At 40.8% G+C, this 114,357-nt stretch overlaps 2 protein-coding genes and 4 long non-coding RNA genes across 8 annotated transcripts; 2 read left to right on the forward strand and 4 right to left on the reverse strand.

The window, feature by feature from the left end:
• The first annotated feature begins 4,793 nt into the window (after positions 1-4,793).
• Positions 4,794-35,419, forward strand: LOC145430214 (uncharacterized). Its single transcript, XR_013910680.1, has 3 exons — positions 4,794-5,090; positions 5,987-6,107; positions 35,022-35,419. It is a non-coding gene; the product is annotated as an uncharacterized LOC145430214 (long non-coding RNA).
• On the reverse strand, positions 27,349-34,839 carry LOC145430211 (uncharacterized). The gene is made up of 2 exons (XR_013910677.1): positions 34,399-34,839; positions 27,349-34,267 (listed from the first exon to the last, which is right to left on the reverse strand). It is a non-coding gene; the product is annotated as an uncharacterized LOC145430211 (long non-coding RNA).
• A 1,291-nt stretch (positions 35,420-36,710) lies between the features above and the next one.
• Positions 36,711-38,866, reverse strand: LOC145430213 (uncharacterized). The gene is made up of 2 exons (XR_013910679.1): positions 38,616-38,866; positions 36,711-38,085 (listed from the first exon to the last, which is right to left on the reverse strand). It is a non-coding gene; the product is annotated as an uncharacterized LOC145430213 (long non-coding RNA).
• Positions 38,867-38,874: 8 nt separating this feature from the next.
• Positions 38,875-40,339, forward strand: LOC145430212 (uncharacterized). The gene is made up of 2 exons (XR_013910678.1): positions 38,875-39,195; positions 39,823-40,339. It is a non-coding gene; the product is annotated as an uncharacterized LOC145430212 (long non-coding RNA).
• A 6,206-nt stretch (positions 40,340-46,545) lies between these two features.
• Positions 46,546-52,308, reverse strand: LOC113027488 (uridylate-specific endoribonuclease C-like). Its single transcript, XM_026177108.2, has 8 exons — positions 52,190-52,308; positions 52,007-52,063; positions 51,811-51,910; positions 51,617-51,728; positions 51,405-51,526; positions 47,370-47,482; positions 47,075-47,225; positions 46,546-46,991 (listed from the first exon to the last, which is right to left on the reverse strand). The coding sequence occupies exons 1-8, from the start codon at positions 52,198-52,200 to the stop codon at positions 46,716-46,718; spliced, it is 942 nt and encodes a 313-aa protein (XP_026032893.1). The 5' UTR covers positions 52,201-52,308; the 3' UTR covers positions 46,546-46,715.
• A 12,976-nt stretch (positions 52,309-65,284) lies between these two features.
• osbpl5 (oxysterol binding protein-like 5) lies at positions 65,285-111,997 on the reverse strand. Of its 3 annotated transcripts, none has more exons than XM_080304885.1 (23): positions 111,618-111,997; positions 103,280-103,341; positions 86,254-86,409; positions 85,955-86,024; positions 84,893-84,973; positions 84,552-84,653; positions 84,142-84,345; positions 83,662-83,746; positions 83,390-83,552; positions 78,275-78,488; positions 77,985-78,169; positions 77,422-77,503; positions 76,422-76,520; positions 75,101-75,197; positions 74,833-74,931; positions 72,274-72,371; positions 72,082-72,171; positions 71,537-71,673; positions 71,085-71,264; positions 70,319-70,448; positions 69,970-70,084; positions 69,771-69,873; positions 65,285-67,063 (listed from the first exon to the last, which is right to left on the reverse strand). In XM_080304885.1, the coding sequence occupies exons 4-23, from the start codon at positions 85,997-85,999 to the stop codon at positions 66,928-66,930; spliced, it is 2,445 nt and encodes an 814-aa protein (XP_080161011.1). In that variant the 5' UTR covers positions 86,000-86,024; positions 86,254-86,409; positions 103,280-103,341; positions 111,618-111,997; the 3' UTR covers positions 65,285-66,927. The 3 variants fall into 3 exon arrangements, with proteins under 3 accessions (XP_080161011.1, XP_026032269.1, XP_080161012.1); XM_026176484.2 differs by having other exon boundaries at positions 85,955-86,028; XM_080304886.1 differs by lacking the exon at positions 85,955-86,024.
• Positions 111,998-114,357: the final 2,360 nt, after the last annotated feature.

Raw genomic sequence — 114,357 nt, forward strand, 5'->3', positions numbered from 1 at the left:
ATCATATGACCCCCTATGAGCAAGCACTTTGGTGACAGTGGGAAGGAAAAACTCCCTTTTAACAGGAAGAAACTTCCGGCAGAACCAGGCTCAGGGAGGGGCGGGGCCATCTGCTGTGACTGGTGGGGGTGAGAAAAGGTAGACAGGAGTCTATATAGGAGTCCACTCATGGTGTGGAGGAGAGACAGAGATTAATGCCAAATATGATTCAGTGCAGAGAGGTCTATTAACACATAGTGAGTGAGAAAGGTGACTGAAGAAGAAATACTCAATGCATCATGGGAATCCCCCAGCAGCCTACACCTGTTGCAGCATAACTAAGGGAGGATTCAGGGTCACCTGGTCCAGCCCTAACTATATGCTTTAGCAAAAAGGAAAGTTTTAAGCCTAATCTTGAAAGTAGAGATAGTGTCTGTCTCCCAAATCCAAACTGGAAGCTGGTTCCACAGAAGAGGGGCCTGAAAACTGAAGGCTCTGCCTCCCATTTTACTTTTAAATACTCTAGGAACAACAAGTAAGCCTGCAGAGTGAGAGCGAAGTGCTCTAATAGGGTGATATGGTACTACAAGGTCATTAAGATAAGATGGGGGCTAATTATTAAAGACCTTGAGGAGCAGGATTTTGAATGCAATTCTGGATTTAACAGGGAGCCAATAAAGAGAAGCCAATATAGGAGAAATCTGCTCTCTCTTTCTAGTCCCTGTCAGTACTCTTGCTGTAGCATTTTGGACTAACTGAAGGCTTTTCAGGGAGGTTTTAAGACATCCTGATAATAATGAATGACAGTAGTCGAGCCTGGAAGTAATAAATGCATAAACTAGTTTTTCAGCGTCACTCTGAGACAGGATATTTCTAATTTTAGAGATATTGGGCAAGTGGAAGAAAGCAGTCCTACATATTTGTTTAATATGTGCATTGAAGGACATGTCCTGGTCAGAAATTACTCCAAGGTGTCATGGCCCGGGTGAGTGCGGGGTTTTTCCACTCCGCTGGGCTCCACCTTCAGGCAGAGACGCCAATCAGCTTCCACACCTGGTTCCAATCAAGTCACCAGCATATAAGACCAGCACTCATAACAGACCTCTGCCAGACCTTCTGCTAACTCACGACCCACCTGCTAGGTGGGTCGTTTCCCAAGCTAAACTACTCGCATCTCTGCCTGAACGCTGGTTCTGTCATCTGGTTGCTTCCTTTTCATCATAAGACTCCACCTGCCTGCCTCCCTGCCAAGTCCCTTGCTCCAAGTATATTCTGGACCCTCTCTGGACACTCCTCACCCGGAACCCCTTGGACACCCCCTCCTCGTATGACACTTTAACCTGCAACGCGTAAGCCCTAACCACCACAGTCTAATCTTTTGGCTATGATTCACTAGACTGCCACTGACTGCTTGTCTCCTCTCATTATAGTGACTGCGTACCTCCATCCAAGCCGCTGCCCCTTTTTCCATTCCCAGGATCCGTCCATGAAATCTAGCACCTAGTCATAGCACTCAGTCAGAGTTTCATGTTCATAGTTCTCAGTTCATAGCTTCCACAGTTCATAGCATTCTCCGTTCATAGCATTCATAGTTTCCTGCTTTGTAAGTTAACTAGGCACTGTAAATAAAGCACTGTGTTCACGCCCATTTTGCCTCCCTCTGTGTCTGTATTTGAGTCCACACCCACAGCCTGGCCCTCTCGGCCGTAACACAAGGTTCCTCACAGAGCTACTGGAGGCCAAGGTAATGCTGGTTAGATACCATATTTCTACAATTTTCAGGGTTGAGTAGAATAACCTTAGTTTTATCTGTATTTAGAAGCAGAAAATTAGAGGTCATCCAGGTCTTTATGTCTTTAAGACATTCCTGCAATTTAAAGTTAATTATAGAGTTCCACAGGGTTCAGTGCTAGGACCAGTTCTGTTTACATTATATATGCTTCCCTTAGGCAGTATCAGCAGGAGGCATAGCATACATTTTCACTGCTATGCAGATGACACTCAACTTTATCTATCCATGGAGCCAGATAACACACATCAGTTAGTGTGTGAAGAGGACTCTCCATTTACATGAACAAAATGGAGTCTATTAGATAGATATGATATAAAACAACTGCAGCACAGTACCTGTAATACCTACAGCATGCTCTAAATGCTATAATAGGATATTATGATTAACAGTATCGAATGCTGCACTGAGGTCTAGCAGGATAAGCACAGAGATGAGTCCACTGTCAGAGGCCATAAAAAGATCATTTGTAACCTTCACTGAAACTGTTTCTGTGCTGTGATGAGCTCTGAAACCTGACTGAAACTCTTCAAATAAGCCATTCCTCTGCAGATGATCTGTCTGCTTTTTAAACAACTAGTCTTTCAAGAGTTTTTGAGATGAAAGGAAGGTTGGAGATTGGTCTATAATTGGCTAAGACTGCTGGGTCAAGAGATGGCTTTTTAAGTAAAGGTTTAACTACTGCTAGCTTGAAGGCCCGTGCCGATTATTAGAGACAGTATTTTAGATATTAAAATATTTTTTATTTCAGATTGAAGCATTAATTAATGGTAGGACTCCTTTTACCAGTCTTGTAGGAATGGGGTCAAAAAGACACATTGATTGTTTGGAGGAAGTAATTACTGAAGTTATCCACTTTTATTGAGTCCATGCAAATTGTAGCCTCCATTTCCCACTCTTAGCTGTCAGAGGTGGCACCCAGTATGGTCTCCTGTTTCTGTAGAACATCTGCTTCAAGTTTTGAGATGTTGTGCATTCAGAGATACTCTTTTGCATAGCTTGGTTTTTATTAGTGGTTATTTGAGTTGTTATTACCATCTAATAAACTCAAATTAGTAATTGTTCTTTGGCCACTGGGATCTGTGTGGCTGTGTATTTTCTCTATTTCTGACTACTCTTTGTAAACCCTAGAGAGATGGCAAAATCCCAGTAGATTAGCAGTTTGCGAAATACTCAAGCAAGCACGTCTGTGACTGAGAAAAAGGTCTTACTGATTCATTTAAATCACCTTTTATCCCAATTCTGATTCTCAGTTTGAACTTCAGCAGACTGTCTTCACCATGTCTACATGACTAAATGCACTGAGTCATGGCCATGTGATTGGCTGAATAGATGCTTGCATTAACAAGCAGTTGAACAGGTGTATTCAATGACCTGTGAGTAGAAGGGTGTGGTTACAGATAGTATTGTTAAATGAATCATAAGGTCTTTCCACGGGATAAAACTGGATTGCAAACACTTGAAAGTCTAAATGAATAGCTAATCCTGGTCAGTACTTTTGAGCTTTTAGCAAGTGGCCAGCGAAAACTAGAATTTACAGCACGGCCAGCTGACTAGGGCTTATCTTGTTCACTCGGTGCTCAAGCGTTGTTGAGTAGAAGTCAGAATAACAGTGTGGCCTCATAAAAACTGAACGCTGACTGCTGAATTTTTGTAACAACATAAATTACACAGCTATAAGTGGCTGTTTTATAACTCCCCTACAGAGAGAGGAAATGGAAAGACCAAAGCTTGAAATAAGAGGAAGTCCTGTTTTTCAAGGCTCAAGGGTCTTTCCCAAGATACACAATGGTCTCCTCTGTTCACATGCTGCACCAAGACTGAGCACAGAGGCAACCTTTTGCCATATATGCTAGACCAACTATACACTTAAAATGCACAATGCACAATGTAAACAACAGTATTTACAGAGTCAATCTGACTCAGCTAGCGAAAAAAATGGGCCTGAGCTATGGTCTAAGGAGCTTGGAAAGAAAAGTGTCTGGATTTCTTTAAGTTGCTTGAAGACGTTTCACCTCTCATCCAAGAAGCTTCTTCAGTTCTAGGGTCAAATGGTGGAGAGTCCCAGATTTAAGCTCTGTGGGAGCCTCAGCTATAAAAAGGCTTTTTTTGTGCATGAAAATAACATAATCTCTGCTTCTTGAACTTACTGGGATTTCAATTCAAGTAAGTTTAGTTTTAAAATAAACATCCCTGTATATTTATCCATTCTTTTGGAAAACATTGTGTAAAAGAATCTCTCTCTTTTACACCATGGATGGTGGTACCCCTCCGTGCCAGCATCCTCACTGACTCCTTTTGTTCTCCTTAACCCTGCTTTACCTCTCATATTGACTTAGTTTAAAGGACAGACTCTAAGCTTTGCATCTGACTTACTTACTGACACACGTATATAAAGACAAATTGCACCAACTTTTTGTAAATAAGTTTGAAAATGACAAATTTGAAAATGTAATCTGTGTCCTTTGCGTCAGACTGGAAGGACCATGATGTCATCTCCTATGGATGTCATCTTTAATACATATACGCAGCAGTATGTTAAAAACATACACATCTTCTGAACCAATGGCTAAAACATGGCTGCAGATGTCTGGTTTTGTTCCCAAGAGGTGAACTGAGCTGTGTGTGTTCACACAACTGTAATTTGGAGTTTGACTTGTATGAGCTGTGGGAACAAGGAGTAGGTGGCGTAGGTTGACACAACTCCCGAGGAAAGATGAAGAAATTACTCCAGCAGGAGAGATGGAGCCAGATGTTAGTTTTTCAGGTTTACACACGAAAGGCTGAAGTATTAAGTATGCAAGATGAAACTGATTTTGATCCAAATGATGTCGAAATATTGGAAAATGTAGTGCGGAGGTTGTCCATGTGGCATCAAAGTATGCATGAATACACGCACACACAAACACACAATAGAGTCTTTCACAAGAACTCAGGCCACACAGTCTCTCTTTTCTTCTATCAATCATCAACGAGAAAGTGTGTGTGTGTGTGTGTGTGTGTGTGTGTGTGTGTGTGTGTGTGTGTGTGTGTGTGTGTGTGTGTAGCTTGCAAGGAGTTGTGTGTCCACTGTCTGAGCCAGAGGACAAGGAGCAGGGGCAGGGGTGAGAATGGAGATGTTTGGAGGGTGTAGAGGACATAGAGGATGGGTGGATTGTTGGGTAATGAGTCATTGGAGCCTTCTTCAAAGCCTGCTCTCCAGCGCTATCACCCCCCCTCCAAAACCCGAGCAGGGAGGCTCACTGGAATCCCGACCCATGGCTGGAAGAGCTGAGTAGGCAGGCCACATACAGCGTGGCCTGCCTACATGCCTACATGCATGGTAGGAGTACACGCACGCACGCATGCACTCACACACACATACACACACAGAACACAGACACACACACTTCACTCCCTCTGACTAGGATCAGGATTTTGCCACAGAGGACGTGGCCACAGTGACAAAGGCTTCTACTGTAAAAATTTTGTTGGATGAATGTACAGCATGTGGTTTTCTGTACTTTGTGTAAGCCCAATGCATTTTATTATCTTTCCATAGCAAACTGGTAAAACAGTTTTTCATGCCATATGCCCACACGTAAACATAACTGGGTGCACATGATTAATTTAACCCTTTTTCTTCATCCATGTGTGGTCCTTTACAAATTCAACAAGGAGACAAGTATTTGTTTGGAAAATCAACAACCTGCTGGCAACAAACTCCCTTGTGTGATCTTTCTGTTAATGCTGAAGAGCCTGGTAGCAAGTATAATGTCTATATAGGACTTCACATACATACAAACACACACAGCAGCTGTGACTTTGTGTCACAGCTTTCATTCCGCTGTTTATTCAATCAGGAGCAACTGACTTGCTTGAGTGGCCACTGCTGAAAACAATGAGGCACAAGCAGGAAGCAGAGATCAGTCAATATAGCGTTTAACACACTGTGTAAACAGGATCAAACACACACACATAATCTTGGTGCTATACTTTATACATAGCTGCCTCGACTATATTTAAAATGCCACTTGTGGCTGCAGAATAGCATGCATGCTGCACAGGTCAAAGGTCACTCCTCTGGGGACACCCTGATTCATAAAAATTTAAAAAGTAACAAAAAATATTTTTCTCTCTTGTTGAGTTTAAGTTAAGGTGGTGATAGGTGTGTAGTGTTGACTTCAATGCTGAGCAAGTGTGCATTTGTCTCGTTAATCCCTGGGACGGGCACTTCAGGACAAGACTCGACAAGAGCAGCAGCGGCTCGAGGTGGAAAACTCACAGGCAGGCAGTGCCGTAACCACAGCAACAAGTCAAAGCGTGACCCTAATGCCTGTCGGTACTGCAATGGCACAAGGTAACAGCTAAGCAGATCCTCCTTTGCCCGTGCATTAATAGGCCATGACTACCTGTCTGCACATGAAGACCACCCAACATCTTTTCCAAAGAATTACATCATATGGTGTAGGTGGCGGGCACAGCAACAGACAGGCAGGGCATTGGTATAACCACACCAAAAAAAAAAGAAAAGAAAAAGAAATCAGCACTTGCCTTAAAGACTTTTCCCTTTTTAGTGACTTAGTCATTCATCCTTTGAATCATCAAAGGCAAAATGTAATGAGTCAGGTTAGATGGAAAGATTGGTTTTTATTATCTATTCTATCACAAAGAGTAAATAACAATGAGAGGTTTAACACAGACATACTTACATTAAGATTTGCAAATACAGGATAGTGCTACTGCAGTCAGTCACACTAAATGAATTATTATTATAAAATAAATCTACTGAAAAAGTTAAATGATGAGGACAACATCATGACTCTGACACTTAAACCCATGTGTTTACACAAAATCTTTGTGAAGGGATTTTCGTGTTGAGAGCTGCAATTGAACTTGAACCTATCTCAGCTGTGGAGGGATGAGAGGCAGGGTACAGAACAAACAGGAGGACGTGCAAATCCTCACAGAAAGGCCAAAACCACCCTGTGGATTCAAACCGAGGGCCTTATTGTTGTGAGGCAACAGTGGTAACCATTGCACCACCATACCACACGTCATCAAAATAACTTCTATGTAAAAGGGCAACTTTCACAATACAACTTGTAAGATTAAAAAGATTAGATTTACTAGTAAATCAACTGCATTTTACATGAGCAGTGACCTGGGAACATTAGAAAATCCCTGTCTCTCACCGGTTCACAACACAACTTATGAATAAGCAAAGGCCTAACCACGGGAAGCCACAGGGTTTCTATGTCTTACTTAAAGATGTAGAAAAAATGTGGATGGTGTACTGAAACACAGCTTGAACTCTGAAACATTTAGTTGAGACATCAATAGATCTCAGAAAATATTTGGAGACCAAAAAGAATTAAGAAACAAATACTGCTTTCTTCACTGGTTACTATGTAGCCAAGTAAATGTAAATGAAGCACACAGACCAGCCTTTTTGCTGAAGCATACTAGAGGTTGAGAATTCAAATAGTATAGAGTCCCCTTAGAAAGTACAAGAGAAAGCCAATAAGTGGACTTTGTGCTCTCTCTCTCTCTCTCTCTCCCTCTCTCTCTCTCTCTCACACTCTTTCTCTCTCTCTCTCTCTCTCTCTCTCTCTCTCTCTCTCTCTCTTTGAATAAGTCAAAATACATCTCCAATTCAAAAATTATTAAAAACCCTTAAAGTGCTCAGAACAACAGAAATTCACCAGGACAGTGGAAATCTTCTTCGAAAATGCAAACAATTTCATCAAGTAACTCACCAATGCATTCAAACTCAGCTAAGTTAAATGCTTCAGTAACTGTTTCACACTGCACCGATTTCCTCTACGTGACAGTAGTGGTGTTAAGCTTCAAGATTTTAGCACTGATTTACTCAGAGAACTTAACCTGACATTATTTAATCTTATATAACAATAATAAGTAGATACATGACACACAATGCCTCAGGGTGCTGCTGACTGCCAGACTCCCTCCCCCTGTATCCCGGAGGCCAAGACAAGTCTGGGCAAGTTCGCTGTCTGTGCCTCCCTGCTGCATTTCAGCATGGCTCAGCCTATTCTGAAAAGGCCTGAAAAAACATCCAACTTGAGTCCTGCTGCCATTACGCCAAAACAAGCAGAACACGCCTCAGTGCAGCTGGCCACTCACCTGGGGAGAAAATACAGAGGCGGGAAGGGTGGGGTGGATATGGATCACAGAGAAAATGAAAGGATTCTTTGTGTTTAAGTATGGGTTAGGATACTGTAAGGTGGAAGGGAAAAGCCTAAAAAATAAACAAGACATCCACTCAAAATAGCTGAAGCTAAGAGTCAAAGTTCCACACTTAGAGATAAGTATTAGCTAGCAATATTGGTTGATACTAGCATGACAGGTACATGATACTTTTTTTTATGTTCTAAGCTCCACATGTAGCTCAACATAAAATTTTCCTGAGTTGCAGCCGTGTCACTAGCTGATTAGATATTTGCTAGAGGTGAACAAATCCTGTCACACTAGTATCGATGTCAGTACTGGCATTGGTATTAAAGTGCAATAGGATCGATAAATTCCACTTTTAGCCCACTGAACTGTGTTATATTTTTAATGACAAAACATATCTGAACCTTTTTGTGTTGACTGTCACATCCATTTGATTTAAAGCCTATAGCACAACAGAAATGGACCCAAAGTGCTTTAGAGACAGGCACCTATACATTCCAGATCGCCAACGAAACCCAGTTTGAAAATACATGAAAAGCTGAAGGATGTGACTTGTTGTATTAACTAATTATTGTGCAAAGCAAAAATCATGGTGCTTTATAGAAGACAGTCCAGAATTTGCAAACTGATGATGAATCATCCCATCACACCCCCACTAATAAGCAGCTGAACAGGTGTACCTAATAAAGTGGTGGTGACAGGAAGCTCACATTGATATTCTAAGCATTTGCCTCATTACAGTTCAAATACTTTCTCTGTAAGTTGCAATCACTCACGGAGACACAATGACATTTTTTACAGGGTGTGAGCTACATGGCGTGGGAAATTTTACTTAAATCAAACATATCTTTTACTTTAGGTGAGGTGTTGTGCTAAAAAAGTTTGTTCTTTCCAGTAGCTTATGTGAATAATTTAGTTCCAGTACAGTTCCTGTAAGAGAATTGGCATCAGCTTTGTTGTTCAAGTATGTGTACATATATGAGGAGTAGAGTTCTATTTTTTCCTTTGCTTGTAGCTGTCTCCAAAAGAGAGCAATTTACCAAAGACTAGCATGTTAAAATGTATAATGGAGGTTTAAATTGTTGCAGTTGTCCGGTTTAAAGTCAATATTTGTCCACTAGGCTAAATGTCTGCTAATTAAAGCAAAGACTGTATATAAAAGATGAGCCTAAGCAGCTCCTGATGTTTCTATGACCTCATTAGACACATCTTGATGGTCTGTTATTGATGTTCTCCAGTAGCTTAAGAAAAAAGAAAAACAAGTCCATTGGCAGCTATGGGTTGTTTGTCGACCTCCAGAAGAGCGTTTTCAAAAATCAATTCACTTTTCACTCTTTTCTTTGGTCTGACCATCGTCCTCTCTGCAGCTTAGTGGCTGATGCTATTAAAAAAAATTGAAACTCGAAGATGTGTAAATAAAAAAACAAATATCTGACAATATTACAATGCTGTGTGTGTGCACGCGCATGCGCGTGTGTGTGTGTGTGCAGTATATAAAAATTTATATATATATTTTTATGCACAACAGGATCACAGGTCCCAATGGCTACTAAAAGTGAGCAAAAAAGTCTGTGTGGAACACATTTGGCCAGATCTCAGTTGACACTCCTCATTTGTACCTTGCCAGGAGATGTAAACATATGCACTGTTAGAAACTCACTCAAACATATTCCAAGGTACCTCCTCTGGAGTGTATTGTGTATTGTGTATTTTGTTGTACAGTTATTTTATTTTCAACTTTAATTTATATATTTTATCTTATTCTTCCCAGTTAAATTTACCCTTCATTCTAATTTGTGTTGTACAGTTATTTCATTTTTAACCTTAATTTATATTTTATTCCTTCCTAGTTAAATTTACCCTTTTTAATTTTTCATATTTATTTCCTATCTTATTCATAGCCTTTCCTTTTTGTTTTCTTTAGGTCACGAGCAGTTGTCCAAGCATTTCACTACATATCGTACTGTGTATGACTGTGTACGTGACAAATAAAATTTGAATTTGAGTGCTCACTGCTTGGAAAAAGAACACAGACACTCTCCCAAGACCTATTATGGACTATCACTCCTTCCGCCAACCCCACACATACAGTTAGACAACACAATGGTCCATCTTACTCCCACTCAGATATCCAGCTAACTCTGCTGAATGGGAAACAATGCAAGGGAAGGAGACGACCCTTTGACCTTCATTCAGCTACCAATCGGCTCTCTCTGTAGCTCAGCTCCTGCCATATTCTCATCAAACGTTTCCTCCATCAGGATGCAAAGTGGGGAAAAAGGGCTTTTCAAGATCTAACTAAGAGATGGTGGAAACATCAGCTCATATAGATCAATTGGATCAGAAGAGATAAAACGTTATAGAAAGTGCCTGCCCCATTACAGTTTTTTAAACAAGACACTGATTCCCCAATAGCTCCATGTGTGTGTACAAAAAGAGTAAATAATCTACAGTGAAAAAATTCATTATCAGGGCAGATTCAAACTTCAAATGGTGACTTGAAGACACTATTTTTAATAGTACTGTACAGAATATTTTAGCCATAACAGCACAATTAGACACTGGCTTATCAAACAAGGTGAATTTTTAATGGATATAATTATTACTATGTTCATATCACATTGAGGCACACAAAAAACCCTACAAATAGCTTCAGGGAAACATTAAATCATAATCACATTCCACCTGTGCAGATTAGGCCGATTCTTTTGGCTAAAACTGACACATGGATATGCCAGGTATTCACTTCTTTACAGTTCAAAGACTTTCTTTGTAAGGTGACAGTAACTAGACTCTGTTGCTGTCGCTCACATGAGCTCACACTTAAGGAAGGCATTACAGGATGTGAACTACATGACATGAGAAATCTGACTTATATATTGTCATGTAGTGCAAGAATAATAGTTTTTTCCAACAGCTGGGATCTGCATAATTGAAACTATCCACAATTAAATCAATGGGAAGAAATCTAAGTAATCTATGAGCTTTAGTATTTTCAAATTATTTTACTTAGTTGTGATGTTATAGAAAAAAAAATAGAGATTAATTGTATGCTAGCAGTGCTTAATAATCCTGCCTCTTAGGCCACAAACAATTCAGTTAACCTCAATGGCAAGGCAAGGCAAGTTTATTTGTATAGCACAATTCAACAACAAGGTGATTCAAAGTGCTTTACAGAGACATTAGAAACAAAAATAAAAAGCATGATTTAAAATTGATTAAAACAAACAAACAAACAAACAAACAAACAAACAAACAAAACAGTATATAAAATCAAAAAATCAAAACAGATACAATCAGAACAGTAGATTAAACCAGTAGTTAAATGGAGAGGGTAACTATCAGTCCATGTGGTGTCTGGCTGAAGACTTCTGCTTCGTCAAGTTGTACTCTCAGGCCTGAGCTCAGGGCTGAACACAGTTACTATCACATATGTGATCCAAAGTTTTTGGTACCCCTCCCAAACACAAGGGAGCAATGAAATCACACTACAGGTTTTTAATTTGCGGTGTGATGCATCATTTTAAATATGCTCTAAAGTAACAAAATAAAGGGGCTCACAATGTGGATTTTTTTCTGACTGAATAAAAGGCTTTATATATTTAAAGATATCTTCACTAAAGACTTGTAGATAATCAACATACATTTAAAGGAAAATGTGTCTGATTTTTCTTATTCGTCTTTCAGAATCGAGGTCTTTGGAGCCTGCTTTGCTTAAGAAAGCAACAAATTGTGCAGCCAGACTGTGAATTGTTGTCTCCTTGCGTTGCCTCCCTCCCAGTCATTTAATTTCTGTCCAGCATGTAAAAGATTTATCAGGCTGACAGCTCAGCCTAGTTACATAAAAGGGAGTTGCTTTGCAATGTGATACAGTCCCAGTTTGAAAATTATTTACCTACATTAACATCGCCCTCTAGTGGGAGAATTGCAAAGAAAGCTATTTTGCAACACTGGATATGATTTTAAATATTAACGAGAGGTAGAAGCAGAGGCAGGGTTAAAACATTTTACTGTAGTGCTACAGTAGTCAACAGGTATGAATGAAAACACAGGTAATCATCATGTTTTCATCACATATGACAAAAACATCTGGCATGTAGAATCCCACAACATGGCAGCAGTGTAGAAAAGAGCATAATCTTAAAAACTAAAACAAATTAATGTTTAAATAACAGCATTCAAAGAGTCGACTTCTTTCTTCTGCTTGTCCGTCATCTCCTGCTGTGCTGATTGGTGCTGGTGAGGAGTTGTTTTTTTTAAAAAGAACAACTTATTACTAAGTGTTTCCATCTAAAACAGTCACTTGAACATGTTGAAGACCGAGATGCACACACAAACCCCTTCTATTAGGCCAAACACAGACCCGACGCATCAGAATCAGCTTTGTCTTTCTCGGCTTTCTCACCCGACAGCCCGCAGACGGACACGCTGTCGGAGCTAGGCGATTCTGCGTCGGGTCCGCTCTGTGTTTACGTCTTTTTGCGCTGATTCTGAGCTGCAGGTTTTGTCTCTCTCCAACCAAAATTCACCGAGCCAGCAGCAAAAGAAGCAGCAAACTGCGCTTCACATTTGATCAATGTCGTCATGAATTTTGCTGTTTTGCTTCCACGACTATTAAAATCACACTTCATGCACAGCTAGCTCTCTCTCTATCTCTCTCTGTACTTCAAGAACAGTTTCCCGTCTCCAATCTCTGTTTTCTGTATTATTCATTCGCTTATTACCCACCAGTCTACCGTTGTTTACAGCGCTGTGGCTGCTGTCTTTTTCTTTTCTTTTTTTCACTTAAATGACCTCGGACAAGAAAGCCTAATTTCTGTTGTTCAATACTGAAGAAATTTAAACTTTATATGCAGAACATTGTAGAATGTTTTTAAGCTTATCTGCTATAAAAAGCCAGACCAGGAAAATCTCCTTCATGTTTTTCTGTGTTTTATTCTCAGTTACTTTCACACAAAGGCATCTGCTGTGATGTTCACAATTCTGAAGAAGTCAGTGCTGATAAATGATCAGAATTATAATATTTCTGACTGTCTGAGGCTAAGTTGAATCGAATCGGGACTTTGAAAACCGGAATCGAATGGATTATAGAAATCAGTGATGATACCCAGCCCTAGTGAGCAGCCTAGGCCGACAGAAGTGGATGTAGCTGTAATAAGAAAATAACTATTGATAACTTTTCTGTTAAGTTAAGGCCTGATCCATCTGAAATTCATAGCCAGTGCTCTGACACAGTGTCATCAATCTTTGAATGCTGAAAAAGCAGTGCATCCAGAAAAACACATTATATTATATAAATTATTCTAAAATTTGTGTGCACCTAACTTTTATGCCGGTACGCCCATGGCAAAAAGTTAGTCTAGAGCCCTGTATACACAGGGGAGTAATCAGGGAATGGGAAACAGGAGGGAGACACAGCTGGGAGAGATTAGGGCTAACGAGACAGGGGGAAGTAAAACTGAATACACTGACATAGGACTGGGACTATCAAAATAAAGCAGGAAACAAGAAACAAATCACAAAGACGCAAACTTGACACTGAACTAAACCCACATTAATAATCAAAACAGCAAAACTAACAAATCAGAACATAAATCATAATTTAGAAAAACACCAAATTATAAGAAACAGAAAAAGCTGGGTCAAAATGACCCAGAACCGTGACATGGTCTAATGTTTTGTGCTTCGGGTTTCTCATTGGATTACTCTCTTGCAGAGCTGTAGCACGCACATGAATGAGAGGTGGAAGGTCAGTGTAGTTCCAATTAACAGGGTATTGCCAACTATCCCGCTAATTGCTGAGTTTACTTTTGTCTGTGTGTCATATTTACGATTAAAAACAAATTTAATCAAATTAGATATTGATATTTTCATATGTAAATTGATCCTGCATCATGAAACGCTGGTATTGGAAGCGTAAAACGCGTAAATACGACTGACACCCGTAAACAAAGCAGCATCTAGCTGCAGTTTAAAGATATTGGGAGTAGCAGAGCACAGTGCTTTCACTGTAAAATAAAAATAACAGTAAGAGCAGGTTCCACCACAAACCTGCACAGACACATCAGGACTGTAATAAGCAAATACAAACAACGAGAGTTTGGTCTGCACTTATTGAAAGATCATATTCCACAAACTTCGTTTATAAGGTCCACACTGTCTGCACAGTATACCGTGAAGTCTGCAAGTTTTTGAATTTACATTTTTTTGTGCCCAAATTATTCTGAAGATCATTACAATGAAAGCCTCCAAAAGTTGATTCTGTTCATCTGGACGTAGCGTTTTGTGGGAGAAATGTTTCGTTACTCATCCAAGTGACTTCTTCAGTCTCAGCTGACTGCAGGTTTCCCCAAATCTTATAAACAGTACATTTGCATAATGACTGAAACCAGCCCACTGAAGGAACAATGGGCTGGGAGGTCAGTTCCTTAATCTTAATTATGCAAATTCTCATGACCATTGATCAACAACCACTGACCAAAACCCACTGATCAAAGACCACCGATCAATGGCCATGAGTACCGTTCACAGAGAGTTGGGGAATGGCTGCATTGTAAGATGTTGAATAATGTATCCTTAGGCCCCCTCCTCGATTCAGAGATGGTCTTTCCCTTTTCACGTAAATGGCCTCCTTGACTCCAATCTCAAACCAGCATTCTTATTTCAATTACAATTAGAGCTGGGCGATATGAGATTTTTTCATATCACGATATGTTTTTTTCATTTCAGGCGATAACGATATCTATCACGATATAAGCCAAATAACTATTTGTAAGATTTAAATGTGCCGTTGCTCACAAGTAAAATGTGAAATAATCAGCAGCTTGTTTTGATTTAAATATTTATTTCCCATAATAAGTTCAACAGGGTAGATGTACTTAAGGAACATGAGACTTTTTCAGATAAATAAAGGCAAATATTGCAAACTACACAAAAGGCAGCCGCTAAAGCGTTTAAGTTTCAAAATAGAACAAACGAAACAGACTAAATTGTCAATTCCACTTAGAAACAAAATATTAATTCTAAAAATAAATCTTAGTTTGTTTTACAGAAGAACAGACAAAACTGACTAACTTTTGTCAATATCAAATAAACTGAGAACTAAAAGGAAATTCTCAATCTCTCCTTGTTGTATAGCTTAGCTTTTCAAACAGTTTTAACAGTTACTTTAGTCTGACAAAAGCCGAATGACGAATTGGCGCTTCCAGTCAGAGACTGAGGCTACGTCCACACGTACACGGGTATTTTTGAAAACGGAGATTTTCCGTTTTCGTTTTAAAAAATAATCCCGTCCACACATAAAGGCAGAAATGAAGGAAAACGCTGCTATGAACATGCCAAAGCAGCAGGTGGCGCTAGATTCCTAACCGTGCAGAAATGTTGGCCAATCAGAAGTCTAGAAGCCTCGGTGGGAAAAAGTAAACAAAGCTGGGGCATAGAAGCGGAACCGAGTCGTATGTGTGGACCGACAGTAACTGTGTGTATATGTAAGCATTTAAACACTGCAGAGAGTAGAATTAACAGTAACAGTATTGTAGAAATTCATTTCACCGAAACAATAACGTGGCGCACAGTGTGACGCATGCACCAGTTTATTGTATTTCCAGACTTGCTTTCGGCACAATTTACAGTGCACCCTACTCTGTTTTTTGTCAGACTTGAAATAGCCGAAATACCTTCACACTACGGAACTTCTATGGCTCTTCCGTTCGACAATCTCTCCGGCATTGGAACCATCATCTGTTTTCTCTTCGGTCACGCTCGGTTGATTTTTCTAGTCGCACACTCATTTCCTCCATTACCCGCTGGCTGCTTCCCAAACAAACACACGTGCGGCTTGGCACTTGTGCTGTACGTAACAAGTCACGCGACGTGACGCTGCGGCTGTGATTGGTTCGGCTCTGCGCTACTGAATTTGGATCGGCTGACCTTTTTTTTTTTTTTTTTAAGAGAACAAGAGCGGCGAGGTCTATCGCGATAGCTTAATTTCTCTATCGAGTAAAAGTTATATCGCGATACATATCGTTATCGTTCTATCGCCCAGCTCTAATTACAATGAAAGGTTATTTGCCATGTCTACAAAGCCCTTTTTAAAAAAATGCTTTCATGACATTATTGTGTGTCGGGTGGTGGTCAGGGCTATCAAGAATAACAAGCAAGACATTGAATGCCACCTCTCCGGTGGGGAGGGAGCCTAAGATTGTTTAACTTGAGGTCTGTTCTATAGCAAATTTAGAAACAATGTTTTAAGTAAGCAAATAAGTTGGTGTTTTAAATAATATGATTGTTTCCTTGTAGGAATCCAGGAGAGATGAGCCCTCTGTCACAGATGGTGTGATCAATGTAGATTAGGGCTGAACGATTATGGAAAATAATCTAATTGCGATTTTTTGCCCCAATATTGCGATTGCGATGCGATATGCGATTATTTTTTAAGGTCTTTGTCTTCTGTATTATTAAACAAAGACAAGCAATACATCATATAGTATGGCCAATACTATATTACATTAATTTTAAACTGTTCTTTCCTGGAAGACAGACCTCTGTTATGATGACATGAGGTGATGCATGAATTGATGACTGACATTTTTATTTAACTTCTTCAATCACAACAGTATATTTGAACATACACAATAGTTTATTTTTAGCTTACAAACATCTGAGCATAAAGTGCTGACAAGGAACCCTGGTGTAAACATTAAAATGAAAGTCAGTACAATGTGCAGATTGCAGAAATATACATAAAAAAAATCAGTGGCTTTACCACACTCAGTTTTTCGACATCTGTGAACTACTAGACAGTCATTCAATTAAAAAATAATATTAAATAAATAAAACTAATAAATAAAAAATACACACATCTTACTGATCTTTGCAGTCAGTAACATTACACATAAAGTGCAAACATAATAGCAATTGTATAAACACACACACAAACACGCCTTTAAAATTTAAAGGCGTGAAATTGGACGGTCTAGTTCTGATTAGCGTCACCGCTGTCTCGGTGGAGTTTAATAAACTCGGCCGTCTGCTTCTTGCTATCTAAAATATAACCAGACACTGGCGTAAATTCTCGACTGTCTCATACTTCTGTTTAATAAGTTTTCTGTTTGACGTTTAGTCAGCTGTGTGAAAACCAAGGAGGAACCCACCCGGGGGATTAATAAAGTTTTATTTTATCTAATCTAATAACTTTAATCTCAGCCAAACCGATTTACTCACGAACAAACAAAACACTGAAAAAAGCCCAACAATAACATTTTTAGGTTGTCTAAGTGACTTATATATTACGTTTAACCCGAGCAGCGAAACTCCGCGGTGATCTGAAAATGATGTGCCGGGAGTTGTGCCGTTCTCGGCCGCATCAGTAACCCTCGAGCTCCCGGCTAGCTGTCGAGCTGGTGGGTAGCAGACGCCTCTGAAAACGTCGAAGCACTTTTGCAAATATGGGATATCTTGATAAACCGAGCAGATATTTGATGTTTACACAACTACTTTCTCGCCTGAAAATATGTTAAGTTTATTTTGTGACCCAGAAAGATTAGTATGAGTAATTTTAAAACTTAGTAGCGGCCGCCATTGTTGGAAACTGGAGTTTGGCTGGGCCGCGCTATGAATTCTGGGATATGGTAGTAATTTGGACAGCCTTCGGCGCGTCGCTGTGACGTAATCGGTCTACAAATGCGGCCTCAGGAGGATGCAGCCCATGAATTTGGACATGTCCAGAGTATAATCGCAGCCTTTGCGGTTAGAAAATTGCACTTGATCATGTCGCGATATTATCGCAAATGCGATATATCGTTCAGCCCTAGTATACACACATATATATATATATATATATATATATATATATATATATATACACATATATATATATATATATATATATATATATATATATATATATATATATATATATATATATGTATATATATATATATATATATATATATATTAGGGGTGCAACGATACACAAAATTCACGGTTCGGTTCGGTTCGGTACTTTGGTGTCACGGTTCGATATTTTTTCGATACAAAAAAATGTTCATGCCTTTTTAATTTGTCATTTATTAAAATTATAAATATATATTTTAACTCAAAAGTACAGTTTTTAAATTTAACCCTAACCCTTGTGCGTGTTTTTTATTTTGACAGCGAATGCGCACCTGCGGACCACTTATGTGCAGCCCTGGTTATTTAGCTCGTCATATCGCAGCCACAGAAATTCTTTTGTCCATGAAACCATAAAGCTGCACTTTCTTTTTGCCTTATAGTCTGATTTGTCATAACTTCTCCGTTTTGTGGTAAGCTTTTCTTTGGCTGTCACTTCTTCACCCTGACCTGTCTTATTTGGCTCAGCAGAACTGAAATGCTTTTACACACTCACTCACATAAGCTCAGCGATTCTCTGCGCGATCAACCTCTCACATGTTTAAGCTTGCTGCGGGAGATTTCACTTGTCATGTTTGCATAGTAAGCTAACGATTAATAAGACGATGTCAGAGGAATTGGTGCACAAATTATCATCACTCACAGATCAGTACTGTCGCTCTCTATACACAGTTCGCACGATTGCAAAGTGAAAGCAAAAAAACAAGCGCAAATTCAAACGCGACTTCAATATGTCACATATTGACAGTGGCTCACCGATGCCAATGACATAATTACCCAGCTACATTTCTGAAAGAATGCAAAAGCATTGACATATATTTTTCCTTCCTACAATAGCCCGACGGGCAGGGCAGAGATAGATTTTGGTAGCCCGACTGAAAAAAAATCGCTAGCCCCAGGACGTCGGGCTAACGATATTGCAAGCCCTGTATCTGATTGAGGAATCACTCATCTTTGGAAAAGAGAGTTTATTACGGAGAAATGTCTCTTTCCAAAATACAAGCTATACTATCCGCTTCTTCTGGGCTATATTCTCAGCAGCATAAAGAGAATCATGTGCTAACAGCTGTCTAAATGACTCGGCTAAAGTTAGTAGCATGCTTGTTGTTTTTGTCTTTGCACTAGGATGATGTCGGCGTAAATGTGCAGTCATATTCGTTGTGTTCCCACTAGTGCTTTCAGGTTGATCTCGTTGAAATGACCTTAACGCCACAACACCGCCGATCGCCCCGTGCATGGGGCTAGACAGCCAACACATTAACGAGCTAACTGCGCTAACACACTAGTTCCCACCCATGTAATTGAGCATTGCGTGGCACATCCAACATACTGTTTTACTTTAGTTCATGACTCGCTTACCTTCAGGGTCATACGTCACATGAAAACCAAAATAATTCCAAACGCCAGATCTGAATGTTGCAAGGAGAGCTTAACTTCTGTCTTGCTAGCTTGCCCTGCGCTCTTCCTTCTGACTATGCTGTCTGTGTTGAGCGCTCAGTGGATCTGCGCTCGACAGTGCAGCCTAGGCGGAGGAGTCGAACGCAGATTCACTGAGCGCTCAACACAGACAGCATAGTCAGAAGAAAAGTTGATAAAATAAATTACAAATGTTGTATTGTTCGATACATATGCGTACCGAACCGAAAGCACTGTATCGAACGGTTCAATATCGATACGAATATCATTGCACCCCTAATATATATATACATATATATATATATATATATATATATATATATATATATATATATATATACTGAACAAAAATATAAACGCAACACTTTTGTTTTTGCTCCCATTCCCCATGGGATGGACGTAGAGACCTAAAATTCATTCCAGATACACAATATAACCATCCCTCCCAAACAGTGGTCACAAATCAGTCCAAATGTGTGGTAGTGGGCACATCTGCCATATTGAGATAATCCATCCCACCTCACAGGTGTGCCACATCAGGATGCTGATCTGACATCATGAGTAGTGCACAGGTGTACCTCAGACTGCCCACAACAAAAGGCCACCCTGGAATGTGCAGTTTTGTCTCACAGCAAAATGCCACAGATGCCACAAGCAATGAGGGAGCGTGCAATTGGCATGCTGACAGCAGGAATGTCAACCAGATCTGTCACCCGTGCATTGAATGTTCATTTCTCAACCATAAGCCGTCTCCACAGGTGTTTCAGAGAATATGGCAGCACATCCAACCGGCCTCACAACCGCAGACCTCGTATAACCACACCAGCCCAGGACCTCCACATCCAGCAGGTTCACCTCCAAGATCGTCTGAGACCAGCCACCCAGACAGCTGCTGCAACAATTGGTTTGCACAACCAAACAATTTCTGCACAAACTGTCAGAAACCGTCTCAGGGACGCTCAACTGCATGCCCGTCGTCCTCATCGGGGTCTTGACCTGACTCCAGCTCGTCGCCGTAACAGACTTGTGTGGGCAAATGCTCACATTCGATGGCGTCTGGCACGTTGGAGAGGTGTGCGCTTCACGGATGAATCATGGTTCACATTGTTCAGGGCAGACGGCAGCTGAGAATGTCCCAGTTCTTGCATGGCCAGCATACTCACCGGACATGTCACCCATTGAGCATGTTCGGGATGTGCTTGACCGGCGTATACGACAGCGTGTACCAGTTCCCACGAATATCCAACAACCTCGCACAGCCATTGAAGTGGAGTGGACCAACATTCCACAGGCCACAATTGACAATCTGATAGACTCCATGCGACGATGTGTTGCACTGCATGAGGCAAATGGTGGTCACACCAGATACTGACCGGTTCTGGGTCCCCAGACCTCCAATAGCGCAAAAAACTGCACATTCCAGGGTGGCCTTTTGTTGTGGGCAGTCTGAGGTACACCTGTGCACTACTCATAATGTCAGATCAGCATCCTGATGTGGCACACCTGTGAAGTGGGATGGATTATCTCAATATGGCAGATGTGCCCACTACCACACATTTGGACTGATTTGTGACCACTGTTTGGAAGGGATGGTTATATTGTGTATCTGGAATGAATTTTAGGTCTCTACGTCCATCCCATGGGGAATGGGAGCAGTAACAAAGGTGTTGCGTTTATATTTTTGTTGAGTGTATATATATCTCCATACATACGTATATACACATACGCACATATACACATTTTCAATAACCCCAGTAACACCTCAAAGGATACACAATCTACACACATATATATATATATATATATATATATATATATATATATATATATATATATATATATATATATATATATATATATATATATATATATATATATATGTATCCACCCATAACAACATACCCGGGCACCCGCACACACATGAAAATATTGGACAAGAACACCCTATCAAATCTCTACCTTTTCCCTGTACCCTGTAAAAACCATATCCTTAAACCGCTTTTTAAACTGCGCCATGCTTGGACATTGCTTCATATCTTTACTTAGTCTGTTCCACAGCTTCACTCCACACACAGAGATGCAAAAACTTTTTAATGTTGTACGGATACGAGGATGTTTTAAATTTAATTCCCCCCTCAAATTGTATCCCCGTTCCCTTTTAGAAAACAGTTTTAGAATATTGTCAGGAAGCAGGTTATTTATTGCTTTATATATAATTTGTGCAGTGAGAAAATGAACCAGATCTGTGAATTTTAGAATTTTTGATTTTAAGAATAGTGGATTTGTATGATCTCTGTAACCAGTTTTATGGATTATCCTTAAGGCCCTATTTTGTAATATAAAGATTGATGATAGCGAACATTTGTAAGTATTGCCCCAAACCTCTGCACAGTAATTCAAATACGGTGCAATCAGGGAACAATAGAGAATGTGGAGTGATTTGTGGTCCAGAATGTGTTTTACTTTACTCAAGATTGAGACACTTCTTGAAATTTTGTTATGTATATGATTTATATGAGACTTCCAGTTTAATTTATCATCTATAATCACACCAAGAAACTTATGTTCAAGTACTCTTTCAATTTCCACACCATCTACATGAATCTGCACTTGTGCATTTCTAAGGGAATTCCCAAATAAGATAATTTTAGTTTTACTTAGATTTAGCGATAGTTTGTTCCTGTTAAACCATTTTTTAATTTTGCACATTTCTGAAGTAATTGTATCCAGCAGCTCCTTTAGATTCCCCCCAGAACAAAAAATATTTGTGTCATCTGCAAATAATACTAATTTTAATATATCAGATGCCTTACAAATATCATTTATATAAATAATAAATAATTTTGGACCCAGTACAGAGCCCTGTGGAACACCACAAGCAATGTCCAAGCATGATGAGGAATGGACACCCAGCTTCACAAATTGTTTCCTGTCACTTAAATAATTTTTCACCCATTGCAGTACAACCCCCCTGATCCCGTACCGTTCCAATTTATTAATTAATATGTCATGATTGATTGTGTCGAATGCTTTCTTGAGATCCAGAAATACTCCAGCTGCATACTGTTTCTGATAGCATTCGTAATCTCCTCAATTGATTCGATTAATGCCAGAGATGTTGATCTTTTTGATCTGAATCCATATTGACTGTCAGAGAGTAATTTATATGTATCTAAGAATTTTTCTAATCGTTTATTAAACAGGTTTTCTAGGATTTTGGAGAATTGTGGTAGTAAAGAAACAGGCCTATAATTTGTGAAGTGGCGTCTATCCCCGTTTTATACAGCGGCACAACTTTAGCTATTTTCATTTTGTTTGGCACTTTTCCCGTCTGAAATGATAAGTTGCAAATATATGTTAGAGGTCCTACAATTCCTTCAATGACCTTCTTGACGATTTTCATGTCAATATCGTTACAATCAGTACATGTTTTATATTTACACATGTGTACAATGTCAATTATTTCTTTTTCCTCCACTGATGTGAGGAACATTGAGTTAGGGTTCCTATCAATCCGGTTTTCACTACAGTCTACTGATGGCAGTGACTCAGGAATTTGTTCTGCCAGTTTTGGTCCAATATTTACAAAATAATGATTAAAGCTGTTGACCTTATCAGCAGTGTTTTCCATAATATTGCCATTGTCGATAAAGTATTCAGGATAACTTTGTTGTCCAGAATTATTTTTAATGATACAAGTGGGCTGAATCTAGTCATTACCTCTGTTAGCAAGAGGAAACACGTCCTTCACAGGACAACTTTTTATTTGTTGAATACTTTTATTTGAACCAACACAGCTGATTCAAATGGCTAAATTACCTCCTCAACATGTCTTGAAGTTCTCCAGGGGGCTGGTAATGAACTAATCATTTGATTCAGGTGTGTTGACCCAGGGTGAGATCTAAAAGACACCGGCCCTCGAGGCCTGGCGTTGCCTACCCCTGATATAGACAGTGCTTGAAGCAGTTATGACCTTCTTGCCATATTGGCAGAATAAATGACCTGGAAGCTGTTGCACTGTCTGCACCTGTAAACTCCAGGACACGTTTACAAACAATTTTCGTTGTTATTTGCGCTGCAGCTGCAGGTTAGGGTGGAGTTACTGTGTGTGTGTTTACAAGTAGTTTTAAACCTTGTGATCCACAAAACAGCATAACAGTAAAAGAAGAATTGACTGCGTTACAGTCAGTGCGGGAGCGGCGGCTTTGCTCGTGCGCGATTCATTTGCAGTTTGGACGCACGTGAACATCTCCTGCCCTGATAGCGGCTGGAGGAGGACTATCCTCCGCCTGTGAGCGCTTTGGCACGAGCGATGTGCCCACGGCAGCACCCGCTGCTTGTTGATAGTAAGAGCAACAAGCGCTTTCACGTCAAAAGTCGTCATAAATAAGCCTCCAATAACACCAGAAAAAGTCGCCAGATTTGTCGCTAGTCGCTTTTTAGAAAAAAAAAAAAACGACGCTAAGGGGGGTTTGAAAACTCTCTAAATATAGCGACAAAATCGCTAAGTTGGCAACACTGTTTTCAGGGTATTTAAAAAAATTCAAAACAAAACAAAACCGTGCATCTCAATGTGTATTCTCTGAGCATGCGCAGAATTACGCACAGCTGTCATGTGATCCTGTGATCGAACAAAGGATCAAAGGCTCAAAGAGCGCTGACGTCAAATTCGCAGCCACGAAAGTCTATAAATAGGGATCAGAAGCAGCAATTTTAAAATCAGTTTGTTCACAGCCTTCAAACATTCGACCAGAGATACATTTGGAAATATTTCTAAGCCTTTTCAGAGTCACTGTGCACAGGCTCCAACATGCTTCCACAAAAACGCCAACAAACACAAAAAGATTATGCTGCCTGTCCTTTGTGTTCTGGCTGGCCAATCTCTCCAGGAGAAATGACCACGGATGGTGTCTTATCAGTCCAAAGAGCATTACATGAAAGTCAGAAGGAAAAATCTGACCTACATTACAAAATTAAACAAATTGAAGAAGAGAAGCTTCAACTAGAGGAAAAGTGCAGACAACTGGAAGCACGAAATAAAGACCTGGAAGAAAAACAGCAACGCCAGCCTGATATAGAAATGATCAATGAGGGCTCGGGAGTGAAGTTTGATGAAGGACGAGAGAAGATCTTTTCTCGTTTTCTTTCATCAGGAACACAGAGTGCTGAATTAAAAGAAACATCTGCCCAGCTTCAACGAAAGAAAGCTAATATTGAGGAGATACAGTGGGATCTCCAAAACATTGAGAAACAGAATCAGGTGCTTCGAGGAAAGCTCAATGAAGTGGAGAAAACAATTGAAAAAATCCACCAACAGAAGACTGAACAGGAAATACAAATGCAGGACGAACTCAAAGCCATGCAGAACTTGTACAACGATCTGATAGTCAGGTTTGGTGTAACAAAGTGCAAAAATGAAGAGCTTCTTGAAGAAAAAAAGCAACAGGAAGAAGAAAAACGTATTATCCAGGACTTTGAGAGAAGGCATCTAGAATTGCAAGAATTTTATAATAAAGAATATGACGAAACACTTAAACTGCAAAGAGAAAAGGAAATACAAATGCAGGACAAACTCAAAGCCACACAGAAATTGTACAACGATCTGATAGTCAGGTTTGGTAAAACAAAGTGCAAAAAGAAAAAGCTTCTTGAAGAAAAAAAGCAACAGAACAAAGAAAAACGTATTCTCCGGGACCTTGAGAGAAGGAATCTAGAATTGCTAGAATTTTGTAATGAAACACCTGAACTGCAAAGAGAAAAGGAAATACTGGAAAAACGATGTTCAAAGATGCAGCGTAGGATTGATGGAATGAAGAGGAAACACTCAGCGGTCATTAAGGAGATGTTGTTGAAGTCCAATGACTTGAAGAGCCAAATAATTGAAATGCAGGCACAAAAGCAACAACAAGAGAAAATACATGAAGACCTGACAGAAAAGCTTAGAAAAAAACAAGAAACTTTAAAAGAAATGGAGCAAAGATGCCAGCAACTCGAGCAGCAGAATGCAGAAACAAATGATCAATTGAGAACCCTTATCCTGGAGAACGAGCTCATGGAAAAATACCTGAAAAAGAAGAAAAAAGGCTGGTTCTGCCGCTTATTCAGATGATTTAGCCTCGTCCTCCTCCACCTGTGATCCATCTTACTTTTCACCTCTCCTGTCCCCCCTAACACATATTCTCCACCTTCTTCATCTTTTTTCTTTTTTCACCCTCCCCCCCAAACCAGTCCCAGCAGTTGACTGTCCCCTCCTGAGCCTGGTTCTGCTGGAGGTTTCCCTGCCTCGGAACCACCTCCTGATGTGGTCCCGACACAGGAGAATCTTGGTCTTCAACCTGAAGAGCTTGATTGTCCTGTCTCAGAACCATCTCCTGACGTGGCTCCGACTAGTGGTTCATGGCGTCATGGTGCCAAACGCCTACTTAAAATAGGTTTAGGTGTTGCCGCAGTAGGCCTTATTATACCTGCAGCTTACTGGGGCTTTTCAATGCTTAACAGTGATTGCCTGTTTAACTCTGTCTATGGCCTCCTTGAGCCATATTGCCACCTTGGTGATGGATTAGTTCCCTTTTAAAGACTAGTAATGATGGACTGCTTTTCATCCACAGTCCAGAAAACCATACGTTGTTCATGTTAGACAACGTGCGCAACATTTAGCTAACTTGTGCTCTCATTTTTCTTTTCTTTTGCCTCTCACCCCCCAACCAGTCGCGACAGATGGCTGCCCCTTCCTGAGCCTGGTTCTGTCAAAGGTTTCTTCCTGTTTAAAGGGAGTTTTTCCTTTCCACTGTGCCTAGTGCTTGCTCACAGGGGATCATTTGATTGTTGGGGTTTAATTTGTTAAAAAACACAACAAATTAGGTGAGGGGTTCACATAATAGAGAGCACGACAAAAACTACAAATTTTTAAAAAATTTGTTAGTTGCAAATCAAAATAAAGACAACAATTTCTGAAAAACATCTCTTACGGCTCTGTTTATTTGCTTAAATGAACACTTGTATTTTTTGTCATAGAAGAATATACATTGTCTTAAGTATTTAATAATTTTAAATTTAGCCCTGCACTCCATGAGATAAACTGAGATGAGATAAACTGTGGCACAGACGGCTGTCGGCCTGGCGAGGGAGAGTTCCTCTTTAACCTCCAGACGGAACCCAGTTTGTTACTCGCAGCATCGCAAAATTAGACACAGCAATTTCTTAGAGTCTGGTTTAAGTCCTGAAATGACATCTCCTTACCTGTCACGGTTCTGGGTCAGTTTGAGCCAGTATTTTGAGTTGTTATGTTTTGGTGTGTTTTTGCATTATGGATTGTTTTCTTATTCTCTTGTGGTGCTTTTGTTGGTTATGATGATGATGATTATTAATCTATGTTTTAGTTATTCTTGTTTAGGGATTAGTTCTTAGGTTTTGTGTTCTCATGTTTTTTGCTGGTTTAGTTCAGTGTCTAGTCTGTCTCTCTCTGTCCAGTCCGTGTCTTAGTTTAGTGTTAGTTTAGTGTGTATTGTTTTCCTGTTTCCTGTTTTCCATTCCCTGATTACTTCCCTGTGTATATTAGCCCTGTGTTTGCCCTTGCTCAGTGCCGCATCGTACCATCGGATGTGTGTTTTATACTGTAGTCAATATTTTCGTGTTCACTACCCTTGTTCAGTTCATGTTTTAATTTCTCCAGCAATAAAGCTGAGGTTTTGAGTTACAATTCTGTGTTTGAGTCCTGCATTTGGATCCTCATCTCTGCCTGCCCGCACACAGAGCCCTCTATTTAAAATCCAACTCTTACCTGAACTCTCCTGCCTTTCTGTCTCTCTTGCTGCCTTGTAACGCACCATCCCCCTTTTGACATTAGATAATGGTAAATCAAACCTGCACTGCAGAGAGGTTGGCATGACAGGAAGTCGAGATGATAACGATAGACCAGCCTTCAAACTAAGACGCGTGATGTTGAAGGATATAAAAAAAACAACAACAGCAATAGAATAATATTAAACACAAAGTGAACCCGTCTTCCTTCATTAAATAGGTTCTTTTAGATGTTAAGGAGGAATTGACTTAACCAGGCTGGCGGAGAATGAAGACAACCGGACACCTGCAGCAGATGGGGGAATCAGTGAACTTTTATTGAGACAGAGACAACCTCTCAAAAACAGCTCACATCAAGAGATTCCCAATATTTTCTGTGAGGATGGGTATATATTCTCTAAAACCTAAGGAGGGGGTTGTGAGGAAAGTGCTGCATTAGCAGAAAAACAACTCCATAAAAGGAAAGCGGCCTTGAGTGTTCTAGTCTCTTCGCTTGCAGATATCTTTCGCCTGCAGGATGAGGCGATCGCTTCTTATCGCTCTCAAGGCCAAAGTCGTGAGCACACAGTTGCACAGTAACTTTAAAGCTGTGAGCACATTTTTATTACACAGTTGCACAGTAACTTTAAAGCTGAACAATATTTAAAGCTGAATAATGTTTGATCAGATTATATTTTCTTCAAATCCCCCTTTTGACCCATCTTAAATGGGTCAACACACAAAAATAAGTAACAATCAAAGGAACACAGAGACGTGTCGAAGCCTGGCTCGAAAAACTCCTCGGGTCTTTTCATTTGTCTTTATCTGTCATTGCAGATGAGGAGAAAAGAGTCCAGGCACCACCCTGCCCAGGGGTCGGCTGCAAGCAGTCTCGGTTCCCGATGAAAGCAGTAACAGCTGTCCTGCACACACGGATACAACGAGTTAGTGCAACCAGGGTAGTGACACAAAATCAACAGTTCCTGTAACTCAGCAACCAAAAAGCATAAGTAATGATAAAAATGTGGAGAGTACAGAGTATACTATAAAAATGAGAGATATAAACGTGAAAATGTGAAAGAATAAATCAACCGTAAAATAAACTCAGAACGGTAACTGCTACGGACATTCAAAAGTGAATATGGTAAAACGTGAGGAAGGGGTGTGGAATAAAACAATTCATATCCATTGGTGGGAGTACACATTCGCTCAGGCTTAAGTCCGGAGACCCTGAGAACATCGCTTAACCCTCACAACCCGACCAGACACAGTTCAACCAGATATATCCTTCAAGAGGAAGTGGGTGAGGGAAACAATTAATAACAAACCTAATACAAAACACCACAGAGAAACAACCATTCTAGAAGAATTTAAACAAGAGAAAGACGATAATGTTCGTCGCCCTCACGATCAGGATTATGCCAATGGGAATGAGACCCAGGGCCAGGAAGCAAACAAAGACGCAACATCTTTGCCTGCCTGTCATTTCAGGGGGAAAGGGCCAAGACATGTTTACTTAGCTTGGATGTCGTCTAATAGAGGATGATGGGGCACAGAAAGGTGGTCCAGTTCCCCCCACCTCGCCAAGGGCGTGTTCTAGGAGTTAAAGAGCAACAACCTGCAATCTGTACCAAAAAATCTTCATAGTCCCACCGGAAAATCATAAGAGTAATAAACGATTCAGCTCAACAGACAAGTATCATGTTCAGGTTTCTCCAATCATTAAATCACTATTATTGCCACAATTTGCTTTATTCACCCTTTGGGCAATGTTATTCCAAGAGAGAGAGAGAGAGAGAGAGAGAGAGAGAGAGAGAGAGCGAGAGAGAGAGAGAGAGAGAGAGAGAGAGAGAGCCCCTAATGGCCAGTTAGTGGGCTCTAGGTCAAACTGTCCCCAAATTTGTTATTTGTTATTATTACTTGTTTTCATGTCACTTGTCTGTTTTCTACTGCACCCCTCTCACCAAAGCAAAGCAAACATTAGCAGCACATTGACCGTAGTCAGGCATCCTCATTCCATAGGTGCTATAAAACATTTCCTGTAAATACAGTGTAATAGCATCCCCAACTCCTAACCCATAAACACCGTTTCTTCACACATCCGCCCAGAAATCCTGTAATAGAAAAACATTAAAACTGTAACCCTGTAGGGAAGAAAATGTAAATGGTAACGCTGCGCAGTTACCTCTGTAAGCAACACAAGACACAAAAATGACATTTACAGGTTCACTCATCCTCGAATATTTTGTCATCCTTCTACTCCTGTAAAAGAAACCCACATAAATTCATCCACCCTTTTATCCTATCTAGGTGGAGGTGGTTAACCTTGAGTCATGGTCAAGTCTTGTCATCTTTTACCAGTCAGTCCGTTTGTTTTTATTCCCAGTCTTTCATCCATTCATCCGTTCTTTGCTGATAGTGAAACCTGTCGTCGCATCTAGTTTCCACACTCAGCAAAATGACGTCATCTCAAAAAGAAACAAGAACTTGAGTTTGGATTACCTCGCTGAATCCTTTTTTAAACAGGGACTCTCGTTTCTAATTGTCCCCACAAGTGTTTCCTCCAGAACCCATTTCAATGCGGAGAAACTCACTTACAACAATTTTCTCGCCGACGTGTAATGCTTGTAACTTCCGATGTGCAGATCTGCTTAAAGAAAAGATTCACAAACAAAAATCAGTAAATATAAAACAAAATAAAATGAAAAATAACAAAAACAAAATGCAGACGCCCGGGTCTTAGGACTTGTCACTGAATATTCTTCCCATCAATAAAAATACCAACCTAAACCTACACAGAGTCAAATCAACACCACCTCAACCTTTTCATATTCATAAACCTATATGTTTTGCGTTCGTGAAACAAAATTGAACCATTAAGTAAGTTGAGCTCTTGAAATGTTTTAATTCTCTTAATTCTGCCAGTTTATTTCAACACTTATTCAATGACTTTTATTCAACTGCTACTTGGTCACTCGACTTTTACCTGTTCAAATTGCCTAGGGTTCAACAAAGTCTAGATCCCCGTTATCATGAAACTTGAACGGTGTACGATGATTTACTTACAGTAATTTAGAATCATCACTCAACCTAGCTCTACTACTGGCACTGCGTGACTTTTCTCACACTGGAAACCAGAATTTAGTACAGAACTTTAATGCCTCAGGCAATCGCGTTCAAGGGCTGCCCCCCCTTCTCTTCTTCTTTGTCCGTGTGTTCCTCCTTTATTAAATCTCCATCACAATGACGTGGCGCTCTGAAATAAAACTCACACTGTTAATTCCTCGTTTTCACTCTGCACCACTGCTCAGAGTGTTTTCTTTTCTTTTTAGTGTAGAGTAAACAATTAAGTCGAGGCCTTAAGCCCCAGATATCTCGCACGGGCATCATTTTCATAACCAAACCGCTCCGGACTCTGCTCCCCAGACCACACAAATGCCCTCTGGGCTTATTATTATAGCAAATTCTGTATTTGACTTTGTTGTGTGCAGCATTGAGCCTTTGTCAGTAAAGCATTCTTCATTGCAGCAGCTAGAGCATTGTGTGTCACTTCTTAGTAAATTAAATCAACATTTTGATTTTAGTGCATGGGTATGTATCAGTTTTTACTCCCTCAACAAGTGCATAAGTGTTCATGTGTGTGTTTCCCTTCATTCTAAGTAGGCGCATGCAGAAGTGTGTGTTCGTGTGTTGGTATATGTTTGTGTTCATCACCTTCCTGTTCTGTAGTTTAGGTAAACCAGCGGCCTGACGCATGGCCTAGGGTCCTCCCCTCCTCTTTGGGTCTGTTTTCATCCGTTGTTGCAGCTGCCTGCATCTTCCTTACTTTGCTCCACGGCCTTCTGCAGCTCTGCTGTTCGGCTCTTCTCAGAGGTCAGCATCCTTCTGCTCACCGTCCCTTTTCCTCCGGGCTTAATGCGCGTCTCGTCACAGCTCTGTCAGCTGACGCAGCCTGGGAATTTCCCCCGTGTAGTGAAACGGGCTTTAGGTTTAGTGCTCTCCGTCTCTGCTGCATGAGATCACTCTTTTGCAGCACTGTTGACATCCTCAAGTTGTTGTTGTGAGTCCAGCTGCTGTGGCCTTCAGGGGTCAAAGGGTCAAAGATGGTCGCGGAGAGGGCAACGATGGTAGAGGGGAGGGTAGGAGTCCAGGTCAGCTTCGGCTCTCAGAAAAAACAAAAACAAAACAAAACAGGCGAACAGGAAAATGATGTTGTGTTGGCTGTGCTGTGTTGGCTGTGTTATCCCGAGAGGGGAGAAACAACGAGATCTCGTCTCCCCCCTTTTTTTTTTTTTTTTTTTTTTTTTTTTTTTTTTCTCCATATAATCAACTCATAACCCCTCAAGTTGACAGGACAACACAGGTACGTGTTAAAATTCTTAAGATCCTGTTTAGAAACCTAAAAAGGAATTTCCTATCATTCAGTAGTCATTTGTCTTAAACAATCAACAAAAACATGTCCCAAGTCGACCCTTTTAACCACTAAATTTGTCGTGTCCTCACTTAATCCTCAGACCAGTGTCTTTGTCTTTTGACGTTACGTTGTTGTCCTGCAACCCAAAGCGTTTAATTGTCAGTAATGTATGAACTATATCATTTAAAAACAGGTGTATGTTAAGTGTCGCTACTTTAACCTTGCATGTACGTGCACATGTATGTAAGCTGTTTCTTCATTGCATGTATGGGTGCGTCTGTATATGGGTTACTTTAACTTTTTCTCAAACGAGGCATTTCTCTAACACGCACATGTGTCTGTTCCTCACCCTTCTCATATCTTTCTCTGGTTGTGTGTGGTTTTATTTGTTTCAGTGATTTACCAGGAACATCTTTTCCTTTTCTCCATGTCTTCCGCCAGAGGTTAACACTGGTGAGATTCAGGGACACAGCACCCAGAGCAGGTCAGCGAGAAAAACCCGCCTCAAACTACATTCTCTCTTTTTTGTTTTACCGGGAGGGGTGAGGACAACTCTGGTGTCCAGCCGTGAATTTTAGCCAAAGCTTGGCCTGTCTTCTGCTGCCGTACTCAGGCTTCCAGGTTAAGAAAAAACACCTGTATGAAGACACTAAACATACATTTAGTATTTGTATAAACATAACTGCCTAAATCATTGAACTCTTGAGGAGGGTGTATTTCAGAATCAGAATCAAAATCAAAAACTTTATTGTCATTGTCATGAGACCGACGACATTAAGAATGGTCCCTGATCATTGCATCATCCCTAGTAATATCAAATATAAAAAAACAATAAAATTCAATCAATAAAATAGATAGAATACTTAAAATACTAAGTATTCCCACCGTCATGCTTCAGACCGTGCATAGATTAACACAAGAGTGGCATGGTGGACATTTTTGTAGTATTCAGATGTGTTATTGCAGTTGGATAACAGCTGTGTTTGAGTCTATTAGTCCTTGCTCTGATTGCCCTGTACCGTCTGCCTTAGGGCAACAGTTCGAACAGGGAGTGGCCAGGATGTGAGGTGTCTTTTATGATGTTTTGGGCCTTTTTAAAACAGTGGGCGTTGTTTGACTCTTTACTAACTTTAAAACCCCACCATAACAATTTCTCACTGACAAACTTCTATGCATCCATTTAAACATGCGAAGCCAGCACAAAATCACACACATACCCCTACAGCAAAGCTTTAACATAACCACAATGCAACTCCTCCCTTAAACGGGAGAAATCACCCTGAATCAACCAACTCTATATAAAACGTCAAACAAAGATAAACCACAAACATTTCTACACTTCTGTGTCTTCCACGCAGCACAATAGGCAGAAAAACACCGATTACTCACAGTCTACAACAAAAGAAAAACCTGCTCTTTTCACAACTCTCACAGCTAAAGTCAAAACTCTTACCCAGTGCCTCTGAAATAATAAAAAATCACCAAATACTCGATTACTCTTTTCACTCGCTCCCTCTCACTCCCTTCTTCCTCATACAGCATACACGCTCGCTCCCGCGGACCCGCTCGGCCCCGCGGGCTCACTCGGCCCCCACCTTTTTCCTCTCACAGAGACAGAGAGAGACCCTTTTCCTTTTTTTTTTATTTCTCCAGCACACATACACACACAGAATCCCAACTGAGAGAAAGAGGGAGAGAAGAGAAAAGAGTTGTAGAGAGGAAGTTTTTTAGCAGGAGTTTCAGATCTAACAGATTTATACAACTTATTTACACACACCGGTAATTTATGTTCTATTTATTGATTTTAAAGGAGAATTTGGGCCAGCTGGGTTTCTGCCTCTGTTAGGCACTAACAGCTGGGGCGCTGCTTTAAAGGTGAGTCAGCACTGAAATATCCCTTCAGGTGTTACCAAGCTTCTACCAAACCGGAGTCTGGCGGGTAACCTTGCCTAGAGCTTCCTGATAGGGGTGCTAGTTGGTTGTCACCTTGTTCACACGTCTCATTCACACTTCATACATTACCTGCAGTCACTCATTACCCTCCTTATGTATGTAATAAATGTGTAAAAAAAATTCTATGTGTGGTGTATTATTTTAACCAAAAGAGGAACCTAGTTCCTTTAATTGTGTAATCTGTGAACAACGGAGAACCAAACTGTCCTGCCCAGTGTTCCACAGCAAGCATTCAGCGTGTATTTATGTGTGTCCAATATCAAACAGAACATCAAAACATTTAAAACACTAAAATCATCGGGGTTTTAAGAAGAGATCCGTTTTCTCCTATTGATCAAAGGGACCCCTCCTATGGACTCCAACCAGTACTTCTCTTTTTTAAGTTTTAGAGGATCTTTTCTAATAAAGTCCTCTGGGCCTTCCTAACCCTTCTGTAGTTTAGAGAATATTACTAAAAAATATTCTCAAGGCCTTTAACCTTTTAATTTGTTTAGAAAGGCGTTACTAATAAACCCTTTCAAGGTCCCAGACCTGCTGAGGTATTTATCCGACACCGGAGAGCGACCCGTCGGCCGCAACCGTGGTCAGACCTCAGTTCACTCTTATCTTTATTCACTTATTCACTTATTTCTTATTCACTTATCTCTTATTCACTTGTCTGATTCTCAGCAAGCCTTAAGTAAGCCAGACAATTTTGGTTATGAATTACTAGGAGTTTGGACACTAAGTATTTTTATAATGTTCAATATAGCAGAAATAAAAGGTCTGCTTACCTTGTTTTTGTGTGCACACAGCTTTTGTCCAAACTCCGTTCACTCAGACCACGGCCGATGTCCTCCCACCCGTTCCAGTTTGGCCTGGAGCGGATCCTGTTCCGTGACGCCAATTGAAGGATATAAAAAAAAACAACAACAGCAATAGAATAATATTAAACACAAAGTGAACCCGTCTTCCTTCATTAAATAGGTTCTTTTAGATGTTAAGGAGGAATTGACTTAACCAGGCTGGCGGAGAATGAAGACAACCGGACACCTGCAGCAGATGGGGGAATCAGTGAACTTTTATTGAGACAGAGACAACCTCTCAAAAACAGCTCACATCAAGAGATTCCCAATATTTTCTGTGAGGATGGGTATATATTCTCTAAAACCTAAGGAGGGGGTTGTGAGGAAAGTGCTGCATTAGCAGAAAAACAACTCCATAAAAGGAAAGCGGCCTTGAGTGTTCTAGTCTCTTCGCTTGCAGATATCTTTCGCCTGCAGGATGAGGCGATCGCTTCTTATCGCTCTCAAGGCCAAAGTCGTGAGCACACAGTTGCACAGTAACTTTAAAGCTGTGAGCACATTTTTATTACACAGTTGCACAGTAACTTTAAAGCTGAACAATATTTAAAGCTGAATAATGTTTGATCAGATTATATTTTCTTCAATGTATAAAAGTCTTTCTACTGAGTAAAGGACAGTTTGAGTGTCCTGCTGGCACCATGCACTGTCTTCACAAGTTTCTTCTTTGTTTTCTACCATGTCTACAAGGCATCAGTGTGAACATCAAATATACCTGATTTATCTTACGGCTGTAAACGGCACACTAACTTTATCATCTTCTTTTTTTTTTATTTACCAGAGTTTTCAACAGGAATTTTTCATGGAACAAAAGCTCTGGACAACTCGATACCCTACATGGGATCAGTTCAGAATAACAAGGGTCAACATGTCTGTGGAGAATTCCTCATCACTGAAGACTTTGTGCTCACTGCTGCACACTGTGACCGGTTGTGAGTTAGATTTCCTGTTCATGAAGTTCATCCAAAAACAAACTTTTTCAAACTTGTGTTTATTGATCAGATCACTCTAAGTTATTGATAAGGCAGATGTTATTTCGAGGGAAAATAAAACACAATTAAGTGCAATAGCATCAAATAAAAATGACCTTTGACTTCTGACAGCCGTTGGTTACAGCAATGCTGACATTAACCTGCTTGTGACGATTGCCTAATGAGAAATAAAGATATCAGTTTAAAATTGTTGACATTTTTAATTCCCTCTCAATGATTACTCACACAGTGACCGCACACACTGATCATCCCAAAGTAAAGATTGAGAGAAAATGAAATCCATGAAGGATACAAAAACACTGAACATGCTAATGACATCATTGAAAGCAGCATCAGTTTCATGTGATGTATTTGTAGAATAATTATATTTTTAAAAGAGTTTTTACATGAAAATGTGTTTCTATTTTTTACTTCATGTTGTGTCTCCAGTTGTGTGTGAACGTTCGATTAGTTCACAGAGTACAAACAATTCAGCCTCCACGTGCTGAAATAAACCTAAAAGAAAATCAAGTGTGTCAGGTGGCTGGATGGGGAAAAACTGAAACTGATGGTGAACCTGTTGATGAGCCGACGGTGGTGGACGTGTCTGCCATTGAACCAAAGGTCTGTAAGAAACAATGGCCTGGTCTTCCTGCCGGTGTTTCCTGTGCAGGTGGATATGGAACAACCAAAGGATTCTGTCAGGTATGTTTTCTGTGATTTCAGTGGAAACTTGTGTTCTGTTAACAAATGTATAAAAAAAAAAAGAATATAATCTGACATATTAAAATCCTCACAGGGTGAGGTAATACCAGGATGCTCTGTAGAATCTTGACCACTTTGTCATGGGAATTGATCCGCTGCTGACCGCAAGGCACTGCAGTGGAGACGTTTGACTTCAGATGTTTGGTGTAAAACCAAAGCTCTCAGGAGAATTCTCGTATACTGTAACTCTACATGAGTACAGTAATGGAGTATTTTTACTTTGTCGCATCATTGATTAACATAATTCAACGTTTTAACATAATTTATTTTAAAAGAATTTTGTCTGTGTGCGTGATGCTGTGCGAAGCGTCCTGCATTAGAAACAATGGAAAACTTTCCACGTCTCTCATTTTCAGCGTCTCGTTTGATTTTTGATGCAGTACGCTCATTTGGCCACACAGCGGCGCTGCTGACTTGTTAAATAGCTCAGCAGAAACATTTCAAATTTTATTCAGCATTCGTTTCGTGTCTTATTATGAAAACGCCTCATGCGTGACCTCATCAGAAGCTCAAATGCTATTACGGCAGCCATAAGTGACGCCCATATCAGGAGCGACCAGTTTCTGGTCAGGCTCTGGTGTGCTGGATTCAAAAGCCAGCCAGCCCTCATAGAACCCCATGTTAAAAAGTTCAGTTTCTCAGCATCAAGCTAAAGTAAGGGTTTTGTTCTGAATCAACATTAACGTTTAAGAGATGGATGGACTAAAAAATATGGACCATGGAAGAAAATTGAGAACAGTTAAAACATTTATTTTATCTTAAAATATCTGAATAACTGGAGCTGCTTTTATTTGCACTCATTTATCAAAAAAGAGGAAACACATTAGCAGAGGAAAAGTCATTTTCAAAGCATTTTAAACAATGAAAAGTCCTTGTGAAATCTGAGGTAACATACAACTAAACCATCGGAAAATTAAATTGATGACTGCTCACTATACGGCTGAATGTATGAAATGCTTCAATGATAAATTTAAAAAAAAAGACAGAATTTATGAACTCAAGGATAATCATACATATAACAATTACAGCTGTAACCATTAGTACACACATCAAGTTCAAATGATGTCCATTTCAAAGTAATTGCTGGAAAGGACATTGTCGAACCCGGTACAAAATTCAGGATAAGAACTGTAAGTAAATGGCACTTCAAGGGTAGCTCCACAGGTATGAGCAACAGGCCTTCTGTTGAGCCCAGTTTCAGCATTAAAGCACACACAAATTTTGTCAACACAGATCACAGAAGATCCTGTGCAGAAGTGCAGGATTTTTTCAGCTTTGGTTCATCAGTGTTTTTGACATAACGCTGAAGATGGTTAAAGGTTGTCTGTTCTCCCTGAGACAGTATCAATTTTGTTGTTTCAAATAGCTGCACTACTCTTTTGCCTGTGGCCTTCTTTGTCTCATACAGAGACAACACACTTTCCTTGTCTGACAGTTTCAGCTGCAGACGTGCCATGGGTGTGGAGAAGCAATCCATTATATACTTTGGCTCTTGGAGAATGGCCTTATGAGCCATTGTTTCAATGGCAGGATGCATGTTGTTCTTAGGTGATGGGAAGTGGGAACCCATCCTTGTAGAAAAGGTGAAGCAGGTCCTCTTCATCATTTTCATCCAATGTGCCTTTTAGAACTTTCTCAACAGCTGATCTCTCAACAGGAGGGAGATAGTTGAGAAACGATGTACGGTAATCAGAATGTCTACATCAACTGATGCCTTTTGACAGCCTCACAGGAAAGACACCATGATCTAGTAAGCCTTTTCACCCATATCTGCCCAACTGCTTGCCTTTTAGCCTCACAAAAGTCTGGCCTCAGCCTTGGAACTCGTTCAGTTTCACCTTCACACTGTTCCAAAAATTGCTCCCAAAATGCAGTGTAAACCTCCCTTGACACCCCAGCGTCATCAACAGCATTTTCATTTACAAAGTTCAACTTTAAAGTCACATTCATTATGCTACTGTCCATAAATACAGTCAAAAGATCATCAACAACCTTTATCCTGCCAATTGATACACGTAGGGGGCTCTGTGGATCTCCTGAATTTGATGGGGAAAGTTGGTTGCTTGAATCTAAAGGCAAACCTTGTGCGATGATATTCAGTCCATGGTCCTGGGTACAAGAAAAAACATGCACTTTCCATAAGAAATGTAAATGAATTATACAGATTCTAAAATATCAATGTTCTGAATATGTTTGAAATTTATTTGTGCAAGTACTGCAGTAATTGACAGCAGACACATTAACCCTTCAAGTTCATGAGACTCTTCTTCAATCTTTTACCTTAGCCTATTAAAAATCATGAATGTTCTTAAAAAGTCTACAAAATATGTCAATAGATTTTAAGACATTGAAAAAAGATACACCTCTTTATTTTCAGCCTACATGTCTCACTTACAAGAGTAAAAGGATGTATTACAGTGGCGTCCACGTTACCATGGTAACGGCACAGCCAGATAACTTTATGAAATTTCAAAACATATGTGCACTTAACCAGTTATGTTAATTAACCTGAACATATTTACAAGAGTTAACATTAAAGGCTTGCATATACAACAAGTGTTTTTCAACAAGTTACTCGCCTTCTCAACCCCGGTGTTTTATGCTGTCTTGTTCTTTGACTTACGGAATTTTATACGTACTTTGTCTTGATGCATCTGTATGATGTCCTCTTGTGGGACCTCTCTTGACCGCAGGAAATGTTCTAAATCCTCCTCCATTTCTGCTCCGTACCGTACCGCACCCTTCAACAGAACCGCCATCAAAAAGTAGCAGGATCTTTTGCGGACGCTCGCAAAACTTTTGCAAGATCCCGAGTAACTTTTGCGAGCGCTCGCAAAAGTTCTTCTCATTTTTTTCTCCCATGTCCCTTGCGGGGCTCCGTACTGTACCATACGAATAATAGGGCTTCGGAGTTGACGTCACGCCGCAATGCATTGTGGGAGCGCGGCGGCATTTTCGGGGTCTACGAATCAAATCAAACACACTGTGTTGGAACGACGATTACAAGATGCTTAAAAGAGAATGGACTGTATAGAGACCGATTGCGTCCAGAGGCGAAGCGGCGGTACTTGCAGAAAATAGCGTGCATTGGAAATGTGGACCCGTATGAAATACGGCCGTGGAGTAGAAACCCTGAAGACCAACCGCTATTGACGTAGCCTGATATATTTCATACCTTATCTGTGGAGTCAGCGCGTACAAGTCGTCATTCAATCAAAGGTAAGTCAGCTCGAGTACAGCGAGTGAAATGCGTTTGATTTCCCTGCAAACATTCCGATTACTGCAGCATAAATTCATTCATGAGGGGAAATTACAGTGAGAACATGTGGAGACTGTTAGGTGGATAACATAGTGAGTTCAGTGCATTGATGAGACACTGTCCTGAAGGATTTAGTTATTCTCTATGGTTAAAGAAATTGCAATGATTTATTAATGTTTATTATAAATAATTCTAATTATACATCTTGCTTCCATATTTGTATCTTGTGTCACTAAAAATACATTTTATTTTAGTTTTATACTTTGATTAATGACCTGCAGAATCTCCTTAACATATTAAGTGATTCATAATTGTCACTTTATGCTTTCTCCATCTCTAAAGTGATGACATCCTTGCATTACATACTTTAGGTTCATTTTCTGCAGGCAGGTTTCTGACAGAACAGACAGATTTAGACTATAACATGCAGCGCTCTATAGATGGACACATAAAGAAATGAAAAATTACATGTATGTGCTAACTTTCTTGACACTGTTACATTTATGATAAAGTAGATTAAACACATTTGTGTCGGCCTTGGCTCATAGTTCTTGTCTTTAAATGAACTTTGTCTGTGTGTGTTTCAGGTGCTGCGCTCTAAGACTGAATGAACCAGCATTGCAGCCATGGGTCACTGTGAGCATCACAGGGAAGGTTGAAGCCGCCCGCTGCACCTGTATGGCCGGAGTCGCAGAGACCTGCACCCACGTCGCTGCTCTTCTGTCTAAAGTAGACGGAACAGTGTTGATCCGTGGCACAAGGACTGTTACAGATGAACCTGCATACTGGGTTTTGCCTGGTAATAATACCAAGATACACCCAGAGGTTGGCCATAAGATAGACGACTTCTCTTCAGCTGCCCAAAAAAGGCTCTTGATCAAAACATAAACAGACCATCTGTAGTGACAGGTAAAAGGAGCCGTCCTCAAAAAAGAAAACCCCACCTGCTACTGTGGAGGAGTTGTCACTGCTATAATGCCATCATGTTTTATCTAGGGGTCTAGATGTATGCCTGTAGTGCACTGCTGTGTAAATAATTTGCATTTACTGAATATGTACTGACTGAGTCCCACTGTTCAAAAGTTGAATAAAGAAACTAAATTATTTTGCCTTTTTTTTTTTTTAATTAAAACCACTTTATAGAACATCACATCAGTAACAGTGTAGAATCCATGTCATTTACAGTTTACAAATGACAAAATGTTTACACCAAATCATGAGTGTTTACATGATATCACCCACTACTAACATTACTTTATTTACTGTATCTTTTGAAAAAATAACAGCACAAGACTTAAGAACATTTAACAGGAGCAGGTTTCATTCTTCTCTGGTTTTATTATCACACTGTTCACCAAACGCAGCAAACCTTCACCATCTTATCCAGAAGGGTCACCTCTTCACCCTCACATGGAAGAAGTAATCTGATTGGCATGGTGGTTTGTTTGAAGCAGGTCCCTCGTGTAGCGCTGGAAACCAGTCATGTTTCATCCATTTCATCGGCTGGTTTGCTGCAATAATGCCAAATAATTAGCAACTCTATAAATAGACGGTAGTTCTGCAAAATCACTCAGTAGGATGTTTGTTCTAATTTGCTATGAGCTCAGAGCGCATCGAAAATGAAACTAATAGGCTATAAAGAGAGATATGAACATATTTAGAACTTACCGGAATGAAAATGTCTGGAGCACCAACAGATATTTGGAGATGGAAGAGAGCTGCACGTCAGCTCATCTCACAGCTGCTATCCAGGCTAGACCCCCGTGACATCACGCTCCGAAGCCCTATATGACCGACCATACAGCAAACATTTGCTTGGCCTGCTAATGTGACGCCTCGACCAAAAATCCTGGCCACGCCCCCTGCTGTGACATCACGTTCCAAAGAATCAAAGGATCAAAGGCTCAAAGAGCGCTGACGTCAAATTCGCAGCCACGAAAGTCTATAAATACCCCCTCTTCACCGTTGCAAACACAGTTTTACTTGGAACATTTTCAGAAACAGCGAGTTGTGTTTAGCAAACCAGAAACCTTTCAGAAAGGGACTATTTTAAAGTTAAATAATTAAGCACACGTATTTTTCTTTCGACACGTTGCATTAAGCTTTTAAAGAAATGTCACGAGAAATAGTCAATAATTCACAGTCTGACAGAGCGATTCCAGCGGAATCAATCGAACTATGTGGGTTAGTGGAGAGAGAAATATCGGAGCCTAGGGACCTTCAAATGAAAATACAAGAACTCCAGTTGGAGTTAAGCACCCTAAAGCGCGAAAAGAAATATTACAAAAAGAATTACTATCGCTTTAAAAATGAGCGTGAACAAATGAGTACAGATGTGCATGACAGGAATGTCCACTTTAGGGAAAGCATGGTTGAGCTTGAAGAAGTGACTCAACAGTCAGATAACATCCAAGCTCTAATTGTTGCAGAGAATAAAAATTTGCAAGCAGAGGTTAGAACCTTTCGGATGATGCTCCATGAATTTCAGGAAAAGGAAGCATCTCTGCTTGAGCAGAACAGCAACATTGTTGCTGAGTTGTCTCAGATTGAAAGGGAGAGAAATGAACAGAAGAAAGAGAACGCACATCTCAAGGAAGCGTTAGTGAGACTTGAGCACCAAGTGGGAGAAGCTCACCATAAAATATCAAAAAAAGAAGAGATAATAGAAAAACAGAATAGAGAAATAGATCACAAGACTGAACAGATAGTTGAGCTGAAAAAAGAAATCTGTACTCTTCAGCGTCGGGTGAGACAGGCTCTGGATGACAAACAGTCACAGGTGGAATCTCTGGAGGCTAAATTGCAGGAACAGGTTAAAGCCGTTCAAATGATGCACTGTGACTTTCAGGAAAAGGAAGAATATCTCCTTAAGGAGAACAGCAGCATTGCTGCTGAGATAAACAAATTAAAAACAGCAAACACAAATCTCAAGAAACGTTTACAAAATCTTGAGTATCAAGAAAAGACAACAGAAAGTCTGACACTGCAAATATTTTGGCTGAAAGAAAAAGTCAAAGAGCAAAATTTCAAGATTGTTCATAACGAAGATCTCATAGATGAACTTTATGAACATCTTAAAATGAAAAGAGAAATAATTAATAATCTTCAGGATGAGCTGAGAAGGGAGGAGGAAGAAGAAATATTAGCTGCTGTTCACAACATCACTGGTGAACCTCTGCAGCTGGAGAATCTTGCTCCTGAACCCGAGGAGCTTTTTTTTCCTGCCTTGGAACCACCTCCTGATGTGGTCCCGACACAGGAGAATCTTGGTCTTCAACCTGAAGAGCTTGATTGTCCTGTCTCAGAACCATCTCCTGACGTGGCTCCGACTAGTGGTTCATGGCGTCATGGTGCCAAACGCCTACTTAAAATAGGTTTAGGTGTTGCCGCAGTAGGCCTTATTATACCTGCAGCTTACTGGGGCTTTTCAATGCTTAACAGTGATTGCCTATTTAACTCTGTCTATGGCCTCCTTGAGCCATATTGCCACCTTGGTGATGGATTAGGTCCCTTTTAAAGACTAGTAATGATGGACTGCTTTTCATCCACAGTCCAGAAAACCATACGTTGTTCATGTTAGACAACGTGCGCAACATTTAGCTAACTTGTGCTCTCATTTTTCTTTTCTTTTGCCTCTCACCCCCCAACCAGTCGCGACAGATGGCTGCCCCTTCCTGAGCCTGGTTCTGTCAAAGGTTTCTTCCTGTTTAAAGGGAGTTTTTCCTTTCCACTGTGCCTAGTGCTTGCTCACAGGGGATCATTTGATTGTTAGGGTTTAATTTGTTAAAAAACACAACAAATTAGGTGAGGGGTTCACATAATAGAGAGCACGACAAAAACTACAAATTTTTAAAAAATTTGTTAGTTGCAAATCAAAATAAAGACAACAATTTCTGAAAAACATCTCTTACGGCTCTGTTTATTTGCTTAAATGAACACTTGTATTTTTTGTCATAGAAGAATATATACATTGTCTTAAATATCTAATAATTTTAAATTTAGCCCTGCACTCCATGAGATAAACTGAGATGAGATAAACTGAGATGAGATAAACTGTGGCACAGACGGCTGTCGGCCTGGCGAGGGAGAGTTCCTCTTCAACCTCCAGATGGAACCCAGTTTGTTACTCGCAGCATCGCAAAATTAGACACAGCAATTTCTTAGAGTCTGGTTTAAGTCCTGAAATGACATCTCCTTACCTGTCACGGTTCTGGGTCAGTTTGAGCCAGTATTTTGAGTTGTTATGTTTTGGTGTGTTTTTGCATTATGGATTGTTTTCTTATTCTCTTGTGGTGCTTTTGTTGGTCTCTCAATATTGCTCTCCCTGAGAACCCTGTGCAGCCCACAGCTAGGTTTAAGGTATTCCCAGGTATTAGAATACTACATATTTAAGTATAGTGACATAGGTAAGTTGATTAGGGTGACCAACCGTCCTCTTTTCCCCGGACATGTCCACTTTTCACGTTCCATCCGGAGCGTCTGGGGTGATTTTTGAGATTGATAAAAATGTCCGGGTTTTCCTATCCGGTCTTTAAGTCTGACGTCATTGCCCATGTCTGGGCCCAAACTCCGCTGCAAGTCCCTTAGTCAAATGATCACTGCAGCATTACTGAGAGTTAGAAACTGTCTAAATTCTCTCATCTGTAATAAAATGATCAGTGTGGCTGTTCTACCAGGTGTAACAATTAAGTTTAACATCCAGACATCCATGAAAACACAATTTATGATATTTAACGGAGTTAGAAGTTAGCAGGGAGTTAGCTCGCTAGCGGCCATCTAAATATAATATACCATGTTCTGACTGAGCAATTTATGAAACAAATTAAAACGTACAGCTCTGCTATCACTTCCAACATAAATGAAGACAGAAAACTAAACAGCAGCGACATTTGTAGGGCTACTGAGGTTGGGCTAGCTGGTATATAATGATGTGCTACGTTATCGCTAGCGCAACAAAGCTATATTAACATAACATAAACAGTAAAGCTGGAGGAGGAACGCTAACGAACGGAAACCTTTTTTCCCACTCGATAAAAGTTAATGTGAGGGTTCCCAATGATTAGGGGCAAATGCAATCCCATGGCAGGATGCTGTAAATGGACCAAACAGGAAAACCACTGAGATAATCCATCCACAATACGAGGTTAGTCATTAATATACTGCTGCATGGGCTGGGCTGTAGTTACATCTTAAGGGTTTAAAAACTGAGCTTTAAAATGATTAGTAGTAGCCTAATAAAAACTGAGAGAAGCCAACAGTGATCACTGACTGTTTTAGAGGCTTGTTGAGATTAAATAGAACAAGATAGAAAGCATTAAAACATGATAAAAACACATCAGCTTTATTAAATGCAGACCACTTTGGGCCCAGAAACAGGATTCATCACGTCATCACTCAAAGACTGGATAGTCCGACAGCAATTGCATTTATCTGCATCCCCTCATTTCAGTACACAGAAAAGGCAACAGCCAATGTACTAGACCACCTTGTGGCCTTGGGAATGTTGATCAGTTGAGAGAAGAGCTTCTTACATCCAGCGTAGCAGGCCAAGTACAACCCTCCAAAGTCAAAGGTTGTAATTTGTCACTATATAAAAAAAATGGAATTGAAAATTTCATCAAAGCAGTTCATTAAAGAAAACAGGAGAGCGATAGAGAGATAGAGTAAATATGAAGTTAGGTGAAATAAGATCTGGATTAGGCAGCTGGTTCAGAAATAACTCCAATAAGGAAGAAAGAAAACATTGTAAAGGTGTGCAGGCTGTTCGCTTACAGAGAGTTGCAGAGTGAAGGGGAACGTGCTGTCCCAGTTTGTCATTTCTGACATATTGTTTTTTCTAGTGTTCAATTTGGAGACCGTGCATAAACATGCACCCAGTGCAAATAGTTTTCCATGATTTATGAATAAAAACAAACTTGCTGTTTATTTGTTTGTTTTCCCTTTTTAACTGGAAAAATGGAAGTTGTTGCCCTCCTGAAGGTAACAGAACACACCAGCCCTTACACACTCTGATAAATTTTAATGCTTCTTGATTAAAATGTGTTTCAAGTATGGGAGAAACTAATGGGTATACAGTAACGGTGTGCTGAACTCACTGTCATGTTTAACCCTAGAACACTGTCACTATAAAGAGTAACACCATCACTAACATCAGAAATATATCAAATTATGACAAAAAATTAGAGTGGTCTTCTTTTGTTTTCAACTGTGGTATTTTCAACATGTCTAACAAAACAAATGTCATGGGGGGACCCTAAAGAAATGCTCCAAAGTTAATGAAAAATTGGGAATATGAGAATAAAAAATTCCTAAACAAAAAATAATGACACTGGAAAGTTGGGGTTTGACCTGCCCTTCCAGGGACATTTGAGACTTCCCTGGTGAAGGCACAGCTGTTCTACATGCGAACAGCTGCAGGAGAGAGAAACAAGAAATGGCATTTTTGAGTGGGTGAAAATGATCAATTGACTAAAATATTTTCTTCACCCTATGAATTCCCCTGGTAATCACCACTTTGTGATATTTATCCATAAGCACTGCCCTAAATAAGGATAACATGCAAATTCTAGGACCACTCTTACTTAGCCATTCCTTACATGCTGTCAGTACACGCAGGGTAATAATGGCATGGACACACTTCCTGTCCAAGCCTGCGGGGCAGTCAGCACACCTCACTAAGGGAATACTACTTTCTTCTACCGCTGGTCCTGCCTTACCTGCAAGAGTGACAAGGGTAGGGATGTCGAGGATGCTACAGATCAGGACTGTGAGTTGACGTGTCAGATTTGAAGAGGGAAGCCTCTGCCAATGGTTTGATAAGTGCCGGTGCCAAAGCCTGCATATAATGCCTCCTCTGCATTTGGTTGTCACCTCTCTTCACTGCATTCTTATTGTGAATGATCCACGAGTTCACACCAACAATGATCATGCCATAGAAGACGCAAAGGGGCCATTTCTTGTTTTTTCTTCCACAGCCATATGAGTGCACATCTGGTTAAAAGTATCAACACCACCTTTGCTTGGTTTTAAAATCCAATAATTTCAGGTTTTCAGTGGGTCCTATGCTTGGTTGTATGTGCATGGATGACAGGAGCAGGACAACCTTCTTTTTTGAAGACTCATCAGGGAGGAAGGACACATGATTTTCTTTACTTTTCATCACTTGCGGGATCTCGCTTTTGTTCGCTTTTACTGTCCCCACAAGGGTCATGCCACAGTTCTATGTTCTATATATATATTACATTGAATAAATGTAAATGCCTAGAAAGACTTGTTTTCTAAAAAAAAAAAACCTGTGCAAAATAAAAATGTTGAACTCCAAAGTAACATTTTATTGAAAGCTACTGAGGTCACAGTGATCTTGAAATACATGTAAATGTCCTTTGCAGTACATTAGGCAGGTCAGTTCCTTATCAATGAGGCCACGTATTGCTGAACAAAGATTAGTTTTTATCAGAAGTGAATAAAATGATGGATCACATCAGTGCGCGTGCTGCCTGACATGTCTGCCGTTGCTGCTGAGCAGTTTGGGGTACGCCGTCCCGAGTGAGCGCCCGTGTCTGATCACCACCAGCTCCATCTGACACTGGTCAATGTTGACCACAACTGTGGTGCTTCTCTCCGTGTTCATGAGGAAGACGATGGTGAAGACGGCCATCTCAAACTCGGGGCTGGTGCCGATGAAGGCACTGCCAACGGGCTTCACCACACCGTGCCAGCTGAACTGGAGGTTGAGAACGTGGTCATCTTGATCAGGCTGTGACAAAAGCATGAACATTAATGGTTATGTTACCAGCGAAGGAAATGAATCTCTTCTGTCTGGTGAACTGTTATTCTTACCAAATCATGCTCCCTGGCTTTATATCCTTTGTAGTCCAAGTGTTGGTTTTTCTCTTGCAGGTAGAACTGGACCCAGTTGTGAAAACCAATGATTTCTGTTCCTGATTTTGTCTCGCCAACAAACACATGTTCAAATCCACTGGAGTCCAGGCTGGTGATGATCAATTTAAGAACAGAAACACACATACTTCTTACCAAAGAAATGCATATTAAATTATAGTGTTGCAGAATCTCATGGATGAATTTAACAACTGGACACAGTTAAAGCGGGATGGTTGGCAGGAGGAGATCTCACCCTGTGTTTCTCTGCCTGTGGTAGAGGTGGAACCAGATCAAGTTGAGCTGTTTCTTGAAAAGCCTCAAGTCAGAGCTGGATTGACCTTTTCTCACCAGGTATTGATGAGCCCGCTGTGGAGAAACATCATTGATGATATTTATGAATCCAAACTTGACTTGCCATAATAATAATAATATTATTGTGATAATAACATGAACAGATGTATTTATGTCATTATTTTGAGCTTTTACACCTAAAATAATTATAAAAACGTAAAAGGTGTTAAAACCTCCTCTATTCACCCTGCTCACTCCCCCCCACCCCCAACAACAGCATCCAATACACACTCAACACAAGGCTCCAGCCTGTCTCTCTCAACCACCCAGGTTAGGAGGGAACTGAGGAGGATTAATGGCAAGAAGGCAGCGGGTCCAGATGGCATCAACTCGAGGGTCGTCAGGTCCTGCGCGGACCAACTGTGTGGGGTGATGGAGCACCTCTTCAACCTGAGCCTGAGGTTGGGAAGAGTCCCACAGCTCTGGAAAACCTCCTGTGTTGTACCAGTGCCAAAGACTTCACGCCCCAAGGACCTCAACAGCTACAGGCCGGTGGCTCTGACATCCCACCTGATGAAGACCCTGGAGCGGTTGGTCCTGGCTCAGCTTCGGCGCCTAATAAGCTCATCACTGGACCCACTTCAGTTTGCCTACCAGCCTGGCATTGGAGCGGATGATGCCGTCATTCACCTCCTACATCGTTCCCTCGCTCACCTGGAGACCGCTGGAAGCACTGTGAGAATCATGTTCTTTGATTTCTCCAGTGCCTTCAACACCATTCTTCCCTCGGTTCTAAAGGACAAGCTGGTGAACTCTGGAGTGGACCATCACCTCACTACCTGGATCCTGGACTACCTCACCGACCGACCACAGTATGTGAGGACTCAGGGCTGTGTGTCGGACAGGGTCGTCTGCAGTACGGGGGCCCCACAGGGAACGGTTCTGGCTCCGTTCCTCTTCACCATCTACACTGCAGACTTCTCCCACAATTCCACCCAGTGCTTCCTGCAGAAGTTCTCTGATGACTCTGCAATAGTCGGCCTCATCACTGATGGGGACGACAAGGAGTACAGAGGTCTGACCCAAGACTTTGTGGACTGGTGCCAGCTGAACTACCTCCAGATCAACGCCAGTAAAACCAAGGAACTGGTGGTAGACTTCCGCAGGCACAAGCATTCTCCACTGCAACCACTGAACATCCAGGGTATGGACATTGAGGCTGTGGACAGCTACAGGTACCTTGGTGTTCATCTGAACAATAGACTGGACTGGACTCATAACTCAGACGCCCTCTACAGGAAAGGGCAGAGCAGGCTGTACCTGCTGCGGAGACTCAGGTCGTTTGGAGTGGAGGGCCCACTCCTGAAGACCTTCTATGACTCTGTGGTGGCTTCTGCTATCTTTTATGGCGTGGTCTGCTGGGGCGGCAGCATCTCTGCTGGGGACAGGAAGAGACTGAACAGGGTGATCCGAAGGGCCAGCTCTGTTCTAGGATGCCCTCTGGACCCAGTGGAGGTGGTGAGTGACAGGAGAACGGCGGCTAAGCTGTCATCCCTGATGGACAACATCTCCCACCCCATGCAGCAGACTGTGACAGCACTGAGCAGCTCCTTCAGTGGGAGACTGCGGCACCCACGGTGTGGGACGGAGAGATTTCGCAGGTCTTTCCTCCCCACTGCTGTCAGACTCCATAATAAAGACTTTAACTGATCAAGCACACACATCCATACATATGCAATAATACTAAGTGCAATAATCCTTTCTGTCATCGTTGTATTTTTACTCAGTTGTATATAGTATTTGTATTTGTATTCTATTTTTATCTTATTGTATATTTATTTTATTTTATTCTACTGTATATAGTATTTTATTTTATTCTATTCTGTACAGCTATGTACTGTATTTATTCTTATTGTATTCTAATTTTTGCCTCATAACTTTTGCACTGTCCACTTCCTGCTGTGACAAAACAAATTTCCCACGTGTGGGACTAATAAAGGTTATCTTATCTTATCTTAACCCTGATGCCATCTTGGAAATAAAGCACTTTTGTTCATGTAATTACAACATTTAACTCTTTAAAAAAACAAATCATACCTCTAGATGTTATGTCAACACTATATTTAATCTACTTTATAAGAGTGTCTTTTGGATGAATATGTCTTTAATTGTTAAATTAACTTATTAAATATTTAATTTAACTAAGCCCTAAAGATGGAGTCATGAGACTTTTTGTCCAAATGTTACCTGCAGTCATCTGGTTCATCCAGTGGTGCAAGTTTCATGTGTTTAAGAACAGGGTGCAGGGAGGGTGGAGTTGAGTGTCAGGGTGATTTGTGACAGCAGCAAGAGAGAAAGGGAAGGTTTACAAGATGGCAGCGACACCTGCTGTGATGTATGATTTGGAGATGGTGGCACTGCCACCATGGATGGAGAAGATTACAAATGAGTACATCAGGGGGGACAACTCAGGTTGAGCAGGTTGAGATGATTTGGACATGTCCAGAGGAGGAATACTATAGGATAGGATATGTTGGAAAAACTGATGCTGAAGATTTAGAGAAGGCAGAAAAAGTTCACTGATGTAGTGAAGGAGGACATGCAGAGGGTTGGTGTGACAGAAGAAGATTTTAGAGATTGGGTGAGATGGAAGCGGCCCCTAAAGTGAGCAAGATTCGATTCAAATACATTTTTATAGCACTAAATCACAACACCAGTCACCTGAAGAGGTTGAATATTGTAAGGTAAAGACCCTGTCTTGGTTGACATGCCTCTACCATGTTGCGTGGAGGTCAGGGACAGTACCCCTGGATTGGCAGACCGGGGTAGTGGTTCCCATCTTTAAGAAATTGGCTACTCGCTGCTCAGAGTAGAGCCACTGCTCCTTCACATTGAAAGTAGCCAGTTTAGGTGGTTCGGGCATCTGACAAGGATGCCTGGGCGCCTCCTGGGTGAGGCGTTCCGGGCATGTCCCACTGGGAGGAGGCCCCATGGCAGACCCAGGACACGCTGGAGAGATTATATCTCTCAGCTGGCCTGGGAACACCTTGATGTTCCCCCGAACAAGCTGGAGGAGGTGGCTGGGAAGAGGGAGGTCTGCTTGGACTTGACTCTGCTTGGGCTGCTGCCCCCATGACCCGGCCCTGGATAAGCAAAAGAAGATGGAAGGCTGGAAAGACCCTACAGAACAATACCACTGTAAGCAATCACTTGGCTACAGGGAAAAAAGCCCTTTAAGTGGGAAGAAACCTCCCAAGGAACCAGGCTCTGGGCGGGGAAGCCACAACTGGCTGGGGATGATAATAAACTTTGTGCACCTCACCTATCTGTGTTCTGTTCTGCGAGGATTCTGTGAATCATATTGTCTTTAGCTGTGTTATTAAAGATTCTTTTTTTTTTGTTTTCTCATTTAAACTTTGTGAAAAGAAATCCTCTAATATCTGACATCCTCCTCCATTTTCTTTCTGGCTTCTTCATGGTTGCAAACCTGAGTGTGCCCAGAGTCAGAGGAGAGGAGGAGATGCTGTGCTATTTCTGAAGAGAAAAGCACAGCATCTCCGCTGTTGGAGGGGTTATTGTGAGGAATTTGTCTCATGTGTCCCCGCTGAGATCACTGAAAAGCGTGGGGTTTCTTCCACCTACAAAAAGTACATCATGTCCACATTCCTGCAGTGATCCCCTTCTGGGAGACTGCTGAGGCCAGAGCGACATTCCACAGCTGCACACAGATGTTATTTTGCCTCTGTAATGTCTTGAAGTAATGTGTGCAGAGCAGCAGTGCAACAGGAAGAACATAAAACTCCCTCTAGAGTTCAGCTGCAGCCTCAAAACCATGAACTGTAGGAAACAATAGAAAGTTGTGCAATACCAAAAACAATTCTCTTGTTGCTGTGAGGAGACATTCAGACTGAAACTACCAGGTTTCTCCAACAGAATGGAGTAACTAAAGTGCTCAAATGTAAACTTTCTGCTCGACAGAGCTTGTTGTGACGCATACCTTCATGACTTTTGTCTCTAAGACGGCGTCCAAGAAGAGATCCATCTCTGTGAGCTCCTCTGTGGTGACTTGTTCCGTCACGCCAGTAGACCGCTCATAGTTGTCCAGCAGTGTCATAAAGCCTGCAAGCCCAGAAATCCCATTTATTACAGTGATGACTGCAAACACGATCTGAATGTTTAAGCTCAGAGTGCTCACAACTACACACTTACTAGAGAAAGTGGTTATATTTCTCAGTTTGCTCTCATTAACGTTGGAGAAGAGCGGCTGCGAGGCGTGATCCTGCACCGTGTGGCTGCCCTGACTTACAAAGCTTGCTCTACCCTAGGCAATTCAAACACAGAACACGTCTTTGTACAAACACAAGACATAGCAGGCGCTAAATAAACTAGAAAAGATTTCTCACCTGAACAGAGATCATGTAGTCTATCCCAGGTGTCATGCGATTCACATCCAAACTCCACAGCTCATTGAAAATAGTGGAGAGCTCCTGGTTTACAGCTGGTCTGTTATAGAAAGTGTCAGACAGGCTATGCAAACATCTGACGCATGCACACGCAAATAGAGGAAACATCAGCAGAGTTTGGTTTATACCACTGTACCTTGATCCATTCAGTCCACTGAGGAACACTGCAAGGAGCAGAAATCCACAGAACAACCTGCACATAACAGATGTGAAAACAATTTTTACAGATGGGAAAAGCAGCAAAGTTCTGACCTGTATTCAGCTGCCTGTGCAACAACGTAAACAAACTAATCTTCAGTCAGTAAATAAAAATACAAACCTCGCAGACATGACAAATGAAAGTGTCCACTGTTTCAGCCTGGACTGCAGCAGAGGACTCACACACAGCCTGTCTGTCTAAAGGTCCAGCCTCCACCCAGAATCTTGCAGTGGCCTTTCTGAGCCTGAGACCCACTTTTAACCACCAGATGGCGCCTCGTTTCAGGGCACAGCCTCTCTCTATGGTTTTGCATGAACTTTTACTAAAGAAGTGATACAGCGATGCAGCTTCAGGTGGTTTTAATTTTTATTTTTTATACAACTTAGCTTATAAACCATCACACACATGATGCAATTTCACAAAAGTCCTATCCAGAGTCTCAGTGAAAGGTTTTTCATGTATTGTTTCAGTGTAAACGGGGATAAGAGAAGGGTAGACTCATTATTCAATGAGTAGGTAAAGTAGGCTGTGCAAATGTAAGGTGAATGTAAATCTGGGGAAAGGCAGTGGTCTGTGACTTGAACACAAGGGGGGTGTACTGAGCTGTCAAACAGCAGAAAATGTTTTCTCAGAAACGAAAGCCTCTGTGCTTTAAAATTCACCAAGATGCTAACATTAAAAGTTAACGGCCTAGATTAAATCTAGCTTTATGGAAAAATATAGCTGCCCTGGTTTACCTCTGAGCAGGAGCACACATATGTGTTAACTATGTCAGCATGTCCTGTAGAGTGACCACATGTCAACAGCATTATTATAGTAGGTTACATTGTAGTGGTGTGATGTATATCACCAGTACAGAGGTGTCAGCAGGGGCTGATGGGTGCATCTCACCACTGAACACAGACTTTTGTGCAGAACTGTAGAAAGGCTTTACTGTGCATGTATGAACGTGTGGAGACATGACAAGAAGAAATGAGAGGAGAGCCAGACAGACTAGACAAAAGAAATAAATCTGAGAAAGACTGAAAAAAAGAAGCAGAAATAAAAGAGAGTTCGAGACTTCGAGCTCTCGATTACACACAGAAGACGCATCTCATAAGTTTAGTGAGTGTTCTGTCATTTAGCGCCACAGCAGTTCACACATCTAAACTCAGCAGCATTCAGATTCTGTGCCACCTCACAGCGGTAAACAATTAATGTCAGGCCTGGATGCTGTAAAGGGTAAACTCCAGAACCGAGTGCTAAAGGGGAACAACCATTCTCCGTCTCTTTGTGACAATAAAATTGAGGCTCTATAAATAAAAGTCTTTGTGGAGGATTTAATTGTTGAACAAAACACAGAAATTCTGATTACAGAGCAGTTGTGTAGAGCAGATTTTGTCATCTCCAATTATCTGTCAACATTATCGACCAACATTAGAGAGTTCTTGCGTCCCCTTATTAATTGCATAAGTGTACAAAAAAGACATCTTTTCAGGGAAGGTGGAGAGCTGCAGAGGGCATTGTTAAGGGTTCAAATATTGAGGAGGAGAGTAAAAACAACCATGGTCCAGAAGAGCTTCGTCAAACAATTGATTTTAATGAACACACGCGTGGGAAGATCACCACCGTACGCAGACAGCAATTGATCTTCGACTAATCAAAGCATAAGCAGATATTTTATACCATCAGGGTTTGAATTTAATGACGCCCCTTCAACGTCAAACAGATACATACATACATATGTATCTGGAACAACCCTGACATATTACAAAACAATATGATTAATTTTCCAGATTGGAGTTGTGAAGGAATTAAATACTTGAAACATATATGTAGAATGACCACTCGGTTGCTTTCTTGTGACGCTGCTTTATTGAACGTGCATCCAGCAGGGGTTATAACAGCTCAACAACGTGTGTGTCAGCTAAGACATAGAACAGGATATAGACAGCCCCCTGCCGCAGAGCAGGTCCTAGTGGCGTAAAGCCGTAAAGCCCAGTACATGACATCTCCCCCCTTTTCATGTTATGTCCAATAACAAACCCCAAATAGAACAGCAATGACACAATGATAACATGCGACACTATAATAGCCTCTGGGCGGTTCTCTTATGGTCGAGCACAAATGGCGTACTGTCAGCCTGAAGGGCAGTGTCCACAAAACAGGACCCATGAAACATGGCAAACTTTTAAGGTAATTAACTCAACCAGGTAACAGCAGTATTGGTTGCAGCTGAAAACATAAGTGCAAAACAGCAACAATACAACATTCCCACTCCCCAGTCCTTCCTTCTGTCCCATCACCCCAATGTCTATAGATCCAGCCTGCTGACTGGCTTACGTACCCGGCCGCACCTCGTGCGTAGCAGAGTCGGTACGTCAGCGTGAGTGGGTGCGAGCGTTGGGGCAAGACTAGGGGCCAAATGTGGGGTCTCTGGAGTGGACGCACCAGTGCACTGAGGTGGCGGCTCCTCAGCGTCCACAGTGGGTGTTGGAAGGGGTTGTGGCATAGCCCGTGGAGAAGGTTCGAGGCGGAGATGGCGGCGGTTCCGTCGCAGCATCGCACCTTGGGGTGTGGCAACGAGATAGGACCTCGGAGTGACGCTCTCCTTGGAGATGATGGCCGGTGTTGTCCAAGCCTTCTCCTGGTCCAGCTTAGTTAGGACAGCATCCCCTGGATGAAGTGGAGGTAGGGGCCTAGCACCATGGCAGCGGTCGAAGTAGAACGCCTGCTTGGCCTTCTGACCAGCATCCCTTCGTTTAACTTCTCTTTTGTTTGGCCATTTAGGTCGAAGATTCTTCTCCAAGGTAGGCAGGGTCGTCCTGATCCTCCTCCCCATAAGAAGTTCCGCTGGGCTGAAGCCTGTAGTGGCACAGGGAGTAGACCTAAAGCACATTAGCGCCATCAGTGGGTCGTCGTGCCGGAGGATTTTCTTTGCAGTCTGTACTGCCCTCTCCGCGTGACCATTTCCCTGTGGGTGGTGGGGACTAGACGTTATGTGGGCGAAATCCATCTCTCTCGCTAAAGCCTGGAACTCAGAGCTGGAGAACTGAGGGCCATTGTCACTCACCACCACGTCAGGGATCCCAAACCTAGCAAAGGTCGACTTCAGTTTCTGAACAACTTGGCCGCTGGTCGTGGATGGTAGGTGAAGTATTTCCAGAAAACGTGAGTAGTAGTCCGACACAACGAGGTAATTATTCCGGTTGTGTTCACAGAGATCCAGGGCTATCCTTTGCCATGGACGATCTGGCAAAGGTGTGGGGATGAGCGGCTCCTTTGTCTGTGTTGGCCTCTGGGCCAGACATGTGTGGCACTGCAGCACTACATTCTTTAACTCAGTGGAGAGCCCCGGCCACCACACAGATGAATTAGCCCTATCCCTGCACTTGGTGAGGCCTTGGTGCCCTTCATGTAGTTTGTGTAGAATGGCTGTTCTCTGCGACTTTGGAATGGCAATTCTGCAGCCTCGTATAACCAGGCCGTCAGCCTCTGATAGCTCGTTTTTCACTTTCATGTACGCTTTAATGTTCAATGGCACACTAGCTCCGTGTGCAGGCCAACCCCTGCGAATGTACGTAATGACGGTCTGTAGTTCAACGTCCGTTGCAGTGGCTGCTTTAATGCTTTCCATTCGGCTTGGGGACGCTGGAATGCCCTGTAACACGGTGGCTATGTAGCAGTCCACTTCACTGTGAGTGCTAGTGTCATCCTCAGCCCAAGTCTGTGGACTCCGTGACAGCGTGTCGGCGATGACAAGCGTTTTGCCAGGGACATAGACAGCCTCCGGCTTGTACCTCATGAGCCTCATCAGGAGGCGTTGACACCTCAATGGAACATTGTCAAGGTCCCGGCTATTGACCAGGGGTACCAAAGGTCTATGGTCGGTCTCAAGCCTGAAGCGATCTAAGCCACATAGATACTTATCAAACTTCTCGCAGGCCCAAACACTTGCCAAACACTCCTTTTCGATTTGTGCGTAGCGTGTTTCAGCCTCCGTGAGGCGTCTAGAGCAGTAGGCAACAGGTTTCCACTCTGCGCCATGAAGCTGAAGCAGCACAGCCCCAAGCCCGTAGCTACTGGCGTCGGCAGATACGGCTGTGAGTCTGTTGACATCATAGAAGGCGAGAACGGGTGCTGATGTAAGCGCTCTCTTTATGTTCTCGAAGGCTGCCTGCTGTGGGTGATCCCAGGTCCAACTGTTTTTGCTTTTAAGCAACTCGTACAGTGGCTGGCATATTGTGGCAAGAGCAGGAATATATCTGCCCAGGTAATTAACCATTCCTAGGATCCGTTTAAGCTCTTGCACATTTTCTGGTGATGGCAGCTGAAGAATGGCGCTCACTTTCTCAGGGTCTGGCCTGACCCCAGAATGGTCGATCAGGTGCCCTAGGAAGCGAAGCTGGCTCTGTCTGAAGGAGCACTTCTCTCGGTTGAGCTTCAATCCTGCTAGCTCAATGCGCTGCAGCACCTTCTCAAGTCGGGTGTCGTGTTGTTCCATGGTGGCCCCATAGACCAGGATGTCATCCATAAAGACCTCCACACCTTCGAGCCCCTCTAAGGTCTCCAACATCTTTCGCTGAAAGATCTCTGGTGCACTCGTTATCCCAAAGGGCAGCCTCTTAAAGCAATGTCTGCCAAATGGCGTGATGAATGTCGTTAGTTTGCAACTCTCATGATGCAATGGGATCTGCCAAAATCCACTGGCTGCATCCAGCGAGGAGAAGACCGTTGCCCCACTCAACCTGGACATCGTTTCCTCAGGGGTAGGCAAGATATAGCGCTCTCTTTTGACAGACTTATTCAGTTTTGTCAGATCAACGCAGATCCTGGCCTTTGCTGTGGTCTTCTTCAAGACAGGCACCATTGGGGCACACCATTCGGTAGGTTGGGTCACCCTCTCAATGACACCATGGTTCTCCATTCTTTGTAGTTCCTCCTTCACTTTCTGCAGCATGGGGAAAGGCACACGGCGTGCCGTACGCACCGCGTATGGCACAGCATCGTCCCTTAACTGAATTTTGACTGGCTCAGTTTTTAGTGTTCCGTGTTCACCGTAAAGTGGTTGGTTCCTGGTGGGTGTGATCGTTGCTTCATCAATTCTTCTCACCAGGTTCATCTGCACTGACAAGGAGCGGCTGAGAAGGTTGCTGACTCTGTGTCCACGAACCACATACACCTTGGACAGGTAGTCTTTGCCTTTATAACTTATTGTGGCCTTTAAGTAACCGAGACATAGCAGCTCTCCTCCTGGGCTATCTAGAGGGCGATCTGAAGGCTCTAGCGTTCTCTTATGAGCAAGAGTGTGCAACGTGTCCTCATTTATGATAGTGACATCTGCTCCTGTGTCAATCTTAAATTCTATTGGGGCAGAGTCTAGCAGTAGCTGCACAGTCCATGCTTCACTATTTCCGTTTGCATTACACACTGAGCCTAGAAAATATGAGGCCTGCTCTCTTTTCTCTGTCTCTGTAACCTCATTCACTGATCTGGTGTTACGACACACCCTGGCCCAGTGTCCAATTTTTTGGCATCCATGGCAAACAGATTTTGCTGCCGGGCACCTTTCATCCCTGGCATGCTGTGTCTTCCCACATTTACCGCATTTTTTGTCACGCCCCGCCCATTTTGTTTTCGCGGGTATCCTACCTCGCTGTTGTTGTGATTTCCAGTCCATGCTTTTCTGTTTATCCCGTACCTCCTGTACTGAGCCTCCCGCATCTCCCTGCAAGCTGACCTGCGCTGCGACCTCCTCTGACTGTCTGACGATCTGGGTCGTTTGTGCCAACGTGAGGTCCTTCATCAGCTGTAGCCTGCGGGAGAGGTCCTTGTCTCGTATCCCGACCACAATACGATCGCGGATATTTTCCTCTTTACATGCACCAAACTCACAGTGCTCTGAGAGGTCATACAGGGCTCGGATAAAACTCTCCGCCGTTTCGCCTGGCCGCTGGACTCGCTGGTGAAAACATGCTCTTTCATGTATCGTGTTCCGCTGCGGGAAAAAATACTCGTCGAACTTCCTCATTACGACGGCGAAGTCGTCACGACTTTCATCGGCGGAGAAGGTGAGTGACTTGTAAATGTTCTCTGCTTCATTTCCCATCGCATAGATTAGGCAGCTCACCTGTACCTGTCCTTCGTCTTTGTGGAGTTTCGTTGCGATCCGGTAGCGCTCGAAACGCTGTTTCCAGTCGGGCCATTCCGTCGGCTTATCGAAGGGGAAGCCCGTCGGGGGATTAAACTTAGCCATTCTGCTGTTTTCTCCCCTATGGCGTTATTCGGCGATGGTCCGGGCCACTTCTGACACCATGTAGAATGACCACTCGGTTGCTTTCTTGTGACGCTGCTTTATTGAACGTGCATCCAGCAGGGGTTATAACAGCTCAACAACGTGTGTGTCAGCTAAGACATAGAACAGGATATAGACAGCCCCCTGCCGCAGAGCAGGTCCTAGTGGCATAAAGCTGTAAAGCCCAGTACATGACAATATATTAGAAGGAACAGACTTTATTCCGTTTAACAGACTAGTTATACAATATGGGATCAACAAGAAAAGATTTTTTAGAATATCAACAAATTAAATCCATAATAAAAAACAAATTTAACCTCAGTCAAGTTGAATTAAATTATTGTCTAAAATATACAGAACACTTTCTAAAATAGATTAATCAATATCCCTTCCTATTGCAAAGTGGGAAGCAGATTTGTCAGTCAGCTTAGACCAAAACTTCTGGTCTCAGGTATGCTTAAAAATCTTTAAATTGATTAGAAATCCCAGTCTGCAATTAATACAATGCTATACAGGTCATCGGATGTTCCAGATGGGCTTCCAACAACTGCCCACACTGTCAAGGCAAAACACCAGACAATTACATTCACACTCTTTGGTTCTGTCCACCAGTTCAGAGGTTTTGGCACGAGATATGTGAAGACGTCAAAGTGTCTGAAATGTAAAATTCCAACCTTCCCTTTAGTGTGCTTGCTGGGCAAATTGGATGATGTCACTACAGAAACTAATACAGTCCACATGGTTTTTACTGCCCTACGCATTGCCAAGAAAACGGTCCTCTTGAACTGGAAAAATAAAAATAATCTTAATTCTAGCCAATATAGAAACCATCTAATAGATCACATTAGTCTCGATACAGCCTCTGCCACCACATTAGATCAATCCCTCTGGGCTCCTTTGATCGGCTCCATCACCTAGGTGAGGGGGTCGTGGTTTCGTCCCGCCTTCGCTATTGTTTTTGATGTGGAGGTTGGGACGGGCTTAGGGCATCTGGGAAAACCCTAGGGATGTTATCCCTGGAGGGCTTAACCTGGGGATTGTGGTCATAACCTGGTTAGTGGCCCTGATTGCTCTTAGAAGGTGTTTTCCTCATGGCCGCGTGAAGCAGGGCTGGGAGAGGGTCTGTGCTGGCGGACGTAGGTTACTGGCCTGGTAGCCTGGCTGAGTGGATCCGGGGCAGGTGCTTGGGGTTCGGGGGTGCGTCGCCTCCGTGCTAGGGCTCTGGCTGGGCCTTGGGGGCTTCGGTCCTCATTGGTGTGTCGCTGAGGTTGTGGGCGGGTGGGTGCACTGGTGCTCAGCCCTGGCGCAGGGGGCCTCTGGTGCAGTGGCCTAACTGGGGGGCTCTTTAACTGGCAGGGAGGTTGTTCCATCCTTGCAGGAGTCCACTCTGCAGATGGGGGACAGTCATAGCAGAGGTGGAGAATAAACTTAACCTGGGTGTCTATTGTCCTGTGTAGTCTGGGAGATTATTGAATGTTGGGGTGGGTACAGTTTCCTCTGCGGTGGGGTTGGGTGGGCTGCCCCGGGTCCTGTGGGGCTTGGCGGTGCTGCTGCCATAGACCCCAGTCTGGATGGGCCTGGGCCCCCTTCCCTTGGTGGGTGCCGGAGGACGGGGGTGCTTACTGGGGTCAGTGGGGGAGCTGGCCCCAGGGAGGGGCTTGTTGCCCCTCAATTCTTTTCCTCCCCATCCCCAACTGCCTCCCTCTTCCCGCTCCACCACACCCACCCACACAAGTAGGGCCCTGGGATGCAGGTGTGTCACCAGGGTGCAGGGGAGGCATCCCCCCCCCCCGCTTCCTCTGTCCCCTTCTGGCCACCTGTGCCTCAATTTTATTCCACAACTTAGACATCCATGGCTCCCTACACCCTCTAGCAGACCGCTACATGGGGAAACCTTTTGAATACAAGCACGCTGATCCACACAGGTGTGCACACGGGTGTTCACTGTTCATAGACATAAACTACACCTTTCTTAGCTGCTACCTCAAAACACATTGTGCGCTGTCGGTCCTGTGTGCTGCACAACAACATTCAATATTTAGTATTTAATGCGTGGTAGCAGGTCTATGGCAGAGTCGTAGGGCCGATGGGGTGGCAAAGACTGGGCCCGGTCCTTCTGAAAAACCTCTGCGAGATCGTGGTAAACAGGTACATTAGTTAAATTGGAAGACTGTGGTGGCTCTGGACCAGAGACTGTTGTGCTAGGAGGTGAGGCAGCCTTAAGGCATGGTAAATGGTAAATGGCCTGTATTTATATAGCGCTTTACTAGTCCCTAAGGACCCCAAAGCGCTTTACATATCCAGTCATCCACCCATTCACACACACATTCACACACTGGCGATGGCAAGCTACATTGTAGCCACAGCCACCCTGGGGCGCACTGACAGAGGCGAGGCTGCCGGACACTGGCGCCACCGGGCCCTCTGACCACCACCAGTAGGCAACGGGTGAAGTGTCTTGCCCAAGGACACAACGACCGAGACTGTCCAAGCCGGGGCTCGAACCGGCAACCTTCCGATTACAAGGCGAACTCCCAACTCTTGAGCCACGATCGCCCCATCAGGTCATATGACACTCTTCCCCCCAGCCAGTGATGCACCCTTTCTGCCAATTAATAAGGGAGTTGTGTTGCTGGAACCAGGGATGCCCGAGAACTAGCGGTGTGTGGGTGGCGTGAAAAACAAATCTCCTCAGAATGATAGCCAGACAGGGTGAGGGTGAGCGGTTCAGTAACATGCGTGATGTCGGGGAGGCGCTGTTCAGATAAGACCGTGACGCGTAAGGCAATGGTTCCACGGCAATACAGTTGTTTTACTAACTCAGAGTCAATAATGACTTACTGTCTGGAGATATGGGGTAATGCATATAAAACGAACACTCTTCCTATTTTCAAGTTACAAAAAAGAGCTATAAGAATTATAAACCAATCAAACTATATAGAACCAACTAACGTTTTGTTTATTAATCTGAATACCCTGAAATTTTATGATTTAGTTGAATATAAAAGGGCACAGATAATGTATAAAGCACAAAATAACTTGCTTTGCCCCAGTACTCAGAAGCTGTTCAAAGTCAGAGAGAGTCAATATGACTTAAGGGGAACAGATTTCTTTAAAAAAAACAAGATAAGGACAAATATAAAGCAGAGGTGTGTTTCTGTTAGAGGAGTTAACCTGTGGAATAGTTATGACAGTGATTTAAAAAGGTGTAGTTCATTTTCCTTGTTTAAAAACATGTTTAAAAATAGAGTATTAGAAAAATATATAAATCAAGAATGAAAAGAGCAAAAAAACAACAACTCTTGATTCTTTTGCTTTGATGTAGTTACTTATCTAAGGTGGAAAGTTTTTTTTTCTTGTTTGTTTGTTTGTTTGTTTTGTTTTTGCTTTGTTTTATTATTTGCTTCGAGCCCTGTGTACAGGAGCTGCATGCAAAAAGATCTTTTGTTAAAAGGGTTGGCGTAATAAGCAAATGCTTCAGCCAATACCTTTTGATTAGCCTTGTCTCATGCTTTCTTGCTTTGTGGTAGATCTTTGTTCTGTCTTCACTGAGATATTTGAATGCTAATCAATAAAATAAAATAAAATAAAGTGCTATTCTGTTCCAGAATCAATGAGTGCTGATAGTGAATGACACTTGATGTGGACTGGAAGTTTAGCCGTTAGTGCTTCCCCGCTGTTTTTCTTTCCCTCCCTCTCTTTCTTTCTCCCTTTCCATTCCCTCAGTCATGTCTGTCCTGTTTGTAACAACTGAAAATAAAATAAAATAAACAATAAAAACAAAGGTCAATCAAATGGACCAATACGGCAAGGCCGGGATGGTCCATTTGTTAAAGTAAATCCGTTGGGCATCTTTCTTGGCCTCTAGACAATAATTCTGATGGCAAAAGATCAAAACGGGACAGGCTAATATGATTGCCACTGATTTCCCGCCTTTTTCCATTGTGGAGGACAAAGAGGACAAAGTTTTCTCAAAGCCTTAAATCCCACGTACACTCTATCTAGTAGAAAAACTCCTGTACAATGATCCCGAAACTATATGACACAGAACGTGCATAATGGGAAGTGTCATGAAATTAATATCCTTAGTATCCTTATTTTCTTATTATATTGTTTTATGTACTTTAATAATGAAGGCTTGTAGAGCAAGGCCACTTTTGACTCACAAACTAAGTGCTCAGCCAGACTGAAAAACAGGAAGTGTTAGTGCACAGGCATATTAATAGATGTAGGTCCCCGAGCTTGAGCTGGTCGCGCTCCTCTTTTTCCCCGAAGTCGTGCGTCCTTCACCTCCACAGCTTGTACTGCAGCAGTCTGGACCGTGGGCGCAGCAGACAGGAGTGTAGCATTCTTGACCGCAGCCTCCACCTGACACGCAATTGACTATGTGCACGTTAGCATATGCTACTTCCGGTGCGGAAACTCCTATGGGGAGCTTTGTTTCCGGTGTCCTATTCACGCCCTGTTTACGGTCCAAAAAAAGTTAAGCAAATGAATGAATGAAGCGGCGATTGACATTTCTATAGATGTCTTGGGCATTTACCCAATATATTTGTAAATGATGTTCATCGACTTGTCGATATTTTTTCCCCGCGCCTCAGAGCAAAAGCGAAAAGGGATTCAAATGTTATATTTCTCAGCTGTCCCTCGTTTATCGTGGGTCTTATGTTCTAAAAAATAACCAGCGATAGGTGAAATCAAGTAACCAATTTTATTTTTTGACGGTGCAAAATGTTTGGTGGACATCGTGGACATACAGTACTGCACTTCAGAGTCACACTGCTAGCGATCGATGCAGCGATTCTGTACTGTACAGGAGAGACGTCACGGAGGGAAAATAAGCATGCAAACTTGCACTAAAAAATCTGCGAAACAGCGAGGTGAAATGTGAACCGTGTTATAGTGAGGGACCGCTGTAATTTTGAAGGTAAGTCACAACATACCCTTCATAAATACTAATGTATAGAAACCCTTACCAGCAATCATTAATTTTTTTGTGTGGCTTTTTTCATGGTTTGTTGACATGCTGTGTAGGTGTGTACTTGACTAGCTGATATCAACATAACGGGGGAAACATCTGGTTTGACTATAGTTCACCTGTAGTTTGAATGCTGAACATTTGCCTGTTTAAATCATAAGACCAGTCACTATACAGAGATGTGCTTCTGAATGTCTTCTGCATGCAGTAATGCAGTTCTGCTTGTGTTGAGTGATGTAAACAACTGATTGATCTAAACTCTTTAAACGTCAAAATTGATCATTAGATTTTTTATGACACAACAGTGGTGAGTGTTCCCACCTTCTGTTCTTTGTAACTTAACGCGATCTTTCCGTTTTCAAGTTTTGGACATGATTTTGGAGTATATCTTCGCAGTAGCGATTGACCGCAAAGTAAAGCTACCGGAAATGTACCACCCCACATCCGGTCTCAAACCAGGAAGTTAGCATTTTCTCGTGCACAGGGTCAATAGTAACTGCCTTGTCCAATGTAAGGTCCTCCTCCAGCAGCAATTTATCTTTAACAACACTGAGATTAGCATTAGCAACAAGTTGATCCCGAATCATTTCACCCTCCATTATTCCAAAACCACATGGCACAGCTAATGCTCTGAGGGCGGCAACATACTGGGTCACAGTTTCATCAGTTTGTAATCAGGCAGCGGAGGCGACGTCTGGGTTCAACACTTTATTTCAGGCTTTACAGTGGCACTCCATCTTTTTTACCTCTCTCTACAGGGTGGGCCATTTATATGGATACACTGTAATAAAATGGGAATGGTTGGTGATATTAAAGTCCTGTTTGTGGCACATTAGTATATGTGAGGGGGCAAACTCCTCAAGATGGGCGGTGACCATGGTGGTCATTTAGAAGTCGGCCATCTTGGATACAACTTTTGTTTTTTCAATAGGAAGAGGGCCATGTGACACATCGAACTTATCGGTAATGTCACAAGAAAAACAATGGTGTGCTTGGTTTCAACGTAACTTTATTTTTTTTTTTAAATTGTACTATATGGAATATAATGGCTATAACAGCACAATTAGATGTAGGCTTATCAAACAAGGGGATTTTTAAATGGATATAATTATTATTATTGACAAAAAGTTTATTTCACATTGAGGCACACCAAATTGTTTTGTCCAGCAACTGAGACTTGTTTTTAAATTGGCATTATGTGCAGTGAATTCGAACGGAAGAAATCAAACTAATTTCTGAGCAGTAACCACAACAGCAGTATTAGTATTTTCATACTATTTTAACAAACGTAGTTTCCTTTAAGTAAGTAATTCCGATATTTGTTTGTTTTTAAAAAAAATTACATTGATTTTATGTTAGTAGTGCTTAATAGTCCTGCCTCTTGAACCCCAAACAATTCAGGTACCCTCACTGGAGAGGGTAACTGACTTCACTGTGGCAGAGATATAAATCCACGTGGTTTCTAGCTAAAGACTTCTACTTCGTCAAGTTGTACTCTCAGGCCTGAGCTCAGGGCTGAACATAGTTACTATCACAGATGCGACCCAAAGTTTTTGGTACCCCTCCCAAACACAATGAAGCAAAGAAATCTCTTAAAGATGAAACTGAGACCTTGGTTTTGATTTGTGGTGAGATGCATCATTTTAAATATGCTTTACAGTAACAAATTAAAGGAGCTGCGCTCACAATGTGCGTCACAATTTGCCTTTTCCTGACCGAATAAAAGGCTTTATATATTTGAAGGACCCCACTCCACCGTCATTTAAAAGATTTATCAGGCTGACAGCTCAGCCTAGTTACATAAAAGGGAGTTGCTTTGCAAATGTGATACAGTCCCAGTTGAAATTTATTTACCTACATCAACATCGCCCTCTAGTGGGAGAATTGCAAAGAAAACTATTTTGCAACACTGTGAATATCACTGGATATGATTTTAAATATTAACGAGAGGTAGAAGCAGAGGCAGGGTTAAAACATTTTACTGTAGTGCTACAGTAGTCAACAGATATGAATGAAAACAGGCAATCATCATGTTTTCATCACATTGTTCCATATGACAAAAAAAATCTGGCATGTAGAATCCCACAACATGGCAGCAGTGTAGAAAAGAGGATAGTAATGAAAAGAAAAACAAATTAAGCATTCAAAGAGTCGACTTCCTTCTTCTGCTTGTCCGTCATCTCCTGCTGTGCCGATTGGTACTGGTGATGAGGCTCAAATTCAAGGACTAATATACCAGTAAAAAATCAACATCAGACATGGCTTGGTTTAGCGTGGCCATACAGGCGTCCTCGCTCTTGTGTGCTCCATCACACGGACACACACACATACATGCACTCACACAAATACATATACAAAATGACAAACCTACACAAGCCCCGGGAGATCGATTGTCACCCCTGGTCTCTGTCGTCCAAGCTGATTTAGATTAGGAAAATCAAAGTTAATCACACAATAAATACATTCTGAAATCTCTTTTTGAAATAGACGGCCTGACAAATATATACAAACTGATTAAAAGATTAAAAAAAAGAACAACTCATTACTAAGTGTTTACATCTAAAACAGTCACTTGAACATGTTGAAGTCCGAGATGCACACACAAACCCCTTCTATTAGGCCAAAGTATTAGTTATGTTTTCCTCTCTCTCTGTATTTACTCCCTCTGTTTCATCCTCTCCATGCTTCTTCATGTAACTGATTGTACAAACTAGTGTCATGGTCTAGACCAATAGGTGTTGTCCTATCATCCCTTCAGTTACTTCACTACAGGCACACAAATATAAAGACACTCAGTTTGGCTCTCGGCCCTGCCTCGTTCCAATTCTCCTTCCTACAAACAGAAGCAGTGCTGCCTGTAAACAAGTACTCTTTGTCCTTTCGGATTATAAATACTGTTTTGGTAAATGCATGATCAATAGCAGACAAGACGGAGTGCATTTTAGTGTACACCGATACAAAACACACAATTGCACTGTGAGAAGAGTTTCCTTCTTCATTTGCATTTCTTCTGGTTGGTTTTTTTTGTTTTGTTTTGTTTTTTGTTTTTTTCTTATTTTGGCTTCAGCATTAAGGCCCAAAAATCTGGAGTGTTAGGGAAGAAGAAGTCCAAGTGGTGATCTGCCTGTGCCCAAAGGGCCTATTGTAGGTACAGACAACACGTGTACAGGCACACTCACAGATAAACAGTATTGCAGGGGAATATAAAAGACACTAAGGAATGGTGAAACATCCTCTCTGTCATTTGTTCTTACTAAATCATTCTCAGACTATTCTCAGTCATACATTTCTTCCTTTATTTGAAATCTTCTGAACCGTGCTCGTCCTTCAGTCCTCCTCTCCTGTCCAAAGTGCTTGGGTGCCGGTGCTCTTTCAGTCTGGCTACACTAGGGGGTGCCGTTTCTCTCTGCTGATGACTGACAGGCGGTGGCTGTGTTTATTGCTGTAAGGTCCAGGCTCCTTGAAGTGAAAAGAAAGGGACAAAGTTGCCCTCCCAGCACTGATCTGAGGTCCCTGCCCTCCTCTGTTAATTAGAGTTTGTGCTTTTTAGAGGACTCCGATGCCAGATCAGTGCCAGTGGGGAAACTCCTTCCTCGAGGAGCTGGCTCAGGTGAAGACGTAGTTGAGCAGGAGCTGGGAGAGGAGCAGAACGCAGAGGATGAGACACTGACGGCCTGTCAGCGACACGCTGTCGTCTGTTGTCCTCTGACGAGCCATCTGACGACTCAGAGCCACCAGGTTCCTGCAGGAAGAGAAGGATCAGGATCAACAACTGTTTGAACGAATTTCAACAGGAATTCATAAAAACAACATGAATCCCAGCCTACATTTCTCAAGATGTCCCAGGGTGACTGAAGTCGGAAATAATACATATTCATTTAATGATTTTTTTTTCTTAAACATTTGCTTAACTGTGTTTAGTTTCTGAATACTTTAGGAACACCCAAGTCGCTCTAGTCACATCCTGCATATGTTTTAAGGGTCACAAGCCAAAAACTAAATATGATAACAATGAATGAAAATGCAAACACCTACTAAAAACAAGCATAAATGCACTTTTCCAGCATTTAATTCCAATTAAACTATATCACAGACAACTATGCTTACAGCTATTTGTTGTGCCTGAATCATCACTACATCTGTCAGTACATAAACATCTACACGAGTGCTCCAGAGAGGTGTATCACGAAACAAAACTAATGGTTAGCAAGCATAAAATCTCAGTTTCTGTGCCATAAAAGTGGCTCTCTTTTCCTGGCTAAATCACCATGGTAATTTGCATGTACTCATTTAGTGATGGAGAACATGTGGAACTGTTCTTAATACCCGGTTCTAATATGCTGCAGTCTCTTTTATACTGCAGGAATTGCAACTACTAGAGGAAGTTTAGTAAGTTAAAATTAATTTCACTTAAGCTGTAATGTTTAAAGTCGTCGTCGCATTAGAAATAAACACCACCAGTAAAACATAACTCCTACCACTGTGTTCTTTCTTATTTTAAGAATTTCTTGTGTATGTTTGGATTTTACTGTAAAAATCAATATAAAAAAACAGAAAACATAATATTATCATCATAAGCTGATAATGTTTGATTGGAGTAGGTGGAACACATCAGTTCTGTACGTGGGATTCATTAGATAACACTAAGAAGTGAAACTTAAGAATAGTTTATTAAAGCAAATATTAGACTCCATTAACACAAATAGTTACACAGCTGGACTGGGACTAGACTGTTGCCAAGCAACACATTAATGTTTTCCAGAACAGCAGCTTGCTCCCCACACATCACTGCCAGTCAGCTGCGTTGTATCGTGTGCATTTACGTGAACCTTTCAATTAACTGTGCAAACAGTTCTGCAGCGGCTTCGGATGCACGTGTGCTTCTGATGAGTTACAGCTTCATCCGAACATAAATTGTTTCATCACTTCCTGAGCTCCTTGGATGGTCTCCTGTAGCATTCAGCGGTTTTTGTTAACATTTTTTTTTTATCTTATACATCGCTTTTGTGTTTATTTAAGGCAGCTCACCGATTCTTAATCACTGCTATGAGCTCTGTTGCCTTAAGTCTTGCATCACATTGTTTCAGAGAGCACTGGCTCTCAGGCTGTAGTTGATATGAGACATGTGTGTCCGGGTCTCTTTCCCATTCTTTGTAACATGTGTTGTAGCTGGTTTACTCTCGGGAGGATTGGTGGTGGATCGCAGCTGTTGGCCTCCTGGGCTTTTTGACCAGGTGGAATTTTGCTCACATATTTTTTTGAGATGATACCAGGTAGAGGGTGATTTACTTGATTCACAAACATAGTGCTCCCTCTCATTTCCTCTCTTTTTCCCGTGGATGTGTATATGTTGGTTGCTACAGTTTAAACCTGTTACTATCTGAGACAGTCTAATGACATGTTGTGACTAAGCTGTGTTACGTGTAAAGGCAAAGTCAATTACACTGTGCTGTACATTTACTACTCATTTACTACTATGGGGCGACTGTGGCTCATGGGGCGACCGTGGCTCAGGGGGTTGGGAAGCACATCTGTAACCAGAAGGTCGCTGGTTCAATCCCTGGGCTCTCTGTCCTGGTCGTTGTGTCCTTGGGCAAGACACTTTACCCTACCGCCTACTGGTGTTGGCCAGAGGGGCCCGATGGCGCGAAATGGCAGCCTCGCTTCTGTCAGTCTGCCCCAGGGCAGCTGTAGTTACAACTGTAGCTTGCCTCCACCAGTGTGTGAATGTGAGAGTGAATGAATAGTGGCATTGTAAAGCGCTTTGGGTGCCTTGAAAAGCGCTATATAAATCCAATCCATTATTATTATCAAATGACTTCAAAACCAATCTGCTTACATCTTTTTACAGGGCTGTTTTCTCTTAATTATACAACCTCGCAGATGGGGACCAGATATAATTGACATGGGCTTGGCATATGGTGTCCCTTATGCAAAGAGGCTAATGCAGGGGCCCAGGTTCCAGTCTATCCCAGGCTCTTTGCTTTATGTCACTGCCCTGCTCTCTCCCCATTGTCCTATATGCCAGTGGTCCCCAACCTCCAGGCCACGGGATTTGAGGCTCTCTCTGTGAAATTTATGGTTTGTTTCCCTGGGTCTTTTCCCGTGTGTTATGAATAAATCTTCTTTTTTTTGGTACCGGTTTTATTTTGTTATATTTATCTGCGACAACTTAACCTCCTAGGACCTGGAGTCCACATATGTGGACATCACAATTTGGGTTGTTTAGACCAAAATACAAAATTTTGCTCTACAAGGGCCTGATATCCACTTACGAGGACATTATACTGCCACTGTTCTATCAAAATTTTAAATGAATGTCCTCATATGTGGATCTCATTTCTCTCAGAAAGAAAAATCAGTAAAAAAAAAAAAAAAAATCTGGTCATTCTTTGTTTTTACATTCATCAGGTCCCAATCAGTCCAAATAGTAGTTGGTTTACTCTCACCTCTGGATATCCTGCTGTGTCTTCTTTATAGATGTGATGGAAGCTTCTAACATGGCAATGTCCTTTATCTCTTTACTGCACCGGGCACACTGATTAGAATAGCCTAGGTACATAACAGACAAGAGACCAATGATAAGACACCAGAAGGTTAGATTTATTTAGCTATTTTATTTTGGGGAGGGGGTCACATACACCTCACCTTCATTGTCCGAGGACTCATGTGTGGGTTCCGGCGTAGTGCTGCTGCTCTCAGTGTTCTGGCTGCAGCTAGACGGCTGACTGCTCGCCTTCCTATGCTTCCCGTTAACCTCAGCCTGAGAGGAGAAGTGCAACAAACTTCAATTCGGAAAATTCCCAGCATACTGCACGCTGACACAACACTGGCTATCTGGATAAACTGCAATGAATATCAAGTGGCTGAAAATAAGGGGCTTATCACGCTTGTCAGTGACATTGCAGCAACAAAGTATGAGTATGAAGAAAGAAGCTCAGAGATCATTCTGATAAAATGTCAGTGAAAGGCTCATCAGTAAATATTTCAGTTTAACCTTCTGTTGACTGGCCCAGCTGTGACTGTAGGAGAGTCCGTTGTGTTGTCTCTGGCTTTTCTCCTGCGTCTGAATCACGCCATCCTTCTCAAACTGAACAAAACAGCGCTCAGGTTCCCACGGTCGCGTGCTGCAAAAATAAACCAGTGGAATTTAAACTTCCTCACATCCTTGTTTGCTTGTCCCCACTTGCTGATACCACAGTGCTTGTAGGTCTTCCTGCAGCCCCCAACCATCGTATTCATTACAAAAGGAGATATGCATGAGCGTGCATGAAAGCATTTGTGAAACAACAACCAAAGGACTATAAATACTATAAATAAACCATAAACTGCAGTACTGCGTCATGTCTGAGATATGGTGAGCTAGATCACAGTGACTCATTTGATTTTTTTCCTGTTGTAAAGTTTATTACAGTAATTAGCAACAACCTGTGACTGACCAATAACCCCTGTACCAGTTTCAGTACTGGTGTCCTGTATTATATACCTCATAATACTCTTACTCTCATTATATATAATATAAATGTTTGTTATCAGCTTTCAGCACCTGACTATTTCAAGTGACATGTATTGTGGCATATCAGTATTTATTCTCACACCATTTCTGACCCCTTCCTTCACAGGTCACCTTTTACTACACTTATAAGCTGAATAAAAAAGGCCCTAGTGTGTGTGTGTGTGTGTGTGTGTGTGTGTGTGTGTGTGTGTGTGTGTGTGTGTGTGTGAGAGAGAGAGAGAGAGAGAGAGAGAGAGTGTGCTCATACTCCATGTGCTTGTAGGTCCACTCAGAGGTGACAGAGTGCGGATGGAAAAGCTGTGGAAGCCAGGGTTTGTCTCCTCTCTCTCTGGTGTCTCTCCGCTGAGCTTCCTCCAATACAAACTTCTCCTGGGTGGCACGCACTTGGTCCCTATCCATGATAGCACTGGTCACATGCCGCCACAGTCTGCCAAGAGCATATTACAATCAGATGCAAATGGGGAAAACACACTGGCCAATGAATTGTGTATAATGAGATATAATGACATCCCAGCCACAACCTCGTCTGGATATCTAATAACGTCTGCAGTTAAAGGTTCTGAGCATTGGGTCACTGACACATGTTAAATGGAAGCCACTATTACAGTTATCAGCTATCATGCTAGCACAAATGTTTTGCATTTGTTGACTCAATAACACTCAAATTAACAATTAACACAGATGATCTTTGTGCTTTACCTTTCGGACTCAAATTCTCCCTGCTGGTCTAACTGGACCACTTGTCTCTTGAGGCGACCGCTGCGAATTTCTGGACTTGGGTTCCACAAAATCTCCTGCTGGCCTGAGCGCTTCTCGTGAATAAATACCTCGTTGTCCTGAACAAAAGTTTAGCCCTTTTAACGTTTTTTTTAAAGTTAATTGACCACAACCATCCATAAGACTCTACATAAAAAGACATTGCCCTTATTTTCAATCCAACCTGGAAACTACTGGAAACTATTCCCAAAAGATCCCAAAAAGTCATCTAGAAAACAAAATAACAATACTGAATTTCTTTACTTTTGCTTTTTGATGCTCAAAGCCACTGTGAGAGCAATACAGAGGAGATCCTTTACTTTATGCACCTTCCAGCTGCTCCTAAACCTATGATTATCTATTTTGTACTACAGAGTATTACTAATTACTAATTGCTAAAGAGTGGTGTGTGTGGTAGCAAATGATGCTGAAAGATGTATTCAAGCTCCTTAGACTTCATACGAGATCAAGAGGATTAAGGTTCTTACCCAGTGTCCATCAACAGTGGCCAGTACTTCCTCTCCGACAAAGATCTTTCCATTGATCTGATTTACAGAACCAGAACCTCCAAGAAAAGGCTGAAGTGAACAGAATGAAAATGCAATACCTTTACTAAAACAGCTGACTAGATAAAACAACCAGTTAAACAAATGTTTCATTTCTTTTTTCTGAAAATATACCTTCAGTTTAAACTCCAGCTCTGCTACGCATTTGGTTTTCTCACACTCAATGGTAACTTTCCCTCCCAGCTCTAGTGTCATAGTGCCGTACAGAATCCCTACGAGAGAGAGACAATATTGCAGCATCAGATCAACAAGTTCAGCAGAAGGAAATTCATAAATTATTGGTAGAATTTATCATGTAGGCAACTGCAGTGAGTGCATTCCTGAGAGACAAGATGAAGGAAAGAATTTTAAAAATCCTGAAGCAGACCCAAAATAAAAAACTTAAACCTGCCTTGATTTATATATCTCACCCATCATCCATCTCGAACTCTGACTGTCTGCCATATTAGAGTTCGTGCTCACAGCGAAGCAGAGCTTCATTTGATTTCCAGTACATCAGACATATTGGCCAGAACAGATGGCTGTAATATTTACAGCCCACACAGATTGTGTCAGTTTGGTCAGATTTCATTGTAAACACGGTAGATGAGCTTGTGTTCTAGCCTCCTGTCATGTGTGTGCTGTTGCAATGATTGGTAAATTATATTGTGAGAATGAGGAGCTCAAACAGAATTGGCTACAATCAGCGTGGTACAGCAGAACAAAAATCAGAAGCAACAAAAGGTATTATTTTCAGACAATACAGGTCATTTGTTTGTGAATTCCACTTCTGAAACCCAACTTATTAGATGCCATGCACATTACAGATCCACTAATATCCTCCAGTGCTCACTCATTCACACTATCCCAACTGATCTGTAGACAAAGTTGAGCCTTGAAAAACTGGAGATGATCCCGTATCTGTGCTTACTGCAAAACTATAAATTACTTAACATCTCATATCTTCTTTGATTTAACTGCTTATAATTATAATTTCATCTCCGAGGAAGTGATCCCAGAGAGAAGTAAAGGAAGTGTGTAAGTTTATCTCTGAATGTTTGTAAAGCATTCCCACGTTAAGCTTAACAACCAATATATGGAGCGACTGCCTCTCTCTCCCTCTCCTGTTATTACTTCAATCATGAAACCGATTAATGATCAGCTGATCGGCTTTTCTATCGCGAGTCCGTCTCTCTTCTTTGTTTTTGGCTCACTTTGCACCAGAAAGAGGAAACCAGTGGCTGAACAACAGCAGCATGTTTAAGCTTGATAAGCTGTTGTTAGAATGTATTTAATATTACTTTCTACTCCAGGATCTTTTTCTACGTAGCTGACGCTGGTAACTGTGCAGGGGCGGATCCAGCAAAGTTTAGCCAGGGGGGCCGATAGGGCATTAACAGGGGAAAGGGGACACAAAGACATACTTTTCTTTCTTATTCTCATTTAAAATGTCTAGCTTTTATTAAATAATTATCTGAATCTTACACCCAAAGATGTAATCTTATGTAAAATATATAGAAGTCCATTACTGTATATAGTAACTATTAAGTCTAATATACCCTAGTAAGCTATAGTACTTTTTCCTTTGGGAAGGTACCATCTGTGCAGTCTGCAGTTCTGTTGAAGAAAGATGTTGAATCTATTTAATTATTCTTGAAAAATAATTGATTTCTGTGCATTTTTTTTCACACTGCGTCAAATTAAAGTTGATTATGTCGATTAAGCATCATGAGGCAGAGGGTGGTTCCCTATTTTTTTGCTGGGAGTTTGCAGCCCTATTAGTTAGGTTGCTGAATATTTCTCCTAAGTACTCTTTAAAATACCAGAATAGAAAGTATCAGTATCGAGACACTTACAAATGTGGATTGCACAACACTGGACATTATATTTCTTCATTTCCATTTAATACTTGTACAGCTGCTGTTATTGTATATATATATATTTATATTTCTTCATACATTCTTATATATTTCTATACTGTGTATTTGTGTATTTTGTTGTACGGTTATTTTATTTTCAACTTTAATTTATATATTTTATCTTATTCTTTCCCAGTTAAATTTACCCTTCATTCTAATTGGTTGTTGTACAGTTATTTCATTTTTAACTTTAATTTTTATATTTTATTTTATTCCTTTCTAGTTAAATTTACCCTTTTTAATTTTCATATGTATTTCCTATCTCATTCATAGCCTTTTTTTTCTTTAGGTCACGAGCAGTTGTGTAAGCATTTCACTGCATATCGTACTGTGTATGACTGTGTATGTGACAAATAAAATTTGAATTTGAATTTATTGCTGAACTATGAAATATTTTGGGTGCAGTGTAATTTTTATATACAGGTATAACAGAAAAGCTTTAGTGTTGTTGTTTATTTAAACTTGAGTATGAACTTATACAAAATGCAGCAAGGTATTAAAAAAAACAGTTTTATTGATTAAAAACACTATATGGGATTCATATCGGTATCGGCAGATATCCAAATTTATGATATCGGTATCGGACATAAAAAAGTGGTATCGTGCCATCTCTACCCTTTACCACCGCATAGAATTTTTGGCACTGAAAACATATTACTTATTTCCAAAGAGATGTTGCAGTATTAAGAAGATTATGGAAAGATACTGCTAATACTAACATAGCAACAAGGACATGGAACGATTAGTGGAGTAGAAAGTAATGCATATTTATTACCTTTGCAGTGAGCATAGGGCATGGTGATGACATACTCCTCATCCCTGCTCAAGAATAGCAGCCGGGCTTTGCCATCTAGAATAGCTGAAAGAGAGTTACCTACAAAAGCAGGAAAACAGAGAAATATGTGGTTAACAATGCTTCTCATAGACTGGGCCAGATCATGACGGTGTCCTTGCATGCCTTTTTATAACCGTACACATGTACTGAATCCGTACCGATCATCTGGCTGAGACAAATGAATTAGATCGTGAAATACTGACTGTACCATAGAATTTGGACTTGGCCAGGATGCTTCCACTAATAGAAAATCCATCCTTCCTATTGCAGACATAAAAGGCAGAGATGGGTGGATGGTGCGACACCTGGCAGAGGACAGAGAGAGAAAACGAAATCTGAGCAGCAGAGCGAGGCAAAAACTGTCAGATACTCTCTGGCCAATGTTCCCTCTAAGCTGCGTGTGCGCGCAATTGCGCACTGCTGGCACGGTCTCTGCACACAGAAAATCTGCGTTGCGCACAAAAAAAAAAAAATCTAACCTGAATTGAAATTAAAATGAAAACTTTAACAATTCTGTTTTGCAGTGTTAGTCAGTAAGTGACAGTTGTTAGTTGTTTAGGAAAGGGGAAGTTTTAGGAGTGTTTTGAGATGTGAGAGATTTGCGTCATTTAGCGCAAATCTTGTGTAGTTAGTGCGTAGTGTAGTCAATAGTTTTGTTGTGTGTGTCAGAACAATGAGGCGACTGCTGAATGTTACAGGTGTTACAGGAGTGATACATCTCCTGTTGTCAGGCCTGCAGGTATCAGACTGTTGTTCTTCTTTATCTCATAGTGACAGAAATTATTTTTTGGAGTGGCACAAATAATTTGTGTGGCATCAAATTTGATGCAGAACACCTGATTGTTCTGTAAATAGTTTGAAATGTTTGTTTAAAAAACACCTTGGCTGCATTTTTAGGTAAACAGCTGCAAAAAACTTTGTTGTTTGCATAACTCAGTTACTTTTTTGAAGAAGTAACTATATAATTAATTGCCCAACATTGGTCATTATATACTGTATTTTGCAGACAGAGTTACAGGACTCTCTCCCAGACCTCAGACTCATAATACAAGTCAGAGCTTTATTTAAAAAAAAAGAAAAAAGAAAGTTGTGTTTTCAAAATTGGAGTTCAAGTTATTTTTACTTCCAATAGTGTTAACATACTACACAGGTCATGAATAAGATTTTTTTAAATTTTCATTGCAAGTGGGCTAAAGCAGTTAATTAAAAGTAGCCTAACATAAATGTAAATGCTGTAATGTGATTATTTTAATAAACCATGTAACTTGGATGGATTCGATGCTGGCGTAACCACAGTGCACACGTCTGCTGTCGCTCACAGTGGTCCAAGGGACCGCTCAGGGAGTTTGTTCGCTCAGACACATGAAAAATTAGAGGGAACATTGCCTCTGGCACTTATTAATTTTACACTTGCTGCATAGGTGTTTGCTCAGTGTGTTTGTCGAAACAGTGTTTGTGCAAGATATTTCACACGAGACAAGAGTCATGTCCAGTTCTGGTTCGCCACTTATCTACGAGTCTGATTTAACCTGTTCAGCTATGTAGAAAGTGCAGCTGTTGGTCTCTGGATGGAGCCAGCAGCAGCGAAATGTCTCCCCCAGGATTGGATTGTAAGGTTTTTTCAGACCCTGTAAATGCAGACACACAGAGAAATGTTAGTGTCACTTTAAGCATCATCCAAAACAAAGAAGATTTATTTCCCAGATTAAACATCAAGCTACTTTAATTTTTTGTTATGCTACTATTGAGCACAATTCTTAAGTAATAACTTGATTCTGTCCTGTTTCACGTAATAAGCAATATTATGGAGTGCAGCACCACTTATCCAGAGAGCTACAACAGACAGTTCTATAGATGTTATGCAATTACTCCAGCAGCAGAGCAAAGTTTTTGTTTGGTAGCCTTATGATGAGAGCTTCTCAAGAATTTATCAGTCTACAGTTTCACAAAAGTAGTCAGCTGAAAATGTGCTGAGCAATGCCAGATTAATCGACACACATTATCTGCTGGCTCAGATTCCCAGAAGCTCTGCTGCCACAGAGGAAATAAATTTCTAACCAGTGGGAAGTGCGTCCTGACATTTTTACAGCACAAATGGACCCTGAACAGAGACATTTGTCAAGCAGCCAAAAACTGCTAACACTTAGAAAATCTTCCAGTGGTACTGGTAAAGCCACATGATAGAGGTTGATGGGTTGTGCAAATCTATAACTGACTGATGAGTGTCCATTCAGACTTTAAAAATTTAGGAAACACTAAATAGTTGAAGCTTTAAGTTTTTAGTGATTCTGCTCTGATTCATGGTGAAATGTTATTTAAAAGATCACCGGCTTGTAGTATACAACATACTGCATTTTATTTAATAGTAGTGATGCACTGAAAAGCTTTCACATTACTTCTAAAAACAGATGTCACTGTAGTCTCTAACAGGCACTGAATGGATGTGCATCTTGTAATTAGGTTTGTCATACAGTACAGCTAATGTGATAACAGAACTATATAAGCTTGACTGGAGTGAACGTAGCTTACCTTGGGCTTCTTGTAAAAACCTGATAAGTACCACCTCAGCACCTGCTTGATCCGACCATATGCACTCTCTTCCAGTGAGGCTCTGTAGTGAAGAAACAAAAATAAAAAAATAAAAAAGACATGCATACAATCTATAAATGCGGAAAAAAGAATCACCTGATTTCAAAAGACTATATTTTTTGTAAGTAATGGAAACAGAAGAGTGCAGTAAATTTTAAAATACATGGCTAAATATAAAGCAAACACACCACTTTGCATTATGTGTACAATGGGTATTATAATAAAGCACCACAAAACTTGGTGTTCAATGTGTCTTCCTCTAGATTCAAGGCACGTGTCTGTACTATAGTCAAACTCAGCCCATATTTTGCAAGCATGTCTGGAATGACTGCAGCCACTGCGGCTGTTATGCTACCTACCTGCATGAAACTCATGCTTGTTCTAACAGTATGTGTTTTGATCATTATAGTTGAACAGCTGCAGTTTTAAAGCACTTTGAAATCAGGTGATTCTTTGTGATACACCCTGTATGTTCTTAAGTGAAATCACTAAGATTTACTGACTGTGAGAGCAGATCTGCATGATAGTAGTAGTCAGACAGCTTGTCCAGGAAGGAGCGCGGCTCCAGGATAAAGGTTGGAAGCACCACCTTAGACAGGTCCATGCCTGGCCGCAGCTGCTTCAGCAAGCTCCAGATCAGGCCCTTGTTCTCCTCTGATACAGTCTCCACCTGGGATGCCTCGCCAGCCTAAAGGAACATGCACAGAGGGCAGGTAGTTGTGCGTAAGTAAGATTAGAAAAGTAATCAGGATGGCGAACAGAACTGCAAGGCAAACATAACAATCAGCCTCACCTCAGCCATCTCCTCTGTGCTCTGCTCTACATAGGCTGTGGCCTGTGGCCCGGGGGACAGCTCATCTGACTGGTCCACATCGCTCTCCTCCGTCAGTCTTCCACCGTTCTCATTGGCTGCAGCGTCCCAGTCGTCATGAGCTTCGCGCTCCGATTTATCTGAAAAGCCGTCATGCTCCATGTGGTGATTTCCCAGCAGCACTGTGTCATTCAACCTAGTGAACAGATAAGCAAACAGGTTACAACTACATTAATAATAATGATAAGCAGCCATTTTATCGCTGCTGTATGCCGGCTCTTGAATAGCCCTTGCAGAGGAGAAATCTGATAGCTTCTCACTGGCTTGATCTTTCAACTTGTGCATTATGATGCATAAGATCAAGTGACTTTTCAAAAGTCACTTGAGCCAAAGTTTTTATGACTGCCTTGCTAGTGGAGAAGTCTCTAAAGAACAAGAAATTACCTACCAAGAACATTACAGCTCTAAATGGCTTTTAACTGATGTCCTCTTGTATCCTCCTCACAGTTATGATGAGTATGTCTGCTACTTTAGAGACTATGGATGTTAATAACTTTGTTGACCTCAAGGGTTGACAGGACATCCAGATTACAAATCCTCACGTCCACATATCCCACCCCTTAAACATTAGGTTTGAATTTACGTGGCTACAATAAAGATGCACAAACAAGTTAATATATAAACATGCAAGTATTGTATATACAGACAATACTCAACTACCTGTAGGCTCTGTGCTTCAGCACATTCATTTTAAAACAACAATGGATATTACAGTAAAGCACCACTGTAAATGAAACACGTGCATTTTAACAGCGTGCACAAATTTTAAGGGCCCAAAAGTAATTGGACAATCGCCTACTAAGTATTTGTCAGCACACAATGTAAAACGATGAGTTTTTAGACTCACTGGGGTTTTGCCAACAAGATCATTTACAAACATGTAAATCAGCAGCACTCAGTCCTATGGCACACCTGCGCTGACTTTTTTATTGCCGTCAGCAGCAACAGCATGAGGAATTAGGTATACAGCAGATTTGTGTGTGCTCGGATTCACATGGAAAAACAGAAAAACAAACAAACAAAAAAATCCACATTATACAGCATTTTATTATCCACGTGATGATGCATAATATCTGCCTCACTCTCAATTAACTGCTCCATTTCACTAACTGAGAACCAGATACAAGCAAAAATCCCACATCAAGAAAGACAGATTCTGCTGGTGACTAAGACTGAAGATTTCACACCATTACCGACTACATAATTCCCCCCAAGATAACTAATTTGAGTGGTTTTTAAGGGTTAAGGATTACATTTTCCCAACAGTTAAATTCAGTCACAGAACTTGTACATGTACAGAACAAAAACAACATACAACTATCCAAACACATATGGTCTGTGCAGCAAATGCTTACACTAACCCAAAAATTAACTCGAGAAAATAATCATCTTAAACTTCATGCTGTGCCGAGTTAGTGTTTTCAAGCTGTGTGATTTTGCAATCGGCAATAAAAAGGCCCAGACCTCAGACCTGCTATCACTTAATCAGAAAAAAGGGAACAAAACATGGAAAACGAAAAAGAAGAAAGTCATACATCAGCTTGTGAACTGTCAAAGAAGGAACGAGGAAGAAGTGAGAGTGAGGGGCGGGAGGGAGAGATTTATGAGGTTGGTAGCTAAAAAGGAACAGCCTACAGCCATTTTACAATTCAGACAGTGGAAGTCTGTGGAGTGAGACTGCAGAGTCCTACATCATGCAAAATCAATGCCAGCAATTTCCAAAGCTTTGTTTCCTAACAAACATGAGCAACCGTTGGGACAGTGGAAAATAACTGCATTGTGCTGCAAGCTTCCACAAGAACATACAGTATTAGGATTGTGGTCACAGCATACAGGGAAATAGCCTGTCCAACAACAAAGATAGTTACAGGTTCAAAATGCCCCAGGGTTTGCCAAACCTGAACAGTCACATTCCAGCTAACGTTAATGTTACTTATTAATCCAAACACACCCAAAGGTAAATAAGCTTTCCTTACCTCAAAGTCTTAAAACATACAGACAAACTCTTCCTCAAGGATCAAAACACCACCAGTAAATCCAATCACAGATGCAGCCTGTCCTTGTCTCTTCTCCTGTGTGCGTGTGTGAATGTTTTCACTCTACTCCCTAAAAGAAAAAAAGGTGACGCTCTGTTTCTTCGACTCTGGCAAACCTGCTTCCTGAATGCGTGTGCATACGTGTGTCTGTGTGCATGCCTGCAATGGCTGTGCTGCTACCGTCTCTGTCTGGGTGGTGTATGGCTCATATTGTGCTCCATCTTCCTGCTCCTCTGTCAGTCATGTGACTGGTTGGGCTTTTGTGATTGGATGGGAGAGGAATTGGAGAGGAGGTAATGCTGGGATGGATGTCCGGAGGGAGGAGGTAAGAGGAAGGGGAGGTGTGAGGGGGAGTGAGGCTTCTAATGTTGGATGTAAACCATACACAAAAAGATCAGAATGAGGGCTACATAACCAATTAAACACACTTGGACCACATAGTTATACTGCAAATAGGATTTCAGTGGCAAACAGGGCACCTTATGATTTCAGCTATTGATTAACTTCATACAAAAGCCCCAACTCTGCTTTGTTTCACAGCAAATACTCAAAGTTGTATACTGATTACGCTCTATTGTGTGTAAGCTGTGAAATTAAGCCTATCAAGTCCAATGACTGTTTTTCATAGACATTGATCAAGTCTCAGAATGCCTAATAATCATAGTTACTCTGACAACATAAATGGGAAATGGAAGGCATTTCCCACAATCCTCATTGTGGGAAATTGTGGGGGCGATCGTGGCTCAAGAGTTAGCAGTTCGTCTTGTAATCAAATCAAATCAAATCACTTTTATTGTCACATCACATGTGCAGGTACACTGGTACAGTACATGTGAGTGAAATTCTTGTGTGCGAGCTTCACAAGCAACAGAGTTGTGCAAAAATACAATAACGTAAAACAAGCAAAATATAAGATTGGCTAAATCTGAGACTAATAAATATATGTACAATATATAATAGTATATGCATTACTGGATGTGTATACTAAATATGTTTTTCTGCGCGTGTGTGTGTGTGTGTGTACGTATTTTACAAATTAAATAGAGTAAACAATAAAATAAAATATATAAAAAATATACAGAGTTGGTTGAGACATGTGCAAAAGAGTGGCATTAATTGGAAGGTTACCGGTTCGAGCCCCGACTCAGACAGTCTCGGTCGTTGTGTCCTTGGGCAAGATACTTCACCCGCTGCCTACTGGTGGTGGTCAGAGGGACTAAGTAAAGCGCTATACAAATACAGGTCATTTACCATTTGTATCCTTCCCTTTTCCCCATTATACCCAGATCTCATCAAAATGCATTTTTTTAGCCACTTTCACAAGGTCAGACTGTATCCACTCACTCGAGCAAAATGCCAAAACTTTGCAGAATCCAATTTTCCAGCTTTATAAAGGCTGATAACACATGAGTCACAAAGAAGGGCACAATCAGGACATGCTCAACAGACTCTGACATGTCACAACAGAAAACGCAAGGGTGGACTAACGATGGCTGCATGCCATCATATCCTGCTATTGTGCATGCTGGTAATGAGCCAGAATTATCGTTATTAGTTGTGCCCACACTTTTCCTATAGCACAATGCACTGCTTACTAAGAAAAATCTACATTAAATGCAGAGACTGCCACCAACAAAAATACATTTTTATTTTTTAAAATATAGTTTACACAACAGTTGAAGTCTATTTAATTTTTTCATTTTTTGGTTCTGGAAACTGCTTGGTTATGATTCAATGATGATTTAAAAATAAACTGTCCCAAACATTGTGAAGTTATCCAACGTTGGATTCAGCAATAATGTCTCCAGAGAATCCATGTTTCTTCATCCACTGTTCTGAGCTGACCACCAGAAAGCACAGAGGCTGTATGTGACACAGCATGGAAAAAGCCAGCCAAAGAGAGTAATGGTAAACGGCCTGTATTTGTATAGCGCTTTTACTAGTCCTCCCTAGGAACCCCAAAGCGCTTTACACACCCAGTCATCCACCCATTCACACACTGGTGGAGGCAAGCTACAGTTGTAGCCACAGCTGCCCTGGGGCAGACTGACAGAAGCGAGGCTGCCATATCGCGCCATCGGCCCTTCTGGCCAACACCAGTAGGCGGTAGGTGAAGTGTCTTGCCCAAGGACACAACGACCGAGACTGTCCGAGCCGAGGCTCGAACCGGCAACCTTCCGATTACAAGGCGAACTCCCAACTCTTGAGCCACGATCGCCCCTTGGGAGACCACAAATCCCAGTTGTGGTCAAAAACAGCCAAGCAATGACACATCAACCAGCATTTTATCATCCATGTGATGATGCATAATATCTGCCTCACTCTGCCTCAGTCCAATATTTCCAGTCTCTTCACTGCCTGCAAGTAGCTCTGAAAACCATGTCTGAAAAATGCAGCTCATTAAACAGTTTGATTCAAAAACTAAACACTAAACTAAACAGAGCACTATTTTGCCCCAGGTCCTAGTCCAGCAAAACTCTTATCTGTAAGGTGAGATCCTGCCCTCAGTTCAGCCAAGCATACCCAGGGGTATTTGTTATAATGTTGTGTGAATTGTGATGAATCTATGGTTTCTTATAAGCCTAGCAGAGTTTTTAAATAAGGTTGATTACATACAAGTGCACTAAAAGTGACTTTTTTCCCTAGTTGCATTACAAAACTACGATAATTTAAAGAACAGACAGTTTGAAATCTCCTAGTTAAAAATGTATAGAGAATAAATAAAATAAATAAATAAAATCTGGATTTGACGTTCTTGGGCTTTAGCTGTTTTATCACATAAGTGAGAGTACCATGGGAATTTCTGACAGTGATATGAAAAACAAAATGGGGCAAATGGTCAACAATCAGAATCAGGATCAGAATACTTTATTAATGCCTAAGGAAATTATGCAAAGCGTGAATACAGGAATCATCGGTGATCCAATAACAACAAATTATAAAAGAAAGACTGAAATCAGTCATATGTCCGTGGATCTAGCTGTGTGAGTTTATGACTTACTGCAGCAGCTCTGTATCAGTGAGTGCCGTGGACTGCAGCAGGTTCAGTATATGGGAGGACTCTGAAGTCGTGCTGATATCTCCTTCTTTCCCAGCTTTGGCCGTCAGCTTGTAGAGGCTGGAGCAGCTCAGAGCCAGCTCCAGGGCATCCATCCAACACCGACCTGGAGAGCAGATTTTTTTTTTTTTTAAGGGGAAGAAGGGTTGATCAGTTTGGTTGCATATATATAGTTTCATCAAACATGCAAGAAGCTGCACCTTCAGATGCCTCACCATCAGACTCAGATGCAGCTCTGAAGATCAGGTAGTTACTGGGTAGAGGCTGCGTGATGGAGCCAACGTTCTCTCCTTTGGGACCCTGAGGATATGGATCAAATACTGACTCATGCTTCATGTTGTGTATTCATGTTGCACCAATTGAAACAAATGGCTCTCCCAAGGGCCATGAGAATTATGCAGCACTAAACGAGATAATTATCATTTAGAAATAACATTTACGGTGAGGAAAATAGAAGACAGCCAGTTTCTTTTTAATACAACCACTAGGTGTCACCCAAGACAGATTTTTTTCCCCACACAAAGTAAAATCAAATAAAATTATTACTACACAAACAAAAATAAAATCAGATTTAACTGTCTAAATACACAAAATATTAAATTGTCCTAATGCTGAGTGAACTTGTCAATTAAAATCTAACTGTTTTTGATTACATAATTTTAATTGGACAGAATAAACCTACAAATATGTCTGACCTTGACAGCCCAGATTGATTTATCCAGTGGGTGGTACAGCTTGAAGCAAAAGCCGTCCTTCTTGGAGGGTCTCTCGATCAGCTTGCATGCACTGAGCAGGATGGTACCCACCCAGTGATCTGTTTTGGGGGTCTTATAGATCAGAAGAACCCCAGGCTTCAAGGCACACCACAATCTGGTCCAACTTTTTAAAGAGCCACGGATCTAAAGAAGCATAAGGGATGAGAGTGGAAGCAATTTAGAGTAACTAAATAAAGTAAAGAAAATGAAATATGTTAATTCACAACTGCAGCATATTAAATATTAAGAGCATTGAAAAGTAAGAGGGAAACTGGGAAGTCAATATGTAATGACATCAGTTTAACATCAAGGTTATTATTATCCTGGCTGTTACTGCAATAGTGTCACACCTTTAACCAGTTGGACATGATGATGACGCTGGGGTCCTTAAGTGCAGTGGACAGTTCTTTAGCTGCTCGCTTCTTCTCTTGCCTATAATTCTGCTTTTGGACCTTTAGAACATTATAAAAACAAAAGCAAACAATAATGAAAGATCAGAACTGAACAAAGGACTGATATCAAAGTTTTAACACTAGGTGGAAGCAGAGTCAAACTAACTCTAGCATTCAACATTCAAAGACTTAACATCAAAGGTAAACATTTAAATATTTGAATACTGCAATGTTTAAAATGAGCATGCACATGAGTCAACACAGCTGCTGACCATCTCAAGCAAGGATGTGACCTCTACCTTGAGCGACTCCTTCCGGGCCAGCTTCTCGGTGGGGGAGGGGCAGTCCTTCTCAACACCATTAAACATCCTGGACTCAGACTGGAGGCGGGAGTTAAGACAGAAAGGAAAGACAGAGTTAAATGATGGACAAATAATCCTGTTGGGAGGGATTTTAGTTTAAATAAATCTGTGGTTAATAAAAGTTTAAATAACCTTATTTGTTTTAGTTGGGAACGGCCCAATATTTTACTGTTTTCAAAGGTTTGTAAAGAGGGGTGGGTGGCCCTTTCAGTCAGCAAGGAAACTTGGCAGGCAGTCATTTGTGGCGCTTTGACCACACACCCACTAACTTCCTTGGTTAAACAACAAGGGGTGAACTGAAGTAAACAGACATTAGAATCACAGTGGTAAGTAATTTGCAATTTCACTGTGATGTGCAGTTACTTAACCACTTGTTCTATATGCACTAACCCAATATTATCATCGAGCCCACACAGGCATTCTGTAACATCCAAAGAGAAAGCCATGTGAATTATTGCACATATAAATAGGCAATCTTGCAAGACGAGGCAAAGCGACATGAGGAGAGGAGACGAGACAGGACTATTACCCACTGCCACTGGAAATGTTTATTTACCACTCCTAATTCATATTTATAAGGGCGGAGACAGATAGGATAGTTAGCACTAATACAACATAAACAGCACCGGGGCAAAATAGGTCTGGGAGTCAAATACATGGCTTGTGGTCCTAAGGACACAGTTCCCACCACTGGCCTGAGATTTCAAATCCCACAGTTTTATATTTATTCTTGTTGTGTTGGTGCTGTTTAAACACAATGTAAAATTTTCCCTTCCTTCTATATTTTTTAGTGACCCATTTGTTAACCACCCCCTGAAAATAAGCCTAAACAGCTGCTGGATTTCCCTATGATAAAATTCTCACAGATGTCTCATTCTGCTACCACTATGAGCAATCAGAGAGAACTAGTCATCACAAAAGGCAACAGTGTGCTCTCACCCAATGAGACATTAATAGTCAACTGTTGAGGACCTGCCCAATCAGGAACTGAGTTCTTACCTTGCTGCCTGGTGATAAGACAGGACTAAGTTCATTACTCAGCATGGAGAGACCGTTCCTGTCTGTCTCACTGCCTGGTGGGAACCCACAATACACAGTCACATATAAATGAAAAAAACTTGCTGACAAACAATTAAAGCATGGCAGTGCACAAAGCAGTTAAGAAAGAGCAGCTGAGGTTTGCTGATTAATATGGCATAAGTATGTTTCACCACAGTGCGCCATACTTTCCCAGACACTGGAATCCACTATTTCACAAAATATCACGTTTTGTCACTTGTGACATCTTGACCTTGTACCTGGGCTGAGGTTGTAGAAGTCGTTGTCTCCTCCATAAGAGAGGTTCCTGGTGAGGGTGCGGGGATCAATTTTGGGCGGGGAGGTAGCACTGGGGCACAGCGAATACCTCCGATGAAACAAATTCTCCTCCTTCATCCTGGCGGCCTGCTTCTCCTCTGCAGGGGAGAGACGCATAAAAGAAAAAATGGAGACAAGGTAGATGTAAAAAGGATGGAAGAAAAAGATAAAGAAAGAAATCTGTAGCTAGAACAAAAGGGAACTTTCAAGTTCTGAGCCTGCATGCATTAGTTCAACCAATATTTTCATTTACCAATAGTGAAATATCCTGTCTTTACAGATCCCTCTCTTTTGAATCTGATCTTCAACCCGTTTCACTGACTCTCAAACTCCATATTTATTCACTTCTTCTCTCCGTCTATGTCAATCCATAAGAGCCCCCACCCTTTCACTTGTCTCCTACACTAACAAAGACCTACTGTACGAGGACATGTAAGCCTGTTCACATAATGGCACTGTGCATGGCAGTGACAAGCAGTTCACACTGTGTATTGTCAGAGTAAATGACAGATGGAAGCCTCAAGAAAGTTCAGTTAGTCTGACCACAGACATCTACTGTGTCCAGCCACACAAACGCTATTCTTATTTTCCCCATTTCAAAAACACAGCTTCATCAGTCCTTCCCTAGATATCCACAAAGAATTATCTTCTAAACAGTTGCACATTTCCACCCACAAAAAGGGACAAATGCAGCAACTGCACATGTGTACAGGATCAAGCTTTAGCTCTGTAGCTTCAAGTCGTTGTTGTGCTGTTGTTAATTTATAGCAGTGGATGAGTCATACTTACAGACCACCAAGCCCACATAAAGAAAAAAAAAAAAGCACACACACACACACACACACACACACACACACACACACACACACACACACACACACACACACACACACACACACACACACACACACACACACACACACACACACACACACACACACGAATCTATACGGGTGTACACATGCTGTATGCATGCCCTGTTTTCGCCACCACTGAGCTCAGAAACGATTGACAAGTTGCAAACTATTCTTAGCACGTTATTAACGGCTGCTGAGGGTCACAGCAGTTTCCAGAAAGATCGTTTTACTCAACCAAATAGATGTCGAGCTGATCGTAGCAAATCAGAGCGGACTGTAAAACAGGCAGAGCGGAACCACCTGGGTCTGTCTGAGCAGCTACACTCTGTCCCACTCAGATCAATATAAACCCATTCATTTTCTCTCAGTATGCAAACACATACAGTAGACTCCCCACCTACATAGCGGTCTCGCCTACAAGCCTCCAATTACAACACTGAAGAACAACAGATTATATAAAATTCATTCAAAGAATGTTTTCACAGACTGATTCATCTTTAACTCTCCCACGTTATTCCACTGTGATTAGACACATGCAGGTGCAGCAGGAGAAAATGTACATATAGGTATTACAGACTCCACCGATTCACCTGAATCTATAGAAATGAGTAAAACTGGAAATTAGATTAAGTGCTGGAGAACTACTTGAGGACCTCCCGCTACAAGTGCATTCTCGCACATATTAAAAATACAAAAGCATTCACATCCGCGTGCTCGTCAAACCACTCCCTACTTCCCTCTATTGCCTATTCTGCACCACTGACTCATTCCTTCTACCTCTTGACTCCCTGCTGCTTTCTAATCATTCAATCTCTTCTACTCACTTTTTCCCCCACCTTTGCATCATCGCTCTTTCAAAAAAAGCAGGTATGAATGAGCAAGACATGACACAGAAGAAGATCAATTCAACAAGAAGCTTTTTTTGTCCTTGTGGGTCAGAGCTATAAATAGCTAATGTTTTGCTGCAGTGCATGCGTGCATATGTAGTACACCGCTGAACCCTGAGTGGGGTGCAGACTGCATGGAAAAGAGCTTGAAGCTTGAGCATTACACAACAGCAAAACACAATGGCCTGCCATGCTGCATGGTGATGGACACACACACAGTATTAATACCACTTACAGTACATCCCCGAGTCAGACTAATATGTAGGCAGACATGAATACTGACAGGACAAACCAATCGCAGCTAGCTCTCACTGTTGCAGGGAAGGATTAGTTAGGAAAAAGACTTGAGTATGAGGACAGTGGCAGAGCAGACGGAGCATGGGTGTGGCATCCTTGCATGTTTAATGTGTTTGTTCATGTCACCCTGTCAGTGAGGCATATATGAAACAGTAGTGCTAATGTGTGTTTCTTCAATGAAGCAAGTTAAAAAAAAAGGAGAGAGAGAGAGAGAGAGAGAGAGAGAGAGAGAGAGAGAGAGAGAGAGAGAGAGAGAGAGAGAGAGAGGCTACGCATACGTGACTGCATGCGCGCCTGCCTTGCTGCTGCAAACTGAAGGGAGGATTACATCTGCACATGATGTAGTGCCAAAGGAGAGATAAAAGGCTCCTCTCCAACAAGCAACTCCAGCACTAGCGCTGAGGCACTGTGATTTTACACAAAACACCCAAATAAGTTAGGAAAAGCATTCTTTTCATTCACTTGTATAAAAAGACACAAAAGTATCAAACCAAAACACTGACCGTATTTATTCTTTAGAAGGTTCCAGTAAGGGCCAGCATATGACCTCTCAGACCCCTTTAAGACACTCTATCTGAACACAGCAGGAATCAAAGCGTTTATAGTTGTTCTGAGAAGCAGTTGGAACGAGGCTAGTGAGGTTGGAGTATTCTTCAAAGGGAATTTATACAATAATCACTGATATGCACTGGGGTTCTCAAGTTACTTCTGGCACGATGACAAAAGTTTACAGAACACATATCAAAACTTCTTTCAATAACAATTTTAAAAACATTGAAGGGAATTATTACTAAATTCCCTATAAAAAATAACAACAAACAAACAAGTGCATTGGGTAGATCTGCCCACTGCCTTCTCAGTGGAAAGAGAGAATGCAAGGGTTTTTTTTTTGTTTTTCTTTTGGGGTTTTTTTTGTGCGTACACATAGACACACGCACGCATTTGCCATTTACACCGAATGCTCGTTTTATTTTACAGTAAGCTTACCCACTGCTGGTGCACTTCCCTAGTCCACTTCTCTATTCTCATTTCACTTTTTTCTTCCTCTTTAGTCAATAGGTTGGTATACTTACAAAAAAATACAAGTACAAAACACAAAGACCAAATAAACACCCTCCCAAATGTAACTGAAAAAAATGAAAGGAAGAAAAAAATCCATTAGTCTGGTTGATGTGCACTTGCTGCATTTCAGCACAAAATGCTAAGCTCTGATTGACATGCAGGCCAGCTTCCCCTTGCCCTTCAGAAGTACTAATGCCACAAATCAGTGGCATTAGTACTGTATCAGTGTGAGCAACACACACTGATACAGTATTTCAGAGACAACAGACAAAATGTCACAGGATCAGAACCCATGAGAATACAAAGGCAAAGGGTTTTCTTCACGCTTAGCCAGTTCTAACCCTTGACTGACCTTCATTATACTTGAACACAGCACGCAACTCACCTCTTAACACTCACCGCACACAACGCAAAGTTTGCCAGGCAAGGCTAACATGAGGTTCAGTTATCACAAATGCTACACAGGTGCTAGACTAATATTTACACACTAATATCAACATCTTGTGGAAAAGATAAGAGTAAGGTAACAGCACCAGGCCAGTCAATGACACATATTCCAGTGTCGTACATTAACCTTAAACTAAGAGAAGGACAGATTAAAAGAAAACAACAACAACAGAAGAGTCTGACCCACAGTTACCTTGTTGAGATGAAAGCACATGAGGCCTGTTTGTTTTTAGTAATCACGCCTGGGAAGGCAGGGGAGTGGAAGACGTATACATGTTCTAACCTGTATGTTATTCATTTGCTCGACTGATATAACAACCATGAATCGCACATAGAAGTCTCAATGTGCTCACACAATGCATTTTCAGAAATTATCTGCTCGGTTTTCCAGTAGCCACACGCTTTGTTTTTTAAGTGACAAGAGATCCTGTAACTTACTTGCAGTTTGAGAGAAATTGTAAAGTTTAACTTCTTTTACTATGAACACGTTATTCTTCAATTAAGGAAGTTACTCAGTTGTCATTCTTAGAAAGAAAACCAGAACTGGCAAAAAACCTGTATTGGTAGGTCACACTTTGGAAAAAAACTGGAACTCAGATTTAGCCAAGAAAATTGCAACTGGTCCAAGCTCTAGTTTACGGCATGTTAAAAAAAAGAGTAAACATTCCCTGACATAGACTGGTGACGTGTGCAGGATGTAACATACCTTTTGAATATGACAACTGGGATAGGCTCCAGTGTCCTGTGACTCAGAACAAACAGAAGTTAATGCAAATACTTCTTGGATAGATTCAGCTTATGCCAGCTACACTGAGAACTGCATGTCACCAGACACAGAGATACACCTTAAATTTCACAACTTAAGAGTGGCCAGTCAACAACACTAGCAGCTACATTATTAGAGAAGGAAAAATGTTTCTGGAATTAATAAAATGAAATAGCCAAAATTCAACACAGACACATACAACAGTGGTTCGACCCACTGATGAAGGACACTGTGGAATGGTGTTCTTTTAGCTGTGTTCAGATTAAAAACAAAGCTTCTATTTTGGTCCATATAACTTCCAGTAATCTTAAATTGTATTCCAACACCTCAACACACATTGGCCCTGCTATGTGCCAGAGCCTCAAAATGCAGAAAGCCAGCATCAAACCAGCTGTTCTTAATACGATGGCACAGATTAAGTCCATACACTCCCCCATCTTTCCATTGCTCTATCCATCCTCCCTTCACTGCCCCCAGCCATGTTAACCGTCATTTTCCTGTAACAACTGGATGACCACATGACCTAGATGTATGAGCCGAACATAACATGCATTGACCTTTTTTTCTTTTACTCCTGCTTAGGGACTGCTCAAAAAGTTTATATTCCTATTATTTGAAAAGAACATGTATAATTTCTCATCCTCAGCCACATCACATGAAAAAAAAAAACACTGCTTAAAAACTGTCATGAAAGATGGTGAGGTATAAGGTCACATTTTGTCCAAATTCATTCTGCATATTCAACAAAAGTGAGAAGAAAAAGTTATTAAAGAAAACAAAAAACTCCTTAAATGTTGCAAAGCTTAGATTTAAAAGCGCTCTGTAATTTCCATCCTCAACTACAAGCTGACCCGGATATTTCAGCATCAATCAAGCATGTTTAAAAAATATATATATATAGTCAATGGTCAAAAGCTTCACGAACATTTAGAACTTCTTCCTGAATACAAAACACAAGGGTGCCTTAGAAACTGCTGATAACTACACACTGACTCTTTAAACAAACAATTTTAGCTATTGTGTTTAACAGCACATGAGAAAGGTAGAACTACTGCAGGTCTTCTGTCACTGTAGGAAACAAACAGAGACAGTCTAATTTTGTAACTGTGGGAGGATGTGTGGTTTAGTGTTCTATTCTGAGTGTTGTGGGGGTGCTGGCATATTTTAAGGAACTGAAATGGAGAAAATGCCTCCCAACCAGATTTCCCATCTGATCTTACCTTAAATGGGAAAGTCCACTTCGGTCTATAAAAGACTGGGGTGGTCCCTACCCTATTTTAAGCAGCAAGGTGAACAGTTGCACCCTATGGTAGTATTTTATGTGCTTATATTATTCTTCCCGATCACTTCAGTTTATGTTAAGGTCGGGAAAGCTATCAAACATTATAAGTTATTTCCCTGGCCTGCTAAGAAGGGCTTAGGATTTGCCAGTTAGTCAAAGAGTTTCAAATGTTCCCAGTGCTTCAGGTTAGACCTCTACCTTTCAAAACAACAAGTAAATTAACCCTGTCTTCTTGTTGCTTAGTGTGGATGTGTGTGCATGCACGTGTTTTTAACATGACTGATTAAAAAAATAAATACATTTAAAAAATAATCATCACAATAATTCAAAGAAACGAGGTGTCTAGAGAACACTAACTAGCAGTTATTTCTTTTCAGAAACTCCAGACTGACATTATACAAAAACAATTGCAGTTTTTGTTTTTGCTTTCACAGAATAAGTCTGACTAAGAAAGCAGGTCCTAAGACACACACTGGAGCCATATTTGACCTGGCAGACAGATCAAGCCAGCTGGCTCCATATATGCTGGATCCAGGCCAGGGGATGCAGTGTGTGAGAAGTAGCCTTGGGCCAGCCTTGATGGAGAGAAAAAAAAAATGTGGACATCAACAATCATGCAAACGTATATGGACATGTGCATGTAAACAGAGGGCCTAGCTTACTATTTCAACTGTCAGACGACCTCAATAATTGACTGTGACATGCTGCAGTCTTGACTTTGACTTGTTCTGACACGCTCTCCCTTGCTTTCTTTTTTCTGATGTTCCTCCTCTTGAAGCTCATGTACAATGCTGCTTTAGCATGATTAAGGATGTTGCTGGTGACGGTGAGACTAACCTGACATATTAATGGATCTAAAAAAGTATGTGAAAATTAACATCTGCAGATTGACACCTCAATAAGGTACGTGCCCCAGCACATACAACACAAACACACTAACAAAATAACTCAAACATGATTAAGGCCGACTAGGAGAGAAGCCACGTGCAAAGATAATGAAGATTTATTTTAAAGAACGAAAACAATCATAGCATTTTAGAGACGCTAAAAAGGTTCACTTCAAGCCCTCTTTAAGTAGCGTTCAAGTTTTACCGCCTTATGTACAAATCCTTCTGTTCAATCTTGTGCCATTTAGTTTCTGCTGTTTGTAAACACCGAACTTTCACTCATCATAACTAGCACATGTATTTTAAGATATCTGTGTGTGACCTATTAAAAAAAAAAAAAATACAAATAACTTAAGTGAGAACTACGCCCAACAAGCTGTGTTGGGAAGGTTACTTTTAAAATGTATTCCACTACAGATTACAGAATACATGCCCCAAAATGTATTTTGTAACATAATCTAGGGCTGCTCGATTATGGCAAAAATGATAATCACGATTATTTTCACTGAAATTGAGATCTTGATTATTTGACGATATTTATTTAACCCTTTAAGACCTACTATAGAACCAAGTCCGCCAGAGCTTATATTATTTTTTTACATGTTGTAGTGCCATTTGTGGGAGCATTTCAAGTTGCTATACAACTGTTATAGCCCATATTTTAATAATATGTATGCATTAAGTCCATAGTAACTACATTAATTGCAAAAAAGTGCAATAAACTACAAAAAAATTGAAAATCGTTTTTGTTTTTTTACATATATATTTCTACTTGGAGAAATTTAAGAGGCTTATCCCTCAAAACTTTAAATACAAAAAAGTTGCAAAAAATAGTTTACAACAACAGGAAATTTATTTTGAGTGTCTTCATAGTTTTATTTTGGCGATGCAGCAATTTTTATATACTGCAGGAAAAACAAAAAACAATCCTATGATGCAAATTTGCAAAGAAAACAGCAGGTGCATCAAAATAAACTATTTCCAGCAGTGCAATTCGAGTTCTAAGCATCACAGAAACTATTCAGAAAAGTCAAACATGACCAGTATAGGCTTTTAAGGCCTACAAGTAAAAAACTACATTTTCCACGAAAATGACATCACTTCCGGTTTCGGGCAGGAAATGGCGGACATGCGATAGTTCGCGCTGATGTCTGTTTCACTGTGGGAAGTGTTAGGAACAGCTGATCGGATCAGCAAAGCGTGTTTCTGGAATATTATGTTTTTGTTCCTGCAAACGCTTTTTATGCAATTTTTGCAAAGCTTTATGTGGAAGGAAACTGTGACCGAGGGCAAGCTGATGGCATAAGATGTAAGTACAACTCCTCTGGTTTCATATGCAAAACAAATTATTGCGCTAGCTTACGCGGTTCAGGTTCTACAGGGATTTAAAAATAGTTACACAAAACGGAGCGTGCTGCTCTGACCGGCTAAAGGGTTAACAATAACAATGTATTGAATAATGACTTTAAAAAATAATATAAAATAGTGTGCAACACCACTGAAGTTTTTTTTTACCTCTCTTTTCAACCAACGGCAGTCACTCTCCTCTCCAAATAACTTCTGCTTAGCTTTCCGAGCTTCCCTCGGGTCCTCTTAATCAGCGGTCTCCAACCTTTTTTGCGCCATGGACCGGTTTATGCCCGACAATATTTTCACAGACCGGCCTTTAAGGTGTCGCGGATAAATGAGGGAGGGGCTAATAATCGGCTCAGTCATTTTTAATGATCATTGAAAGCCCAGATCGTAATCGTGATTAAAATTCGATTAATTGAGCAGCCCTAACGTAATCCATTACGTTACTCAATGAGAGTAATGTATTCTGAATACTTTGGATTACTTAATATATTATCATGCTTTTTACAACTACATGAATGTACTATTGCTGTGTGAATTATTACTTTTACTGAAGGTTACTCGCCATACCAATAGCAACTAGATTTTTAAATCTTAATATAAAATGAGTGACAGTAGGTGGACATTAGGTAAGGCTGCAGTTTTTGCAGCGATCTCGTATAGAAAACTATCCGTATATAAAACAGGTCCGCGGCTCCAAACCGTAGTAAAGGGATCTCTGGCTAATACGTCGGGTTCATGTCGGGCTCGTAGCTGAAAACTAGCTTTACTTTGTTGTCTGGGTCAACTTGTGTTGAAAGGCTGCTCCAAAGGAACTTATTGTTTCGGAGAAAAACACGAAAAAAGTGTACAATCGAGTCTTAAGCTTACTTACAACTTGCCTAATCAGGCACAGTCTTTTTGGCTGCAGTGGTTATTATTATATTTACATGCTTCCATCTCCCGCTTCTGGTCGGTGACAACTTGTACTTTTCCACTCTCCTTTTTCGCCCTCCCTCGCGCTCACAAACACATAACAGGTATGGCAGTGCAGTCTCCCTGCAGCACGGACTACACTGCCCATGAAGCTACATTCTTTAGGGCAATGTAACACTCTGCCTATTGCCTTCATATTAAATTATTTTTGTGAATAACTTTTAAAAATATTTCTTCACGTCATTATGAAAGCCGCAAGTAGTGGTGACATGGGCCACGAGATTGAGACACAGGCATTAGAGCGTCTTAATGCGTGTTTTGTTTGGGGCGTGGAAACCAAAAATAGAGAGGGCACAGCCGAACATATGAAACAGGAAAATACCGCCGTGTAAGCTTTTTATATCAACAAAGTAACTGTATTCTGAATACCACCTTTTTAAATGGTAACTGTAACGGAATACAGTTACTCATATTTTGTATTTTAAATACATAACGGCGGTACATGTATTCCGTTACTCCCCAACACTGCCAACATGAGATTGCATTGGTAATCCACAGATGCTATGTGTATTACCTGTGCCTACGTGTTATAGCTGTGTGTGTTGTCACCATATGGCAGTGTGCATATGGAGCTGGTAATATGTGCTACTTTTGTTGTCTGTGCTGGTGTTGCTACGTTAGCTTGGCCCGTGCTACAGAGAACATCTTTTTAAGTCATAATAGACAAAGAATCTTTCATCGAGTTAACACTCAACTTCCCAAAACCCCTCTCAGAATAGCCATCAAAGTTCAACAATGAATCCTGCATATCTAGCATAGTTGGGCTGCTAACATAAAACCTGGTGGGTGATGTTTTCAGTCACTGGGAAGATTTGCTTGGGGGAGATACTGTACTGTACTTTACCAGCCTTTGCTAGCAAGAGCCATTTCAGGTTGATACAATGCCAGACTATGTCTGGGAAGAAGATGGGTCAACAGCATTTTACTTTGAAACTACAGGACCAACCCCAGTTTTAACTGTCCTAATGTCTTAAGATGGAATGCAAAGGCCAAATGCTTTGTTTTTTCTCCCTTCCTAATAAAGCAGGGTGAAATGAGTGAAGTGAAACAATGCTGAATGTTCTTTACCTTGTTGCTAAAGGAGGGATGTCAAACTCATTTTACATCTTTGATCTTAAGTGGTCCAGATCAGTGAAATTCTCCTTTCTGTCAATATCAGTAAGTAAGCTTAATCCCTGAGATATGTTTTGTATAAGAAAAATATGTGCAATTTTAACCTTATATCTCAGTTTTCAACCTAATATAGAAACTGTTGTATTTAAAAAAAGAAGAAAAAAAAAGAAATATGTCAGCACAACTCTTTGGGCTTAAATGTTGACTGTAATATAATTATAAAGCATGAAGGTTTTGTTAATTCGCAGAAAATAGGTTTTTTTTTAAGTTTTGACCCATTGTAATAAAGATACATTTTTATAATTGATTATTTTTTCCTGTCATTTAATCTATTACTAAATTCCTTTTATGTAGTTTGAACAATCATGGGGAGAGAATTTAATTGTAGAGACTGAGCAAGGAAAATTTCACCCCCTGGACCTTATGTTTGACACCCATGGTCTAAAAGCTACAAAAACACTTGAGTGTAGTTAAGTTTAGTGTGCTGTGTGGTAGTAAGTATGATAAAACAAGTAAAAAAAGCAATGGGTGCATAATTATTGATAATAAACGGGATAAGAAGTACAGACAAAAAAAAAAAATGACCCCACATATTAACACATATGTATTCTATATTTAATCTAAACTCTGGCTATGGGAAGCCAAGCCTCCACCACTGCAATCTTATAACCTAGGTCCTTCTTCACATTGTTAAATGAAAACTAAAATAAAAAAAACTAAAAAAAACAAAGTCAAAATATGCAGTTCAAATGAGAATGAATTTATTGTCAGTGGCATTCTAATCATATCTGTCCTTGCCTTCTGTTCAGTTCCAAGTCTCTGCATTTCTATTCCAAAAAAAGAACTAAAGCCATGAAAAAGCAGTCAGTGTGAGCCAATTTTCTTATCCCTTTGCATCTTGAATTAAATATTACTGCACCACAAATTAGATACAGTCTTTTGCTCTACTTCAACTTGCTGTGGTGAATTAAATGCCCTGCAGCTTTAGAACAGCATTTTTATAGCACCAAACCCTTTTCTGTACGAAAAGGTAACGATAAGCTGTAAGAAACCTCAAAAATTAAATGAAGAAAAAGATAAGCCAGCCTCAGTCGCTAATTTGTGCAAAACAGTGTTCTTATCTTGCACCCCAAAAATGTGCACACTAACTTTTTTTTGGATTCATTTAATGTGTGCATTGGCTAAAGTTGCTCTTATCACTGCATGTAATCAATCAGAATCATGCCAACACATATTTATATATAGGAATCTATTTAGCTCAAGCTGTAACATAGAGAAAGTGGTTAATTTTAGTAGCATCGGATTTTTGTTTCCTTTAATTAATTTCTTTATATGTTATTTATAACAACGGCAGAGTTTGTTTTTGAGCCTAAATGAACCTGTGTGATAAATCAGCACAGGTTATGAGCTTGGCTAAGTGTGGACCTCAGGGGACACTGTCTCTCTCTGCTGGAGAGACAGGAGGTGTGAGGGACTGGAACAAAGATGCCTGCCAGCAGAGAGAGGGAGGCTGCGTGGCTTAAGATGTCAAGAGATAACGGATGACAAGGTGTCAGATAGATAACGGTAATGCAAAAAACAACCCAGAGAGCAGATGAGGGCAGAAGCTGATTGCAGATTCCCTGTATTATAATATTCCAAACACCAAATTATGTCTCATACTTTCTGCAATAAATAATCCATTTTCACTGGAATGTCTGTTTTCAACCTGATAAAACTCTCCTACTTCTGCTGATTTCTTACCAGCTTGGTATGTCATGGCCAAAAGATGAACCGACTGATAGTCAGTACAATAACTGAAAGAAGTGTTAGAGCTACGTGACTTCATCAATGAACAAACAGGAGAAAATGCAAATGCTCCAGGGAAAATAAGCAGTAAGGTTAGAGTTCCATGCAAGTTTTGAGCCTGCGCTGTTACACACTGTTCACTTTAAAAACACTTATGCCTGATCAATGTTGCTGGCTAGATATCTACATGGTCAGTGCATTCTGGTTTACAGGAAATCTAGACAGCAAAAAACACAAGCAAATTAAAGCACAGCTACTGCAAAGCTATATGTACTGCTGTGCAAAAGTCTCAAGCCAAAGGGAAAAAGATGTAGCAATTTATTGAAATGTGCAAACATAAATGGAAATAGTGTGCATAAGGTAAAAACAGAGTTTGTGCAACTCTAACAGACTTGAAAGTCAATATTTGACACCTTTATTCTTCAAGCTTTACTGTCATTTCTTTTAAGTTGTCTTCAGGAAAGGTTCTCCAGACTTCTTGAAGGATATTCCAAAGCTTTTCTTTGGATAGCAGCTTCCTTTTGCTCCATTTTCTGTCAAAATGATCCCGTGCTGGTTCATTAATGTTAAGTTCAGGCTCTTAGATGGCTGATTTATTACTAATAGAAAAAGACACAGTGGAACACTTTCCAAGTATGCTTTTAGTGCATTGGCAGCATGTTTCCATGGCTCCTTCAAAGGTAAATATAAAGAAATGAAGGGTGGCTTCAGACTTTTGCACAGTAGTGGACACATGAAATAAGAGATTTTGTTTACATCTATGAGCCAACTTTCAGGTATTGCATAATTCCTTTAGCTTCAGGCAAAGCAGTTTTTATGTACTTCCCTGTCCTCTACGATAAAACTAAGAAGCAAACTTGCAACCAAAAAAAACAAACAATTTTTCTTAAACCTCCAACAGTACAAATGCTGAATGAGAGCACTGTTTAAATTAATCAACACTGAATTTGTTGGAATCATCTTCACAAAACTGAGTTACAAAGTCCCTGACCTGCTACCCTCCTCATATCAGCATGGAGCTCCTTTAATTCTTCGTTCCAGCAGTGAGGAACAGTAAAAGAGAACAACAAGCAGAGTTCAAAACAACTTTTACAAGCTGCAAAACTCGTTTTCTGGGACAAAAAAAAATGCTGCTTGCAGTTCACTCTGTACTGGACCCCTGGGTGATCTCATATGCATACTGAATGGACAGTGCCACAGCTTGTGGTTTGTAAAGCATTTAATGAGAAGTAATTGGGTCAACCTGCTACAAGTTCCTCCCTTTGTCCAAACAGTCACTTGATAGTCCCGTCACATGAGGAATTAAATTAACATAGTGTAATGAGGGCAGACTACACTTCTGTTCATCCTGCCCAGTATTTAATTGAATTATACTGAGAGACCAAAAAAAGGAAGAAGAAGAAGAAAAAAAAATAGTGTTGTACAGCCATAAATAAAAATGCAATTTACTGTACGAGACCTCATTTAACCAGTTTGTCACGGATATAAATCCCACATATGACACAAAGGACAGTAAAAAGCAAAACTATGCACATAACTGGAGAAGAACTGCATCATGTTATAGTCAGGAGGTTTGTCCTTTGAAACACTTCAGGGGAAATCAACAGATGAACACTTCTCACAGATCGTCCATCCACTTTGTTTTCTCGTCTCTCGTCTGTCACCTGCCCTCTTTCTGTCTTCCCATCAATCCCACAATAACGAACACTTACGATGCTGGCAGGAGCTCTCAGCTATTCACTGACACAAACAGCCGGAGTACTAATCATATCCTCAAGTCTTTGCTAATGTTTTATAGTAATACTTCAAACTCTTTACTTCGATAGTTTTACACATGCCTTAATTATGTTTAGCCTTGTAAACAGTTTCTGTTTTATTTGCCAATGTGCAAGAACATCAGCCACTTAGATTTATAATGGCACTGTAACTGAACTGCGTGCACATAGTGGTGCATCATTTCTGCTCATATTATGCTGTTTCATACCGAGTAGGCAGTTCTTATAGGGCTCCACGCGTCACCAATACTCTGGCCTCTCTTCAAATCACGAGAAGCACAATAAATATACATCACATTTACTGAGTATTGTTCTCATTAACTTAGGTCTTATTTTGTTTATTAAACAAGACTGTCGGGTGCTATTTTCTCTGAATGGTGTTCTACAGTAGTCAATGCAGATGCCATTATCAGCTCTCCTTAAATTTATTCTATCTGACAGCCAATTTGGATTTTATTTGTTCTTTAATTACTGCAAGGTCAGCTCCTGATTGTATAACTATTCTTTGATGAAATGACTCCAGGCAAACATTGTGTAACACTGAAGCCTACTCTAAGTTAAATTAAGTTTTATTGATCCCTGCAGAGAAATTCATTTGATGCATTTAACCCGTCCTAATAACTAGGATGAGTTTGGCACCAGGGGACCAACTCTACTTCTCTAGCAAGGTTTTGTTGAAGAGCACTTTGAAAAAATTTATTTCGCTGATAAAAGGAAAGTCACGCAGGAGACAGAAAAAACAAAACAAACAAGAAAAAAACCCACATCCAAACTATATATAGAAAGGATCGGCAATGGATGGTGATCAATCTCAGGACCTTCATGTTTTGAAAGGTCAGTTCTAACCACTAAGCCTGTGAACACTAATGTAGAACATTAAATCAACCATGTTATGCTACATCCAGTAATTTGTCGCTCAAAGCAGCTTGTTTTTAAGCATTAAGAAAGCCTAAATATTGATTTCATCCCACTGTTAACAATTTCCATATTTTTAAAAAAAAGAAAAACATTAATTGTTATGGTCTTTTGTTATTTGGCTGGAAATTTAGACGATTAGATTTTTGTGTGAAAAATCTAATAGGTTAAATGTGCAGCATTTGGCATTTCAGGACTTTCCTACAACACATCTTCATCATTCAAGCATACTTAACTTTAGATTTGAACTGACAGAGATATTGGATACAGAATATTACAACAGTCTGCCTTCTCCCCACTTGAGTAAACAAAAATGTGATCACCGCCCTACGTGTGTGGAATGACTGAGACAAACAAAGCTGAGGTGGCAGAGTGGAAATGTTGAGAAAATTGCATTCATGTTCCACTTCTATGCCATAAAAAGCTCTCGTGTTTCTCTCCTTGTACACTTTACATCTTTACCCAGTGTGTATTGTGATGCAATCTGGTGTTAAAATGATAATCATATAGTTTTTGGATAATTTACTCTCCACAAAAATAGTTGTCAGAAGTAGGAAATATTAATTCTACTAAATTATGGTGTAAAAGTGGCTGCATGTGAGTTAATCAGGAACAGTTAATAGATTTCAAATCCAAATTGCAACTGGACTCAATACATGCAATTAAACTGCAAAAGAGCCAAGTAAGTATTTATTTTTTTAGTTTAATTAAGTAACTTGGCCCAATCACATCTAATAATTTCATGTTTGATTACTCTGTATTCTATGCAAGTCACAAAGACAAAAATAGTTGGTACAATTCTAACCAGTCAGTATTTGGTATGATTATCTTTATTCGTCAACACAGTCTGAACTCTTTTAGGCAAACTTCCTTGCAGTTTCATGAAGGATAAGAAGAAGAATCGCTGCTTTTTGTTCCATTCTCTTAAGAAGTCAACACCACACTGTAGGGCTGTGGTATATCATAATGTCTGTGATAACATGGATACATTTTTACATGATAGCCCCATTTCACAATATCCATGATATAGCAACACAATTTGATTATTTCCCTAGCATGCCCCACAACACAAACAACACATAAATCCAGGTGTTGCCAAGTTTTTGGCTAATAGCTCTTTGGCAATCACCTCACTGTTGCAAAACACTCTTTTGTGCTTGTCAAATTGTGCCATCTTTGGCATTTTTTCACTGAATCAGCTAAAGAAATGGGAACAAATGGGACCACTTTAAAAATTAGAAGAAAGTCTGGCTCCTTGAAAGCAAAATATAAAGATTGGCTCACATATTATTGTATTACAATGAATACTGAACTAAAGCGTGACTTGAAAAATGCATATATTTCGCAAGTCAAATCATAATTGTGTTATCTGTGAGAGAAATAGTTAAATATTTTCCCGCTGACTGTTCAGCCATGGAGTAAGCTGCTAGGTACCGGATTTGTCTGGTTAATGTGTAATTTGCTGTTAAAGCACATGCTCCAAGCACATGCCAACGTAAACAACTTTAGCATGGCTGAATCTCTGAGCTTTTCCGTACTGAACCGAGTTGGCCTCTTTTTATAACTACCACCCTAGGGCTACACAGACACACAAAGCAGTACCTCTAACCTACATAATGACAACACAATTTCAGCACACTAAAAGTAAAGTAAGATTACTGTGTTATTATTATTATTATTCCCACAACATCAAAGTGACATTTTTCACAGTAACAAGGCTACATTTGTTAAGTAAATAAAAATCCACGGTCACCCTTTCTAGACAGATGTGCAAAAGAGCTAAGTGAAATCTGTAATTTGTACAGCAAACGTGTACAAAGATATTTTTATCCTTCCAGGAGAGACAAAAATACACAGTGTAATACAGAAGACTGAAAAAAGCCAGTAACTAGTAATTACATCCTGCCTCTGTATAAGAGACCACCATGTTCCCCAGGCAAACTGCCTGTTTTAGGGCTTTGCCCATCTCTCAGAAGTATCCATCCAGCTGCTGTCCAGCCAGCTGTCCTTGTGAAACCTCACTTATTCCCCTCTGAACCAAGCGAATCAGACACACCCTGTAACCTGCTGATCTCACTTCTAACGGTTTCTCTTCTTCTAAAGTCACATGGTGTACAAACTCTAGCGCACACAAACATAGAACAAACACAGACTTTACTGCTCTAGCCAACACTTTGATCAAATAGCTGTAGACAGGGAATATTCTACTTAAATGTAATAAAAACTGGCTGAAACAGAGAGTCTGCTTCACACCTTAAGAGATGTGCCCTACTTCTGCTCAGAAAGTGAGTTATCCCTCCTGGCAACGCTGGGTAAAAATGTGCTCGCATTGGTGTCAGATATTGAAAGCAGGGTGATGGACTGAGAAAATCAGTTCACAAATTTAAGTACATTTAAGTACAATTAAAGTACTCAAGCACATGCAAGCTTGGACGGTAACATGCTAACAGCACACACAAACCATTTGACTAACTGAAGCTAAAACAGATGGCTATCCAATTTAGCTAAGTGTATTCATTACTAAGAAATTAAAGATTGGGCCAGCAGCTGAAAGCTCAACTTACCTTTCACCTGAGCCCCAGGAGACACTGCATCCAGAAGCTTTTGTTGAATCAGCCTGTCTCACCTGCAGAGATGCAAAAGTTAGAATAAGGTTTCACTTTAACTCACACAGTACAAACGCTCAAACCTGCCTCACCCCCAACGTCTCTCCCGCTAATGCTCCTCCTGGTCACACCACTGTGTTAGAGCCCCACCCCACTCTTTCCCAGTCCTTATTTCAATAAGTCAGAACAAGCCTGCACCTTTAGCTAAAGTTGACTTGTAATACAATTATGGATCAAATTTCCCCCTCAAAAAAGATCAATGAAAAGAAAAGATTCAATCCTGATACTGTCAATCCCATTTTGTTGGAGAGGAGATTGTGTTTACCAAAACATAAGGAACACAGTCACACTATCATATTTATGGAGAACTACTTCTGTTACACTAGATAAACACACACCCCAGTATGATGTGAATCCAGGAAGACGTGAGGCAAGATAGCAGGAATATGGCTGCAGACAGTTCAATGTCCACATAAGTGAACTTAATTTGATGTTACACATTTACATTCACTCTCATTATTTACAGCTAAAAATTGTGTTTTCACCTCCCATTCTTACATTTGTTTTCCCTTGAAATCCCTTTGAATCACTTTTCTTGAAAAACCTGTCTATTCACACACAACTGGGACATGTGATAAGTCACAAATCTACAAACGAAAACACACACAAGCATCAGTTTGCAAAGCAGCACTGCACTACATATACCCCTAATACATGCAATAAAAAACTGAGAAAATGCATGTATCTGTGCAGATTACACCAATGTTAATAGACGTAATGGTAGTGCAACAAGTGAAAAAACAGGGTGGTCAGGAGTGGTGGAATCTGCGCCTTTAAAATCCTGCTGCTTAGCAAACGAGGAAGCCATAACACTTGAGTACATCTAACCTAAATAAGAAGTGAACTGAAAGAGAATCGCTGAGCTAACAGCACTTGAGGGACAAAGACAAAGAGGGGGGCGAGATCAGGTCAAACACGCACAGCCAATACAAAAAAAGCTGAAAGAAAAATACACAAGGAATGAGTAATTTAGCTTGCCCCCTTTTTTTTTGCTTTAAAGACAAGAATCATGAAATGCACAACATGTACAAACAATGCAAACCACAAGTGAAGTAAGACACCGTGGCCCAGAATGTGTCATGGTTTCAATGGAAGAGTATTTGTTCTCGGGACCAATTCACAGTGCAATAAAGTTAACTGCATAACACATAAAAACTACACTATTACAACTTGGGATTGCACTTAACTCATGACCAAAGGCCAAGAGAAAAGTGTAAAGAACGGACAGTTTATATGCAACACTCTTACTAAAGAGACTCACAGTGTACGATGTACTTCTTTGTTTGGCGCATATCACATTCATACATAGTGGGCCAAATATAAGTCAGAAAGAGAGCAATCACTATCCCTACAATTACAAACAAACAGTGCTGAATAGAATCTAACCAGCAAATTGTATGCTAGTCTTCACAGAAGCAGCTAATTAACATTTATTTTAAGGCATTGTGGGTATGCCAGCATTCATAGCAGAAAGTCAGGCTGGGCTTGTAAGCAATGATAGGAAGGTAACATGTGTAAGAAAGAGATTACAGATGAAAAAATGCAATTAGTGATGGATTTGAACTAAATCAAATGATTGCTGTCTTGCTTTAAACATTTGAAACTAAATATTTGAAACTACATTAAAACACCACAGCAACATTCATGCATTTGTCTATGATGGTCCTCAGTCATCCAGGTCATTGTAATCGAAGGAGCTTGGAAAAGACCTTGACTTGACATTAGAACTGAAAAAGCTTCTCAGATAAGAGGTGAAACGTCTTCAAGCAACTTAAAGAAGTCCAGACGCTTTTCTTTCCAAGCTCCTTAGATTCATGCATTTGGTTTTTACAGCACTTCCTTCAGGAAACAACTTTTACACAGTACAGTGATATTAAGCCTCTGTTGTGATTTTAGAAGGAAATATTTTAAATTTCCCTACTGAAAACTGAAAAGATTTCCAATGACATAGCTCTCTGCTTTGGCAGCTATGCCAAAGTGCCAAACTCAAGTTGCTTAGCAACTTGAATTGAGTTGATTGGTTGATGAGGGGCAAAGATCACTGCAGTGCAAAAAGATGCAAAGCAACAAAATTATTCTGATTCTAGATCCTTTACATTGCACATTAAAAATGTTTGATTCATTGCATCTTGTAATTTCATAGCATAATTCTGTTGCATGTAACCAGTTCTCCAGATCAGCCAGACTTGCTTCAAATCAATATAAAAATAGGAACAGTGTGAATAATAACTAGACTAGAAATAGGTTTTCCAACTTGATATAGTACTGGCTGTAACATTATAGCCAACCCATGAAACATTAACAATGTCTGCCATTCCAACTGAAAATATTTTATTCATCTTTGCCCAATAAACCAAAGTTCTGGACTTACTGTAACAGCTGTGCTTTAAAACCCTTCACTTCCTCTAGGAGTCTAAAAATCCACCTTTTTATCCTGTCAAATTGAACTGTCTATCCTGTAACAATCTTGAACAGTTCTGCTGACTTGAGGTCATCATTTTCCTAAAGATTAAATGGATACAAATAGTCCTCACTTGTACTTGTGTTGGTACTTTTATCACGTCAGACAGCCTTCGTAAGGAAGGCCTCTTATCAGCAGCCTCCTTCAACAACCCTCATCTCTGACCATGCAAACCCACTTAGGTAAACATAAGGCCACAAAGGATTTTGCTGTGACCATAGCTAGACATCAACAGTCAGATATAAAGTTAGCTACTGTCTTTTAAGTGAAATGTCAATTTGACAAAGACTTTCACTTAACGTTGAATTTGAGACTATGATCCATATGAGCATTGGGTAATAGAGGCAGGTATTTAAAAATGTTCTTTGGTATACGGGAACTGTCTGTCCAGTGAAGACAGATAGCACAGATAAACAGAACATAACCTTCTATCAACACATAAAAATCAGTCTGCTGAGACACAGAGACACAAAGTGAGGACTCACTGTCTGTTATGGTCACAATTTAAACTCAATGCAAAATTTGGCTCTGGGTCTAAGGCCACTTAACATTAAGTGTATTCATGTCGCTTAAAGACCAATGTACTAATCGCATGCCATCCTACTTTGGGGTCTATTGTTTGAGCAGTCTGGTATAAATCAGGGGCATCACAAACTGGAAAAAAATCACAGTTCAATCCAGCAAAATGGGACCAGCTCAGCGTCGTGCACCTGAAGTCGAGTGTTTTGACAGATGCATGAAACTATACATGTTTAGACATAAGTTGAAACTGCCGTAATTTTCTTTGAGAGTATTTATTACATAGCGTGCTGCAGGGAAAAGCCTGTTTTAAGGTTTAGGTTTTTTAGCTTCTTTTTTTGTTTTTTAGAGTTAGATGGGAGCATTTATCAATTTAATCTCTGTGCCTTCAACAAAAAGATGAGAGCAAGATTTGTTTACATAAGGACAGAAAAGCGGAAGCAGAGAGGAATGCTAGAAGCAGACTCACATAAACACTGCAGGGCGTAAGGCAGCACAGATAAAAGCTGCAGCAGTGATTCAACAACCTCCTATGAACAGCATAGATTTTTTTTCCCTGCGTGACACTCAATCACTGTTGGAAACCACTGTAATGGCATAAATCATACTATTCATGATCAATAGCTTTTAAAGCAATCTCTCCTAAAAGTGTAGTGTAGTGTCACTTTAAGACTGAAGTCAGATGATGGTCCCGTGTCATGGAAATCACCCATCGTCTCGGACCCAATGTTACTTTGAAAGGTGAAGGCAATGCTTGTTTTGTTGGAGTGACTTGGCATGTTTATCTACAGATGGATGTCACAAGTTTCCATTTAGTGTAACAGAGCCACTTTCCCCCTGTTAACTACTTCATTAGGAAAACAGACGACATAGTAACAGACAGAACGCTAACACTACTGATCCCTAAGGCAAAGCTGTAGAATTACATTAACAGCTATTAATGGATTTGTCTGGCACCAATAAAACGCATGTCATAAAAACATCAGGCAAAAATTCAACACCAATATCATCCTGCCAGCACAGAGGATTGTGATAACCCTATAAAGTGGAATTTGACAAACTGATGACGTAACCAAGCCTCTCAGCAACACCTCATTTGTAAACAGAAAAAAAAATGCTGTGTTAAAAGTATGTCCGAAATCTACAACGGCCCTGCAGTAAACTCAACACAGATGCTTCAGCTTATCCCAGAAAACTACAGATTATCAGCGTCTGACATGGGCAGCGCACAGTGCCAATCATTTTCAATGACGGAACAAAATCTCCTTACGAGCCCTGCCACTCAGAAACAGCCGTAAAACAAATGGAGACTTTTAAAAGGATATTGCATCATAGTTAATGTAGCTCATTCACAAAATCAAACAAAAACATTATGAGCGGAAAGTCTGAATAGCAGTAGCTTAATCCATATGGCTGCTTATTATTTAATAACAAAACAGTGAATGTATTCCATGTCAACAAAACACAACAGCATCTATAATGGACACTTATTTTAAATAAATCAAGTTTTACACCCACAATATCCACACAGCACACTGGGCCCTAACCAAAGCTGTCAGCATTTACACAACCACCAACTCCATGTAGTAACCTATAGAGAGGTGGATATTGATTGCAGAGGCACTAGCTACTGCGAGAATACTCGTTGGCAGTCTGTAGAAAGCTGAGTGGTGGATGTATGGTGTCAAACCTGCTCTAAATACAGACACCTGCTGGTCAGTTTCCTTGGAACAAAGTAAGAAGTCACTTTCTAAGGGTCAGGAGGTCAGTCTCAAATGCTTTATTTCTTTGTGTGTGTGTGTGTGTGTGTGTGTGTGTGTGTGTGTGTGTGTGTGTGTGTGTGTGTGTGTGTGTGTGTGTGTTGGATAAATCAAGCAGGAGACACGGAGAGAGCCCAGAGTTTTAAAATCCTGGCTGTCGGTTGTTAAATCATATAGCAAAATAATTGGAATGCACTGTTTGATACACAATTCATCAAAAAAAGAGAGAATCTAGTTTTCAGTTCCACATTTAAACGTCATGATCGTGGTTTCACAAGCCTTTGCCTCACTCTGCAGGGTTGATTTCAGATCAACGCAAAATGCCATTGTTTCCAGACCCGTAGGGTGTTTTACTCAGTGTTAATATTAGAGGAAATAAAACCATAACTGCAGACATTTACAAATTACAAATTTATAACAGAAGTCCCACTGACTTTTACATAATAATATCTGAGCAAACAATGTGTGCATCTGGATAAAAGCGTTACCCATGAGGGAATAAGAAGACATTAAACATTTTTGTGTTTTTCTGTGCTCACATAAATACTTTTTCTTCTTGGAAAAAGTGACATTCTGTGACAAAAATGGCCTGTTTTAAAACATAAATGTCAGCTAGCATCTGTAAAGTAACTTGTGATGAAAAATTCTGCCGGGGAAGAGAATCTTGGAACAATATGGGCTACTAAAAGTGCGTTCGCTCTCTAGGGGCAGAGAGGAAAATTCAGTATGGAGCAGTATTAGCCTAGATTCCCCCAGTAGATGTCGGGGAAAGCATTTAAATCTCAGAGGAACTGGAAACAGCACTGAGCCACTTATCAGCCCTGGAATAGGACAATTCCACTTTGAAGACCAGCCAGATTCAAAGTAGCATTTTAAAGGGAAGAGTGTGTTTTGGAAAATTGCCATTCAGATACACAGAGACAATCAGGATCAGAGAAAATATCTGATTTCCAAATAAAAACAAATAAAGCAGCGATTAGCATTTAGACTGGAAGACGGAGAGGACCTAGCACCCGTCATCAACGCCTAGCTGGCCTCTCCTGTGGAGACTGATCTACAGGATGCAGTGAGATGTGGTATTTTCTGCATATCCTTCACAGTACAGCATGGAAGTTGGGACATCTGTTGCTGTGTCTTCCTGCTAGAAAAAGCACTGATAAAAAGCAGGACTATCCACCCACAGAAAATGACTCAAACGGCTCTTTACTCTTTCCTTCTTTCACTGCCACTCTCTCCCCCATTTGTGTTTCACAACAGAGCAAAGCCACAGTTCTAGATGATAGGCTTAGGGCCCAACACCATTAAATATCACCACCTGATTAGAGGAAGGTAGACTGTCACATGACGTGTCAAGGCTTTGGGTGTCAACAGATCAGCGCAGAAAAGCAAATGTGATTTTTGTTTTTCTAAAGTGGAAAAAATTGTATTAAGCGTCAATCTGATGAGCGGTGTTAGACTCTATTTAAATCAGATATGCAACAAGACGTGGTCTCTGTTAGTAATGATTTCATGACCTAATTCCACTGCCCACGTAATACTAATGACCTTCTCATGCTTGCCATGGTCCTATCTCAGCTATTTCCACCACTCATAGTAGGACATTCTGCAGTAACTCAATATCAGATCAATTTTTTATCTGATGGTGAATGACGACAGTGCACGTTAGACGTTTATCATTCTATATAACCCTCTTTAAAAGACTGAGTCCAGTGAATGTGCAGACCCAGAAAGGCTGAAGCAACAAAGCAAATAAAGAAGTAGAGAGTGTGAACAAGTGACACACTTTAAAACTGCCTCTTCGTCAAGCTCTGCAGCAGTTTCCCACATATTATCTATTTTCACTTCAACCAAGGGTGAAACATTCCACTAAACCCTTTAACTATTAACTAAAGTGCACTCCAGCACTCCAGTGTTATTCTCATCACAAGCAAAGCCAGACTCGACATAATACCACACAATTAAAGATGGATGAGACAAAGTGGCAGTGAAAAGCCTCCACAGTTAGTCATCATCTCATCCAGATCAAATGCCACGAGTATCGTTTGACCCGCACTTATTTTTTTAAAAAGCTTGAAGAAACTCATGATCTTCTGTTTCTTAAGCTGCACTTTTTTCACAAACCCCTAACATGTGCACAAATGCCAATGTGGATCTTTTTAATTACTTTTTATTGATATTGCTGTGGGAGGAACTCCTTTCAGAAACTTCAGACAATTTAATGAGAACTACATGACGGAGCTGGCAACGTTCTCAGCGTGGTCTTGTAAACAAACAAGCTATGTAATGAAGTCTGTGTTTCTGAGTGACCCCAAAAAACACTCTGTTTTGGCATTTCTGCGCTGCAGCATCTGACTTGTCAATGAATGTAGACTGGCACCAATGAAGGAAGCGCTCATGCATATACTGATAATCACCTGTTTATAGATTTCTGAAAACAAGAAGGCATTTTCTAATGTAAGTGGCCAGTATTTATATGTTGCTTTTTATCAGCTTTGCTTGGGATTACTTTTTAAACTTGCAGAAAGTAGGGCACCTAAACATCTGTTATTATGAACCCCAAATTTGGCAATCACAGCATTTAATTTCTTGTCAAATTAATATGGAGGAGGCGTGTGTCGTTAGATTAAAAAAATATTTAAGGTGAGTTTCAAAGCGTTCTTTGCAGAAAACCCTACCTGGCTTTTACAATGTGTTCCTGGTGAACCCATGAAAAAGGTTACACGTTTGGTATCACACTTGCAACAGTGCAGCCGGCCAACGCTGGCGAGGTCTTGGACTGTCCTGCACATATTTGACATTTAAATGTCTGCCAGCCTCGTCGCTCTGCTTTGAATTATCTGCACTCTGCAGTAAAGTCAAAGCAAAACGTCGCATCCCACGTGGGACATAGATAATACAGAGACGTTACAGACTGCTTGATTAATGACTACAGTTAATACTCCTATGATCCTCCGCCACATGTGCTTAACAGCACAATAACACGCATTTTTCATTTATTTACAGTTTGTAACAAAAGCAAGTGAACGCAACACTGTAACTGATTTAACATAAAAGCAGCACATACAGGTACGTGCACTCGCTTGTTGCAGCCATCCTGGGCATCGGCGGGGATCGTGGTTGCTATGCAAACGAGTGACAGCAAAGCTGCAGCCGCATGGGGCACGGGCTGCTCTGCTAACGTGGCGATGAGGGGTTTACTTGAGGCAACAAGCTAGTAAGGTTAGCTGCTACCCAACGAGACGGCAAACCAAACACTCAGAATGACGTTACTATAACCACTGAACGAATTCCTTCATATGCTGCGACGATGAGAAGACTAAAATTACAGCGTGGATGCCACGAAACGCGCAATTTTTTCCCTCATTTTGTTATTCAGCGCTGTCAGAGCTAACTAGCAGTTAGCTCATAAAACATGGGTTAGTTGTATAGATACAAGTAACGTTGACTAAAAATAGCAAGTTGTGCTTAGCGGTGTGCTGTAGTAACAGAAACTCACTCTTTGTCGATCAGGGAAACGATCATGCACTTGCTCCTAAGCTTCTTTTCCAGTCCAGCGTCATAGCACGGTGCTGTATGGAGACAGCTGGGTGGTTTAGGGGGTCAGTAGGTGGGCTGTGACGGACGGTTGGAGAACAAGTTGCTCGGTTCCTCTCAACATGGAGAGTGCGGAGTGGACTGGATCATCTGCTGCCCGTCACACACAGGGAGCTATGGCGCCACCTGTGGCCGTAGCAGCGTACAACACCAGCTGCATGTGACCTACAAGATAAACACCGGCACACATTTCCGCTTCAGATTCAGTTTCACGTCTGCTTACATTTACTATTGTGGAAAACGCTTGTACACAAACTGGGACCAGTCAAAACGGACAAACAAAACTTCATAAGTGAGAATTTCCTACTGACATATACATTATGTTTTTAATGAAGTGTATTACATAATGTAAACATACTCCATGTAGAAAATAAAAATATACAATCATAAAATAAGTTTACATGCAATATCAGATACTCTTTAGGCAGCACACTGTTCCCTGCCAGTGTATGTCATTTTGTTGTAGTAAAATGACAGATGAAGACTTTTACTTTTGCGGGGTTGATGTGTAGCTAATTTCATGTCCCAGAGGTGGGCATTTGAAGTTCATCCAGATCACATATTGGGCATATTTTTTATAAATAAAAATCTAAATGAAATTAGAAAAAAATAAAGTATAAGATCTATACATGCTAATCTGGTTCGATCTCAAATCTAGAGTCTCAGTTCATCAAGATGTTGCAGAGAATTTTAGCATTAAATATTCATATTAGATAAATGTAGATAGTAAAGATAAAGACTCTCAGACTCAGTGAAGTGTTCATATAGCTTGGCAGAAAAATTATAAGAGCAAACATTTTCACACAATTTTTTTTATTATAAATGTATAATTCATATTTGCACATACAGTTAGGTCCATATATATTTGGACAGATTTCCCAGAATGAAATTCAAATGAAAAAACTCAAATGCACCTTAAGTGTAGCCTTTCAACTTTAATTTTTTAGGTAGAATAAAAACATTGCATAAAAGTGTGAGGAATTTTTTTAACGCAATCCCTTAGTTTTAGGGTTTCAAAAGTAAATCGAGAAATTAAAAGACTAAGAATAAAAATTTCATTTCTAATACTCGAAAGCCCTTTGCTGGTATTGAAGCCTGAAGTCTTGAACTCATGGAAATCACCAGATGCTGGGTTTCCTCCTTTTTAATGCTCTGCCAGGCCTTTACTGCTGCAGCTTTCAGCTGGTTTTTGTTTGTGGGCCTTTCTGTCTGACGTTTAGTCTTCAACAAGTGAAATGCATGCTCAATTGGGTTAAGATCAGATGACTGACTTGGCCATTCATGAATATTCCACTTCTTTGCTTTAGCAAACTCCTGGGTTGCTGTATGTTTTGGGTCATTGTCCATCTGCATTATGAAACACCACCGAATCAATCTGATTGCATTTAACTGGATTTGAACAGACAGCATGTCTCTGAACACCTCAGAATTCATTCAGCTGCTCTTCTGTCCTGTGTCACATCATCAATGAACACTAGCGTCCCAGTGCCACTGGCAGCCGTGCACACCCAAGCCCTTGCACTGCCTCTGCAAATCTAGCCTAGTCCAACCTAGCCTTTCTATTCTTGAGACTTATGTGTGGCTTGCAGTTGCAGTGGAACTCTGGATTTACTTTCTTGCAGTCTTCTCTTTATGTTAGACTTGGATATTGATTGGCCACTTGGTTGTGAAGGGATTTCTCTTGACCAAGGAAATGATTTTGCCATCATCCACCATAGATGATGGTGGATGATAGACATAGACATCCAGGTCTTTTCGTGTTGCTTGGTTCACCAGTGCTTCCTTTCTTTCTCAGAATGTACCAAACTCTACATTTTTCCACTCATAATATTTCTTGGATGTTTTTCTTTTCTTTTCTTGCATTTTAAGGATGGCTTGTTTCACCTGCACAGAGAGCTCCTTTAACTGCATGTTGTCTGTTCACAGCAAAATCTTCCAAAATGCAAGCACCACACCTCAAATTAACTCCTAAACCCTTCATCCAATATCAATGTGGATACCCTCAAATGAAAGCTGGGAGTCTGCGCATTATGTCCATGTCCATTAACTATATTCGGAAAATGTCTTAGTAAACAGGCAAAAAGCAGAACTTATGTCCAAATATATATATGAACCTAACTCTAATCCCTGGTCTTTACATAGAAATGGCCATATTTAAACTGTAGTGAAAAAGAGTGGTCTAGTACCTTTGCCTAGATCAGATGACAAATATTTCATTTTCTCTTTACTGTTGTTTTATATTCAATTTCAGAGAAGGTTAGAAAAAACATCCTAGTGTAATCCATTATGGTGGATTTGTGGCATATAAGCATTTGAGGTCTTTTATTATTAAATTTGGATCACCCAGTTATCTTTTGTTCTATTTTAATTTTCCAATTGCAGGTCAGGATTTATGTTCAAAATGGGGCATTCAAATGCCAGATCTACTTTTTAAACATCGAACTTATGGACCTGAGAGGCATGAGACAGAAATTATGTCGGGAAGTGGGGGAGAAAAAAGTAGAAGCCTGAGAAACTGCAGGCCTATTTAAGCTGACATGCTGAAAAAATCTTACATTTGTAGAAAAACAATGCTGTGTACAAAAAGTGGTCTTTTAAACCACCTCAATACTGTACAAAGTCTTGCAACAGAAGGCCTGATG

Source organism: Astatotilapia calliptera, chromosome 7, assembly GCF_964374335.1.
Source record: "Astatotilapia calliptera chromosome 7, fAstCal68.1, whole genome shotgun sequence".
Lineage (NCBI taxonomy): Eukaryota > Metazoa > Chordata > Actinopteri > Cichliformes > Cichlidae > Astatotilapia > Astatotilapia calliptera.

Excerpts from the sequence above, each read along its gene's own strand:
- LOC113027488 (XM_026177108.2), bottom strand. Across the intron at positions 51,729-51,810 it reads ACTACATGATCTCTGTTCAG|GGTAGAGCAAGCTTTGTAAG; the intron begins GTGAGAAATCTT and ends TGAATTGCCTAG. Across the intron at positions 51,527-51,616 it reads AAATATAACCACTTTCTCTA|GCTTTATGACACTGCTGGAC; the intron begins GTAAGTGTGTAG and ends CTGGGCTTGCAG.
- osbpl5 (XM_026176484.2), bottom strand. The coding sequence starts at position 86,389 with ATGAAGGAGGAGAATTTGTTTCATCGGAGGTATTCGCTGTGCCCCAGT. Across the intron at positions 71,265-71,536 it reads GGAGAATTTGAGTCCGAAAG|ACTGTGGCGGCATGTGACCA; the intron begins GTAAAGCACAAA and ends TGCTCTTGGCAG. Across the intron at positions 70,449-71,084 it reads TGGACCTACAAGCACATGGA|CACGCGACCGTGGGAACCTG; the intron begins GTATGAGCACAC and ends TTATTTTTGCAG.